The sequence below is a fragment of the Aethalodelphis obliquidens genome, unplaced genomic scaffold (assembly GCF_003676395.1).
Source record: "Aethalodelphis obliquidens isolate GAN/ISIS:26980383/991018 unplaced genomic scaffold, ASM367639v1 scaffold38, whole genome shotgun sequence".
NCBI classification, from domain to species: Eukaryota; Metazoa; Chordata; class Mammalia; order Artiodactyla; family Delphinidae; genus Aethalodelphis; species Aethalodelphis obliquidens.
The window spans coordinates 10687060-10819649 of NW_020837982.1; the positions used below are offsets into that span (position 1 = coordinate 10687060).

The following is a 132590-nucleotide window of genomic DNA, read 5'->3' on the forward strand; positions in this document are numbered from 1 at the left end:
GAGAAAGAGCATTTCTATCACCCAGGAAGTGCCCTTGTATTCCTTTTCTGTCAACTCCTCACCCTGAAACTGTCCTTTCCTGCTTTTAGTGTAGTCTCTTATTGTTTTTCACGTAGTCTTTTAAATATCTTAAATTCTCTCTTGGAATGAGAAAGGGGATGAATAATGAGGATATTCAAGTGGTGGAGAGGTCCTGGCCCTGGCTCATTCCCTTACAAAGCTTACCTCCCATCTGGGAAAACGACACCCACCGCCTGAGGCCTTCTGACCACGTGCCGGGTTCCTGACCAGGCCCTCCTTCCCTCTGCATAACTGGAAGCCCCCTCTGTATCTCACTACCCAGCCTGGGGGTGCTTCCCAGGACACTTCCTCATGAGTGACTCTTACCTCTGTTCATTGTCCCTTTCCATCTCTGATCATCATGGATCCTCCCCTTCCTTCAACCCAGCCCCAAACTTAGTCATCACAGTTTATCCTACAAACCATTTTTTTTTTCTACGTGCCCATCACTGCACCGGGTGAGGGGGACACAAAGACAGAGCCTAGATGGTTCTGGCCCTCTGGTAAGTAAGGGGCTTGCTACCCACATGTGGAAAAGTCACCTTACAATACAAGGCAGTATGTGACCTCAGAAAAGGAGAATCACGGTGAATTTACACGCATCAACCTCAGCGAGGCCCTCCACAGCAATCTAAGGTCCTCGAGTTTATTAAGCCATTCAAAAATATTTATTTTATGTTTGCTATGTGCCAGGCACAGTTCTAAACACTTGGGGCACATGAGTAATTAAAACTGTTGAGGCCCCCTGCCCTTGGGGAGCTTGCATTGCAATGGGAGAAAACACATAATAAATGTAAGAAATAAGTAAATCAAGTAGGAAGTGAGAAAGTAACCATTGCTATGGCAAAAAGGAAAAGAGCGGGCTTCCCTGGTGGTGCAGTGGTTGAGAGTCCGCCTGCCGATGCAGGGGATGCGGGTTCGTGCCCCGGTCCGGGAGGATCCCACATGCCGCAGAGCATCTGGGCCCGTGAGCCATGGCGGCTGAGCCTGCGCGTCTGGAGCCTGTGCTCCGCAACGGGAGAGGCCACAACAGTGAGAAGCCAGCGTACTGCAAAAAAAAAAAAAAAGAAAGAAAAGGGCAAGATGAGGGACCAGGAATTTGGGACCTGGGCCAGATGCAGGATTAAATGAGGTGGTCAGGGTGGGCCTCATTGAGCAGAAGAGATTTGAGCAAAGACATGAAAAGGGGAGGGAGGAGATCTAGTGGGTATCTAGGGAAACCTCTTCTAGGCCAGTGGTTCTCAGGCCAGTGATGTTTCCTCCCTCTTACCCAGGGGACTTTGCCAACATGTGGAGACATTTTTGTCGTCACAACTGTGTGTATGTGGAGGTGCTACTGGCATCTAGAAGGGAGAAGCTGTAAACATCGTACAATGCACAGGACAGCTCCCATGACAAAAACTTAGCCAGACAAAGAGTGAATAGTGCCAAGGCCAAGAAGCTGGTCCAGTAGTAGGAACAGCTGGTGCAAAGGACCTGTGACAGAAGCATGCCTGGTGCTCATGGAACTCTGGGAACTTGTGTAGCTGGAGGGAGGAGACAGGAGCCAAGGTCGGAGGGGGAAGGGCCAGCTGATGCAGGGCAGGGAGGCGAGTGATGATGATGTGAGCAGTCACTGCAGGGCTTGAAATGGAGGAGTGATGTCATCTCGCTGAACATCTTAGAGGCTCCGTCAGGCTGCTCTGCTGAGAACAGGCTGTGGGACCGAGAGCCAGAGACCAACGCAGTGACCCTGAGAGCCGAGTTGGACTTTCTCCTCTTTCCTCCCCGTCCCCCATCCCTCCCCCTATCACTCCCAGCTGAGGACCTCAGCCCTCAGAGAAAAAGCAGCAGCTGTGGCTGAGGCTCCCGCCCCTGCACCCACTGCTCACCCTCCTTTCCCGGCACAGGGTACAGGCCAAGCCCCAGGCATGGGCCCAGGATTCCCCTCTGGTCCATCCCTTCAATGCGCAGGCGCACTCTCTTATCTCCCATGTGACAAACCAACCAACCAGCCCCAGAGGCAGAACTGTCCTTCAAGGCAGGAGACTCTGGAAGGGGGTCACCATCGAGTGCCAGCCTTCTGAACCGTTGAGTCCCTTTGTTATGAAAGATCCTAGGGGTTCCCACCACCTCACAGTTTGAATTCTTCTTTCCATGAGCAGGCATTCCTTTTCCAGATAAAACAGAAGGGGAGAATTTAAAACAGTTAACAAAAATGATCAAATCTACTATAAACACCCCCTCCCACTGGCCCTGGAGCCCTCGTTCAGCTACCATCCCCCACCCCATCCCTCTGCGGCCAAACCACATCTTCACCCACTGCAGTCTGGTTTCCGCCTCCCCAGCTCCACCAAAACTGCTCTAACCTCCATGTTGTTAAATCAACACAGCCGACCCCTCCCTGCTCCCTGACACTCCATCCTCCCCTCCTGCCCCGTTGGGGCTCCTCTTGCAGTCTTCTGGAGTCCCTCAGGGTTCAGCCAGCCCCTACTTCTCCTCTCCCCCTCCCCTTTCTCCCTGGGTGATCTCCTCCCACAGATTTAAATAGCATTTATTTAAAATATCATTTATTCCCTCAGCCTGGCTCCAACCCGAAATACCCAAGCACTAGGCAGACTTCTCTGCTTGGACGTTTCATGGGTACTTCAAACCTAACATGATCAGAATGGAATTCTTTGTCTCAGACCCGTTCCTCTCTGGAGGTCCCCATCTTGATGTATGGTACCCACATGCAGCCAGGTGCCTGAGCCATCCGAGCTGCCCTGGATCCTCCTCTCCTTCGGGACCATTTCCAAGTCGCGTTGCTGTTCTGTTTTATGAATATGTCTCAAGGCCACGCACGTCTCTCCCTTTCCACGCCTCCTCCTCAGCGTTAACTGCCATTATCTTTCTCCTGGAGTCCCCAGCCAGCTCCCTGCCTCTTCCGTCCCTCCCTCCAAGCTTTTCCACGTGATCTTTCTAAAGCAAAATCTCCTCCCTCCATGGCCTGAACCCGGTATAATGGCTTCCCTCCGCCCTTCAGATCAACTCCCAAATGTCCAGCCTCCCAGCCGGCCGCTGCCCCTCCCACACCATGTTCCGCCAGGTCTTCCCCACCCCTGGGCCTTCTAGGGATGCTCTTCCCCTCCCAGGAAATATATTATTTATGCTAAAATATATTTTATAGGTTTAAAAAATTTTTTTAGGTGTTGTAAAATACACGTAACATATAATTCACTGTCTTGACCATTTTTAAGCGTGCAGTTCGGTAGTGTCAAGGACTCTCACATTGTTGCACAACCATCACTGCCATCCATCTCCAGAACTCTATCCATCTTGCAAAACTGAAATTCTGTACTCCATTCCCCCTTCCTCCCAGCCCTCGGCAACCACCATGCTACTTTCTGTCTCTATGATTTTCACCACGCTAGGTATCTCATATAAGTAGGATGATATAGTATTTGTCTTTTTGTGACTGGTTTATTTCATTTAGTGGAATGTCTTCAAGGTGCATCCGTGTTGTAGCATGTGTTAGAATGTCTTTCCTTTTAAAGGCCAAGTAATATTGTACGGATATACCACATTTTGTTTATATATTCTTCTATCCATGGACGTTTGGGTTGCTTCCACCTTCTGGCTATTATGATTAACGCTGCTATGAAGTGTCCAAATATCACTTCAAGATTCTGCTTTCAATTCTTTTGGGTATATACCCAGAAGTGGAATTGCTAGATCATATGATAATTTTATTTTTATTATTTGAGGAATGGCTATGCTATCTTTGATAGTGACTGTACCATTGTACATTCCCACCAACAGCAGCACACAAGAGTTCCAATTTCTCCACACCATTCCCAGCACCTGTTATTTTGTGGGCTTTTTAAATTTAATATTAGCCATCCTAACTGTTGTGGGGTGATATTTCATTGTGGTTTCGATTTGCATTTCCCTAATGACTAGAGGTGTTGAGCATCTTTTTATGTGCTTATTGGCCATTTTTAAAATCTTCTTTGGAGAAACGTCTATTCAAGTCCTTTGTCAAGTTTTTCTTTTGGGGGAGGTTGAAGGAGTTCTTTATAATGTATAACCCCTTATCAAATACTGATTTGCAAATATTTCCTTCCACTCTGTGGGGTTGCCTCTTCACTCTATTGATGTATCTTTTGATGCACAGAAGTTTGAATTTTTGCTATAGTCCAGTTTACTTATTTTTAGTCTTGTTGCCTGCGCGTTTGGTATCATATCCGAGAAATCATTGCCAAATCCAAAGTCATGAAGCTTCTCCCCTACGTTTTCTTCTAAGAGTTTTAGAGTTGTAGTTGGAAATACTCATAAACTTCTCTCTCCCTGGTTAACTCCAACTCAAATTTGCCTGCATAAATGACCCTTCCCCAGGGGGCCTTATCTAATCCCAGCTGCATTCATAATCCCAGTCACATCCTGTGACATCCTTTCATGGCCCACATAGTACAACTTCCCCTTCGTGGCCCTTTCCCCAGTGTAGCGAGATTTTTACTTGGTGGACATTTGTCATCTTGAAGGCAGGAGCCTCTTGTTCTCACTGCAGGACTAACACCCGCCACAGCACTTGGTACCTAGTGGGCCTCCGTACATTTTTGTTGAATGAATGAATGAATGGCCAAGTGTTAAGTGAATGGGACAGAGGGTGAGCGCGCAGGGAAGTTAAAGCTGGATGGCCAGAAAGAGGAGAGGTCTGATCCAGGAAGGCCAGGAAAAGATTGGAGAGGAGAGAAGTTCGGGAAGGCCTTCTAGCTGGAGAGAACAGCATATACTCAGAGGTGAGACTGAGCACGGCCGCCAGACATGAGCAGGTGGCCAGACTGCCTGGAGCAGGGCCGTGCAGGCAGCCGTGGCCAAGGGGGCTGGGTGGGCCCGGCCTACACCGGGTACATGAGTCTGACCAGGAGAATGAGGGGAACCAGTGAGGAGATGGAACCACCCTGTGACATAATAAAATACTGTCTCTAGAAGATCCTTTGGCAACAGGGTGCACGATGGGTGTGAGGGGAGGAGATGCTGGAGGTACCAAGGCCAGTAATGGAAACTTCTACTGGTTGAGAACCACACTGTCTGAGACCCAAGCTCACTGCTTAAGTGCTATGGCCTTTCCATCTTTTGCTAAACTCTTTGCTAAGAACATCCTGGGCAGAAATAACCAGCTGCTGCACAGCCTCCTGGTGTGGTCCTGTTTCCTGCACCAGTCATGCGCGTGAGTTTGGCCGTGTACACACCTCAGCTTTGTCCTTGTCATCTGCCATGCCTGCACTGCACAGCCGGACACACAGCAGCCCCTGAGCTGACAGGTCAGGCGAATGAATGCTTCAATCAGGCATTTTCTTTGCTCCCTGAAAAATGGGGCCTGCCCCTCCATTGCAGTTTAGGGGAGAAGACCAATATGTTTTCTCAAAATAATGCCTGGTCAGACAGACTACAGAGTGTGTTCCTTGTATCCAACTACAGTGTCCTCTTTGTAGAATGCAAATGGCTTTGCACTCCTTGCATACAGGTGAGGGCTCAATAACTATTTGTTAGCGGTGAACAGAGCACGGTACCTCAATAATTGTTAACTGATGAGCCCAAACATGACTTAAGTACATGCAAACAAACAAGCCTTAACCTCCACCAAAAGCCTAAGGACGAAGCTGCCACCAGCGTGGGCCTCTGGTGTCATTGGGTGGCCCGGGATCTGATCCTCCTGTCTGGGCAATTTCCTACCATATGCACATTGCTGGGAGGTGGAGCCATCCACCTTCGTTAGAGACCCTAAAGCCAGAGGTTCACTTTCCCAGCATCCCTTGCAGCTGATGGGGGTCACATGACCCAGGCTGAGCCAGGAGGACCACTGCCCCTTCACACTCTGGTTTGAGGGCTAGAGAAACAAAGCAACAAGAAGCACATCCATCCCAGGGCCAGCAGCGGCCTCCAGCGTCCAGGGCCAGTGGTGCTGGAGGTCCTGGCTGTGTGTGTGTCCTGCAGGGCCTGTGGCTGGCATACCCTCACCAGGCCAGATCTGCAGGGAGCTTTGGTCTGTGTCCATGCTGCGGCTCCCTTGACCTGGCTATCCAGGCTTCCTGGTGATTCTGGAAGCCTATGGCCTTCTGATAAACTGCTTTTCTGCTTATAAACACCAGGGATGGTTTTTGTTGCTGAAAACGCTAACGGCTCAGCCACAGACAAGAGCTTGGGGCAGAGGTGGAGGCCTTATGTCCTGCTCGTCTGAGGGCCACGCATCAGCTCCAGGCCCAGGCTCTGCCCCAGGGACCCCTCCAGCAGAGCCTGAGCAGGACTCTGAAGCAGTGGGGTCATAGGCTGTCCTAGCTCGAGGTGCCAGACCAGCAGCAGAAGCATAACCTTAAATGCAAATCCTCCTTCCCAGACCTACAGAATCAGAAATGCTGCTGGAGGATCTCCCTGGTGGTGCAGTGGTTAAGAATCCACCTGCCAGGGCTTCCCTGGTGGCGCAGTGGTTGAGAGTCCGCCTGCCGATGCAGGGGACAAGGGTTCGTGCCCCGGTCCGGGAAGATCCCACGTGCTGCGGAGGGGCTGGGCCCGTGAGCCATGGCCGCTGAGCCTGTGCATCCGGAGCCTGTGCTCCGCAACGGGAGAGGCCACAACAGTGAGAGGCCCGCGTACTGCAAAAAAAAAAAAAAAAAAAAAAAAAAAAAAAAAAAAGAATCCACCTGCCAATGCAGGGGACACGCGTTCGAGCCCTGGTCAGGGAAGATCGATCCCATATGCCGCAGAGCAACTAAGCCCGTGTGCCACAATTACTGAGCCTGTGCTCTAGAGCCCACGAGCCACAACTACTGAGCCCACGTGCTGCAACTATTGAAGCCCGTGCACCTAGAGCCCGTGCTCCGCAACAAGAGAAGCCACCGCAATGAGAAGCCCACGCACCGAAACGAAAAGTAGCCCCTGCTCACCGCAGCTAGAGAAAGCCCACGCGCAGCAACGAAGACCCAACGCAGCCAAAAATAAATAAATAAATTTTTAAAAAAAGAAATGCTGATGGAGGGGACCAGCAAACCCTCTAGGTGGAGACGCAGATGCACCCTAAAGTTTGCCGTAGAGGTTAAGGGAGGAGCCGTGTGCAGCAGAAAAAGCAACAGACAGGAAGCAGAGACCAGGTTCTAGTCCTTGACTCGTTGGCTTTGTACTCATTTGCCTTACCTTTCTGAGTCTAGTTTTCTTTCATCCATAAAGTGGGGATCATGATATCACCATAGAGATTTTTTGTGAGGATTAAATTAAGTAACACTGTACACATACAGTGCCAAGCATGGTGACGGTCCCACAGGAAGTGGCAGCCATCACTGTCCAGACTGGTTGCAATTAGTCCTCTTAGTGGACAGCTGTGCAAATTTGGGCTGGGCCCCTAGTGTCTCAGCCTCATTTTTTCCTCTGTAACATGCAGATAACAACCCTCACCTCCCAGGCTTGTCTGGAGAAACAAGGAAGATAAACTCTGAAAGCAATGTTTTGTCCAAACTAAAACATGAGACTATGAAAACACAAAGTGAAACACAAACGTTCAAAAATATTCCACCCAGATACCAACACAAGGTCAAGTAGGGCTCACTTGTAGGCTTCTCATCAGGCCTGGGCTCCGACTGTGGGCGGGGGCTGCATGAGGCAGAGGGGACCCAGCAGTGAGCTGGCAAATATGGTCTCTGCCCTCGAAACTGCTCATAATTGAACTTCACACTCCAGTGAGGGGATAGACGATAAATATAAATTGTGCTCATTGCAATGACGGCAACACACAGCGTTGTGATCGAGAATAACATTGGGGTTGGGGAGGGGATACAAATGTGGGAGGGAGGATGAGGAAGAAACTTGCGGTGTTGGACCACACTTAAAGGTGTCATATGAATTTACTATATAATATTTATATATCCTATCTGTGTCTGATAAAGGGTCTAGAAGCAGTGATACTTCTAGAAGTACTGAGTTTACCCTGTGTTTAGATCTTGGTTTCTAATAGACCTCTCTGTGACGGGTAACAGAATTCCTTGAAGAGCTCCCAGGGCTGGTACAGAGGAAGTACAAAGGGTGCCTGGAAGAGAGAGGTGGGGAGGAGAAGAAGAAAGAGAAAGAGGAGGAGAAGGGAAAGAGGAAGAGGAGGAGAAAAACAAGAACGAAGAGCTCAGAAACTGAAGAGGACACAGGAATCAAATGGAAAAATCTCCCACTGGATGAATCTGGAACAATATACATATTAAAATGGATAATGACTTAATAGATTATAATACATTAGATAATACATGATCAATGAACACATGGCTATCCTAAAAATAAAAACAAATAATAAGTGGAGAAGAAGGGAAATTACAGTAGACTATAATTAATAAATACAGAGGAAGAATTAGGAAATTCATGTCTTGAACCCAACATAGTAATAATTGATTCAGGCAAGAAACATTAAAGGATGTTAAAATCTTTAGGTAGACTTTTGTTGGAGAACAGGATATTTACAGGGTCTCAAACGTCTTTCCACAGACTCTTTTTTTTTCGGCCGTATGGCTTGCAGGATCTTAGTTCCCTGATCAGAGGTGAAACCTGTGGTCCCTGCAGTGTAAATGTGGAGTCCTAACCACTGGACTGCCAGGGAATTCCCTCCACAGACTATTTATTCATCACAAAGATGATAAAGGTAACTTTAGAGTGGAGAAGCCTAGCACAAGTGACCTTAACCAAGGGATCAAAGTTAACATCACCAGTAATGGGATGAATCATGTCCTGTGCCTCCTGACACGAGGCACCAAGAAGGACACACAGCATTTCTAGGCTTTCCTGCCAAAAATTTGCAACCTGATTTATTCCTAAAACAACAGCAACAACAAATAACCTAGGGGACATTATGTGATATTGTGATTTACAATAAGAAATATATATTTCATCTTTGTCCCCATTTCTGGCACAGAGCTCCTAAAACCCTTGGAATTTCCCAGTTGATAAGAGCAATGGGAGTATCTTTTCTTTTAGTATTTGGTCTTTTGTCCTTGGTTTCTGAAATAATGCCAGGGCCATACAAGTGAAAGGAATGTCTTGTGTCATAACAAGTGTCATAACACATCCCCTTCAATCACACTTGAGCTTATGTTAACGGGGTGACTTTTGGAAAGCCCCTAAGGGTGGGGGCTGGTTGCCAGGGGAGCCAACCATGTGATTAGAGGGTTGGAACTTTCAATCCCAAACTTCCAGGGAGGGGAGAAGGGCTAGAGATGGAGCTCAATCACCAATGGCCAATGATTTAATCAATCGTGTCTATGTAACAAAGTCTCCATAAAACCCCAAAAGGACCACATTTACAGAGTTTCCGGGTTGATGAACGTGTGGAGGTGCTGGGAGGGTGGCACGCCCCTTCCCACAAAGCTTGCCCTGTGCATCTCTTCCATCTGGCTGTTCCTGAGTTATATCCTTTTGTAATAAACTGGTAATCTAGCAAGTAAGCTGTCTTCTTTCTTTCTTTTATTTTTGGCTGCAGTGTGGCATGTGGGATCTTAGTTCCCTGACCATGGATCGAACCTGTGTCCCCTGCATTGGAAGCACAGAGTCTTAACCATTGGACCACCAGGGAAGTCCAGTAAACTGTTTTCTCGAGTTCTGTGAGCCTCTCTAGCAAATTAATCAAACCTAAGGAAGAAGTGGTGGGAACGACTGATTCATAGCTGGTTGGTTAGAAGCACAGTTATCAACCTGGACTTGCCCTTGGTGTCTTGTATGTGGGGAAGGGACAGTCTTATAGGACTGAGACCTTAACCTGCAGGATCTGACACTATTTCCAGGTAGATGGCCAGAATTGAGTTAAATTGTAGGACACTCAGCTGGTGTCACAGAAATGCTTGTGTGGAAAAACCACACATCTGGCATCAGAAGTGATATGGTGTTGTAGAAGTATTGAGAATAGAGGAGACACACAACAGGAAGTGAGTTTTTCCTTTATACCTTCTCTAAAACAACTGGTCCAGACACAAAAATATCAATGTCTTGAAAGACAAAGAAAGGCCGAGAAACTGTTCGCAATTACAGTAAGTCCCCTACATATGAACAAGTTCCATTCTGAGAGTGCGTTCGTAAGTCCAATTTGTTGGTAAGTCCAACAAAGTTAGCCTAGGTATATAACTAACACAATCGGCCATATAGTACTGTACTGTAATAGGTTTATAATACTTTTTTTTTTTTCGGTACGCGGGCCTCTCACTGCCGTGGCCTCTCCCGTTGAGGAGCACAGGCTCCGGACGCGCAGGCTCAGCGGCCATGGCTCACGGGCCCAGCTGCTCCGCGGCATGTGGGATCTTCCCGGACTGGGGCACGAACCCGCGTTCCCCGCATCGGCAGGCGGACTCTCAACCACTGCGCCACCAGGGAAGCCCAGGTTTATAATACTTTTCACACAAATAATACATAAAAAACGAACACAAAAAATAAAGAAAACATTTTTAATCTTACAGTGCAGTACCTTGAAAAGTACAGTAGTACAGTACAACAGCTAACATACAGGGGCTGGCATCGAGTGAACAGGCAAGAAGAGTTACTGACTGGAGGAGGGAGAGGAGGTGGGAGATGGTAGAGCTGAAGGATCGTCAGCAACAGGAGACGGAGGGCGAGCTGCAGTTTCACTCATGCCTGACGTTGAAGGCACAGGTTCTGGTTCCTTGCTGGAACCAGATGCATGTTCACACCTTTGAAAGTTCACAACTTGAAGGTTTGTATGTAAGGGACTAACTGTAAAGGAGCCTACAAAGGCATAAGAGTGTGACCTGTGATCCTGGATTGGAAGACACAATTGCTATAATGGACATTATTGAGATAATTGGGGAAATTTAAATATAGATTGTATACTAGATAATGATGTTGTATAGATATTAAGTATCCAGATTTGATATTTATATTATAGTTAGGTAAGAGAAAAATCCTTGTTCTTGGGAGATCCATGCTGAAGTATGTAGGGTTAAATGTCATGATGTCTGCCACCTACTCTCACATATTTCAACAGTAATAATAATAAGAAGAAGAAGGAGAAAGTATATTCGTGTATATATATATATATATATAATATATGTGAAAAGAAAGACAAAGCAAATGTGGAAAAAAGTTGACTATTGGTGAATACAGGGGGACGGTCTAAGGGTGTTCATTGTAGTATACTTCAACTTTTCTGTAGGTTTAAAATTGTTCAAAATAAAATTTAAAATAAAAAGCTAAAAACATTTCCAGTTGAAAATACTTTGGGACTTCCCCGGTGGTGCAGTGGTTAAGAATCAGTCTGCCAATGCAGGGGACATGGGTTTGATCCCAGGTCCGGGAAGATCCCATGTGCCTTGGAGCAACTAAGCCCATGCGCCACAACTACTGAGTCCATGTGCCACAACTACTGAAGCCCATGCACCTATAGCCCATGATCCTCAACAAGAGAAGCCACTGCAATGAGAAGCCTGTACACCACAACGAAGGGTAGCCCCCACTCACCACAACTAGAGAAAGCCTGCATGCAGCAGTGAAGACCTAACCCAGCCAAAAATAAATGAAGAATAAAGAAATTTAAAAAAATAATAAAGAATAAAAAGCTAAAAGCATTCCCAATTTAAAATACTTTGGACTGTATTCAGTGATCAAGTGTGAAATTTCTGTATCAACTCTTTGTGATACCAAGTTTGGTAAAATAATGAATGAACCAATTTAAGGATAGTGCATTTATCTTCCTTAAAATGACTAATGAAGGAAATGAGAAGCCAGAGGGGTAGAGGCCAGGGAAAAAGGGTTTCAAAATGAGAGTGAAAAACAATCAAAGATGTTGCAAAGAAGTAAGATGTGCGCTAAGGTGTATCTGCTGGGTTGAGTAAAGGGGACTTTGGTGGAGCATCTGGTCAGCCGGGGAGTGGGAGGGAGGGCCAGGGCGTCATCAGTGAAGGGATGGTTGTGAAAGCCTGGGGAAGGATGGGGATTTGGAATACGAGTAGAGGATTTCGGTTGTTTTATTAATCGATTGAGGGAATTCCCTGGCAGTCCAGTGGTTAGGACTCCACACTTCCACTGCAGGGGCCACAGGTTCAATCCTTGGACGGGGAACTAAGATCCCACAAGCCTCAAGGCGTTGACAAAAACAGACAAAAAAAAAGTTGATTGAAGTTTTGAGCTTCCGAATTTTGACAGAAAGTGTGTGTGGTGGTGACTTGGGAGGGTGGTGATAAACAGCTAGTCCTCTTCTAGGCTTGCTACCGACTCCAGTTGCCTGGGATTGTCCCGGGTTTAGCACTGAAAGTCCCTCATCCTGGGAACCTTCTCAGTCGGGACGGCCACTGTCCACTCCCAGGTTGCTCCCACCAATATTAACTGGTCACTGCCAGCCTGGGAGGTCACATTATATTTTTCGTTCAACAAGCTTTTGCTGGCAGTGGAAATATGATGGCCAGCAAAGCAGACACAGCCCCGACCCTTACAGACCGCGGGAAATTCCTTCTTTGCATTGAAGTGGTATTAATCAAACTGGGCCTCTTTTAAAAAAAATCTTATCTTCCCTCATTATAGTGGTAGAAAAATTGAGAAGAAAAGCGTACAAAGGCAGAGAAAAAAAAAAATCGCACTGGCAGATTTCCTTTCAGTATTTTTCCTACACATTTCCCCAGTTACTTCCTATCAGTGTCCAAAAAAATGCAAGTTAATTTTAATTTTGGCCGCAAACCAAGAACAAAAAGGTTAAGTGCATTGAATTAATTTTTCAAGCCAAAGTTAAAGGCTCTGAGGATGATCTGCTGTCTCCAAGGGTCCAATCCCTGTTTTTTTCCACTAGCAGGTGTGATCACAGGCCTGGCAGAGGCGCATAATGACTTTCCCTCCTCAGCAAGGCTTCCTGCTTTGCAATTTTTTTTTCCTTTTACAAATTGAAATGCTGCATTCATTTGATAACGAATCAAGTAGAACAGAGGAGATTATGGTGAAAAACAACAGTGCCTCACCCCTTCCCATCCTGTTCCGCCCAACACCCTCCTGTGACCTAGAGGCAACCCCATTTTTTTTTTTAATGGCATAAATGAAACAGCCAATTTTATTCAAATTCTCCAAAATTTATGCTCAATATGTTAATTGTTTCTAAAATGTTTCACCTTTGTATAATGGTTTTATTATTTCATCTTTCTTTTATAGTTTTTTCATTTTTTTCTGTACAGTTCTTCAGTAGAAGCCAGAGTCCTGAGTTGCCCAGTTAGGAGCCTCTGACCTACTATTCTGATTGAGTTTCTTCTCAATATTCATGGCCAACATCTGGCTTCTAAATGAGAGGCTTTTGGTCTTTTCAATCACTTGCTGATAGGGTGAGACTGCACTGTTACCCATAACCACATGACCTAATTTAGAATCAATCTTGGCATCCAGTCTTGAATTTCTAATCAAATTTACAATCCACCTTTCAGCTTCTTCTGGAGTCATGTTCAGTTTATCTGCCAACATGTTTATGCTGCTTCATTGATGGATGCGACAAAATGTCTCAAATACGAAGAGACAGGCATTTTCAATGAAATCCTCAAGCCACCAAGAAGAAATCATTCACTAGCACTGATTCACATTCCCTTAGCTTTTTCTGAGCCCCATCAAAGTCAGAGTTAACATATAAGCATTCAACAGACTCTGTAATTGGGTTTTTATATGTGTAAGACTCCTGTTGAATAACTTTGACCAGATCTTTTAGCACCTGCCGGCGTTTTCAGACATCTTTATTTGTTATGACTGCTGTGGTCAAATAGCGGAGAATATGTGGACACATTGTCTGAATTGTGTTAAGATACGGTGGCTGGTAAAGGAAGAGATCAATAATGTTATCACACCCTTTAGGGTGATTGAAGAAAACAGAGACCAATGAATGAGCCACATTCGCTGCTGAAGAGGCTGAAGTGGAGAACTCACAGAATTATTATCTGTCGTCTCTTTTAATGGTGTATGGTCTTCCATGGCTGCATCCCAATTCTGCATTAAGATTTCAGAAGCCAGTTTTCCCCAGAGTGAACTCAACGCATTTCTATCCATTGCTGGAACCAACGCTCTAAAGAAGTAAAGATATTCTGCTGCTCCAGAGTAATTTCCACATTCATATTGGAATTTTGCATATCTGTAGAGTGTATCTAAATATTCCTGCCTAAAACCATGCTTGTCTGCCAGGTAGTCAAACAGCATCTGACCATCCCTTGTTGACTGCATTTGAGGCAACCCCTTTTAATGGTTTCTGTTCTTATTTCTTTTGGAAGTTGTTTCCAAAATTCCTAGCTCAAATGCCCGTACTTTATTTCTTTATATATCAATTTTAGTGAATGTTGAGTTTCCAATATAAAACATGAGGCGTTTAACTCATTTACCCTCCCTCTCCCTCTCTTCTTCCCAATAATGACTATTTATATTATTATTTTTGTTTTTATATTAATTATTTTGGTTCCATCTACTTTCCTCAGCATCTCTAGCAAGAGAGGCCAGCTTGTAACTCCTCTTTCTCTCCTCACTTCCACATGCAAACTTTTCTCAGTTTCACATTTATTGTACAAAGTCAAGATTTTGGGTATTTACAATTGTTCCTGCAACCACAAACAAATCTTCTCGATTTTTCTATGTCGACTCCAAAGGTTAAGATCCAATGAACAGTATTGACATTATGAGGGCCTTGTGCATGCTGGTCACACTCAAACAACAGGCTGGAGCCCCGCACCCCCTGCAGTAGAAGTGCGGGGTCTTAACCATTGGACCGCCAGGGAAGTCCCAGGATTACACTTTCTCTTCAATGCACTCAATCCCACAACCCGGGAGAATGTTTCAAGCATTAAGGTCATTGATTAATACTATATCAATTAAATACCATCATGTCATATGAGAACTTGCCTATCATTTAAACTATTATTTATTTATTTATTTTGGCTGCGCCGGGTCTTAGTTGCAGCACGCGGGATCTTCCTTGCGGCATGTGGGATCTTTTATTTCACTTGTGCCATGCGGACTTATCAGTTGGCCCACAGACTTCTTAGCTGGGGCATACGGACTCTTCTTTGCAGTGTGCATGTGGGATCTAGTTCCCCAACCAGGAATCGAACCTGGGCCCCCTGCATTGGGAGTGTGAAGTCTTACCCACTGGACCACAAGGGAAATCCCTTGCCTATTATTTAAATCAAGAATTTCTTCTTCAGTTTTGGAATTTTCCTAGAGATTCTGATGGCTTTTCTTTCTTCTTGTACTCCTTACCTATAGCATGTCTTTTTTTCCCCCGAGTTATTGTTCATACCATTTATACAATTCAAGCCACATTTTTGCTTCCTCCTCCAGGTAGAACCCATTACTCCCTAAGTCATCGTCCTTCATTCCCTGTTCTTTGGGCTTAGATCCACTGTTTCCTGTATATTATTTTGTCTTCTTTCTGGTTTGCTACCACATTTTCTGGAATACATCCTCAATTTTCTAGAAAAGTGTGTGTGGAGGCCAACTTTGTGTGTCAGAACAAGTCTTTATCTGTTTGACCAGATATATATAGAATTCTAGGTAGAAATTCTTTTCTCTCAAAATTGTGCAGGCATGTCTCCATTCAGTCTTCTAGGATTCACTGGTATTGACACAAAGTCTGTAGCCATTTTGATTCTTGTTCCTTTGGAGAGGAATAGTTTTTCTCTTTAGAAACTTTTAACATCTTCCCTTTATTCCTGACGTTCTGAAATTTCATGAGGAAGTATCTAGATATGGATAATTTTTCATGCATCATCTTGAGCATACAGTAAACCCTTTCAGAATGAAGACATGACTTTTTCTGGAAATTATCTCTTATTTTTTTCTAAGATAATTTCCTTCCCTCCAATTCCTTCATTATTATTTTCTGGGGTTCCTAATAACTGTATGATCCTTCTGGATTGGTCCTCTGTGTTTGCTATCTTTTCTCCCTGATTTCCATTTTTCCTCTTTTCTTTTTTTTTTATAAATTTATTTATTTATATTTTTGGCTGCGTTGGGTCTTTGTTGCTGTGCGTGGGGTTTCTCTAGTTGCTGCGAGCAGGGGCTACTCTTCGTTGCGGTGCGTGGGCTTCTCATTGCAATGGCTTCTCTTCGTTGCAGAGCACGGGCTCTAGGTGCACAGGCTTCAGTAGTTGTGGCACACAGCATCAGTAGTTGTGGCTCACAGGCTCAGTAGTTGTGGTACACGGGCTTAGGTGCTCCAAGGCACGCGAGGTCTTCCCAGACCAGGGCTCGAACCCGTGTCTCCTGCATTGGCAGGTGGATTCTTAACCACTGTGCCACCAGGGAAGTCCCCCATTTTTCCTCTTTTTATTCTATATTTTTAGAGATTTTTTTTCTTAACTCTATGTTGTAATCCTTCTATTCAACATTTATTTTTGCAACCACATTTTTAGTCTCTGCAAAATAATTTTTGTTCTCTGATTGTTCCTCTCTCACACAACATCCTGTTCTTGCTTTATGGATATTTTGTGTTCTTGAATCTCCAAGTATATTAGATAGTCCTCTTTGTACTAGGAATTATCTGTTTTCTCCAGTGTCAGTTTTTTTTGTTTGCTTATTTTGATCTTTCTTTGCATGCTACTTGTTCTCCCATATGCATGTAGATCCTTGGTAATATTTAATAAAGAACTACCTAGGTATCCTGGATTCCCTCTGCTGGTATATAAATTATACTCTTTCTCCTCTAGGTTTTTCTCTGGTGGAAATTTGGCCTAGAAATTCTTTGTGCATCAAAATAGGACATATCAACTGAAAGGTTTCAATTGGAGTAGGGAAGGTTGATGGTCAACTGTCAGGCAGTGGGCCACCCCAAATGCTAGAATGAGAGACACTTATTCTGAACCTCCAACATTCATACCAGAAGCATTAACTTCCCTCAGACAATTGATTCCATTTCTTTGGAGACAAGATGTCTGACATTTTGTCTGAGGGAAAATGCCTTCTGGTGAGGAAGGGAAGTAGAGTCATAACTGATGCTGCTGGCCTGTCTTCCAGGCCTTCAATCAATTCCGGGTTTTCAGTCCCCCTTCTCCCACTTTCCTTTGCCTGTTGGCCAAGACCGTGGCCTCTCCTTGGCAGCCTAAGCAGCCAGGCTTGGCTGGACACCCCCTCCATCTTGGCTGTCTTTCCTTTTGATACTGTCTACTTTGGTTTCAGTGGGATCTGAGGGGAGATTGGTGATGAGGAGTATGCCTGACCTGGGATCAGAAATCCTGTTTTATTTCCTAATTGTTCCACACGTCCAATACCCAGACTGACAGAGGCCCATGGTAATGGCTCACTCGTCAAGCTCAGTGAAAATCAAAGAACTCTTGAATGAATATCAGGGTCATCTCTAAACACAAGGCTCGCACGTTCATCTCAGGGCTCTGGCCTCAGAGCTGAGGAGAGAGTGGGTAAACTGAGGAAGGAAACCGAATTGCTTCAAGAAAACACAAGCATTGCCTTTATGTGGGTCAGGCAAAATCCTCATTATTCTGTGTTCATTCTAAACTATTACGCCATGACCCTTCCCCAACCCTAATCAACCCCCGCTCCTACCCCATCATGGAAAGACTCTCCCCCTTTTTTTGTTTTTGTTTTTTTGCGGTACGCAGGCCTCTCACTGTTGTGGCCTCTCCCATTGCAGAGCGCAGGCTCAGCGGCCATGGCTCGTGGGCCCAGCAGCTCCGCGGCATGTGGGATCTTCCCAGACCGGGGCACGAACCCGCGTCCCCTGCATCGGCAGGTGGACTCCCAACCACTGCGCCACCAGGGAAGCCCAGACTCTCCCCCTTTAAATGAGATTTCAGAGTCTCAATAAATGTCATGGCCTTACTCATCTCCCTGTGAAGTGTTGTCAGACTGTCAAGGGGTAAGCAATAAACCTGGCTTTATCTTGTCAATAAAGAGATATCTTTATCTTGTCAAAAGGTATCACGAGGTTGCTCTCGTGATATCTGGGGAGCCAGCATTTGACAAAGTGCTGGGAGCACAGTAGTGACTGATGTCCTCATAGAGTTTACATTCTAGAGATAGACGATAAGCAGATAAACCAGGAAATATGTAATTTGTATTTTACAATGTAGTTGGGGAGATAGTAGCCAAACAGATCATTACAAATTACAAACAGGTCATTACAAAATAACTAAGAAGGAAATAAAGAATAGAGAACCGGGGAAGTTGGGAACCTAATTTTAAAAAATGATCTAGAAAACTCTCTTTGAAGTGACTTGAGCCGGGGGTGAGGGTGGTCTGAGTGTTCCAGGTAAGGGGAATAACTGGTGTTGACACCCTGAAGCAGGAAGGTGGTTCAGAAAGGTTCCATAACAGAAGAGAAACCAAGTCAGGAGGGCAGCGGGGGAGCGGGCAGGACTGAGCAGAGGGGGAAGGCGGAAGGGTCTCCACATCCTTACCTTGTTCAGAACCACTGCTTTACCTTGTTGTTTAACTATGACTTTTGCAACAGAGTTTTTTTCTAATCCAGTACTTCTCTTTGCAAATATGCAGAGGTGAACACTGCATAGTTTAAAGGAACTTCGGAGGGTCTTACTGTTTACAAAAGTGTTTTCATGGCAAAAAGGGTCCGGCTTTTACGAAATTCAACTGAGTAAATTTGAAGGTCTAATTGGCTTTATTCAACATTCATGAATCGGGCAGCATCCCATTTAACAAGCAGAAAGGCCTCTGAGGAGTTGAACCAAAGGGATCTTTTATAGGGACAAAGCATTTATTAGCAAAAGAAAAGAAAGGATTGTTTCAGGCAAGGTCCCCTTCCCTTAGGGGCCAGGAAGGGCAGGAGTCTTTTGGAAACTACCTCACTAGTGTGGATCAGGAAATTCCAGACTGATTGGTTGAAAACTCAACTCCTGGGAGAGGCTGTAACTGCAATTAGGTTAGGTATTACGTTTTGGTTTTGCTAACGTGGCTTTGCGCCACGTTAAATTTAAAGAGTTCTTGTAGCTCCACTTGAGCTCAGGTTAGCCCTATTATTTGTTTAAGTGGCTTCTGTGTTTCCAGAGAAGTGCATTCGGGGAACACACTTGGCGGGATTGGGGGGCGATGTTTCTGGCACACAGGTCTAGAAGCTTGCGCTCCCCAGCTGCATGACCCCGGGGTTTAAATCAACTACCAACTGATTTGCTAAAAGAAGTGAAAACCCAACCCGCGCTAATGGATACCCTCAGGCTCTTTCCGTCACTTACAGGAAAGAATCGTCTTTCGGTGCAGCTGCTAAAATCCAAATGCGCCTTGGCCTCTAACCGTGTTGACTGAGGGATTGCCTAGTTACCTTGGTCTGGAGGCCTAAATTAGCAATCTCGCTTGGGCAGGACTAGACCTGCAGGAGCTGCAGTGCTGTCGCCCCGGCCACCCGTACACAGCCCGAGTGGAGTTTCTGCTCCTTTCAGCCCTCGCTGCCTCTCTCCCGCCGGCCGGCCGCGTGGAGGGCGCTCAGCCGCACACCCCATCTCGCCCGCTGCGCACTCACACAAACACTGCCCCACTTTTCCACGCCCGGGCGGTGCGTGCCCCCGGCCGGGACTCGCTCTGTGGTCTGCACGCGGAGCGGCGCGCGTCCCGCTCCGTGCACTGCTCTCGGCCGGGCTCGGAGTTTAATCTCACACACAGTGTCCGGCTTCCTGTCCTCATCACACACACACCCCCTCCCGCCCCGTTTCCCTGGCCCCTCCCTCTCTCCAGCCCGATCCGCCCGCCGGCTCCCCCTCCCCCGATCCCTCGGGTCCCGGGATGGGGGGGCGGTGAGGCAGGCACAGCCCCCCGCCCCCATGGCCGCCCGTCGGAGCCAGAGGCGGAGGGGGCGCCGGGGGGAGCCGGGCACCGCCCTGCTGGCCCCGCTCGTGCTGGGCCTGGGCCTGGCGCTGGCCTGCCTTGGCCTCCTGCTGGCCGTGGTCAGCCTGGGGAGCCGGGCATCGCTGTCTGCCCAGGTGAGGCCCGCCTGCACACCCCTCCCTGGGCAGATCAGGAGCGGACTCTGCCGAGCAGCTGATGGGGCCGGGTGGGCCGAGGGCAGGGGGCCAGGAAGATGGGTGGAGGGTGAGATGTCAGGTGGAGAAGGACAGGGTGACGCTGCCTCCTTCCCAGCAGGAGCCTTCCCAGGGGGAGCTGGTGGCAGAGGAGGACCCCGACCCGCTGGTGAGTGGGGGTGGGTGCTGGCCTCGGGCTGCTGGGCATGGGAAGTGTGTGCCGGCTGAGGATGCAGGGTGTGCCCCGGTTGTGCCAGCCGTGTGCGGGGGTGTGCAGCAGCCGCGCCGTGGGGCATGGGTACGTGAGAGAGAGGGTGACAACTGTGTGTGAGGGGTTTGTGCCGCGCTGTGGCAGCCGAGTACGAAGCGTTTAGTGGCCGTGGTGGAAGTGGGAGTGTGTGGGAGTCTGCGTGGGAGAGGGATGCTGGCTGTGTGTGTGGTGCGTGTACCCACTGTGCATGCTGACTGGGTGTGGGCGTGTGTGCAATGTACCAATGGCTGGTTGGGCGGAGCAGAATAGGGGGATGTGGCTGGTTGTGGGAAGGGGGGCGAGGGCTGCGGCCTGACCCTGGAACTTGCCTCCTCGTGGCCCTGGCCACTCTTGGCTGGGAGGCGCGGTCCCTCCCTAAGACTTCTGTGCCTCTTGCTGGCTGGGGCCTCTCGTGACGGGCCCCCTGTTGGTCTCAGTTTATGTCTCTGGGAGTCCCTGGCAAGATCCGGGTTTAGCCCTGCCTTTAATGTCCCTAGGACCTGAATCCCCAGACAGAGGAGCGCCAGGATACCTTGCCTTTCCTGAAACTGGTTCGGCCTCGCAGGAGTGGTGAGCAGCCCTTTATCCCAACCTCAGGAATAATAATAGCGGCTGGTCTGTGGTGGCTTCTGGACTCATTATTGCTTTTGTTCATCATAACAGCCCTGTGAAGCAGGCAGAGCAAAACCCATTATCCTCATTTACGGATAGAGAAACTGAGGCACTGAGAGTAAAGGGGGGGGTTCAGAGTCATGGAAACTCGAACCTAGAATTCTGACCCTCCCTCTGAAGCTCCTTCCATGGCATAGACCTGCTTCTCGCTTCAGGCCCTACCCCAGATATGAAGGCGGGATGGCCAGGAATTAGGAGAACCCCTGGGGTCCTGATGAAGATGAGGTGGGGGAGTCAGGCCTGAAGCCCAAGAAGCAAAGAGACTTATGACTGGGGTGACCGTGTGACCACGGATCCAGGTTTGCAGGGGGCTGTCCTGGCTTACACCTGTTGGCTCAGAGCGATGATTAATAACACCCCTATTGCTCTCAGAAGCATCCCAGTTTGGATAATAAATTATCAGCGGCTCAACCTATGGAGGAAGATAAGGCCTGAGGTTCTGAGGCCAGGAGTCTGGATGAGAATGAGGATGCCAGGGTTTTGAGGGGGTGGGGCTGAGAGAGCAGCTCCTGGCCCCTCTAGACATGGGGACTGCTTTGCCCATCTGTCTTCCTTTGATTCTCAGCACCTAAAGGCCGGAAACCACGGGCGCGCAGAGTGATTGCAGCCCACTATGAAGGTGGGTGACCGTGAGCCATGCCCAGGGAGAAGGGGTGGCAGAGGGGCAGGGCAGGGCTCACCAACCCTTTCCTGTGTCTTACAGTTCACCCACAACCGGGACAGGACGGAGCGCAGGCGGGTGAGACCCCATCCCCACCTCTGAGCTCTTCCCTGACCTCCATAGCACTGGCCTTCTAGACAAGGGCCCCCCCAAAACCTTGACTTCCCACCCTCATCCCCACCTTCAGCCTCAGAACCCCAGAAGCCAGTTCAGGAAAGTGCTTAGGGCTCGCTTCTCTCAGCTCCCGAACCTGAACTTTCTCCGTGACTCAGACATAGGACCCTGGGGGAGGCCCCTTCCCCTCCCAGAGCACAGGCAGATTCCCCCCACCACACCACCAGCCCAGCTTCTCCTTTAGCCCTCGCTTGTCTCCAAGAAGCATCTTTGATTTTTTTTCCCTCTTCTTTCCCCTCCATATTCCAAGAGGCTTCTTGCTCTGATCATTTTTCTCCAAATGTTTCCAGTCTCTGCTCTTCTTTTCCATCCCTACCCCACTCCCCACCTCAGCGCCATGACCTCGGAACCTCAAACTCATTCTCCAGTCCCTTCCCCATTCTAGACTTTCCCCGCCCCTACTCTGTCCCACCTGTATTGCTAAGCTAAGCCCCCCTGAAGCCCGCCTTCCATTATTCTGTTGCTTTTCTGCTTGGATTGCAGCCTCTCCCTGGTCTGGTCTCAACCTATTTTCCTGGCACACCCTTATGCCTTCTCCACATTTGTTGGGCTGACACCCCCTCCCCATCAGCATGCCTCGTCTGGACTTTGCACATCCTGTTCTCTCACCTGGAATGCTCTTCCATGTGAGAGGTCAGGAGGCAAGACATGAGAGTGGCTTAGTCTAGGGGTCTGGCAGCAGAGATGGAGAGAAGTAGGTGGATTCAGCGTGTGGCTTGAAGATAGGGTTTGCTGTGGCGATGAGAAGGATAAGGGAGAGGGGGGGAATCAGAAATGACTTCTAGATTTTTAACTTGGGCATCTTTGAGAATAATGTTGCCATTTATTAAAATGGGGGTTAACCAGGGAGGAAATAGGTTGCGAGGTGTGTAAATTAATAATTGAATTTGAGATCTAATAATAAGTGGATACATAATAATAAACAAGTGAGTTTCACAAATAGGTCACTGCACACGGTAGAGTACACATCCTGGGCAGGACGTGTAGGGTCAGGAGTCCTCACCAGATGGGGGTATTTAAAGCTATAGGTCTGGATGAGACACCTAGGGGAAAGATGGGCTCCACAAGTGAAGCCCTGAGGCTCTTGGACCTTTACAAGTGGAGCAGAGGAGGAGAACCCAGCAGAGACTGAGAAGCAGCCAGAGAGAGGGGAAGAAACCCAGGGAGGGTGGTGTCCTGGAGTCTCGGGGGGGACACGGTTTTAAGAAGGAGGATGTGGCTCTCTGTGTTGAATGCAGATGACCAGTCACATGAGATGAGAACAGACAAATGACCGCTGGGTTTGGTAACATTAAAAGTCAACTGGTGACCTTGTCAAGGGCGGTGTCAGTGGTGTGGTTAGGATGGAAGCCAGCATGGATTAAGGTTAAGAGAAAATGGGAACTAGGAATCGGAGACAGTGACAACCCTTTCCAGAAGTTTCTCTGTGACAGGAGCAGAGAAATGGGCCAGGAGGTAGAGGAGGATGTGAATCAAGGAAAAGTTTGGTCTTTTTAGTGGTAAACAATACTGCGTGAGTCTTAGCTAATACTTATTCAGTGTTTAATCTCATCTAATCCTTGAAACAGTCCTGAAAGGAAGATAATCCAATCATCTCCATTTTACAGATAGAGGTGATGTAACTTGTCCGGGTCATGATGATACTAAGAGGTGGAGCCAGGATTTGAACCCAGCTAGTGTGTGCTTGTGTTCCAGACACTGTGTGAGAGGCAACTGCTGGTGCATGGGTGGGGGAACCTGCAGGGCAACATCAAGAATGTGGGAGGGGGTGGGTTCCAGAAGAAAGAGAGGGACACATCATCCCATCACCATAAGAGGCTCAATGGCAAACATGAGAACAGGTTGGTTTGTGGTGTCGGTGGCAGGACGTGGGGGAGCCCTTACCTGATGACTTCTAGGTCCTCTGGAGAACGAGGGAGACAGCGGCAAGAGAAATGATGCTCAAGCAGGCATAGTGGGGGAAAGAAGGACAACTGCCATGCAGTAAGGAATGAGTTGTGATTGTGAAACTGAGTGACACCACGGTCCCAGACACACCATGCCCTTAGCCACAACCAGCTCAAACTGGTTCCCTAGCCAGGAATGCCCTCTCTCCTCCTCTCGCCCTACTCTTCCTGCCCCAGGCCGACCTTCCTCCCTTCCGCATGGACCATTTATTTCAGCGGTTACCCAGACATTCATTCATTCGTTGACTCAACACACACGCCCTGAGATCCCACCGTTTGTAAGGACCCGGCTAGGTGCCCACAGTGAATAATACCCAGACCTCTTTACAAGGAATTGCTGTCCAGGAGAAGAGACAAGCATATAAATTTGTAAATTACAATGTGATACAACAACAACAATAAAGAAAGTAGCCAGAGGCGCGTGGCGGCACAGAGGAGACCACTTTGCAATGGGGTAAGGGACTCCTTCCCCAGGAAGGTGTGGGCCTTGAAGTGTGAGTGTGAGATGGACGGGGGAGGGGGGGGGGGGGGGGGGGGGGGGCGGCGTGGGCAAAAGCCCCGAGTCTGCCAAGAGTATGACGAGGCTGGGGGACCGGGGCAGCGCGATGCGGCTGACGAGACAGAACTAGAAGAGCAACATGGGGTGAGGCCAGAGAAGAATACGGAGCCAGGTCACAAATGGAATCTGGAAGTTATCCTGAGGTCAAAACAAGAGAGGCAGGCTCGCATCTGCATTTTAGAAACGTCACTCTGTGGCTCTGTGTCGCGTAGCCAGTAAACTGGACCAGGCAAGACTGGAAACAGGGAGTCCAAAGAGGAAGCAGGCTGGGAAGAGTCCCAGGGAGAAGTGGCAGGGGCCAGACCAGGGAGGGAGACAGAGCCGTTTAGGTGGCAGAATTGCTAGAAACTGGTGATCAGTGAATGAAACTGGTAAAGGAGAGAGTGGCTTGGGTGCCTGGTAAGAGGTAGAACCAGGAACCCAATGTGGGATGCAGACAGTCAAGCACATTTGGGACAGGGGAGGACCAGGCTCAGTTTTCGGGGTTTTTTTGTTTTGTTTTTTTGTTTTTCAGGCTCAGTTTTGATCTAGGTGAGTGTGAGGTGCCAGGGGCTATTCTGATGGCAGGCAGGTAGCAGTGTCAGGAGGGGCAGGAAGGGGCAGGGCTGGAGGCTCAGGTTGGTGTCTGCAAAATAAAGGCCAAGGGAACCCCTAGGTGGGGATGAAAATGCCCAGCGAGCATTATGTTCTCCTTGAGAAAGCAGCAAGGACAGCGCACCGGGGCAGGCAGAGGGTGGGGCTGCTGGGGAAGGAAGCCGGCCGGGCTACTGAGATGAAGCCAGTGAAGCCCTGGAGAGTGGCCCATGGACCCAAACAAGAGAGAGCTGTTGCCACGGCCGCCACCTTCCCTCTATCTTCTCACCAGTGTGTGTTTGGTGCCCACTCAGGGCAGGCCCAGCTCCAGGGGCTGGGGTGCAGTAACAAGACCAATACCTCTGTCCCCTGGGGGAGTCAGACCCCAAACTGTCACAGAAGGAAATAAAATGATTTCCCTCCTTGGTGACTGCTGTGAGAGAAACGGGGTGAGTGGAGGAGAGATTATCGGAGACGAGCTATTTCAGGCTGGGAGGACTGGGGAGGTCTCTCAGAGGGATCAGTCTGACAGAAGGGGCCAGGCAGGGGAGGAATCCTGTGGGGAGGGAAGAGCAGTAAAAGCCCTGTGGAAACAATGAGCTTGGTGCGCCGCAGGAACAGAAAGTGGGCCGGAGTGGCTAGAGTCTTGTGACTTGGAGGAATGTGTGAGATTAGATGCGAGAGGTAAACAGGGGCAGCCCGTAGAGGACCTGGGAAGCCACTCGAGACCCTGCTCTGTCATTTGATTATTTTCTTTACAATTTGCAATTACCCTCATTCTAGACTTTTTTTTTTTGGTAACAGCTTTATTGAGATATAATTCACATTCTATATAATTCCCCTGTTTAAAGTGTACAATTAAGCTTTTAGTATATTCACAGAGTTGTGAGATTGTCACTACGGTAATTTTAGAGAGTTTTCATTACCTCAAAAAGAAACCCTGTACCCTTTACCCGCCACCCCATATTTCCGTGATCCCCCGAGCCCTAAGCAACCACTAATCTACTTTCTGTCTCTATATATTTGCTTACTTGGACATTTCATAGAAATCATATAATACGTGATCCTTTGTGACTGGCTTCTTTCACTTAGCATAATGTTTTCAAGCTTCCTCCATATTGTAGTATGTATTAGTATTCCATTTCTTTTTTTTTTTTTTCCCCCTTGGCCCCAGCGCGTGGCTTGTGGGATCTTAGTTCCCCAGCCAAGGATCGAACCCGCAACCCCTGAAGTGGAAGTGCAGAGTCTTAACCACTGGACCGCCAGGGAAGTCCCATTATTGCATTTCATTTTATGGCTGAATCATATCTCATTGTATGGACTTAACACAATTTTCCTTATCCATTCATCAATGGATGGACATTTGGGTACCATTTTATTATTTTTAATTTTTTTTCTTTTTTCCCCTCTTTTTAGCTTTTTTTCCCATATTTTCCTTTTCTCTTATTTTTAATTTTAATAATCTAAGTAATGTATGATTCAAGTAATGCATCGATACATTCTCCAAGTAGAAGAGCAAACAATACAGACACAAACTATAAAAGCCCCCATGCTTCTTCAATCCTCCTCTTCTCCCCAGAAGTGGCTGGTGACAACTTGCCCTGTTTGGTTCTGGTCATATACGTTGGGTTTCTTCACCGAACTTCCCATTACACTCCCAGCTCCCTAGGCCCTGGCGCCTCCTTTGCCCTGGGCCCTCTAGATATCTTCTGGGTAAGGTAGGCCCAAATGTTTATAAACTCAGTGGCTGGGAAGTGTGAGAAAGTTCTATAAAGGGATTTCCCCCTGTCTCTGAACATCCACATTCAGGTGTGGACGGGACGGTGAGTGGCTGGGAAGAGGCCAAAATCAACAGCTCCAACCCACTGCGCTATGACCACCAGAGCGGGCAATTTATGGTCACCCGGGCTGGGCTGTACTACCTGTACTGTCAGGTAAGCCCCACCTGGCTCCACGGGTAGAGCAGGAACTGAGGGAGAAGGGCTGGGCTTAAGGGGTGGGGGCAAGTTAAAGGTGGGGGAGGAGGAGCTTGGGGTCTGGGCTGGACAGGAGCCCAGGGCAAGCAGAGGCCTGGACTCCGCCCCCCGCCCCCCCGCCCCCAGGTGCACTTTGATGAGGGGAAGGCTGTCTACCTGAAGCTGGACCTGCTGGTGGATGACACGCTGGCCCTGCGCTGCCTGGAGGAGTTCTCGGCCACAGCGGCCAGTTCCCTCGGGCCCCAGCTCCGTCTCTGCCAGGTGTCCGGGCTGTTGCCCCTGCGGCCAGGGTCCTCCCTGCGGATCCGCACCCTCCCCTGGGCCCATCTCAAGGCTGCCCCCTTCCTCACCTACTTTGGACTCTTCCAAGTTCACTGAGGGGGCCCTGGTCTCCCGATGGTTTGCCAAGGCCGCTGGCTCCCCACGGCAGCTCTCTGAGCACCCCAGTCCCCTCTGCCCACCCTGAGCGGCTCCTCCCCCAGAACTGCCTCTCCCTCTGTAGGCTGCCAGGGCACACTCAAGAGACGGCCATGCCACAGAAATAGTCCCCTCGTCTCTGACAGCTCCCCGCACCTCCAGCTCTCCACCTCACTAGCTCCCAAACCCCCATTTATCTCCTGACTCCCCACCCTGGCCGCAGCCCCCCAGGACACTGTGTTTACTGTACTCTGGGTGATGATGGGTCCTGAGTACCCCTCTTCAGGCACTAAGAGGGGCTGGATGCCAGAGAGACTGGGACTAGGCCAGGAGTTCCCGAATGTGAGGAGTAAGAGACCAAGACATAATTCCTCCCCTGATAATTCCCTGTGGATTTTAAAAACAGATATTATTTTTATTATTATTGTGACAAAATGTTGATAAGTGGATATTAAAGAGAATAAGTCATGGTCGCTCTCTTTATTGGGCCTTAGGGGACATCCTCGGGGTAGCTGAGGGCCATGCGAAGGGGGTCTGGGAATTGGGGAGTGGGGGGCAGGACGCCCGGAATTCCAGGGCAATGTCCAGGCTTGGGAGTGGGGACCTACATGCCTCTAACGCCGAAGCATGAGCAGAGAGTCGAAAGGCAAACTGCCAGGAAAAAAAATCAATCCTCTGCCCAAGGTCCAGCAGAAGCGGCCTCATTTACCTATAGGAGGCGGGCTTCCTCCTGCGGGGAATCCCTGGGCTGGGAGGAACAGCAGCCCTTCCTCCTGGCAGCTTCGGAGACTTCAGCAGGTGCTGGCACAGCCCTGGCTGGGACGCGGGGTGGGAGCAGGCCCAGCATGGGGGCTCAGGGGCAGGAAGCGGGACGCCAGGGCCCGGGAACACGGACACCTGCGTCCTCGGGGCCAGGGAGGAATCCTACAGTGGCAGGGGCTTGGGCTGTCTCTTTCTCTCTTTGTCCAGAGCCTTATGTAAGAGCTTTTCTTGGGAAACAGGAAGTCCTGCCTGCCAAGTTCAGCACACAGGGAGTAGTGCAGGCCTTATTCCAACACACCCGGCCTGGCCTTAACCCCAGAACTCAGCCAGTTTCTTGCTTCCGCGACCCTGGTTCTCCTCCCCACTGACGCCCTCCCCTTCTTTCCCACCTTTGGTCTCTCTCAGCAAACTGCCCCAGAGATCTCGCCTGTGCCCGGGCCAGAGGGTCTTCCACTCTCACCCCTCGACCCTCAATGCTGCCCAGCTCGTCCCTCCATCCCGGCTTCTGGCACCATGCCCCATAGCCAGCCAACCTTCCCTCCCCCACTTCTGGGGCCGCCCTGGGGTTCCTGTGCTCTGGCCGCTCCTCCTGGGTGTCACTGGCAGCCCTGTCCTTCTTAGAGAGACTGACAACAAATTCTCCTGAGGCTGGAGGAGGGTGAGGGGTCTCAGGACAACACTGGCCCCGCAGCGGGGTGCCAGGAGCACCAACAGTGCCCCGAGCTTGCTTTCTGCCTCCCTCCTTTTTATTCTCAAGTTCCTTTTTATTTCTCCCTTGCGTAACGCCCTTCTTCCCTTCTGCACCACTGCCTGCACGCCGACCCTCCCCGTCACCTCCTTGCTACCCCACTCCTGAGGCTACAGCTGTTGGCAGGGTCCCCAGCTCATGCCGACCTCATCTCCTTCTTTACTAGCCCCCAAAGGGCCCCCGGGAGACATGGGGGGCCCAGTCCGAGAGCCGGCACTCTCAGTTGCCCTCTGGTTGAGTTGGGGGGCGGCTCTGGGGGCTGTGGCTTGTGCCATGGTTCTGCTGACCCAACAAACAGAGCTGCAGACCTTAAGGAGAGAGGTGAGCCGGCTGCAGAGGACCGGAGGGCCCTCCGAGAAGGGGGAAGGGTATCTGTGGCTGAGCCCCCGGGAGCAGGTGAGTGAGGGGAGAAGGGTGTCTGGGGGAGAAGGGTGTCTGGGAGAGAAGGATGGGTGGCAGGGTGGTCTCCAGGCCTCTTGGTTCCAGCCGCCTGGTCTGCAAAGTTTTCAGTGGGTGCAAGAGAGGGTCCCAGGTTTGGAGGTCAAGGGAGCAACCATTTCAGGAAAGGAAATTGTTAAAGATTAATGCTTCTCGTACCTAACAGATCCTGGAGGACAGCCAGCACCAAGACTCAGGTTGCTGGGGAAAGGTGCAGGAGATGTGAGGCATTCCCGGGGCGGGGGAGGCCTGGGGGAAAGGCTTTCTGGGACCCTTGCATCTCAGCCTAACCCTGACCCTCTTTCCATGAGCAGAGCTCTGATGGCGTGGAAGCCCTGGAGAATGGGGAGAGATCCCGGAGAAGGAGAGCAGTAAAACAGAAGAGTGAGGCCCCCGGGGTGCAGCAGGGGTGGGAGGTGATCAAGCAGCACCGGGATTTGGAGACTGAGACCCTGAGCCAGGGGTGAGGGTGGAGGGCTGACAACAGGGCAACGGGGGTAGGCGGGCGCTGCTGAGATTTCCTCCTTCTCTCCCCAGAGAAGCGCTCAGTCCTTCATCTTGTTCCCGTTAACATCACCTCCAAGGGTGAGCACTATTTTCAATAATGGCTTTTGAGGAGAGGCGAAATCTAGGAACTGTGGGGCTGGCACCTGGGCCCAAGAGAAGCTTAGAGCAGAAAGTGTCTGAGTGCGCACAGAAACCCTGACTGCCACACTCCTTGCCTCCAGAGGACTCGGATGTGACAGAGGTGATGTGGCAACCGGCTCTCTGGCGTGGGAGAGGCCTGGAGGCCCAAGGATATGTCATTCGAGTCTGGGATGCTGGAATCTATCTGCTGTACAGCCAGGTAACCCCAAACACCCCCTGAGCCTCCCCTGAGGGCCTGGAGGCCTGTTCTCCCAAAGCCTTACGCCCCAGCACGGAGGGTTCCCAACCCCTATGGATACCCAACTTAGAGAGCACTTCTTCATTCCTCAGCTCCCTTGTCAGGGCTCCTGAGGCCGCCCAGACCTGAGCCACACTATCCCGTTTTCTTCATCTCCTCCCTTCCCTGCCAGGTCTTGTTTCATGATGTGACTTTCACCATGGGTCAGGTGGTATCCCGGGAGGGCCAGGGAAGGCAGGAGACTCTATTCCGATGTATACGAAGCATGCCCTCCAACCCCGACTGGGCCTACAATAGCTGTTACAGCGCAGGTGAGAGCCTGAGAGGTGGGTGAGCAGTTGAGGGTGGATGCGAGGAGAGCAGGGGATCTCTGACCTGGGGGCACTGGTGGTGGGGGCTACAGCAGGGGGTTGGAAGAAGCGTGGGTGTAGAGGCAGAGCTGAGGAGTGAAGGACAGAACACCTTGGTCCTTACAGGAGGCAGAAACAAGGTTGAGCTGGAGAAGGGAGGGTGAAACATCAGAGGATCTTTATGGCCGTGCTTCACTGAGCATCTCTTTTCTCCCTTTTCTCAGGTGTCTTCCATTTACACCAGGGGGATACCCTGAGTGTCATAATCCCCCGGGCAAGGGCGAAACTTAGCCTCTCTCCACATGGAACCTTCCTGGGGCTTGTGAAACTGTGATTGTGTTGTAAAAGGTGGTTCTGAGCTTGGAAGACCAGGGTGGGTTCATTTTGGAGACAGCCAAGAGCTGACTAGACAAAAGACAGGGAACAGTCAGGAACAGAGGCCTCTTCTGGGTTTGACTGGAATCCCAGGTTTGACAGCTCATGACTCTCCCTTTCTGCCTTCTCCCCCCCACCCCCACCCCCAGGACTTTGAATTCATGGATATTAAAGAGGTAGTAGAATATCCTGTTCTTAGTCTCCATCCAGCCCCAAATTCTTGAGGGAGTTGGGCGGGGGTGGGAAATGCCCGGCATTGTCTAGACTTGCTCTGGATCCCACTGGAATGCTTCCAGAACAGCACCACCATCTAGCGGTAATCTGAGACAATGATCCTGCCTGTTGGCAGATGGCCACGACTCCTTCCGCCACTCAGGAAAACTCCTGGTTCTTTACCCCACACCTCTCTCTAGGTATCCTCTGCCTCTCCACTCCACAAGAAGCCTCATCTTCACTCTCCTCTCTCCATCTATTGGGGCCCAGTTTCCATCACTGACTCCAGAGGTGTAATTATTATGCGCCCGTCTGCAGAAGGTGCCCAACGACGACGGTGCCCTTGCATCCACATCATTACTCTTCGGGTGCCAACTTTTGCCTTTCACGCTCTCCACTGCCCTGGCGCCGGCAGGCCACTCTAAGCCTCTCTGGACTGGGAGGGGAGCCGGGGAGCCTCGGATAAATCGTACGCCCTAGTCCTGATCCTGTATCACTCCTCTGATCTCTCCTTTCTGCGCAAGCCCTGCCTAAAGTTAAAAAATAAAAGAGAATAAATGGAACCTCGGATCCATTTCCCATGCTGCTGTGCCTCAGCTCCGTCCCCGTACCAGGATCTCCCGGCCCTCCCGGCCCTCCACCGAAGCGCCTCACTGGACCGAGACGTCTCACTGAACCGAGGCGTCAGGGTCCTCAGCTCAAGCCCGGCAGCGCGTGGAACGCAGGGCTACGCAGCGCGGGGGCGAAGGGCGGGAGAGCGGCACGGGACACGCAGGCGCAAAAGAGCGAGTGGAGGCACCTCCCCGCACGGCTCGGGTTAAGCGGGTGTGCGCAGGCGTGGGGGTCATGGGCGGGACGGTCCCGTGGCGTCTGCGCTCTCGCGCAGGCGGGACTAGGCGCGTGGTGGCCGCGGCGGCGCTGTTCGCCGGCTGTGACGTACTAATTGTGCGCCACCACCGCCGGTGGGCCTGGGGCTCGCGGGAGGGGAAGGAGGAGGAGGAGGAGGAGGGGGAGGTGGTGGAGGTGGAGGCTGAAGCAGAGCGAGAGGCGGCCGCGGCGGGGTGGCTCGGCGGGGCGGCGCGCGGCCCAGAAGCGTTGGAATCCTGAATTGAGACGGCTACGCCTGAAGACAGCAGGAGTGGCGGGGCAGCCGCCGTCGCCGGAGAGATGAGCCGGGAAGCCTGAGGCCGGAGACGCCCGCCCTCGGGCCTGTCCGCCCGGCTTCCCCGCTCCCGGTGAGGACGCCCCCTCCCCTCCCCCCAGCTCTGCCACGGCCTCTCCCATTCCTGGACCCCATTCCTACCTAACCGGGGCCCAGGAGGCCCTCGAAGGGGCTTTTTAAGGCCCTTGCGCGCCGAGCCGCCCGAGCCCGTAGGATCCTACCGGTGCTGGGACGCATTCTCGTCCCCGGGACGGAGCAGGAGAGGGGGCTGGGCCAACCTAGCTTGGCTCAGTTCAGTCCCAGCGCGCCTTGATTCGGCTGCCTAAGCGTCGCTTCGGTTCTGTTTCAGTTTCCTCTAAAATCATTCCCTTTCCATTAGATTTTACCACCTGAACCATAGCCCTGGTATGGTTCCTTCCTGAGACTACCTGAGCATGCCCACACACCCCACTCATTCCACGGTGATGGAGACCTCTCTTCCCACTCTAGATCACGGTTTTCCTGCGGAAATTGTGTTCTCCTCAGGTGTCTCTGTACCATGTCAGGATTCCCGTACTGAGCCTTCTCCGTTATTAGGCTCTCAACTAGGACATTCCTAGTGGTACTAAAATAGAGAAGTGGAACCTGAAAATACTAGGTTTGATCTGGGGATCTGAGAAATAAGAGCCTCGAGGCCTGCCGCTTAGCCATTCTTCCTTGCCTCTATCTGGGCAGGAGAGAGATGATGGCACAGACTCTGAAGGGCACCTTGTGGACCATATTAACTAGGAAGATATGAAGTTAGGAGTTTTGAAGTTTTTTTCTCTTTTCCTTAGTTTATTTGCATTTGATTGCAGAAGAGGTGTGCTGAGGAAGAGAGGCAGAATCCGGGGTGTAGGATGTTTGGATTCTGACGCTCTAACCTTTGTTTTACAGGTTACTGGAAGATGAAAGAGACTATACAAGGGACCGGGTCTTGGGGGCCTGAGCCTCCTGGACCCGGCATAGCCCCAGCTTATTCAAGTCCCAGGCGGGAGCGTCTTCGTTGGCCCCCACCCCCCAAACCCCGACTCAAATCAGGTGGAGGGTTTGGGCCAGATCCTGGGTCAGGGACCACAGTGCCAACCAGACGCCTTCCTGTCCCTCGGCCCTCTTTTGATGCCTCAGCTAGTGAAGAGGAGGAAGAAGAAGAGGACGACGAGGATGAAGATGAGGAAGAGGAAGTGGCAGCTTGGAGGCTGCCCCCCAGATGGGGTCAGCTGGGAGCCTCCCAGCGGCCTCGCCCTCCCCGCCCTGCTCATCGGAAAACGTGTTCACAGCGCCGTCGCAGAGCTATGAGAGCCTTCCGGATGCTGCTCTACTCAAAAAGCACCTCGCTGACATTCCACTGGAAGCTTTGGGGGCGCCACCGGGGCCGGCGGCGGAGCCTTGCACACCCCAAGAACCATCTTTCACCCCAGGAAGGGGGTGTGACACCACAGGTGCCATCCCCCTGCTGTCGTTTTGACTCCCCCCGGGGACCACCTCCCCCCCGGCTGGGTCTGCTAGGTGCTCTCATGGCTGAGGATGGGGTGAGAGGGTCTCCACCAGTGCCCTCTGGGCCCCCCATGGAGGAAGATGGATTAAGGTGGACTCCAAAGTCTCCTCTGGATCCTGACTCGGGTAAGGTGGGAATGGGGCAGAGGAGGGCATGGGGAGAGCTAAGATCCTGGGAGACCAGGAGCCTCTTGCTGTGGTGAGAACTGGGGTCTAAGGAAAGTAGGAGGGCAGAGAGAGGGAGGGTTCAGAACAGCAGTGAAATGTCTTCAGCCCCGTTTTGAGCAGGAACTAAGTCTGGGAAGAGAGTCAAGGCCGGGATACAGGATCCATAGTAGGTGTCCTGTGCATAGATGAGAAAGGGAGTCGTGGTTTAGTGAAGTCAGTCATGTCTGCTTGAAGTCCCACTTCATGTGGCCTCTCAGGATAAGTGCCCCTGCGTGTACATTTCTAGAGAGTGCCGTCCTTACAGTGGTGGGATGGGATCTCTCTGAGTAGTGGAGTACATCACCTGGACAGTTGTGTGTGACATTCTCACTCAGAGTATTTCTCTTTCGGAGAACCCCACTAAACAACTTCAGGCTTTCTTTTTATTTATTTATTTATCTATTTTTTTAAAATGTTTGTTTATTTATTTTGGTTGTGCCGGGTCTGAGTTGCGGCAGGCTTTCTATTTCTTTATTAATTATTTGAGTATTTATCGAGCCTTTGTTGTATGCCAGGTACTATGCTAGGTGCTAAGCATATAGTGGTGAGAAATATTTCTGAAATTTACATCTCTCTGAATTCCTAGTGTTTCTTGCTTTCCTCCTGTTTATGAGTACAGGCATACCTCATTTTATTGCGCTTCGCTTTATTGCAATGCAAAGACATTGCATTTTTACAAATTGAAGGTTTGCGGCAACATCGAATAGAGCAAGTTTGTCAGCGCCATTTTTCCAACAGTATTTGCTCAATTCATGCTTGTATCACGTTTTGATAATTCTCGCAATATTTCAAAGCCTCCACCCATGAAAAGATTACAACTCACTGAAGGCTCAGATGATAATTAGTATTTTTTAGCAGTGTTTTTTTTTAATATTTTTATTTTATTGGCATATAATTGATTTACAATGTTGTATTAGTTTCAGGGGTACAGCAAAGTGATTCAGTTATACATATACATATATTCATTCTTTTTTTAGATTCTTTTCTCATATAGGTTATCCCAGAATATTGAGTAGAGTTCCCTGTGCTGTATAGTATATCCATGTTGGTTATCTATATTATGTATAATAGTGTGTGTATGTTCATCCCAAGCTCCTGATTTATCCCTCCCCCCACACCGTTTCCCCTTTGGTAACCATAAAGTTTGTTTTTGATATCTGTAAGTCTGTTTCTGTTTTGTAAGTAAGTTCATTTTATCTTTTTTTTAAATTAGGTTCCACATATGAGTGATATAGATACTTGTCTTTCTCTGTCTGACCTACTTTACTTCGTATGATAATCTTTAGGTCCATCCATGTTGCTGCAAATGGCATTATTTCATTCTTTTTTAAGGCTGAGTAATATTCCATTGTGTATATATACCACATTTTCTTTACCCATTCCTCTGTTGATGGACGTTTAGGTCGCTTCCATGTCTTGGCTATTGTAAATAGTGCTGCTAGGAACATTGGGGTGCATGTATCTTTTTGGATTATGGTTTTCTCTGGTTATATGCCCAGGTGTGGGATTGCTGGGTCATATGGTAGTTCTGTTTTTAGTTAAGGAACCTCCATACTGTTCTTCATAGTGGTTGTACCAATTTACATTCCCACCAGCAGTGTAGGAGGGTTCCCTTTTCTCCATCTCCAGCATTTATTGTTTGTAGACTTTTTGATGGTGGACATTCTGACTGGTGTGAGGTGATACCTCATTGTCGTTTTGATTTTCATTTCTCTGATAGTGATGTTGAGCATCTTTTCATGTGTAACAAAGTATTTTTAAATTAAGGTACGTACTTTTTTTTTTTAGACATACTGCTGTTGCACACTTAATAGATTATAGTAAGCATAAGTTTTACATGCACCGGGAAACCAAAAAGCTTGTGTGACTCGCTTTATTACACTATTCGCTTTATTGTAGTGGTCTGGAAGTGAATCCGCAATATCTCTGAGCTATGCCTGTAGTAACTTTTCCTCTCTGTCTTTTATAACTTCTTGGACATAATTATCTCGTGCTTTAGGGTTTTCATCCTTTAGAGTTTCTATTGGTAGATTTTGTTCCAATTCATCCTTTTTGTGGTCTTATAATTTGTGTGCATCATTTAATCTTCCCATTGGCCTTTGATCTGAGCCAGTTTCTTGCCTCCATTCTGTTTCCCCTGCCCTGCAGGCCTCCTCTCTTGTACTCTGCCCAACGGCTTTGGGGGACCACCTGGGCCAGAAGGGGAGCGAAGTCTGGCACCCCCTGATGCCAGCATCCTCATCAGCAATGTATGCAGCATCGGGGACCATGTGGCCCAGGAGCTTTTTCAGGGCTCAGATTTGGGCACTGCAGAAGAGGCTGAGCGGCCTGGGGAGAAAGCTGGCCAGCACAGCCCCCTGCGGGAGGAGCATGTCACCTGTGTGCAGAGTAAGGAACCCTAGAGGATCTAGTCTCTTTCCCACAGCTGACTCCTAGATCAGAGTGTGGAGGCCTTACCTCACTCCTCTCTCCCTCCTCCACTCAGGCATCTTGGATGAATTCCTTCAAACTTACGGCAGCCTCATCCCCCTCAGCACTGATGAGGTAGTAGAGAAACTGGAGGACATTTTCCAGCAGGAGTTCTCTACACCTTCCAGGTGAGGCATGAAAGAGATGCTCTTTGGAAGAGGGCTGGGACCGGGGAGATGGGGTGAGAAAGCTGCTGCCTTTTCGGGGAGGAGGAGGGAGCTAGAACTGAGGGGAGGAATATGCAGGCAAGGTGCCAAGCCCCTGTGAGCCAACCGGGAGGGGCTTTACGGGGGACCCTGAAATACCACGTGTACCTAAGTATTCATGTGCCTCTTACTGGGGAGTAAGCCTTTAGCAAGTCCTCAAAAGGACCCATGACTGAAAAAAAGAAAAAAAAAAAAAAAAAAGGTTAGTTTTAGATTCTTATTCTAGGCAGTAGAAGGTACTTCTGTGTGCCCTAGCCCCCTCGTCTCTTGTGTGACTCCACCCTTGGCCTACCCAGGAAGGGCCTGGTGCTGCAGCTGATCCAGTCATACCAGCGGATGCCAGGCAATGCCATGGTGAGGGGCTTCCGAGTTGCCTATAAGCGGCATGTGCTGACCATGGACGACCTGGGGACCTTATATGGACAGAACTGGCTCAATGACCAGGTAATGAGGCGTGCAAAAACAGGCCCAAGAGGGGATTCAGGGAGCAGGGTGTCTGGGGCCCTCTGCATGGGGGAGCCCTGTACCCATGCCACACCCTCCATGGCAAGTGGCCTCCCATCTTCTCCCCAGGTGATGAACATGTATGGAGACCTCGTCATGGACACGGTCCCTGAAAAGGTAGGCCTAACCAGATATTTCAGTCCCTGGAAGAACTCCCGCAGTTTTAAGCAGCTTTTTCAGTCCCTTTCATCTCTTCCATTTTACATAAAGAGGGTCTTTCTCTCTGGGGAGAGGCAGTAGAAGGTAATTTGTTCAATTCAAATCTGTAATCTTGGTCCTGAACTTAACAATTTTAGTCCTTTCCTCCAGTCTGTAGTGTTTTTCCCCTATGGCTAACCCCACAGATTGGGGTGGGAAGCTATAAGATGAGGTTAAAAATAGTTTGTTTTTACCCTCGGTGAGTTGGACTAGAGTTTGTTGAAACCAGTCCTCAGAGCCATAATGAAATGGAGTGGGCTGGGGAGAGGACGCTTAGCAGGAGGGCCTGAGGTCTTTTAATTCCATCCAGTTCTTTTGTATCATTGGCACAGGTGCATTTCTTCAACAGTTTCTTCTATGATAAACTCCGTACCAAGGGTTATGATGGGGTGAAAAGGTGGACCAAAAACGTGAGTTATGAATTCACATCTACTTGTGTAACACCTTGCCTCTAAAGAAGAGTTCTGTTTCCTGTGAGCCCTTTCCTCAATCCTGTTCATTCAAACTTTCAAGTATTTATTAAATGTCTTCTGTGTGCCAGGTGCTGTTCTGGGCACTAAGGATACAGTATTAAATAAAGAAAACTTCTTGCCTTTATGGGGTGAGAGTAAATATGCAAGTTAAATTTCAGCTAGTGATAAGTGCTGTGAGCAAATTAAAACAGTAATGTGGTAACATGGGGGTGGGTGGTCTGGGAAGGCCTCTGTTAGCTGAGACTTGAATGACAAGGAGCTAACCCTGTGCAGATCTGGGGCAAGGGTGTTCTAAGCAAAGGGGACAGCAAGTACATGGGACACAAAGTGAGAAAACGTTTGAGGGTCAGAGGGCCTGTGTGGTTGGAGCAGAGTGAGCAAAGGGAAAACGATAGAAAATTTGGTCAGAGAGTAGATAACGTGAGGCATGGAGGGTAGATTTTTTTTTTTAAATAAATAAATTTATTTATTTTGGGCTGCGTTGGGTCTTTGTTGCTGTGCACGGGCTTTCTCTAGTTGTGGTGAGTGGGGGCTGCTCTTCATTGCACTGCGCGGGCTTCTCATTGCAGTGGCTTCTCTTGTTGCAGAGCACGGGCTCTAGGTGCGCGGGCTTCAGTAGTTGTGGCGCACAGGCTTAGTTGCTCCGCGGCATGTGGGATCTTCCTGGACCAGGGATCAAACCCGCGTTTCCTGCATTGGCAGGTGGATTCTTAACCACTGCGCCACCAGGGAAGTCCCGAAGTGAGGGTAGATCTTATTCTTTGTGTTCTGAGAAGCCATTGAAGAGTTTTAAGCAGGGTGGGAAGTGCCTCATGTTTTAAACTCCTGTTTCAATGATAGATTGAAAGAGGCAAGAGTGGAAGCAGGCAGGCTAAATGGAGTAGCTGAGAAGTCCAGATGAGAAACTTGGACCAGAGTGGTAAAGGTAGAAATAGAAGTAGTTTTATCTAGGATAAATTTTGCCAGTAGAACCAATAGGACTTTCTGATGGATTGGACATGAGAAATGAATAAAAGATAAGATTCAAGGGATGATGCTTAGGTTTTTGGCCTAAGTTCCTGGGTAAAATAATGAAGGGGAAGGGGAGCCAACTTGGCGGTGGGGGTGGAGTTCTTTTCCCCTGTCCAGTTAGTTTACCTGCCCTCTGATTCAAAGGCCAGGAAATATCTATAGTGAGTTAGGGCCGTTGACTCCAGCATTTCTTAATTCCTGTCTCCAGGTTCAAGAGCTTACACCCGCAGGGACCTGGCAGGCCTTCTTCTGGTAGAGGCAGGGTGACATGCAGTGGAAAGAACTTGGCTTTCTATATGCCGGTGTTTAAATCCCACCTCTGCCATTTCTTACTTCTGTGACCTTGAGCAAGTGACTTTACTTTTCCAAGCCACAGTTTCCTGATGCGATCTTTCTCAGAGGATTGTTGTGAGTGTTAACTGATTGAGCATCTATTAGGTGCCATGTGTTGTTCTTAGTGTATCATGGATATTAATTAATCTGTATAACAAACAGGTGAGGGTAGGTACTGTTATTTTCACCCTCTTACAGAAAAGGGAACTGAGGTACAGAGAGTTATTAAGTAGCTTGCCTGTGGTCATACGCTAGTAAATGGAAGAGCTGGGTTTGAACCCTGAGAGTCTGGCTCCAGGATCCTGAGCCTGGGTTCTTAGCTACTAAGCACTTGTGCCTTTAATGTGTGTGAAGTACCTGGCCCTGTCCTGGGCTCTGTTTGTTGTGCGCCACCTCCTCCGTCCTGCTTTCCTCCTTAAGCCCAAGAATCCAGACATCCAGATGCTGAGCCTTGCCTCGCAGTCTAGGGTCTGGGTATTGAGTTCTCCCACTTGGCTCCTTGCCTGCTTCTCCTTCAGAACCCTCCTGGCAATAGGCAGGATTCCTGTGCTGTCTTTCCTGACCTCCAGCACTGCTTCCTTAGGTGGACATCTTCAATAAAGAGCTACTGCTAATCCCCATCCACCTGGAGGTGCATTGGTCCCTCATCTCTGTTGACGTGAGGCGGCGCACCATCACCTATTTTGATTCGCAGCGCACCCTGAACCGCCGCTGCCCTAAGGTTTGAGAGGGAACGGGAAAGATGGGCAGAATGTGGGGAGGAGATCCAGTGGCAAGGCATTTCAGGCAGAAGGGTGGGTTTGGAGGCTCTGAGGAGCAACCTGGGCTTGCTGCCTGTGACCACCACAACTTGGGTTCAGTTGGGAAATGTAGGGGCATCACTTCCTCCTTTTCTCCATCTACATAGCATATTGCCAAGTATCTACAGGCAGAGGCAGTGAAGAAAGACCGGCTGGATTTCCACCAGGGCTGGAAAGGTTACTTCAAGATGGTCAGTTTCTAGAGGAGGGTTATGGGGGCGGTTTTGGGGGCATGGTAGGAGGCAGAAGTTGAAGCCATACGTGTAGGGTCTCCTCTGGAAGGGCTTACCTTCTTTTTATTCTCTAGAATGTGGCCAGGCAGAATAATGACAGTGACTGCGGTGCCTTTGTGTTGCAGGTAAGCAGATACCAGTTGGGTTAAAGAGTTGGGAGGGAGGCGGGAAGCTGTCTCTCATTTGGCTCACAGCCACTTAGGGAGCGGGAGTAAGCTTCTGTGTTAGAATGCAGAAACCCTGATTTCATTGTCCTCTCTTGGTTTCGCCATACCGCATTGGGACTGGGTGTGTGGTCCTTGGTCTCTGGGCCTCATATAGCTGCCTCCTGATCCCCTAACGCAAAGTATTTTCTCTGTTAACACTAGGTGTTTTATGTATCAAATAGGAACACTGGCTTTAGAGTCAGACTTCTTTTGAGCCCCAGTCTATGGGACCTTGGCTTCCTTTGTGAAATGGGAATGTTCTCGGAAAGATCCAGTGAGATGTGTATCATACAAAATATGTAGCACAGGTCCTGATTTGGGGGGGGATGCTCAGTAGATGGTTCTCATGGCCTGCTTTGTTAACACCCAGTATTGCAAGCACCTGGCCCTGTCTCAGCCATTCAGCTTCACTCAGCAGGACATGCCCAAACTTCGTCGGCAGATCTACAAGGAGCTGTGTCACTGCAAACTCACTGTGTGAGCCTCGTATTCCAGGCCTCAAGCCCATTCATTAATGGGCAGGGGGACATGGGAGACCCTTCCTTCCCAAGAAACTCCAGTTCCCTTTGTCTCTAGCCTCTTCCCACCCAATTCCCTTTGGATTTTCATATTTAAATGTTTTAATTGATTTCTGTATTTTTTTTTTCTTTGAGAGAATATTTGTTGATTTCTGATGTTCAGGGGTTGGCCATGGAAAATCCCCTTTTTCCTTCTGTCTACAGGGGAGTATGGCCTTGTGGCCTGGGTGGGGCAGTCATCTCCCTTCCATGTGCAGGGCTGGGGGGCAGCAAAATCTGTGCTGGGGTGGTGGGCGGGCAATGGGATTACTGCCTGCCAGATCTTCAAACTTTTTTTTATATATATATATATATAAATACCATGGTCCTTCTCTGGTCAATAAAGGATCCTTTGGAGATACATAGTGGTGGTCTTCCTTAAGGGGCCTCAAACTAGTGGATATGCTCTCCGGCTTTCCTCCAGTCAATGCTGTTAGCTACCCTTTCATGGGTCTTGAGACTTCCCCGGGGGGCCAGCTTTCCATCCCTGGCTCAGACAGTGCCAAGACCATGTCTTCAACCAAAAGAATCCCCCAGCAGGGGGAGCCAGGGCTGGAAGGAGGGAGAGTAGGTAAGCCTCAAAAATACGGGAGCTTGAGAGGTGCTGAAGTTGGGAAAACAGCATACTTAAGGGAGCCCACCAAGATTCATGACAGCAACCCCAAATGCTCTTAAGCCCGTTACGTCAGTTCCTTCATCCTTTCTCCCTCCAGCCCGGGGGTATGGTGGCCCTTGATTCCATTATCCCTGTACATTCGGAGTTGGTGTCCGATTTATCTTTGCTGCAGGAGAGAACAAAATTAAATGTGGGTCCAGTGGAGACCTGGAGCAGAGGTAGAAGGAAGTGCTGGTCCCGGGAGCCCGGAAGTCCCTGGAGGCTGAAACCTCGCCCCCCTTGCGTGATAGGGTCTGCTAGGCCACATGACCAGGGCACTCTCGCCTCCGCACGTGTAGGGGTGCAGGGCACCAAGATGGCTGCCAGGCCTCGAGGCCTGAGTCCTGTATGTCACTTCCGTACCGGCAAGAAAGGCGGGCCCTTTAGCCAATGAGGCCGCGGGGCGGGCCTTCACCTTGATAGGCACTCAAGCTATCCAATGGTGGCTGCGTGCCAGAGCGCCGACGAATGAACGTCACGCCGGGTTGCTGAGCGGCGGCAGGCGGAGCCGAGGAGACCAAGCCAATGCGATGGCTGGGGCGGGGTTGGGCTCCCTATAAGTTGTCGATAGGCGGGCACTCCGCCCTAGTTTCTAAGGATCATGTCTGCGAGTCAGGATTCCCGGTAAGAAAGACATTTGCAAGAGATTGTGGCTACTTACCCTGCTGTCCCTTCCGAGGACCCCACCGGGGGAAGCTGAGGTCCACCGCCCTAGGCCCCCCCAGGGTTGCGGGGCGAGCAAGTCGGGAGCACCCGTGGGAGGGGGCGGTGAGGGGCGGGTCCACGGCCGACGTTGCCGCCAGGGCCTAGGTAGAGGCCGAGGACGGCCCAGGTTTCGGGGCTCAGCGCGCGAGGTGAGCTACGAGGGCTCGACCGACGAGGTGCGCGAAGCCCCGGCGTTGAGTCGGGCGGCGAGGTGGCAACCTGGCGTGGAAAAGAGAGGTAGAGGCGACCGTGCGTGGCCCGGAGCCGCCGGCCCGGTTGCCTCACTGCCGGAGGGCTCGCGCGATCGGGATTCTGGAGGATTCTGATGGTACCACTCGCCGAAGGCGGGGGTGCCTGCGTCCTCAAATCCAGTCGCTGAGTCGCGTGGAGCTGTGGGTCGGGGGAGAAGAAGCCGGCCGTTCTGTGTGCTGGTTTTCTTGACGGCCAGGACCGACCCTAACCCCGAGGAGCGGCCGCGTGAGGCACCAGGAGCCCACCCGGCGCCGGGCGGGCGGGTCCATTTTGCCGCACAAGCCGGGCAATTGGCAAACTGCGGACGGTCAGGTCCATTTTCCTTCGGGGGTGAGCGGCCTGAGGTATGGGAGGGCGACGCCATTTCGCGACGGGGCGGGCGGGATGTGGTTTGTTCCGGGGTGGGGGGGGACGCCGCCGAGTGGTCGAGGGAGCAAGCACATGGCGTCCCGAGGTGTTCCCCTCCCCCAGTCCGTTTCGCTTCTAAGTGTTGTGCAATCTCCCCCTTTGCTAGCTCGGCTGGGGCTCATTGTGCGCGAGGCCGCCACCGCCCGCGGCCTCCCACATCCGGGCACTGCGAGGGGGGGAGATGGGCTCGAGCGAGTGGGGGAGGGCGCGAGCTGCATGACGTGGGGGGAAGGGGATGTCCTACCCTGGCATCTGGGGAGGAGAGGGCGGGACTTCCGGCGGGCAGGGGCCACGGTGGGAGGTGCACGCGTTTGGGCTTGGAGCGTCAGGCTCAGGACACGTGGGCGCGGAGGCAGGCACCACCTCCGCGCCCCTTAAGCGCAGATTGGTTCCTTCCAGCCTCTGGGTCTTCTAGGAAGGTTACTCTATCATGTCGGGGTCGGCTTGACTTGAGCCGCTCCCGAGATGGGGCCTGACTCAGTTGTAAAATAACTATTATGTTTTTTTGGGAACACGTGGGGCTTGGACTAGGGAGTGAAGGCTGATGGCATCATGCAAAGTTGGTTTGCTGCTAGGAAGAGGGTGGTTGTCAGGATTTCTACATACTGTATTTTTAAACCGACAGATCTAGAGACAATGGCCCCGATGGGATGGAACCCGAAGGCGTCATCGAGGTGAGGTTGGACCCCTCCCACCATTATCCTTTAACTCTGGCAAAAGCGGTGCCACTAGCATTGTTCTTTGGCTTTTGAAGTGGTGGTTTAGTGAATACCCCAGTGATTGAAACCCAGGATTCAGCTGTACTACGTAACATAAAACTCCCAGGTAGTTAGACACGACACCTTAACTCCCTTGCAGAAATTTGTTTAAAGTTTTTAAAGTGTGTTTAAAACAGGTCACTCAGATTCTGTTCTCCTTTCTACAACATCTAGGTTCACTGTTTACAAGTGGGCTGGCCCCTTAGGGGGGTTTCCCAGGTCATGTAGAACTATCAACCATCTGGCTTCCATGGGGAGAAGAGAGGTTGTGGGCTCTGAAGCTGGTGCAGGCACCAGGTCCTGTTTACTCCAGTGTAAGAGCACAGCCCTATTTCTTCTACTTGAATTTGTTTTCTACAGAGTAACTGGAATGAGATTGTTGACAGCTTTGATGACATGAACCTTTCGGAGTCACTCCTCCGTGGCATCTACGCCTATGGTTTTGAGAAGCCCTCTGCCATCCAGCAGCGAGCCATTCTTCCTTGTATCAAGGGTAAGACCCTTCTGCGCCAGAACAAGTTCTGGACTGTCCCTGGCCTGGGTAGAGTGGCGCCTGGTCGGTGGTGCCTGTCTTATATCAGCCAGGGACAAAGTAACTCCTTGTTTATCCCAGCTTGGCTTTTGGTTTGTGCCCATGTCTGGTTCATGCCCTGGAAACATGGATTGCTGGTTTAATTTCAACAAGGTAGTGTTTTAGCCAGATCATGCTGGCTTTTTACAGCTGTATTTCTAGCCCAATTTTGTGCAGTACTAAATGGCTGAAACCTGGCCTGATTGTCCAGATCTGTTCTTGTTTGGATACTGTGTTGTCATGTAGACTCTGAAGCACTTATTGCTGGGCACAAATCTCTATTGGTTGCTTACTGATTTCATTCAGCAGGGCTGTTGAATGTCTCACGAGTCTAAAGAATGCTTTTTACCATATAAAATTTCTCTCCTAATTTGTGTTTAGGTTATGATGTGATCGCTCAAGCCCAATCTGGGACTGGGAAAACGGCCACTTTTGCCATATCAATTTTGCAGCAGATTGAATTGGATCTAAAGGCCACCCAGGCCTTGGTCCTGGCACCCACTAGAGAGTTGGCTCAGCAGGTGAGTTTACCTTTCTTCCCCTGAAGGACTTATTTAGTAAGTGGTTAACATAAATCAGAAATCAGAAGTTGTGCTCCAACTCCTACCACTTTTGGAAGAACTGAAGTATGGGGAAAAGAGATGTTATAAAGTCAGTTGATGGCTTATGTTTCAAGACTTAGTAGGTTAGTTGTAAGCTTTTTCCTCACCAAACACTGTAAGCATCCCTTACTCCACCCATTTCCTGAGTCAGACAGGGAAGGCTGCTGGGTGGAGCCTGGCTGGCTGGGCAAGTTTGGCTGTTCTATGAAGAAAACCCCCTGGCAATGGGCAAAGAGACACCTGATTGGTGGTGGTGCTCTTGAATCAGTCAGGGGCAAAGCAGATGTCTAGTCCTTTCTTCATCGTAGCTTGATGCCTGGGTTGGTGGCCAGAGCTGTTTCATGGCTGGGGCACATAAAATGTTGGGCTATTTCCTGGGTCTTGGAGGGGAAAAAAATCAGAAACACTTGTCTCATAAGTTGATTACTGAGTTTAGGGGAATGTATTCTTACAGTGTCCTACGGAGGTATCATGGTCATTCTGTGCCTAACTTCTGAACAAAGGCAGTGTGAGCAAGAAGTTACAGTAGAGCTCCACTCGAGGGCCCTTAACGTTTAGAACATGCTTTAAGAGTGAACATGCCGGGCTTCCCTGGCGGCGCAGTGGTTGAGAGTCCGCCTGCCGATGCAGGGGACACGGGTTCATGCCCCGGTCTGGGAAGATCCCACATGCCGCGGAGTGGCTGGGCCCCGTGAACCATGGCCGCTGAGCCTGCGCGTCCGGAGCCTGTGCTCCACGGCAGGAGAGGCCGCAACAGTGAGAGGCCCGTGTACCGCAAAAAAAAAAAAGAAGTGAGCTTAATAGTGTTTGTCTCAGAGCTGGAAAGAATAAAATACGTAGCACTTAAAATGGTGCCTGGCAGTTGTAGCTAATATACAAGCACTTATGTTTTTCTGTTTCAGATACAGAAGGTAGTTATGGCCTTAGGAGATTACATGGGTGCCTCGTGCCATGCCTGCATTGGGGGTACCAATGTGCGTGCTGAGGTGCAGAAGCTGCAGATGGAAGCTCCCCATATCATCGTGGGTACCCCAGGTCGTGTGTTCGACATGCTTAACCGGAGATACTTGTGTGAGTGTACAATTTTCTAGCTCTCTGGGTCACTTCCTATCCATGCCTTTCCAGTTTCTTAACGTGGCCACAATTTGATTCCCAATGATATCCTCTGAGAGTTGCTCTGTGATGAACCCCATGCGTGTCATCTGAGCCTGGCTTCCCTGTCATCTCAGCCCATGTAGTGTTCTACTTCCCAGGGCTATTGTCTGGCCTGGCAAGGGGGTCCCAGGCAGAGGATCAGTCTTTGTCTTCTGAGAGCAGACCGCCTGTCCCTGTTTTTTTTATTGGGAAAGTTAGGGGTAGTTCACACTTCTCTAGTAACTACCTGTTGGTGTTTTTCTTTCTGCAGCTCCCAAATACATCAAGATGTTTGTACTGGATGAAGCTGATGAAATGTTAAGCCGTGGGTTCAAGGACCAGATCTATGACATATTCCAAAAGCTCAATAGCAACACCCAGGTGAGGAGGACATTGGAGTCTTGCTCGCATGGCTGACAGTTGCTTTGTGTAGGTTGTGGTGTGCTTGGGGTGATGATGGAGCATTATCAAGTGCCAAAGGAGGGACTTCCCTGGCAGTCCAGGGGTTAAGACCTGGCACTTCCCATGCAAGGGGTATGGATTCGATCCCTGCTCAGGGAACTAAGATCCTACATGCCACGTGTTGTGGCCAAAAAGTTAAAAAAAAAATTTGGATGATATCCAGACATGTAAAAAACCCAAAAGTGCCAGGGGAACCATGGAGTTCTGGAGTATCCCCTACCCTGAGACTGCTCTTTTTTTCCATTAGGTGGTTTTGCTGTCAGCTACAATGCCTTCCGATGTGCTTGAGGTGACCAAGAAGTTCATGAGGGACCCAATTAGGATTCTTGTCAAGAAAGAAGAGTTGACGCTGGAGGGTATCCGCCAATTCTACATCAATGTGGAACGAGAGGTGGGGCCCAGTGCAGGAGGCGGGCCTGGTGGTAAGTTGTTGGGTATAGCCCCTGACTGATCTCCTCCCCCCACCCCACCAGGAGTGGAAACTGGACACACTGTGTGACTTGTATGAAACCCTGACCATCACCCAGGCAGTCATCTTCATCAACACCCGAAGGAAGGTGGATTGGCTCACTGAGAAAATGCATGCCCGAGACTTCACGGTCTCTGCCATGGTGAGGTTTCTCCACCTTGTTTTACCAGCAGAGTCACATGTCAGGGTCCTACTCACAGGCAGTTCTCTCAGAACCAATGCACCTATTTGTAACACCGTTACACTGTTCTATTTCCTGTTCTAGCACGGAGATATGGACCAAAAAGAACGAGACGTTATCATGAGGGAGTTCCGCTCTGGCTCTAGCAGAGTATTGATTACCACTGACCTGCTGGTAAGTAGAAGGGCATTTGGACAAGAGGGGAGGGAAGATGGGAGAATCCAAGGTGATTCCCTCTTCCAAGGGGCCTGCTAGTGCCCCTCTTCAGGAAAGTAGCAACTTGGAATAAAATCTGGCACGCCTCTGGTTTCTGGGGAGAGGGGATGTTTGTTTCCTTGCCTTCCTTTGGCTGCCTACATGTATGCTTAAGTCTCTTTCTGGATAGACTTAGGGTGTCCTCTCATTCACACACTGAAGCTGCCTTTTTTCTGGACATAGGCCAGAGGCATCGATGTGCAGCAGGTTTCCTTAGTCATCAACTATGACCTCCCCACCAACAGGGAAAACTACATCCACAGGTAAATGCAGATCTGGACTGTTAACCAGCCCAGCCCCCTCCTGCCCAATCCTCCCTGCAGGGAAGCGTCTTATTTACTCTTTAATCCTCACTTATTCTAAGGTGTCCTTGTTTTCCAGAATCGGTCGAGGTGGCCGTTTTGGCCGTAAGGGTGTGGCTATTAACATGGTGACAGAAGAAGACAAGAGGACTCTTCGAGACATTGAGACCTTCTACAACACCTCCATTGAGGAGATGCCCCTCAATGTTGCTGACCTCATCTGAGATGGGCTGTTCTGCTACCTAGCCCCAGCCAGGGCTCAGTCCTTGGGGGGCACTGAGGAGCAGCAGGAGGGGGGAGGGAAGGGAGTCAAGGGATGGACATCTTGTCATTTTTTTTCTTTTTTTTTTTTCTTTGAATAAATGTCACTTTTTGAGGCAAAAGAAGGAACCGTGAACATTTTAGACACCCTTTTCTTTGGGGTAGGCGCCGTCTCTTCTCCCAAAAACACTAATCCAGTTCCCTAACCTAGTCAACCTCCAAACCCCAGAGGCTCTCCCCACCCCACCTGAATTCCTCTGAAAATGATTCAGTCCACCTCATTTGCTGGACCAAATCTGGAGGGAGAACCCCCGAGTTAGGTGGCCCAGGGGGTTGTCCCCAGGTGGGGGGAGTAGGGGAGAGAAAATGGTAGCCATTTTTACATTGTTTTGTATAGTATTTATTGATTCAGGAAACAAAGACAAAATTCTGAATAAAATGACTTGGAAACTGCCTGCCTTGGCTTGTCATTTCTTACCTCCCCTTCCCTCCCATCTGCTACTGGGTACAGCTCTACTGCCTTCTGTTGAGCTTTTTTTGTTGTTGACTGGAAAATGGTCGTGTTAACTGGATAATATGACCTTTCTGGAAGGGGCTGGGCAAAGACCATCGTAAGTACCTCATGTGTCTCAGCAAAGAGGAAGCAACAGGACTTCCCTGGTGGCGCAGTGGTAGAGAATCTGCCTGCCAATGCAGGGGATACGGGTTCGAGCCCTGGTCTGGGAAGATCCCACATGCCGCGGAGCAACTAGGCCTGTGAGCCACAATTACTGAGCGTGCGCATCTGGAGCCCATGCTCCACAATGAGAGGCCCATGCACCTCAATGAAGAGTGGCCCCCGCTTGCCACAACTAGAGAAAGCCCTCGCACAGCAAACAAAGACCCAACACAGCAAAAATAAATTTAAAAAAAAAAAAAAGGGGCTTCCCTGGTGGCGCAGTGGTTGCTGATGCAGGGGACGCGGGTTCGTGCCCCGGTCCAGGAGGATCCCACGTGCTGCGGAGCGGCTGGGCCTGTGAGCCATGGCCACTGAGCCTGCGCGTCTGGAGCCTGTGCTCCGCAACGGGAGAGGCCACGGCAGTGAGAGGCCCGCGTACCGCAAGAAAAAAAAGAGGAAGCAACAGACGGAGAGGAAAGGGAGTAGAAATAAATGTTCAAGTTTTACATCCTATTGAACTCTGACAGGGAGGGGCTGCTGGCTCCATAATCACTTGTCACAACCACTAGGCATGTTTTGCTGAGGCAGACAAATGAATCCCCAAGGATCCACTTACCCAAAACTCCATCCCACTATCCACATGACACATGTTGCTGACGGCCCCTACTTCGGTGACACCAGGGCCAATCATCTAACTCAATGACAAAATTTTAATGACTAAGAGATTGGTGGCTGGGGCTGAGGTGTCTGAGTCAGGCTGGGGGTTGGGTTACCTCAGTTACAGGAAGTCAAAGATTGATTTCCTCTTTTTCCAAAAGAACGAAGGCAGAGGGTATAGGGTTGATTGAGCAGGCAGGCAGCTGGTACCGACACAGAACCAAGCTGGACTCTGGGTGGAGGCTGTTCTGTCATGAGGTTGGCTGTGCTCTTCTCTGGGGCCTTGCTGGGTCTACTAGCAGGTAGGGAGAAAGGGGACGAAGGGGAGGGGGCCCCTGGGAAGGAGCCTGCCCCTGGGTTGCTAACCAGTGTTTCCTCTGAAAGCCCAGGGGACAGGGAATGACTGTCCTCATAAAAAATCGGCCACTCTGCTGCCATCCTTCACGGTGACACCTACAGCTACAGAAAGCACAACAAGCCCTGGAACAACCAGCCACAGAACGACCAAGAGCCACAGAACGACCACTTACACGGCTACCACCACTCATAAAACTACCACCACGGGCACCACCAGCCACGAGTCTTCAACAGCCACTCACCATCCTGCTACCACCACCAGTCACGGAAATGCCACAGTTCATCCAACAAGCAACAGCACTGCCACCAGCCCAGGACCCTCCACCAGATCCCCCCGCCCAGGACCACCTCCACCCTCTCCAAGTCCTAGCCCAGGCTCCAAGGAGGCGATAGGAGACTACATTTGGACTAACGGTTCCCAGCCCTGCGTCCGGCTCCAAGCCCAGATTCAGATTCGAGTTCTGTACCCAACCCAGGATGGAGGAGAGGTAAAGCTAAACAACAGTAGAGGACATAAGGGGAGGGGGATGAGGCCTTCTGCTACGGTTCAGAAGGGAAGGAGGAAGAGTAAAGAAGTAGACGAATACAGGGTGGAGACAAAGGGAACAGGGAACCTTGAACGGCACAGCTGTGTAGTCTCGTGACCCTCTCTCGTCTTTTAACTTCCGCAGGCCTGGGGAATCTCTGTTCTGAACCCCAACAAAACCAAGGCCCAAGGGGGCTGTGAGAGTAATCATCCCCACTTGCTCCTCTCATTCCCCTATGGACAGCTCAGCTTTGGATTCAAGCAGGTACTTAACCCTCATCCCTCACTCTCACCCTCCAAGTGCCCTACCCCTACCAACTTCTTGCCGCACTCCTTACTCTGTGTACCTGGATGCCACTCTCCCCTGCTGCCCTGAATCTTCCTGGTCACCTCCCCAGGAGCCACTGCAGAGCACCGTCTACCTGAACCATGTGACTGTGGAGTACAACGTGTCCTTCCCCCAGGCATCACGTGAGTAACCTTCCCTTTCTCATCACTTGCTCTAGATGTCTGGGCTCCTGAAGGGACCTAGGCTGGGGGTATGGTGGGGATGTGGCTATGGAGCTGACCCTTCCTCATTCTTTCAGAGTGGATATTCTCTGTTCAGAATTCATCCCTTCGAGATCTCCAAACCCCTCTGGGCCAGAGCTTCAGTTGCAGAAACGCAAGCGTCATTCTTTCACCAGCTTTCCACCTGGACCTGCTCTCCCTGAAGCTACAAGCTGCTCAGCTGCCCCCCACAGGGGCCTTTGGACCAAGTAAGACCTATTCCTTCCCTCCCAGAATTTTCCCACTGCACTGAAAGCCCTCCCCCCCCAGGCCTATAATCTCCCTTCCTGCACCCCCAAATTTCCTCCCCCTCTCAAGCTTGTCAGAGCTAGGGTAACTGTCCTCCCCTCCTCTATAAGACTCTACCCAGGCTCCCCTTTTCTTTTTTGCTCTGAGTCCTCTAGGTGAGCCAGCCCCTCACCAATCTCCTACTTCCCAACATCCCACATTCCCTCCTCCCTCCTTCCACCTTTATTCCAACCACCACCGTTGTGATGCCTACTTGCCCTATCTTTCCGCCAGGTTTCTCTTGCCCCAGTGACCGATCCATCTTGCTGCCTCTCATCATTGGCCTGATCTTACTTGGCCTCCTCACCCTGGTGCTTGTTACCTTCTGCATCGTCCGGAGACGCCCACCCACTTACCAGCCCCTCTGAGCATTTGTCCCAACAGCCAGGGCACCAGGAGGTGCCCTCATTTCTCACCACGCAACTGACTCAGAGACAAAGTTATCTTCCTTCCCTGTCTTGATGAACAAAAGTCGAGATAATGCAATCGGGAGGAATGAAGAGAGAGCTGTTTATTAACTATGACTGATTCCCCCTCCCCCATCTCCAGTGGGAGAATAATAAAACTTGATCAAGTCTTTACCCTTGGTTTTCCTTGTCCTTCCTGCCAGGATTAAAAGCCATGAGTTTCTTGTCACACACCTTTCTGTACCTTCCATGGTTGAGTCTTGGGGAGCCAGGAACAGCTGATGAGGAGGGATGAAAATGTCACTGTGTGGCCCAATGCCCTCACGGGTTCATCCTTCGAAGCCTGACACAGCTGGTGTCGAATCGGCTTCACCTCCCTTCCTCCTCTTCTTCTGGGGCCCCTGGCTGCTCCAGTTCCCTCTCTCCTCCAATCCAGTGGAGCCACCCATCCCAGCAGCCTTCTTCCCAACCTTCATATTACAGTTACAGGCAAAGTAGGCAGCAAGAGCAATGAGTGTGGGTGGGAAGGTCACAGCCCTGCCCTGCTCTGTTTCAAATGCCCTGCCCTACCCAGTGTGCCCAGGCCTAGCGAACAGCCTGGATTAAACTCTCCCCGCACCTGGGATGCTCCTATCTCACCTGCAAAGGGTTTTCATCAACCACAGGAGCAATGCGTACTGTGAACTCCACATACGATCACTCTCTATGCTCCTGGGAACAACATGCCTCCAGCCTGGGCGACCCGCGGAGCCAACCTGAAGTCCCTGGTGGTGGCGCACCTAGTGGTGGCACCCCCCAAGGCAGCCTGAATCCAGATTCTTCAAAGGACCTCCCCGACCAACAAGTGCCAGACCCTTTACAATCAGCTATGAGCATCCCCGGGTCCAGAATGGGACCCTTCCGGTTGTAGCAGCCGTGTACGGCTACAGAAAGCAGCCGCCAGGACCTGCAGGCCCAGCCCTCTGAGGGCAGCACGTGGCAGGGACCAAACAACCACACCACCGCCTCGCCGACACCCCGTTATGACCTTGCTGACTGTGGTGCGGGAGTCCCCAAAGGGTGTGGTAGTCCCCAAAGGGTGTGGTACTCCCAGCAGGCGCCCAGCCAACAGAGCTTGATGGCCAGGCCCATCTCCACCGAGATGGCCGAGAGCTGATGTCCCGGCACTGGGGGGCAGAGCGCATCGCTCCCGCCGCGTAATCCAAGATGCCCTTTCCCAAGGCTAGCTGCTAGGCCCCCTCCGCCTGGCCCAAGCCCTGGCTCAGCACGCGGTCACAAGAGGCCGAGGAGCGGGCCTTGGCCTAGAGGTGGCGCCCTCGGGCCAGTGGGGTGAGAGGGAACCCCAGAGCCCTCGTTTCACAGGGGCGGCCAGGGTTGGGCCCGCACGGGGGTTAAGGGCGCTGCAGTCCCCCGAAACTGGGCTCACCTTCCCCACCTCCCCCTCCTCTGCTTCACTGTCCCGGCCCAGCAGTTGCTGGCGCACCCATCTGCGAAGGCCTGGGCGAACCTGAGGAGGAAGAAGCATAGGCTCGGCGCCTAAGGAGGGATGCCTGGCTCAGACTGTGCCCCCCCCCCCCCGTCGGTGCCGTGTCCTCTGGAGACGCCGAGAGCCCAGGAGAGAGAACGCTACAGAACCCCCCGCCCAACGCCATTTTGGAGACTCACACTCCTTCTGTCTCAACCTCGTACAATGTAAAGTCAGCTGGAAGAAGACAAGATGGCGTCGAGCAGGAGGAGCGGAGAAAGGCTGGAGGATAAATCTTGTTGCCGAAGCGGAAGCGTAAACAAAGGCGCGAATGATGGAACTGCGCAGGCGTACAGATTTGGCACGCGTTAAAATTCGAGCAGCAGGGTGGGCGCGTCCAAAAACGTGCTCTCCGGGCGAGACCTATTTTACGCGAACGAAGGTGGGATGGAGTAAGGCAAGAGCAGCAGCCCTGTTTAATCGCGAGAAGACGGGAGGCGGAGTGCCCAGAGCGCGCATGCGCATCGTAAGTCAATGGCGGTTTGAGGGGTTGGCGGAAGCTAGCCTTTCAATATGGCGACCGAGGTAGACGGGCTGCTCAAACGGGTGCTGGTGCCGATTCTTTTACCTGAGAAATGCTACGACCAAATTTTCATCCAGTGGGACTTGCTTCACGGTGAGTTTTATTCGGCATCCGGTCAAAATTGTGCTTCAGAGCCCTCCGGCCGTAAATGGGGCGTGAGTGCGGACTAAGGGACAGCAGTGACAGCTGCCACGGCGCGCGGGGCGGAAGTCGCTTCTGAGAGGGGCGGATATGTCTCGGGCTCCGTAGAGGGAGGACTCCATATTTGAGCGAGAGAGGGGAGTCGCCGGGTGGGAGTAGTTCTTTGGTTTAGCGACGGTGAAAGACGAAAAGACTCAAATTTTACAAAACAAAGTTTAAAATCTGATTAGATCGTTCCAACCTGTAATAGATCTCTATACCTTCAGGAGTAAGGTTACACCTGATTCAAAGCCTCTGATGAATCCAGGCCTTCTGCGGCTCCCCCAAGAATCCTGCCATCCCAGTGGCTTTCCTTCCAGCTTCCACGTTTGCTCATGGTCGAATTTTGGAATTAACTTGTCTGCCTTCCTCCTTCTATCTACGAGGCGACGCCAGAGCAAAACCTGCTTCTGACGTCAGACCTTTAGGGAAGCCTTCGCGGTCTGCCCGCGTCAGTTCTTGGTACCCCAGCTGTGCTCCCGGGACAATGTTTTAGCCGCGTTCAGGACCCACGAGAATCTGACTACTACTGGGCCAGGCACCTTGGGGATAGGGCTTCAAGGCTAGAGAAGATGTCGGTGGCTAGAGCATAAAAGCAAGCCCTGGAAGGGTCAAGTCCCTGAGTAGGGGCCAGAGACAGTGTTCAGGAATGAGTGATACAGAGGAAACCTATCCTTGGAGAAAGAAGACATGTGAAGTGGATTGCCTAGTGGCTCAGAGGCGGGGAATAAAGGATCAGAGGACGCTTGGGCATTGCTCAGCTCTATACAGGGAAGCAAGGGAGAGGTCTGGAAGTCAGATCAAGGAGTTTAGATGTGATGGCAGGGAATGGAGGGTTGGGTCAGAAAAAAGGAATGGTAAAAGCCGTTTTGGAAAGTCACCTTGTCTGAACGTGATATGATTTGGAGTAGGAAGAACTAGGCCTTTTTCACCTGCCTCCAGACCACCCAAGGCTTCCTTTGTGTGGGTATGTCAAGGTCTTAAGGAGCACTTCAAGCCTTTAGGCCTGAGCTGCCTCCTGGAACCCCTGGTTTGGGTTCCGTAAGTGTCATCTCTGCTTACCTCTTTTTCTCTTCTTAGTTCCCTGCCTCAAGATTCTCCTCAGCAAAGGCCTGGGGCTGGGCATTGTGGCTGGCTCACTTCTGGGTATGTTTCTTATCATCTTCCCTTCCTGTTGTTGGGAGGTGGGTGGAGTGCTAAGATGCCATGAACTGGATGGGTCCCTTAACCAGAAGCGGGGCTAACATGCCTCCCAGTCTGCTCTGGAGCTGTCGTGCTGCGCTCCCAAGGGATGTCAGCCCCTCAGCCCTGCCCTTTTCATCCTCTTTCTCCAGTAAAACTACCCCAAGTTTTTAAAATCCTGGGAGCCAAGAGCGCGGAAGGGTTGAGTCTCCAATCGGTAATGCTAGAGCTGATGGCGTTGACTGGGACCATGGTCTACAGCATCACCAACAACTTCCCCTTCAGGTGAGGGGCCCCGCCCTTTATCTCCTAGGGTAAATGGTCACAACTCTAGTAAGGATTAGGGTGAGGGCGGTAAAAGGGCAGGAAAGCTTAAGCCTTTCTGGAACTCTAGCCATCATCTATGGTGATGAGAGGAGGTGAGAATCCCAAGAATGCCCAGTTTCCTATCCTGGGTCAAGCGGGTGGGGGCTGCCGGGAGGAACCAGCAGGGCTGTGGAGGACAGGGAATAATCAGAATTGGGTCCCCAAGATGGATGGGCTATGGAGGCTTTCCCTGCCTCTTTCCAGGCCCACGTTTCTTCCCCCCAACTCTTGACTCTGCAGCTCTTGGGGTGAAGCTCTGTTCCTGATGCTCCAGACGGTCACCATCGCCTTCCTGGTCCTGCACTACAGAGGACAGACTGTGAAAGGTGCTGAGGATTGAGCCAGGAGCTGGCTGCAGCTGTTGGGAGCCTTGCTGGGAACGCAGGCCTGGGAAAGCCGCAGAGGTTGCTGACTCCTTATCTCCTTGTCTCCCAGGTGTTGCCTTCCTAGCGTGCTCCGCCCTGGTCCTGCTGGTGCTGCTTTCACCACTGACGCCCCAGGCTGTAGTCACCCTGCTCCAGGCCTCCAACATGCCTGCTGTGGTGGTGGGAAGGGTGGGTGCTGGGAACAAGGGAGAGGATGTTGGGAAGGGGGACTGGGTGAGGAGCAGAGGGGAAACCCAAAGTTTGGGGGTGTTGGACTGAGGGGAATGCAGAAATGTCATGGGAACATTGGACAAATTCAGATGACAAAACGAAGGGTCTCAACTCCTCCCCAGCTGCTCCAGGCAGCCACCAACTACCGCAATGGGCACACGGGCCAGCTGTCAGCCATCACAGTCTTTCTGCTCTTTGGGGGCTCCCTGGCCCGAATCTTCACCTCCATTCAGGTGAGTGCACCTCCTCCCCTCTAGAGGGCACCATAACCTCACCTTACTTCTCTCTCTCCCCATGGACTTGAAGCTGCTCCCTCTCTGGAGCCCTTTTTGGCTATGCTGAAGAGTAACCCTAGCCATGTCTCTCACCCAGGAAACTGGAGACCCCCTCATGGCTGGAACCTTTGTAGTCTCTTCCCTCTGCAATGGCCTCATCGCTGCCCAGCTCCTCTTCTACTGGAATGCAAAGGCTCCCCACAAGAAGAAAAAGGAGCAGTAGTTGAGCTGGCTCCTGGAGCACATTCCATGTTTCTATTCATCCACCCAACCTTGGGATCCTTCCCATCTGAACCAGTCTGCTGGTGTGACTTTTAATCATTCCCTGTTCTTCTGCAATTGCAGCTTTAGTGGAAATGCTTGGTTGACCCAGATCCTTAGAAACGATAGGGGAAGAGATTTACGGGCTGACATTTAATCATTTAGCTGAGATTCTTTCTTTAGCAGAAGTTTCCAGCTACTTGCCTATTCTGGGCAAAACTCTTACCCTGTCCCCCCCATTTCCCCACTTCCCTTCTGACCCTAGAGGACAGAGGCTGGACAGTGGAAGGGAATAGGTGCTTGTGGATTCCTCCCTCCCGCACCCTGGCTCAACTGTCTCCTGGACCCCAGTGCTTGGTGGGGGAAGGGGGAAGGGGGACAGAAGAATGACTGACTCAGGCAGGGCCCCAGGGTGGGGTGTGGAGGTTCCTGCTCTGGCAGGTCCAGGCGGAAGGGAGTGGAGACTGCTGGTTCCTGCTGCAGTAAAGGTGAACAGAGATGGTACAATAAAGACTCAGAGACGTGGTGTAATCGTACAAAACTGTGTTCAGCCTACAAAAAAAAAACAAACTGTCTTTTGTTCCCACTGGCTTTCAGGGCTTTGGGGGGTACTGCCCACCTCCTCTGAACTGTGGTCCAACAGTTCTAGAACAGGGTTTGCAGCCTGGGAATGGTGGTGGTGGTGGTGGTGGTATTGGGGTGTTTCTGGGTAGAAAAGGAGGATGGAAACCTCTCTGGGAGGTCCATGTCCATGAGGGTTAGAGGTGGGTTAGGGGCATGGGGGCCCCTGGGAGGGGAGGGTTGTACAGAGTGGGAGAGCCTGGGGGTGGGTAGGGGCTGTAAGGGGGGAGCAGCTCCCCCTGGAACCTTGGGTTACTCTGAGGGAGAGAGCACGGCGAGGATGCTTCCGGTTTACAGTGGGAAGAGCTGCAAAGAGAAACACCGGGGTTAGAAGGCACTTGGTCCCCTGGGTTGGAGGTGCCGAGGAGGGTCCCCAGCTCGCATGTGGGGGTGGTTCTGAGCAGCTCTGCGCAGACAAGTATAACTTGTCACCCACCTACCCATCCCTGGCTCTCCGGGTCCCGCCGGTAGGGAACCGGACCCCAGGACGGCTTAGAGCAGCGCCGCCGCCGCCGTGTTGGGGCACGCTCAAGAGCGAGCTTGCGTGCTGCGCGCCTGTTTTCCTCTTTTGGGGCGGCAGGCCAGGAAGGGGTAGAGCTGGGCTTGGCCTGTCCTTGCCCCGGGGGCTGGGAGAGGAAGCTGGGTCACACGAGGGCCAGAATCGGGGGTGGGAAACGGGAAATTCTGGTAACTAGAACACGGTCACATCCAGGGCACTGTGGTCTGCTCCTGCGGTGCCGCCACCAACAGACTATGATGGAAACGTCCTCTAGAAAGACCCTGGCTCCCCGGAACTCTCCCACCCTTCACGGAGCGCCCCCCAAACTTCTCCGGGTGTGTCCCCTTCTTGGGTGGGGGGGCCCCTGCCAGCCAGGCCCTCTGGTATCCGCCCCCACCCAGGCTGCAGGCGGGGGGCACGTCCTCATTCCGCTCCCCGGGCACTCACCCGTAACCGCCAGGCAGGTAGGCTGTCGAGTAGTTGGGGGGCTGGTACCCAAAGCCTCTGCTCCCCTGGGTGGTCGTGTACCCGGGTCCCCAGACAGGCCCGCCGCCAGCCACGCCGCCGCTTCCCTGGCCGAAGTGGGGCGACCCGGGGCCCGCGCTCTTGGTCTTGCGCCGGGGCCGGTACTTGTAGTCGGGGTAGTCGCGCAGGTGCCGGGCCCGGAGCCGCTTAGCCTCTTCCACGAAGGGCCGCTTCTCGTCCTCGCCCAGCAGCTTCCACTGCGCGCCCAGGCGCTTGGAGATCTCCGAGTTGTGCATCTTTGGGTTCTGCTGCGCCATCTGGCGGCGCTGGGCGGAGCTCCACACCATGAACGCGTTCATGGGCCGTTTCACCTTCTCCAAGGGAAGCCCCCCGGAGACCACTGGGCTCCCGGCGCCCTCCCGCTCCTGGGAGCCCGAGGACGAGGAGTTAGGGGCTGTGGGAGTGGGAGGTTCCAGCCTCCAGGCCTGTGAGGAGCCGGGTAGCGCCATCGGGGGTGAAGGGAAGCCTTAAGAGGGCGTCTTACACGCCCTCCCCTCCAAAGTGAAACGTTGATCCCCAAACCCGGTATCCTTAAAATGGAAGTGCCTTCCTAGTCCGGAGTCGTTACAGAGAGACTCGTGTCCTTAAAAGGTATACATATCGTCCCCAAGTTCAGAGTCCTTATAATGGAGTCCCTGCCACCAATCAATCCGGCACGTTTGGGGAGTCAAGCGCAAAATCCGCTGTCCGGTACCCAGTCTTGGATAGGCTGTGCTCTTTCCTTGTGGCCGCGAGGTCCCCGACCCTGCCTCGCTCCCCCTATTAGCTGCCGGCCACCGGCCCGGGCTTCGGTGAAGGCGGTAAAACTTCGCGCTCTGGGGTCCCGCAGCTGCCAGGAGGCACAGCCCGAGTGCCACAGCCCTCTCACCTGGCCTCAGCGTCTGTGACTGCCGGGTGCGCCAGGCCCGGGAACTGCTTTTAACGACTGACTCCTCCCTACTCCCTCCCAGCCGACCGCGCCTCCTGAAGGGCGCCAACCTCCCCCTCCCTTAGGCCAACCAGGTGTCCTGTTCTTCCCAGCCCCCAACACTCCCCCCCCAGGGGACCACGCCTCCTCCCCACCCAAGACCCAAGTCAGGCCTTCCAGCCCCAGTGGCTCTGAACAGCTACCCCTCCCTTCTTAAGCACTGGCAATTTAAAGTCAATGCCTTTGCACAACGGATCAGGCATCTGGTGATCAAAAGCCCTCAGGCTCAGAGTTGTGCTGGGAGGGAGGTGAGGACACCCAACCCCCCAATCCAAACCAAACTCTTTTCTGGTGCCTCCTGCTCCTCAAACCCCTAACCTGGCCCGGGGCAAAAAAGTCTGGCAGTCAGGAGGTAGGCAGGCCATTTTTGCTTCCTGAGGTGCTTGGGTGGTGATTCAACCCCTTTCCAGGTGAGAAAATTTAAACCCTCCCCACTATAGCCCCCAAACCTAGGTTTCTCCACTGCATGTTTTATTTCTAATCCTCAGAGTTGGGAGGCAGGGAGCAAGGAAGCCCAGGATGACCCCTAAGGCTGCGAGGTCAGTGATGTGGATGCTGGAGAAAAAGCCTGGATCCAGGGCACAGAACCAGCAGGAATGAGGGCTGGACACCTAGGTCCCAGAGGCTGTCTTGAGGGAGCCCTGCTCCCCACTCTGCCCAAGGCCCAGCCCAAGCCCCAGGCCTCAGGTAATCGGATTAAGCAGCCTGCCTTGGCTCTCACCCCTTAGCAGGAACAGCTCCAGCTTTGAGCAGCCCTACCTAGCCCGCTGTGACTCAGGGTATAGGAGTGGCCCAGCTCCCTCTACCAGCAAACCTGGGGGAGGGGAGAGGCAGCAAGGCACAAGCCACTCTCCTCTGGACCAGGAGGGTACCTGGGCCTGGAGAATTTAGGAATGTCAGAAATTCCCAGAAGTAGACCAACTTTGGAATGCCAGAGAAGCTAGGTGTGGAGATACAGGAAACAAGGGTCAAGGCAGGTCAGTCCTACACAAACAGATGGACCAAACTGGGCATAAGGAAGGTGCAGGAACCAGAGGGCCATTTGGATTTTTTTATTCTCTTTTTAAATACTGTACAGTGAAAAATAAATACGCCTTCTCATCCACCAGACAAGGTTGGTCCCCCCTCCCCTGGGGGACCTTGTCACCCCACTTCATACACACCCCTGGTTCTACTCCAAAACCTTCCCCATGCCTCCCACCCACTTATACCCTTACTATCCCCGTCTTCCACAGTGATGAGGCCCCAGAAATGGGGGGTACAGGACGGGAGGAGGGATAGCAGGGGAGCCCCCCTGAACTGTCCAATCTGGGTGGGTCAAGGAGCACCCCGCACCAACAGGCGGAGAATGGGGGTGTTCAGAGAGAGATTGGGGCATTAGAGGATAAAGGCACATCCAGTCTGATGGGGAAGGAGAGAGGCTCCCCTCACCCTGGGGGTAGGGTGGACAAGAGGGAGGGGGGTATGACCCTGTTACACACCCCTCCACTAGCTCCTGGAGGCTGGGGGGGGACCCAAGCTGCTGTGCCACCCCCCGCCCCCCTAGATAAGAGCAGCTCCAGCGCAGGTCAGTTGGGCCTGTGAGGGCCATGGTGTTGGGCAGCAAGCGAGATGGAGAAGGGAGGGATGCGGGCTGGAGGGTTTATGAAACCCCATTCACCAAACTACCCAACTCCAGGGGGGCAGAGAGCTCCCCATTCTCTGAGGGGCCCTTAGGAAGCTTGCTGACAGAGTCACCCTGAGGGGGGAGTGGGAAAGAAAATGGAGAGGAAGCAAAGAAAAAGGTCAGTAGAAATTCAGGTAATGCCATTCCCTACCACCTAAATGCTCCAGGTACCTCCAGGCTGGTCCCCTGTAGTCACTTTTACTGGGGTCCAGAAAATATGAACCAAATTCTCTTCTATTCAAACTTTTTTCACTATTCTAAATGCAGTCTAAACTCCATCAGACATGCCTTCTCTGCAATTTAATGAGAGGTTTCTTTGGGAGTTTTCTTGTGCTCCCTACCCCAGAACAACAAAAAAGGAGGTGGGGTAAACTATATCTTGCTTGCCTACCTTCTGTCCTGAAAGAGAATCCTCTGAAGGTTTAGTGCGTTCCAGGGGTGGCCGCTGGCGGCTCTGAGACTTTGCTCGGGAGATATAGTCAGCCACAGTCACTGGGGAAGGCAGAGGACCAAAAGTTTCAGAAAGAACCCAGGTACCCAGCCCCTAGACACCCACTGAACCCCAACCCCTAGCTTTCACAGGATAGGAGGCATCCTGTTCTCTGAGGAAGTCTGCTGACATCCTGTGTGAGCTGACCTGGCTGACGGTCTCCACTGATCGAACCATCAGTCCGGTTACCACGGTTACGGCGGCGGCGGCTCCGATTACGACGCTGGGGTCTTGACTCATCTTCTGTGGGGCAGGGGAAAATGAGAGCTGTGCATCAATCTCCCATCCCTCAATTCTTGCCCAGTTCTGATTTTTCAGATCCAGGTACACCCCTTACCCAGGCCATTCTCTGTCATGCTGGGCCCGTCAGATTCCAGGCCTCCATCCATGACAGTCCTGTCTTCATCAGTGCGACGGCGGCGGGAGCGGCGGCGCCTGGCACTTGCTGGGGGGGGTTCCCCAGGCTCTGAATCAACTGGGGGCTCTGGTTCGGATGTGTCCAGTAGGCTGTAGGGATTACTGTCTGGGTCCTTCAGCACTGGTTAGAGGAAAAAGAGGAGTTGGGAGTGAGGTGTCCATCATCTTTCCTTTTGGCCCACATTCGTGAACCTAGCTGTCTGCTTCTGGTACCTGAGCTAATTGATGAAGAGTTGTATCTTGAGGTGGGCCGGGGGGCAGGTGGGGGTCCCCTACCCCGGCCCCCAATCGGCCGCCTCCGACTTTCTTCCCCCCGGGTCGGGGGATCCCGGTCACCAGGCCCAGCTCGGTTGGGCTCTTCCCTCTTCTCTGACTCAGTCTCAGAAGCTGTGGATAGGTCTGAGATGGGGCCTGAAGAACACAGTAGGGTTCAAACAGGGTCACTCACCCTACCCCAGGATCCATCCCAGTCCCCAGGCTGGAAGACTCTCGCTCTCACTCCTAAGTCCCCCAGCCAACCACTTCTTCATCTTCTCCATCACCCTTTCCTCAAACTTCCACCCAGACTTCTGCCTCCCACACACCCCACCACTGCTCGCCTCCCTCTCACCACAGGCAGGACCGCCTGGCCTCCGGCCCCGGCCCCGGCCCCCGTAGCTGCCCCCATAGGTTCGTGTGGTGTGGAGGGAGGAGGAGGAGCTCTCATCGGTGGTGTAGCCAGCCTTGTCGCTGCCACCGCTGCCCCGCCCACTCCCAGGAGGGCGAAAGCCCAGCCCAATCTGCCGAAGCTGTTCATCAATTTGCAACCTCTCCAAGCGAAGCTGCTCCACCTCCTGGTTGGGGAGAAGATGGAGAAAAACAAGGAAGGAGGAATAAGTATAAGATCAATGAACAGTCTCTTTTTCCTGCTTCTCTGCCCTGACTGTCCCTAATGGATCTGAACTCTCAGGAATGCAAGAAGGCTTAAAACAGGGAAAATTCTGGGTTCTAACTCCACAGCCCCAATTTTCCACCTAATGGTTTCTATTCTACTCAGAGACACAAACTGGGAACCACCACTTTTAACTTTATCCACCAGTATCCTTAGTCCCCTTGTACACATGGATCTCTCCTCTCCCAGGCTTCTGGCTTGGATACCTGCAGGTAGGAGAGGTGATACTCCAGCAGAGCCTGAGCATTGCTGATATTCTCTCGGGTGCCAACAAATATGAAGGGAACCATTCCCTGGAGGGCAGAGGAAAGGACAGATGGATTAGAAAGAGACTCAAACGAAGTTTTAAGTTCACGCTGTCTCCTACAGAAGCCCACCCAAATGGGATCTTTCTGGGCTGTACATCTACCAGGAAAAACCAAAGTTCCCAAGCCCCAACCCCTAGAAATCCCATCTCTCAAGGGAATGGCTTGGAGAATAATCCCATCTACTTCTGGCAACCAATCTCTAGGTGTTAGCTGCCCCATACCTCCTCCCTGGGGTTCTTCTTGTCATTATCACCTTCTACTCGAACCCTCACCACACCAGATTTATCCACAATCTCCTGGATCACTTTTCCGTTCTTTCCAATCACTTTGCCTGAATGGGTAAAGGAGGAATTAGGCCTTTTTTTTTTTCAAAGGAAAGGAAAAAAAAAAAAAAAAAAAAGGAAAGAAAGAAGAGTAAAAGCAGACAAGATAAACAGTTTTCCAGCTGCTATATAAAGATTCTGTTTAATGATTCTCTTGCTTCTAAGCTTCTGGTGTGTTTTCACAGGACAAAATATCACAATCCCTAGAAATCTGTTCTCCCATTTTTGTCACTCCTACTACAGACTGTTTGCTCTGTCCTTGTGAAACTGGAAGTCCACAGGGAGGTGCCAAGCCAGAATCACTTTAGAGCATCTCACATCTGGTCCCCAGCTGTATTCTCTTATACACATACTCATCCCCAACTCACCAACCAGGTTCCTGGGCACTTGCACGGAGTCCTCAGAAAACTCAAGGTAGCTCCGGGCCTGTCGGCACGCCTCGGGAGTCTAAGAGAAGAGGAGTGGGGAGTCATTAATAAAACAGAACATCTGGATCTCAAACAGTGACCTTCCTGCCACTCTCTGTCTTTGAGAAAATGTGGCGTCACCGACGTCAGGGAGGGAGGTCAACACGACAGGTTTCCTTTCTATTTCACACTCTCTTCACTCTATCCCCTAAGGGACCTAGACAACAGCTATCTTTTGCTGACCTCCCCATAGATGCGGAAAGTGCAGGTCTCTTCACCCAATTCGATGGCAGTCACCCCAGGTACTTTTCGGGCCTGCTGGATGTTGGCACCATGAGTCCCAATTGCTAGTCCCATCAGGTCCTCTCGCACTGTGAACTCCTCTTGGAAAGCTGCCGCCAGCTGCTTACTTGTCTGAAAAAAAAAAAAGGCACTGGACCACTGGACTACAGGAATCATGGAGAAATCTCAGAACACCTGTCCCAGATACCTGATGCTTTGCATAACTTAAATGAGAAAAGACTGTATGAAAGAAAGCCAGAACTACCTGGGAGTCCACTGACCACCAGGACCTGTGAAGTATTCAGGAACTTTTCATTCCACTCCTACCTTCCCAATACCAATGGCTTGGTGGGGAGGGGAGGTAATGATGGCCGAATCTGGGCTGAGATCCATCAAAGATCCGGATTTGGGTATAACACTATCTGGTTGTGTGATCCCAAACAAAACATACTCTCTGTGCCTCTGTTCTGTCATCTGCTAAATGACTACACCTGACCTACCCTATTCCCAGACTAACAAGAGGATTAAATAAAGTTGGTATGAAAGAAAGGACTTTTCACAAGGTAAATGCAAGTGTAAGGAACTATTTACCTTAACCAAACCAATATCAACTCCCCAAATAAAACCTGAAAAGTTGAACAGAAAGCAACAGGTTGAGAAAAGCATAAAAAGAGGTTATGGTACACCATGCTACCACTTCATTTCTCAACCAGTCCTTAGAGGGATACCTGAGTACAAGGGCAGGAAAAGGGAAAGGTTCTGGCAGTGCCCTGAGTAGCATCCCTGGAGAAGTAAAGATTACCATGGTCCAGAATTTTCAAAGGCTCCCGAAAAGATCAGTTCACTTGATAAAAAGGAAACAGATGTTCAAATACATACATACACGTGCGTGCAAGCACGTGTATATATACCATCCTCATTTAGGATGGTATAATTCCTAAGAGAATCTGACCATCATAAGATGTTATATGTCATAAGATGTCAGAACACAAAAACACTCACTTTCAACTACTGTAGAAACACTCACATTCAACTACCTCATTGTCACAGCTAAAGAAGAAAAAGCTCACTGAAATCAAATTATTTGACAAAGCAAGACATAGGATTGATTCCAAGTCCAGTGGTCTTTCCAGTGTACAAATGGTTCCCAAACATATCCCACAAAGCAGTCTGGTTCTCAGAGGTAATTTGGGGGCAGCCAGTGGAGGTAAGAGCCACACCCTCTTGCACTTTTAGACCCTGTTTTGATTGATATGTTTTATGCATTGTGCTTTCAAGTAAAATTTCACTTGATCAAAGGGTCCCTTTGAAAAAAAAAAGAAAAAAAGCTTGTACTAAAACATGATGGAGCTCTGCCATCTGGAGGAGTCTGAGATAAAATAGCAGACCCAGGTTTAATGGCCCAGAAAGACCTTAATGTCTATTCACAAGAGCATGGGTGGAGGATGGGGTGGGAGGGGAGAAGGACAATACCAATCAGCAGTAAAAACTGAAGCCAAAACTTACCTCGAGGTGCTTGGTAGCTTCTTCATTGCGGGACATGAGTAGCAGTTTGGTGCGCAGGCTTCGGAAATGCATATCACCCAGCAGGGATGCTCGCTTCACAGGGGCTTCTGTGGTTGACTGCAAAGAAACCAATGGAAAAGTCATTAAAACTGACTGACTACATTTTAGAGGAGATCCAGGAACTGGGAATCAGGATGCCTGAGTCACTGGAAAAGGGTGGGAGTTAAGAAACAAAGTTGAGGAACAGGAAAAATCACTGTCAGTCTCACAAGGGCCTACTAACTGGGTGCTTAAGGGAAGTGATTTTAAGTAGCAAGCGCAGGTGAGAATCATACTGTCTGTTTTTGAGAGTCCAAATATGCAAGGAAGGGTACCCAGCCCAAACTGCAATACGATGGTCAGGTTGAAAAAAAAATTAAGGTCATACATGAGAAAGACTAAGGAAAGGTAGGGCTAACCTGGGTCCACAGAGGTCAGGAGCAATAAAGTCCTCTCTGACAAATAAATATAAGCACATTTTAGCTCTTCTCTTCTTGCAAAGGAGTTAAAAGGGGAAAAGGGCTTAGGTGAAATTCAGGCAGAATAAACTCACCAGAATGAAGAGCTCACTATTTGTGATGTTGAGAAAGATGCAGTTTGCTCCCAATGCTTTCTTGAACTCTTTATGGACGTTTTCATTGGAGCAGCTGCAGAGAAAGAGAACAGTGCTCAGAGGGCAGAGTGTAGAGTACAGTTGAAGGGGAGAGAGAGAGGGACTGAGAAAAATAAGGACTGCAGTAAAAGAACAGGGATGAGGAAACAGAGGAACTGGGAGCAAAAGGGACTCTAGAGGGCCAGGGAACACAGAACACTGAAACTGGGAGTGGGGGCTGGGACAAACAAGGGCAGAGATGAGGACCATAAAGAGGGCCCCCCACTCCCGACATCCCAAACACTCACGCCTCTCTCAGATCCTCAGGCACAGCCATGGTAACCTTGAAGAAGCTGCCTTTGGTTGCAAGGGGATTGGGATTAACTGGCCGAAGCCGTTCCAGGGTGACAATCTCATTGTAAGTGGCATCACAGGCAGCATATTCAATGACATAGAACTGGCAGAAGGAAAGAAAGGAGAAGCTGTGGATGACCTGAGTTTCTGTCTCCCACCTTTCTCTGACTAAAATATGTGTTTCAGCAGTTCTCCAAAGGCCTTGACAATCACTCACATCTCCCTTCATCATCCGCACCCGGGCCAGCCACCAGCCACAAGGTTCTTGCTCATTGGCTCGAGAATAAACCTGAAGAGAAGTTGAAAATAAGAGATATTGAGGACCATCCAAAAACATCAAGAATGGAATGAGCATTAAGACACTTGGGAGGCATCCTAAACTAAGATAAAGGAATCTAGAGGAAGGAGCTGCTAATTAAAATCAGAGTACACTGGATTTTAGATGCTGTTATCATAAATGGAAGAAAAGTGAATCCCCTGAAAACAGGAAGCTCCCTGAGAGCTTGACTGATCACAGCAATGATGGACAGAAAACTGCTGCATTTCACTCTTCCACAGGCTGCCTAGCTGGATGGAGGTAGGAGCATGAACCAACCAGTGAGGAGCCTAGGGTACTGGTATCAGGGTAAGGGAGATGCAGAATCCTGGGAAAAGGGACATTTAGAAAAGGTGGACTCCAAGGCCCTTACCTCCACTTCATCCCCTTCTGTGATCTCCTTATTATAGTCAGCTGGAGGTGGTAGCCGGACATCCCCAAAAGGAATCTGCCTCTCACTCTGCCAGCTGCGAGGGAAAACAGTGATATGAAAGCATTCAGGCGAGTGTGGCTGCCCGTTTCTTCCTCCACTGGGCATTTTCCACCTTCCCTCGTGATTACAAGTTAAACTCCAGGCCCTGCTCCATAGTGGTGCTTTCCATCTCTTGCTAGAATCTAAATATGGAGTCAAATGACCCCCACTCTCACCATTTCCTCTCCTGGGATCCATGTAAGTTGCCCACCCAAACCCTTGGCTCTCCCCCACCTATTATACACGCCTCATGGGACTCAGCCGCCCCCTCTTCTCCACTCTCCTGCTAGGACCTAGTATGCTGGATTCTCTATTCCCAAGGTCTTACTTGTTTTCAAAGAAGATGGTGACAGAGTCTTCATGGACATCCTTCACAAAGCCCTAGAATGGATTTTAGAACAAAGTAAAAAAAAAAAAAAAAAAAAAAGCCAATCAACCACCACCTCAGCCATCAAGGGAACAGACAGTTTTAGAGGGCCTTAAACTAGTTTTTTTGTTTGCTTTTCTTTTCTTTTTTTTTTGCCCGCGCCTTGTGGCTTGCGGGATCTCAGTTCCCCAACCAGGGACTTGAACCCAGGGCCACAGCAGTGAAAACCAAGAGGGCCTAACCACTGGGCCACCAAGAAACTCCTTTTTTTTTCCTTTTTTTAAACTAGAGTTTTAGATGGGGACACAAGCAATCTAAAAACAGGGCCAGAAAAAGCTGTATTGGTGAAGGAATACGAATGTTGAGGTAGCAAGAAAGGAAACAATACTGGCAGGGAAAGAAATGTTGCAAAATCCAGAAATAAGATGAGATAGAAATTAAGTAGAAGGGAGAAACATCACCTGCATCAGAACAGCTGGGAAACTAGTGGTCTCCTACGGCTCCCACAGAGGCCTCCCTATCTGTCTGCCTCATGCAGTGCTGAGCAGCTTGCCAGAATTCAATTAAAATACCAACAACATTCAGCAAAGCTAAGAATATCCCATGAGACAGTGTGAGGTTGTCCTGGAACACCTAGAGGACATCAGGATCTGCCAAGAGAGAAAGGGTCTAGCTCCTAATACAGCAAGAGGCCTGAGCGAACTTGGTGCCTTGATGCCTGGGTCGTAAGAAAATAATCAGAACACTGGAGAAATTAGAAACAAACACAATTTACGGAAGGAAAAATTAGGATTTAAAAGATGTGAGGGGGCTTCCCTGGTGGCGCAGTGGTTGAGAGTCCGCCTGACGATGCATGCGACATGGGTTCGTGCCCTGGTCCGGGAAGATCCCACATGCCGCGGAGTGGCTGGGCCCGTGAGCCATGGCCGCTGACCCTGCGCGTCCAGAGCCTGTGCTCCGCAACGGGAGAGGCCACAACAGTGAGAGGACCGCGTACCACAAAAAATAAAAATAAAAATAAAATAAAATAAAATAAAAGATGTGAGGGAATTCCCTGATGGTCCAGTGGTTAGGACTTCCACTGCCGTGGGCCAGGGTTCAACCCCTGGTCAGGAACTACGATCCTACAATCCTGCAAGCTGAGCGGTGCGGCCCAATAAATAAATAAAAGATGTGAGATTTCTAAATGCTAGACTAGGACACTGCTAAGAATTTGAAAAGAGTAATAAAATTTGTAGAAGACCCCAAACTTGAGATGAAGACAAGGGAGAGGAACAGGGATGACTGAATAGCTGGAATCGCTGGTCTACCTCCTATTTTCTCTCTCTTTTTTTGGCCAAGGCAGTGAAAGCTCTGAGCCCTAACCACTGGACTGCCAGGGAATTCCCCACCTCCTATTTTCTATGTCTTCACTGAGGAAGCCAAAGCTATGCGTTCAATCCTGTGCTCCCAATTTTCCTACCTTCTCTCCTGTTTTTCACATACTCAAAATTAGGGATTGCTAATTTTGATAAAGTCCAATTTTTCAACTTGTTCTGTATCTGAGCTTTTGGTTTTATATCTAAGAAATCTTTACCTAATGTCCTTGTCTAGAGTTTTATAGTTTTTATTTTACATTTAGGTCAATGATCCATTTTGAGTTAAATTCTGTATATGGTGCCAGATACAATCAAACTTTTTTTTTTTTTTGCCGTACGCGGGCCTCTCACTGCTGTGGCCTCTCCCGCTGCGGAGCACAGGCTCCGGACGCGCAGGCCCAGCGGCCATGGCCCACGGGCCCAGCCTCTCCGCGGCAATGTGGGATCTTCCCGGACTGGGGCACGAACCCGTGTCCCCCTGCATCAGCAGGCGGACTCTCAACCACTGCGCCACCAGGGAAGCCCCAAACTTCATTTTTAACCTATGAATGTGCAGTTCTTTGAGCACAATGTGTTGAAAGACTATCCTTCCTCTACTGAATTGCCTTTTCGCTTCTGTCAAAAATCAGAAAATGCAAACTAATGCATAATGACAAAAGGCATTGGTGGTTGGTGGAAGACTTTTGGGATTGATAGAAATTGTGGCGATGGTTTGTTTTCTATATATGTCAAAACTTAACAAATTGTATGCTTTAAATAGGTGTACTTCATTGTATGTCAATTATGCCTCATTAGATTTTTTTAAAAAAAAATCAGGGGTTTCCAAAAGCTAATATACGAAGAACTATTCCTGAGCTTTGCAGGTAGGAACAAAATATGAGTTTGGGAGAGAAAACACCAAAAATGTACACTTGTGTCACTCCCACCTCAGAGAACTGATCAATCATAAACGCTTAATACACTGTTTTTTCCTTAAATCTAAACCTAAAATGTCACTCTTGTACCAGCCATCTTTCTCTTCTTTCGGGAAGGGATCTTGTTATGGAGTCTTACTACTTAGAACTTTACTTCTGCCCAAGGCATTAGTCCTCCTGGTACTGCCTAGCCTCTGACTTACCCATGCTTCAGCCTTCTCTGCCATTCCCTTCTTCAGTAATATTTTTTCCACTCTTCATTCAGCTCCATCAATACCCATTCCTACTCTTCTCCACTCACATCTTCTATTTGCCCAAATCCCTCTCTTCCCTTTTGGGTTCTTCCCTTAGCTCCTTTTTTTTTTTTCTTTTTCTTCTTTTTCCTTAGCTCCTTTTTAAGTGTCCTCCTCTTTTCTTCCTTTATAAGGATTTCTCTAAACATTTCATCTAGCCTCTTCAGCTGACTTTATCCAATTCTTTATCCAAAATGTCTATCTCTAAGCTTTAGAAACAGTTTATCAAGAGAGAGTTAGCTATTTTCAAAACATTTCAGGGATGAGCTAAAACATAGTGGAAGAGAATCACTTGCCTGCCTCTTTTGTGAAGAGATCCCCACTCCTAGATACACTCATTCACAAAGGATATGTCTAAAGCTCTAATCCAATTCTCCTCCAACATGTCAGGGTTGGCCCTCAGGCAGAGGTAGCAACATTACCCTGGTTTTTCCAGCTACCATGATCCCAAGGCAGAAATGCAAAGCTCAGAATGGAGTTTTCCCTCACATAACTCAGCAGTTCAACTAAACGTCACTCATTCTTATACTTCTAGGGTCCTTTTCCTTCAAAGATTCTCCAAAACAAGCTTTCTCCTCAACTTCATATTCCAAGTCAGTCTCTGCTCCTTAATTCCACCCACATTACCCCAGTTTTTTTCCTCCAAAAATACCAGTGGCATAAAGTGAGCTCCTAGTTCTGCTCAGTCCATGCTCATTGAGAAGATAAGCAGAGGAGGGCAAGAGCAGTTGAGTGCCTCTCTAGAAGGCTACCTACATCCAAAGGATAACTCAATTCAATTCAATGGCCAGGGCATATGGAGCTTTGGCTTATAGAGCCTAGGACTGGACAGAGGAAGTGAGAGCCCTAGGTTCCTGAGTACTTCACTTTCCTTAAATTATAAGATACAAAATTAGGTCCCACCTTCAACCTATCTTCTAGTCCTGGGTTCTCAAAATAAAGGAGGGAGTTCTAGAAGAAAATCAGGAAGGGTCTGGATAAAGATCACGTGTTGAAGGTGAGGATGCCATATTCCTTAAAAAGGAATTGGAATTGGGATATCCAGGTAAGGTCTGGAAAGTTGGATGACTGTGCCCTGGAAGGTGAACAGATATTTCATTTGTGAGAGCACCGCTTAAAGAACAAAACACATTAAGTTCTGACAGAAAAGGAAGAGCTGATGGGATAGCTAAAAGATAACTTAGATCCCAGATCTGACATTTGCAGTTCTATCCTGGAAGAAGATCAACAACACTAGGACCCAATTCTGAGAGGGATGAAAGGAACCTTCCCAAATTTATAGTTCTAGAAGCAATGTAAACACTCCTTGAACCACACTGAAGTTTGCTGAGTCATGAATATTAAATCAGCAGCAAGGACAGACTGGGTAAGTATCTACATGGCACTGAACGTTGAAGAAAGATTAGTCTGAATTTAAGGATTTACTGTTGTTTTCAACTGAGGCATGGGGCAGAAAACGCTAAAGTGCCCAGGACACAAAATCCACATTACCTGGCTTTCAGCTCAAGTCCAAACTCTATTCTCTGATTCAAAGCATCCTAGCCCCAATTCCCTCAATCAAGTCTATCACTGCCATAGCCCACAGGAGAAAAGAGAAAGATCCAGAGACACATTTTCTGTTGGACACTTATATGTGGAAAGGGAAACATGTCCCTTCCCAGCAGTCTCACACAGCTAATTTGAACTGGATACCAATCTTTCCCAGCTGTGTCTGACTCCCATGCTTCCTAGAACAAATGCAAACGTCGTATCTTGATCTCAGGCTCAGTTTAAGAATCACTTTTCTTAGGGATGGGAAGGACCCAGATGAAGGACAAGATACTGTGGGAAATGAGGCTAAAATCTTATGAGGAAAGGTATTTCAACAAAGGTATTGCAAGTTTGGGGGAAAAGGATATAAGAGACAAATGCACTCTATCAGAATCAGAAAGGAATTAAGAGACTTTGCCAAAGAAAACAGAAATGCTATGGAGGCAGGCTAGAAGAAAAAGTCCCATGAGTTAGGAAAGTATGCAGAAAAAAATGACAGAAGGGATCAGCTGGGAGCTTCCTTCTTCCATCTTAGCTGGGTAATGGAATAGGTAGTTTCTGGGGATTACACAGAAATATTAGGAAAAAAAGCTAAAGGCTTATATTGAGAGGTTAAGTTAAGATAGATGTGGGTACCCACAGGCACTGAAGAATATAAAGAAATCTGGTGAGGGAAGTAAGGCAGAAATGAATAGGCATTTAGAATGGGTCAAAAATGACTACACTGAACTTATCAATCGAAGTTGGGGCAGAAACCTACTCCAAGGGCAAATATGAGACCCTTTCCAGTTATAGCAAGATATGATTTCACAGGGAAGGAGTTCGAGAAAGTCATTTCCAAGGGCACGAAGGTGGAGAGGTCTATTATGGGAGGAAAGGCTTGAGGGGAAGTGAAGGAAAGGGGGTTCTTCTCCTCACAAGTAATGTTATGATAAGATAACTCTGCTCTTGCTCCTCAGGGTAAAATGAGAGAAGACAGGAATCGGGAAAGTCTCTGAGACAATTCCAGGCATAAAGTCCAAAGAGGTTCAAAATAACAACAGTCACATAAAGAAAAATTCCTGAGAGGCAAGAGGGGTCTCCCTCTGGCTTAATCTAAATGGGAAAAAAATGTCCTAAAAAATAAGATTCAGAACAGCTTTAAAAGGTGGTAATAAAAGGAGTTCTAAAAAACCCAATCCTGGGCAACGGGGGAGCTGAAGTAAACAAGGATCTTTTAAAGATAGTCTCCTTCTCCTTTAAAAAAAAGGCTAGTGGATTCCCAAACTGGGCGAGTTGGCCAAAAAGTCTTCTAGAAGTGGAAATCCTTAAGAAGGAGATAAACAGAGGGAATCCTTGTGAGATCCCCTTTTAGAGATCAGGGATATGAAGCTTACACTCCTCAAGATGAAGAAACTGTATGAATGATCTAAATGTATGAGGTCAAAGTGAGATGACAAATACAAAACCATCCCTGGGTAGAACAGTAAACCAGCTAGTCTTGGAATAAAGGGGTGGGGCGAGAGACTTGAGAAAAGATGCCACCTTATGGCTATGAGGCAACTAGACTGGTACAGCCCAGAGTTCCTGAGGTCAAAGATACTAAATGTCATAAACAGATTCTGACCGTTTCTCCTTGGGGTGGGAACAGAAATATAAGATGAAAGTGGGGTGAGTCTTCCAGAGCCAGTAAGCAGAGGCCTCTCCGAGGAAGATGAAAAGATCTAATATGGGACGGCCTTCCCAAGGGGGTAATAGGGAAGAATAAAGAGAATTCTCCATGTGCTTGGACTGTGGGGAAGACGTGATTCAGATCCAAGGTAGGTCTTCTACTAGAGACAAGAAAAGTCAACGAGACGCTGGGTAAATGGGGTCTCTTCTGGGGGGTTGGGGGGGGAGCTGAACCAAGTACAATAATGCCCTGATGCTCAATCCCGGAGATGCGGGTAAAAGCAGGTGTAATAGAGGGGCCAAAAATAAGAGGAAGGGGTTAACTTATAGAGGTCTCCCCCCAGGAGGGCCGCGGGTGGGAGCGTGGGTCTAAGGTTCTAAGGGTCAGGGCTTAGCTCCAGAATATCGATCCCGCCCCACTCTTCCCTGCTCTGGCTGGAGGGAGGGGGCTGAAGACCGCGTCCCCGGCCGGCGCGCCGCCTCACCTTGTAGAAGGCCCCGTTGGAGCCGCGCACCTCGACCGGCAGTCCCGGCTCCACATCCCCCCCAGAGGCCAGGCCGCCCATGGCGCCGCCACCGCCTCCGACTCCCCCGGCGGCGGCTGCAGCAGCGCTCTGAGTACGGGCCGGGCCAGGTCCCCGGCGTCTCCCCGGAGGAGGAGCCGGAGGGGGAGCCGCGGGGGGCGGGAGCCGGGCCGGCCCCACGGCGGCCCTGCCACAGCCAACGAGCAGGGGGCCGGGGCCGGGCCGCTCCCCGTCCGCCGCCGCCGCCTTGGTCTCCGCCACCGTGAGGGAAACGGCCGCCGCCGCCGCTGCCTTCGTCACCTCAGCTTCCGCCCGCCGCTGCCCCCGCTGCTGCCTCAGTCCCGGGACCCGCTGCTGCCGCTGCCGCTCCACGGCCTCCACCTCCCCCTGCCGCCGCCGCCTACTGCGCAGGCGCACCGGGCACCCGCCCGCCGCGCGCGGGCCCTGAGGCCCAAGGCGCAGGCGTCGAGGCTGGCGACCCAGCTCGCGCTGGCCAGCGCATCAGGGCTTGCACACTCCTCTTCACTCTCTCACGCCCCCTCCTGGTCGCTTACTTGCGCTTGCGCAGAACCAGACTGGTTCTTTTCCCTCGCCACCCCATCTCTCCACGGCCCCTGTCTCTTCCTTTTCCCACCCCACAACACTGAGAGCTAACCAATCATGGGAAGGGAGGGACGGAGCTCACTCAATCGGATTGGACTTCTGATGCTCCTGGTCAGACCACACCCACTTCACCATGGTGCGCTCCACCAGGCTTGTACAAGTTAGGGATGGGCATGCGCCTGAATGATTGCTTGGTCACTTTCCCCACCTTTGTCTTTCTTGGTGCGCACGCTCCGAAGGAAAAAAAAAAAAAAAGGAGTTGTCGAAAGGAAAAAAAAAAGGGCCTGGTGCGCATGCGCTGGGCTTTACAGTCCACAAGGCGGACTGGATTCTTTTGAGCCTCTGTATCTCTGCACGATGCGGTTTAAGAGTCACGTTCTTGCCTTGAGAAGATTCTGATCATGCATACAAAGAAAGGTAAAAGAAAGATTTCAAGGCAGTACCGAAAGACAAATGCAGCTTAGCACAAGATTGGATATCTAAATGCGGAGAAAATTCAAAAGAGGAAAAATTGTTACGGAGAAAGGATAGTAGAGGGGAAACTTAGGATTCGTAAACTAAGATAAGTGAGAAATTTCGGTGGAAGTGAATAAAATAGCCAAGAAATTAGGATCATGTGTTGTGCAGTAATCATTTAGCAAATATTTATTTAGCCCTCACTGTGTTCTATCCACTGTGGTAGGTCGTAAGGGTACAAAGACAAGATGTGGTCCCCCAAACAAGGATTTTATAATATATTGGGGAAGGAGCAGACAAACACATTTAAGCAAGTAAGTGCATGGAGTTCATTTGAACATGGGATAAAGATAAGGACTAAGTTTTGGGGGAATCCCAAGGAGACAAACAATGGTCAGTTGTTCTTCAGAGTGATAGGGAAAGACTACTGCAGGGGAGGTGATGCAAATTGAGATTTGAGGGATAAATAGGCATTTGCTAGAGGAAAAGTGCAGTAAGAGTATTCTTGAGAGAACAAGGACTACAATGGTGCAGAGGAGCAGAAAGAACATGTCCTTTGGGGAACCACAACTAGTTCAAATAGCGTTTGGCTTGAGGTAGGGAAGCTAGACTGCAAAGGACTTGTAAATCAGGTTAAGGAATATGGTCTTCACTTTATCAATACTGGAGAGCCACTGAAAGATTTAAAGCAGTAGTATAATGTAATAATATTTATGTTTTACAACTGTGGGGAATAGATTAAAGAGAAAGGGCATTCCAGAAGGCAGTGAGAGCTGTGAGGAGCTGTTGCAGGTGAGAAAGATGCTGAGGAATGCCTTGGATTAGGGCTGTGGGCAACAGAGGTACAAGTTGATTTGAGCCTGTTAAATTTGCAATAGAATCAACAAGAATTGGTGATAAGGATGCGGTGGAGTCAGTGAAGAAGTGGGAGGAACACAGATTTCTACCTTGGATTGCTGAGTGCATGATGATGCCAGTCATGGAAGAGAGAACATACGAGAAAAAGTTTTGGAGGAGAAGTTGATGAGTTCAATGAGTTTGATTTTGCTCTTTGAGTTTGAGGGTCTACCATCCAGGTGGTCATGTTCCTTTGTCTTCAACAAACTTCTCTTTCAGATCCCAATTTAAATATAATTTCATTAGCCTTCCATTATGCCCACACTGGTTTAGGTCCACTGCCTCACACTGCCAAAGCATCCTATACTCCTTTGTGGCACACATCATGGTTGTAATTTTAATCATTTATCCAGCATCTGTCTTCTGCCATCACACTATAAGTAAGCCCTATGAGATCAGAGACTGGGTTCCAGGTCTGTTTGTCCCCAGCATTGTATACCCAGTACTTAGCACAGTTCCTGGCACGGCAAATATTAACTGAAGGAACCAATGTCCTGTAGGTCAATGGACACACAAGTGTGTAGCCCAGGAGACATCTGGGCTAGAGAGGTGAATGTGAGAATTATCAGCATATTAGACATAGTTAAAGCTATAAGAGAAAATTAGATGTCTAAAGAAAAGTGACTTAGAAATGGATTGGGTCCATGATAAAACTCTCAACTACAACAGTATTTAAAGGGCTGGTAGGGAATTCCCTGGTGATCCAGTGGTTAGAACTCCATGCTTCCACTGCAGGGTACCGGTTGGATGCCTGGTTGGGGAACTAAGATCCCACATGCCGTGCAGCATGTCCAAAAATTAAACAAAGATACAAATAAATAAATAAAGGGCTGGCAGAAGAAGAGGTGTCTTCAAGCGTGCCTGAGAAGGAACATCAGTAAGGAGGGTAGCAGAAATAATAAAAGGGACTAGACTATCAGCAGTGATTCTGATAAGGAGTAGGGAGGGAGAATTAGAGAAATTAAGTGGGACAGATTATCAGGAGTGCTGGCTGTCAGACTAAAAAGTTTGGGTTTGGACCCTTAAGCAACAGGAGTGGCTGAATTTTGTCTTGGAAATGGCACCATCATCAATTTCCAAGCCTCTGGCAGCAACAGTCCTCTCAGATTTGACTTTTGCACTTTTTCATCTGCTCTAGTCATTGTTCATTCAGGCCAAGGATGAGAGTGGGAAAAGGGGGAAAAGCATTTCAGATGGGGAAATGGCATGTACAGAAGGCCCAGAGGGGAGACTACACTGCATTTGAGGTACTGGAAAGAGTCTAACATGGTCAGAACTGACTTGCTGGGGAAAAAAGGCTGGAATAATGTTTCAGATAATGGAGGTTTGGGCCAGAGCCTGGAGGGATTAGCCAGAAGTTTGGACTTTGTGCTGACAGCAGTGGGAGCTGTGACTGAATTTTCAGCCAACTTGCCTTTAGGTGAAATTGCCTGTAGGTGAAATTACTCTAGCTGGACTATACAGAATGTGTCAACAGAATGCCCCAGCTTGCCTTAGGACTTCTTTTTTTTTTTTTTTTGGCAGCACCGCATGGCATGTGGGATCTTAGTTCCTGGACCAGGGATCGAACCCATGCACCGTGCTGTGGAAGCACGGAGTCTTAACCACTGGACCGCCAGGATAGTCCTGCCTTAGGACTTCTAAATACACAGAGAGATTGAGAGAGGAAGTTAGAAAGATGGATAGGTTGATAGATGGATGGCTAGATAGATACTGAAAATGGGGATCAAATGAAAGTTTACAGATTGAATGTTGAGACTTGCCCCAGACTCCCTCTTCACCCAGCTCTGAGATTACCTACAACCAGGCTTACACCCTCCAGGCAGGAGTTTGGAAGCATCTTCTCTGGGAAATCTAACCAGACAAGGAAAAAGACCTAATGGTACTGACATCAGGGGTTCCTCAAGGAAATGGCCTCATGGCTCACCCTATAGTAAAGTTCACGGTCCACATGCCTCCCTACATCCCATACAGACACACTCACAGTTTCCAATCAGTGCCTTGGTGTCCTGATCTTAAATATGAGCAGACAACTGAGGATTACCAGACATTTGAGGAAAGACTTTAAAATGAAAGACAGAGGCCAAAACAAAGAAAGAAGGAAAAGTTTAGAAGAAATACAGACTACACAAGGAGAAAAACATTTTTAAAAAAACCTGTGGTGGATATTCTCAGATAAGAAAAGAACATATATCCATGAAACAAAAACAATGTTTTTAAAATGCAGAGAATAAAAGAGAGTTCTTAGAAATTAAAAACATGAGAGCAAAAATAAAAATTCAGTAGAAGGAGGTATGAAATGTGCAACATGATAAAAATAATTAACATCGCTGTACGTTATATATGAAAGTTGTTAAGTTCTCATCACAAAAAATTTTTTATTTCTTTAATTTTGTAACTGTATGAGATGATAGATGTTCACTAAACTTATTGTGATAATCACTTCATGATGTAAGTAAATCAAATCATTATGCGGCACACCTTAAACTTATACAGTGCTGTTATGTCGATTATATCTCATTAAAACTGGAAGAAAAATAAATAAATAAAATCAATTAGGGGAATTAAAAAATTTCAGTAGAAGGGTTGGAAAATAGAAATTAAAGAAATCTCCCAGAAAGTAGAGCCAGAAAATGAAGGAGATGGGGAAAAAGGAAAGAAAAAAAAATTTGTTTTTAATTATAGGATTAGTCCATGGGATTCAACATCTGAATAACAACAAAAGTTCCAGAAAGAGATCACAGAGATAATGGAGGGAGAAAATCATCCAAAAAATAATAATAAAAATTTTAAATGTTTCCATAACTGAAGAACATGAGTTTCCAGATTGCAAAGACCCACTGAGAAAACACTAAGACATTTCCATGGAAGATTTCAGAATGCTAGGATAAAGAGATGATCCTAAAAGCTGTGGTTGGGGAAAGAGGGAAGGAAAATAAAAATAAGCTTCATACATAGGATTCAGAATAAGAAATTTCAGGTTTCTGAACAGCAATACAGCAAACTTTCAGTTTCTGAAGCTCGAAGACAATGGAGAAATGCCTTCAAAATTCTTAGGGTAAATTATTTCTAATCTAATATTTGATACCCATCCACACTGTCAATTAAGTACAAGAGTAGAACAGACATTTTCAGACGTGTAAGGTTCCAACAAATTTACCTCCCAGGCATCCTTTCTCAAGAAACTCCATCAAAGTAAACCGAGAAAGGTGAGTACATAGGTTCTGGGAAACAGGCTGTCAAGAGCGGGGCAAAGGTCCCTAAGATGGATGTGAAAGGAGACTCCAACAGTGCAGCCTAAAGATCAGACTGTGTGCTGGAGCAGGTCTAAGGGCTCCGTGAGAAAGTTCTTCAAAATGAAATAGATCAAATTCCTTACGTGTTTGTATATTCTTAAGAAGAGATTAACATAACTAAGGGAGAACTGGGGGATAAATTAGAGTACGCAGAAAACTAAGCAAATGAATATAGGAGACAAGGCAAGTATTAATTTCAGGGAAAACAAAAATGATGCAAGAAAGAAGGGCTTCCCTGGCGGCGCAGTGGTTGAGAATCTGCCTGCTAATTCAGGGGACACGGGTTCGAGCCCTGGTCTGGGAAGATCCCACATGCCACGGAGCAACTAGGCCCGTGAGCCACAATTACTGAGCCTGCGCGTCTGGAGCCTGTGCTCCGCAACAAGAGAGGCCGCGATAGTGAGAGGCCCGCGCATCGCGATGAAGAGTGGCCCCCGCTTGCCGCAACTAGAGAAAGCCCTCACACAGAAACGAAGACCCAACGCAGCCAAAAATAAATAAATAAATAAATAAATAAATTAAAAAAGAAAGAAAAACACCTATAACAATCCTCATGGCTCAACTGTGAAGAGCATTTGCATAATCATAACATGTAAATACGAAACACAGATCCATCCAGAGTTATGATATAATATTGGAAGGATGGAAGGATGGGAAGTAGGGATGGGGTGAAAGAGGGGTTGGAAAAGAGGGTTAGCAATGGGAGGTCAATACTAGTGCTCGAAACAGAAACATCAAGAAGTAGCAATATCTGGACTTCCCTGGTGGTGTAGTGGTTAAGAATCCGCCTGCCAATGCTAGGGGACACGGGTTCGAACCCTGGTCCGGGAAGATCCCACATCTTCAGAGCAACTAAGCCCGTGTGCCACAACTACTGAAGCCCACGTGCCTAGAGCCCGTGCTCCGCAACAAGAGAAGCCACTGCGATGAGAAGCCTGCGCGCCGCAACGAAGAGTAGCTTCCATTCGCCGCAACTAGAGAAAGCCCGTGCGCAGCAACGAAGACCCAATGCGGCCAAAAAAAAAAAAAAAAGAAAAAAGTAGCAATATCTGTATGCCATTTTGAATTTGAAATATGAAGGTGAATACAAACCCCCCCCATAACAATACAATTTAAAAACTCAATTGAACATGATTGACTCTGAAGAGTTAGGGGAATTGGGAGACTACTGTTTTCTTATATAGGTCTTGTAGAGATATTTGACACTTTAAATAGTGTACTGTATATCTATGATTAAAAAAAAAATAACCCCATGGAAGGGGGTAGTTACAGAAGGAGGCTGGAAGATCAGTTAGGAGGTTATAGCAATTTTCAAAGAGAGGAGATAGTGGGAGTGGGGTTAGGGATGTGGACAGATTTGAGAGATATTTTTCTCTATTCTTTCTTTAAAAATCCTTCCCCCTAAATGCCCTCCCCTCTGTTCTCCCTGGAATGGCCAGAACCCAGGTGATTTTCACTCTATACTAGTCAGCCCCAGCACTTAATAGAATCACCCTACAGGAGGTTAATGAAGTGATGAGTGGGTGGGAGACCATGGGGTGGCTGCAGAATGGATTGATGCTGGGGTGCAAAGACACCCTATGAAAACTGGTAAGATCTGGGTCAGGATGAGCGAATAACAAAAAACAAGTGTAAACTCCGAAAAGCAAAGACAAAACAGGACGGGGGCAAGATACATTTTGGAAATATTAAGTTTCCTAGTTCATACTCTTATTTATTTATTTTTGGCTGTGTTGGGTCTTCGTTTCTGTGCGAGGGCTTTCTCTAGTTGCGGTGAGACGCGCATAGTCGCTCTGCGGTATGTGGGATCTTCCCAGACCGCGCCACCAGGGAAGCCCTCCTAGTTCATACTCTTTTCTTCTGCATTAGCATTTAAAGTTTTATTTATTCATTTTTCTGAAGTACTACATGGGCGAGGCACAAAATTCAGAAGATCCAAAGTGGTATGGGGAAGAGTCCCCTTCCTTCCGTTACCTGGACACCCAGTTCCTCTCCCTGGAAGCGACCACTCTCTGCTTGTTTGTGTGTCCTTCCAGAAATAACTCATTCTGAGTTCAGTTTTAAAAGTGCCGTCAAAAGATAACTTGTTCATGTTAAAAAGATATTCATCCCTGCAGATTAGATGAGCCAAGGGCATGAAACTGGATTCTTCTGGCTCCCATCTGTGGAAGGGGCTGACAAGCTTCATTATTTCTCAATCAAGTTTGTCCTAAAGGCCCATCTGTTGTAAACTCGTTTTAAGGGCCCCAAATTGGCACCCCTCTGGAAGAATTTGGGCATTTGAAGTGTTGTTTGGCTGAATTGTATTTTTTTTAAATTTCGAATTTTGAGATGGATCTTCAACTCTCTAGACTCCATGGATCCTGTTTTTTACAATTGACACATGTATGTTACCTTCTTGTCCACTTTCAGTGTCTAAATTATGACCATTTAACCAATGGTTCCTCCACAAGAGGAATAATATGTCACCACTGAAAGTGATGATGTGTTTAATAACTTAGGCAGATGTTTCTGATTTATTGTTAAATGAAAAAACAGGTTGCAAAAGAGTTGATCCCATAAATCCCCCCGCACTTAACTAATTGTATGTATATATGTACATTGAAAAAATCTAAAGAATCAATACCAAAGGGTTAAGAGTAGAGATGTAAGTAAGGCTATGGATTTTATTTTTATATGTCCCTTCAAACTTCTCTACAACAAACCTGCATTACGAAATATGATGAAAGTAGGAAATGAACCTGTTTCCCTTCTTGTCTCCATGCGTCCTAAAGGTTTGTTTTGGTTCTGCTGAACTGAAAATAAAGGCTTTGTGACTTTTGAAAAAGAAAAAGCACTCGCTAGGTGAGTGGATTTTTTGAAAAGTTGGGGCCAGTGGTCCTTCCCAGTGTCCCTAAAATGCCACCACCAGGTGGCAGCCTGCTCCATCTGTTGAGTCGGTGGGCCTGCCTCAGTCTCGGATTCTACACAGCCCAGTCCAGACACTGGAGACCTTTGTCTGGGTCCCAAGCCCGAGCAACAAGCCTGATATGTGTGCTAGAGGCCAGAGTCAATACTCTGGTCCATTGTGGGTGAAAGTCATCTTAGGCCCACTTTTATCCCCAGGAGCAACATCCACTGACCAGAAGACACTGAGGAAGGGTCGTAATAGCTGAAGCTTGTCACATCCTCAATTCCTCCACCCAACACCACATCAACACATGGGAATTCTCATTTATTTTTCACCCTTAACAAGGAGGTGGGAAGCCTTGCCTCTTCCTCACCTCTGTTCTTTCCGTCTGGGAGTATTCACTTCCAACCCTCCTTCCCTTCCTTCAGGGAGGCCTTGGTCAGTGGAGGCAGTCTCTGAGGACTGCTTGAGCTGGTGGGGATGAAGAAGCTGAAATAGAGATCCGCAAGGGATGGCGTCACTTTCCTGCCAACTCCCTCATCGCCTCTCCTTCAAAGCGAAAGCAGTGCCAACCTTCAGCTTCCGTCAGATCTTGGGCTCCTAGGGCCTTATACAAGTCCATAGCCCCCTTGTTCCAGTCTAGGACTGCCAGGCGGAGCTGGGAGCAGCCCTTATCCAGGGCCACCTGTGGGAGAAGACACCACTCACTTTCCTGGGTCAAAAAGGAAAAGACTTGCTCGCCCTCCATTCAACCCAGGTGCCTCCCATACAGCTTTGCTTTGCCAGGGCCCAGCCTGTAGCCCCATCCCTCTCCTCACCTCAGCCACTTTTTTGATTATTTTGGAGCCAATCCCCTGACCTGATGTGGGGAGAAAAAGGCAAAAAGAGGGATCGTCTGAGTTGAAGGGGACCAGAAAAGACCATAGGCTAGGATTAAGAGGCAAGGGATGGTGGTCCAGTCTATAGGTTGCTTTTCTCCCATCCCGGCCTCTGCCCAGTACCCCGATACTCTGGCTTCACGTAGATGTCTTCCAGATAAATGTTTCGTCCCTTCCATGTGCTGTAGATGAAGTAGTATAGCCCATAGCCCACCACACAGGGCCCTGAGAGAGAAAAAAAGAAGGGTCAGGCCGCTGGGCACCTGGGGGAGAGACCTTTGAGGCTGACTGGAGAAGGCACCTCTGAGGTCAGGGTGCTCTTACCCTGTGGCTCCCCGGGCGCAGGAAGAATCTCTGCTACCAAACAGTGATAGAAAGGATTCTCTCCAAAGCCATCTGCTCTCAGGGCTGCAGAGATCGGAGTTGTGACAAAGAGATAGAGAAAGAAGGCCTGGGTGTGTGCCCAGTCTGGAGTTACTGCCTGGGGAACCCATCCGTCACTTCCACCCCAGCCTCCGTCAGGACTCAGGTGTTGGGCCCGTACCTTCTTCACTGATCTTCACCTGGTCTGAGAGTTTCTCGTACTCAGCGAGTTCCTACAGCGTGCGGACAGAGGCTAGATTAAGGCAGGAGGGCCTCACTGCTCCCTAAGCAGGAGCCCTGGGCGCGCTCCTCCCTCTGCTCCCACCTCCTCCTTCCCGTCCCCACTCCAGCAGCGCCGCTCTGACCCCCTCTGGGACCCCGGTTTCCGGCCCGCAGCCCTCACCCGAATCAGCCTCAGGATATTTCCACAGTCTCCCTCCTTGGCTTCTCGGATCAGCACGGAAGCCATCCCGATCTCCACCGTCTGGAACCGAAGTCCAGGATCCCCACTTCCGTTCTGCAGGACCGGACGAAGAGCAACGGGGACCCTTTAAGGGGCCTCCAAATTCGGATCCCGGAAAGCCGGGGGAGTGGTGGGGAGCGAGGTGGTGGGGGAGCCGCGGGCTGGGAAGCAGAAGCCCGATTCCGGCTGCCGCGGGGCGGAGAGAGTGGTGGGACTAGCGGTCCGCACAGCCTGGTAGCCCCTAATTTCGGGCCCCTACAGCCCGCACCTGCCAGCCAATCAGCTTGCAGAGCAGGCATGTCCCCGCCCCCCGCGCACCCGCCGCCCCCCAGCTCTACCCCTATGGCCGGGTCTCTTGACCGCACACCCCGCAGGGGTCAAGGCTGGACTGCCGAGGCTTCCTCGTTGTTGTTATCTGGGTGTTCCAGCCTCCGTTGGAGAAACTCCACGGCTCAAAAGATACCTCCTTCTTTAACTGAAGTGTGCAGTGATACCTCCTCTACCCTTCACCCCAACTCACCCATTCCAGCCCATCCAGACTCGGGGTGAGCCCCAAGACCTCCAGCTCTTGCCTACTGGCTCAAAGTGTTACTCCTCTTGGGGGCATTTGTATTTTAAGATGGGTCAGGGAGAGGGTGATGAATTTCTACTGGTAAATGGTTAGGCCTTGTAGTCGACGGCTAAGAGAAGATAATGGTGGGGGGGGACCAGGACTCTTAGTATCCACTGAATCACACTCAGAGACAATACCTCCCTATGCAGCAAGCCTCAGAGGCCTGGGAAAATACTAAGGGAAGAGCTCAGAGCAGATACCAGGCACTGTGCCTGTATCATCTCGATTCATCCTCATTCACAGTAACTCTGGAAAGTAAGTATTTTTCACATTTTGCAGACAAGGACACTAAAGCACACAGGTGGGGTGACTTACCCACAGTCACCCAGCTAGTATTTGGGATTCTATGTCTCACAGCTCTAGGCCTTATGGAGGATGCTACTTGGGGATCTGGGCATGTCTGTTTCTAGATCTCATGTTTGTCCTCAAGGCAGCCTCCGCAGGTGGGCAGAAGGCTTGGAGGACCCAGGTCAGGCTCTAGAAGGAGAGGGGAAGTGAGGTGTCCTCTCCCAGCTCAGAAACCTTCTCAGCAGTGGGGGAGGGTAGTGGAGGAACTCTGTTCCTCACTCCATTTGTCCTCAGAGGGGCCGTAGGGTCAGTGGCCCTGTCTCCTGCCCCCCTTCTTCCCCCGGGGCAACATTTAACCCTCCACCAACCATGTGTGACGCTGCCTGCCCCCACGCATTCTCCTCAGAGTTGTCTGAGGCACAGAGAGGACCGCGGCTGATTATGGAGAGCGGAGGTCCACCGGCCACATGGCATGGGCTGCCGCTGCTGCTGCTACTGCTGCCTCCCAGCCATGAAGGATGAGCCGTGAGACATACTCTCCCCAGACAGGTACAGGAGCAGGACAGGGCGCTAAGCCCTGTGTGTGTTTAAGTGAGCTACACTTTAGCTCTGCTCTCTTCCTTTCTTTCCTCCTCTGGACTTGTAGCAGTGCTTCTCCCTCCTGTCTGTCTCTGGCACATCTTATTTCAGCTTGTTTATTTTTTCTCTCTGGCAGAGGACTCAGGACCGGCCTGCTCTGCACCTCAGCAATGGCCCTGGACAAGAACTTGTAACCATCATGACTTTTAACCTCACCAAGATCATAAAGTATGGGGTTGACCTAATTCTTTGACCTAGTCCCCTGACCTTACCCTCTCTCCAACAGCTCCTCTCTCTCTTTTTTTTTTGCTTTATTTAATTGAAGTATAGTTGATTTACAATGTTGCGTTAGTTTCTGGGGTACAGCAAAGTGATTGAGTTTTATATATACATGTATTTATGATACATGTTATATATATATTCTTTTTCAGGTTCTTTTGCATTATGGTTTATTACAAGATATTGAATATAGTTTCCTGTGCTATACAGTAGGACGTTGTTGCTTATTTTTATTTTCCAAAAATATTCTTTATTGAGATCATTGCTCCTAAAACAGAAGCAAAAAGCAGAGACCAAACATGGTAGTAAGATGTGATTAAAAAAAAAAAAAGATGATAAAATATAAGCTGGCACATTTCAAGGAATAAGCAACAGAAGTTGCTTATCTATTTTATATATAGTAGTTTGTATCTGTTAATCCAAACTCCCAATGTATCCCTCCCCACCTTCCCCTTTGGTAGCCATGAGTTTGTTTTTTATGTCTGTGAGTCTTTCTGTTTTGCAAATAAGTTCATTTGTATCAGTTTTTAAATTCCACTTGTAAGTGATAGCATATGGTATTTTGTCTTTGTCTGATTTACTTCGCTTAGTATGATCATCTCTAGGTCCATCCATGTTGCTGCAAATGGCATTGTTTCATTCAAATTCAATATTCATTCAAATATTTATTTATTTATTTGGCTGTGCTGGGTCTTATTTGCAGCATGTGGGATCTTCGTTGCGGCATTCAGGATCTTTAGTTGCCGCATGTGGGATCTAGTTCCCTGACCAGGGATGGAACCCAGGCCCCCTGCACTGGGAGCTTGGAGTCTTAACCACTGGACCACCAAGGAAGTCCTTGTTTCATTCTTTTTCATGGCAGAGTAATATCCCATTGCATACATGTACTACATCTTCTTTATCTATTCATCTATCGATGGACATTTAGGTTGCTTCCATGTCTTTGCTATTATAAACAGTGCACCAGCCCCGCTCTTTTCCCTGTCTCCCTGTCCTTCTCTCTCCCTGTACTCCAATTCCCTCAACCTCACATCTATGCTCAAAGAGCACACCCCATACCCAGTCTTTCCTTCTGTGTCCTTCCAGAACCTCCTCCTCCTTTGAGTTTCGGACCTGGGATCCAGAGGGAGTGATTTTTTATGGTGATACCAATCCAGAGGATGACTGGTTTGTGCTGGGACTTCGGGATGGGAGGCCTGAGATCCAGCTTCATAATCACTGGGCCCAACTTACAGTGCGTGCTGGACCCCGGCTGGACGATGAGAGGTGGCACCAGGTAAGCCAGATCTGGTCCTGAGGGAGGGGTGTCTTGAGCTGGTGTGAGGAAGGGAATGGAACCAAGTTATTGGGCATCTCTTTACCATTGTCTTCTCATTGAATCCACACAAAAGCCCCATGAAATTGCTTTTTTTTTTTTTTTTTTGGCCACACCTCTTGACATGCGGGATCTTAGTTCCCTGACCAGGGATTAAACCCGTGCCCCCCACAGTGGAAGCACAGAGTCTTTTTTGTTTTTTAATATAATTTTATTTATTTTTTTGGCTGCATTGGGTCTTTGTTGCGGTGCGCAGGCTTCTCATTGTGGTGGCTTCTCTTGTTGCGGAGCACGGGCTCTAGGCGTGCGGGCTTCAGTAGTTGTAGCACGCAGGCTCAGTAGTTGTGGCTCACGGGCTCTAGAGCGCAGGCTCAGTAGTTGTGGCACACAAGCTTAGTTTCTCCAAGACATGTGGGATCTTCCCGGACCAGGGATCAAACCCGTGTCCTCTGCATTGGCAGGCGGATTCTGAACCACTGCACCACCAGGGAAGTCCCGGAATTGCAGAGTCTTAACCACTAGACCGCCAGGGAAGTCCCAGAAGTTGCTATTCTTGTCCCCATTTTTTCAGAAGGGAGTTCTGAGGCTTTGTTAGTATGTAAGGGATGCCAGCTGACTCTTCAAGTACATGTTCTTTCTGCCATACCAGACTGCCTCTGGTAGGTTCAAGTCTTTTTTCGTAGATGGTTGCTCAGCAGTTAGTTGTGGTTTTGGTGTCTTCATGAGAGGAGGTGAGCTCAAGTCCTTCTACTCTGCCATCTTCAGTATGGCATTTTCTAGACTGCCTCTGAAGAAAGTGGTGGAGGCAGGCCCCAGGAACCTCTGATTCTTCTTCTCTTTTTCTTCTTGCAGATGGAAGTGAAGATCCATGCGGATTCTGTGATGCTAGGGCTGGATGGGGAGGAGGTGCTGCATCTGAGACAGGTCTCTGGGCCACTGGCGCACAAACCCCAGCCCATCGTGAAGATTGTTCTGGGGGTGCTGCTCTTCCCTGCCTCCAAACTCTGGTTGCGGGTAGCTGCGTCACAGGGGCAGGAACCATGACCAAAGCTCGTAAAGCATTGCTGGCTGGGTGGCCCTGGGGGTCTAAGTCCACACTTCAAGGAGGGGGTATGGGGTGAGAGCTGCATGGGGGAGGCCAAATGCTTGCATCTTGGAGGGGAATAAACAGGGTGGGAGTCTGGGACTGGCGCTCAGATATCCTGATTCCAGCATCCCCCGCATCTTCCCTTCCCCACACGGGCTCCAGCTGGTCCCTGCCCTGGATGGCTGCCTGCGCCGGGAAGACTGGCTGGACCAGCAGGCCCAGACCTCAGCATCTGTCCCCACTAGTCTCAGAAGCTGTGCTGTAGAGTCTCAACCTGGGATATTCTTCCCGCCAGGGACTGGTGCAGAATTCAGTCTCGAAGGTAAAGGGTATTTTCCCCTCCATGGCCAGCTCTGTGTCCATTTCCCTCCAGCACTAGCCCCTTCTCTCCATGAATCCCCAGCCTTCAGACCTCAGGAGGGTCATTTCTCCCCCCAGACATTCCCTGGCCTCATGTAGAGCCCTGGGCCTTCTCCTTGGACCTGGGACTCCAGCTAGCAGCAGGCTCAGGCCACCTCCTTGCCCTTGGGACCCCAGAAAACCCTTTCTGGCTCAGCCTCCACCTCCAAGATCAAGTAAGAGGGAGATGCTGGCTGCATTCAGTGGAGCCTGGGAGCGGTGGGAGAAAAGGGGACTCTAAAATGTCAATATTACGAAAAAATAAAGAAATAAAAATAAAATAAAATGTCAATATTACAATGGTTTAAGGGTTGGGGTGGGCGGGCAGAGACACATATTAAAGCTGCCCACAGCAAACAGTGACTTGTAGTTAGATTATATATTTACCTGGGGAGGGTACGGTTTTATAGAAGGCCAAGCCAGGAGAATTAAGGCAGGATGGAGGTGGTGGGAATGGCCAGTAGATAGACTGCATGGCTAAGAGACAGAATTAAGGCAGCCAGGGGTGGGGCCACATGGAGCAGATGCAGTTCATTCTTTCCTCCCCCACTTATGTCCCTTCCCACACACTCTGCAGAAAGTGGTGCTGTCTTCTGTGTCAGGGCCAGGGCTGGATCTGCCCCTCATCTTGGGGATCACTCTTCAGCTGAAGCTGACTGTGTCCAAGGTGGTTTTGAGCCAGGGGACAAAGAAGGAGATCCTTGCTCTGCCTCCCATGGGCCCTGCCCCCCTCCTCAACCTCTGGGCCCAAACACAGGGGCGTCTCTTCCTGGAGGCTTTGCCAGGTAAGAAAGTGATGTTGAAGTTTCTTAGCACACCATGGGAAACAGCTAAGGGGAGGGGAAGAGGTGGGAAGGGATGCATTTTTAGGGGAAGGAAATCTCTGCGAGGGAAGAGGAGAAGGCCATAAGAAGAGAGAGGATAAGGGGACAGTGGGAGGAAGTGCTTTAAAAACTTTAGGTTAGAGGACTGGAAAAGTGGGGAGGAGCTTCTGGACCACGGCCACCCTAATGCCTCCTCCATACTACCTCGCTGTAGGAGAGGCCTCTTCTGCATCCTTTTGCTTGGATGGCCTTCGGGCACAAGGCCAGAGGCTGGACATGGACCGGGCCCTGAGCAGAAGCCAGGACATCTGGACTCACAGCTGCCCCCAGAGCCCAGGCAATGGCACCGACACTACCATTACATCCCCACCTAAGAACCTCCTTTGAATGTCACTCATTCATTTATTTAACAAATATTTACTGTGCATCTGCAATGTACCAGGCACTGTGCTGAGCATCGGGTTGCACTGATGAGCAAAACTTACCCTGCTTCGGGACTTCCCTAGTGCAGGTGGTTAAGACTCCGAGCTCCCAACGCAGGGGGCCTGGATTTGATCCTGGTCGGGGAACTGAGATCCTGCATGCCACACATGGCGGCCCAAACAAAGCAAAACAAAAAACTAACCCTGCTTCCTGCCCTCTCTGTGCTTGTGGTCCCCTGGGGGAGGCAGGCATCCATCAAAGACTAACAAGTGAGTGGATAATTGGAAACTCTGATATACGCCATAAAGGAGCAGTCAGGGAACTGAGAAAGCTCGAAGTCCAGTGGCCTTGACCTAGGCTGGGGATCGAGGAGGGATTCCTGAGGAAGTGGTGACTTCTTAGGCTGAGATCCCAGCAACAGCACCCACAGACCCACAGACACACACACCCCAGTTGCGAGTCACTCCCTGGGAGCCAGCAGCCCACCTCCTTCCCCAGCAGCTGCAGCCCCGGGGCTTTAGCTTTGTCCCTCTGGGGCTGGTCCCCAGAAATCGGGAGGGAAGGGAAGAGATGGGATTTTGTTGTCCTTTAGACAGGCCACTGCTATCCAAGAAAGGAGCAGCAGGGGGCGTGAGTGGGTCATAGAGAGATGGAGGCCTTTGGGAAAAGGGGTGGAGGCAGCAGGGAGAAAGAAAAGGGGGGGAGAGCAGAGGGAGAAGGCTGCCTCTATCTCTCCTCATCTCGGCCCACTAACTGCGCTCCCAGATGAATTTGTCTTTACTCCATTAAACAGGAACTGGTTTGTGCTGGTCCCAGCTGGAAAGAACAGACAGAGTCGGGAATATCTCTGCCCTCAAAGAACATACGGTGACTCAGCCTCCAGACCTCTGGAGAATCCTGGCGCCCCATCTCCTTCCTGGGGTACCCTCCTGCCTCAGCCCCCAGCTCCCTGGGAAACTTCATGCCCATCCCCCATCTCCAGACCCCATGGGGATCCCAGTGTCCCAGCTTCCTAGGTTACGAGGATCTTCCTACCAGTAACCCAGGCAACAGGGTGAGTCACTCATTGGACCTGCTGTCCCCCTTCTACAAGGATTAGCCAGGACCTAAGTGACCCCAGAGAGTCTCTGGGTTGGAAGACACATCCTAGGCCCCTCCTTGGACCCTCACAATCTCAAGTTTGCAAGTCTTTGGCTGCCTCCTTCCAGTCAGAGTGTTTTTCAGGAGAGTCCTCAGCATGTCCAGAGAGCCCAAATTCAACTCTGGTCCCTGGGCAATGTTCAGGGTTAGCCTGGGCCACTTGACTAAGTTCATTCAACTGGTATTTACTGAGCACCTACTGTGTACCAGGCACTGTTCTAGACACTGAGAATGCATTGATGAAAAGGATAGACACAATCCCTGCGCTTATGAAGTCCACAGTGTAAGAGAGGAGACAGCCAGATGGTCCATAAACAAAAATAAATAAGCAAGGTCATTTCAGATAGTGGTTGTCTCTATAAAGGGAATAAAATCCTGTAGTAGAATCAAGGGTGGTAGGGGAGAGGCAGCATTAGCCAGGTGGTCAGGCAAGGCCTCTCTGAGGCAGTGTCACTTGAGCAGAGACCTGAATAGAAACCTGAAAAGAAACCAGTCCTATGGGGGTCTCGGGTACGAGCAAGCCAGTGGGGAGAGAGGCTCAAGGGCTTGAACACACCTGGTCCCCAACAAGGGGGTTGTTCTGAGTGGCAACTTCCTGGCCTTGTGTCCCTGAGGAATCTCCCAAGGGCTAGCTTTTCTCTCCTCCCTCTACCCCATCCTGTCCAGGACACTGTGCTCCCAACCTCTCTTTCTCCAGCCTGCCCTAGATTCCAAGATTCCTGATTACCATCCAGAGCTGTCTACACTCTTTCATTAAGACTGACTCTGTTTTTACACAGACTCTGCCAGGCTCCCACCAAGGGCACCTACAATGCCAGCCCAGTGTCCCCTGCCTCTCCCACACCCCTAAAAACCATTCTGGGGCTTGAGAGCATATGCTGTAGGCTCCAAGCCTGGTCTACCCACTCACTCCACCCTGTGTGTTACCTCTCTCTTCCCTTCTTCCCTTCCCTCCTTCCTTCTCTCTCTCTCTCTCTCTCTCTCTCTCTCTCTCTCTCTCTCTCTCCCTCTTTCTCTCTTTCAACTAACATTTATTGGACCCTGACAGTATGCCAAGCACTGTGTTAGGTACTCCATAGGGACTCCAGACATGAATAAGACTTGGTCCTGGCCCTGGAGAACAGGGGTCTGGGGAGAGAGACAGATATGTAAAATGATTTAATAGGGATCTCTTAGGAAGTGCCAGGAACTTGAACAAATGACTAAACCTCTTTATCTTTCAGTTTCCCCATCTACAAAATGGGCAAGTCACCCTACTCAGGGTTGCCAGGAGCGTTTGGTGGAATCATGTAAGTCAGATGTGCAGCACAGTGCTTGGCATATAGAAAATGCTCCCTGTATGAGAAATGTTGCTCTTGTTTATATCATTAGCCTCCTGTATAGTTCTTGAAATATGAGTCTGAGCCTGCCGGGTATGGAAGATAAGGAAGGGTGTGTGATGTGGCTGAACTGGGGGCAGGCTGAGATGGAATGAGGGCAGACTGGGAAGGCTCCTTGGGCCACGGGGTGAGAGGCCTTGTATGTCCTGCTGAGGAGTTGGGGCTTGATCTAGTCAGTGCAGGACCATGTGTTTCTTTCCTTTTTTTTAAATTGTGGTAAAATACACATAACATAAAATTTACCATCTTAACCAATTTTTTGAGGAATTTAATCAAGATATATTGAATACATGGATGAAATGAAAAGCCAACAGATAAAAAACATTTATATATTAGTTCCAGGTGGCATGTTTTAAAGTCAGGCTAAGTCTTTAACAGTTACAGAATACAAATATATACCTTCATAATATCACACATACCTTCATCACATAAAACAAAGACACTCTAGGCCATTACACAGACCATGATAAATTGCAAGAAAGAAGAGGCGTTATAATAGTAAATTCAAGGGCTTCCCTGGTGGCGCAGTGGTTGAGAGTCTGCCTGCTGATGCAGAGCACACGGGTTCCTGCCACGGTCTGGGAAGATCCCACATGCCGTGGAGCGGCTAGGCCCGTGAGCCATGGCCGCTGAGCCTGCGCGTCTGGAGCCTGTGCTCCGCAACGGGAGAGGCCACAACAGTGAGAGGCCCACGTACCGCAAAAAAAAAAAAGAAAAAAGAAATAGTAAATTCAAGCCAGTCAGTTTTCCTCAGTCTTTTACCATCTTAACCATTTTCAAGTGTCCAGTTCAGTGGCATTAAGCTTCACAATGTTGTGCAACTATCACCACTGTCCATCTCGAGAACTCTTCATCTTGTAACACTGAAAGTCTGTACCCATTAAATAATAACCCGCTACTTTTCCTCCCCCACCCCCACCCCCTCAGCCATATCTGTGTTTTGGAGCTCTCTTCTTTCCTTGTTCTTGTCTCTACAAAGACCCATCTTGCTGGGAACCCAGACAGCTGAGTCCCTGGGATTTGGTTGGTGGGGGAAGGGAATCATTCGGCACAGACCTAAGACAGGCTCTGGGTATGGGAGAGGGGGTGTGGGAGCTCTCATTCCCTTCCTCCTTTCTGGAGATGCTGGAGGGAGGGCTGGATTCCGGAAAGAGGTTGGAGATTTGTAATGGCTCTTTGCCCCCTCACTCCTTCCTCAGCCTGTTTCCCTGTGAACACCAATGCTGCATGGAGTAGAGTGTCCTTCCCTTCCTACGCCCAGCCCTCCTCATGCTGACCCTCAGCTTTAGGAGAAGGCATGGAAGGGAGCAACGCAGTCTCAGCCTTACCCCAGAACTGCCCTAAGTGTACAGAAGACATTCATTCTTTCTTTTCCAAGTGAGCCTGGGGTACAGGGCAGAGACTGAACCAACAGTCTGGAGGCCATCTGCAGGCCTGTGTTTGCCAGGCTGTGTGTGTTGAGGGTAAGATCCAGGCCTCATCTCTCCAGATCGAGACTGGCCCATTTCCGTGCTCCTTAACTGATGAAGGAAAAGGCAAGTTGCTTCCCTGAGGTTTCTCGTAGAAGGAGCCATTCCATGTTTAAGCCCAATTCAGCAACCAGGCATTATCTTCGGTAGCTCTGTGGGTTGCTTGGGTATGGAGGATATATAGAAAGCCTTGCTCTGAAAGAGCTTACAGTCTAGCTGAAAAGATAAAATACAAGAGTTTTCAGCCCAGTTGCTCAAGACAAAAACCTAGGCACTAGCCATGGTCATCATTCTACTGCCTAAATAGATTCTGAACCCATCCTTTTGTCTCCATCTGCAAAGCTGCTGCCCTGGTCCAGGCCATCCATATCTCCCACCCAGACTGCTGCAAAGCCCTGCTACCTGGCCTCCTCGCTTCCCATGGTCCACTCTCACACGGCAGCCATGGTGATTTTCATTAAATTTAATCATGTCGATCCATTGCCTAAAACCGTAGAATTAAGACTTCCCTGGCGGTCCAGTGGTTAAGACTCGGTGGTTCTACTGCAGGGGGCATGGGTTCAATGCCTGGTCGGGAAACTAAAATCTCATGTGCTGCACAGTGCGGCCAAACAAACAAACAACAAAAAAAAACCCGCAGAAAAATCCTGGAATTGTTTCTGTGATGGTTGGATTAAAATCCAAACTACTCCCTTTGGCATACAAGGACCTGCATGACTTGGCCTCTGCCTACCTCTCAGATCTCTTGCTGTACCAATCTTGCTGTCCCTCGTTCAAGCCCAGCCTTTGCACTGACCCTTCCCTCCACCTGGAAAGCTCTTCCCCTACATGTCCCTATGGCTCCTTTGGGTTACTTGGGGCAATTAAAAGTTATCTCCTCAGCAAGGCCATCCATGCCCATGCAGGCACTCTGGCACATCACCCTGTTTTATTTTTTTCTGCATAATATTAACATTATTTAATTTGTTTGTTTTTACGGTTTATTGGAATGGGAGTCCCAGGAGCACAGGGACCAGAATAGTGCCTGGCTCTAAGCAAATGCTCATTAGGTACACATTGAATGAATGAATGGGAGTCGGGGCTGGACTCTGAGGGGTGGGCAGTCTTCCAGGATGTGGAGATGAAATGGACAAAGGTGTAAAGTCAGGAGTAAGCACAGCCTGTCCCAGGAGTGGCGGGCTCAGCTCCAGCAGAGGACTAGTTGGGGCCTAGTGGCAAAGGAGGTTGGGGATACAGACTGGATCTAGATATGGAGTACCCTGAGGGTGAGACTGAAGAATCAGGATTGCATCCTGCAGGGTCACAGGAAACCACCGAAGACCTTTGAGCTGAGGGGTGCCCTAATTAAAACTGTATTTTGAGAAAATTAATCCAGAGTCTGCTGCAGAAGGGACTGAAGTAAGACCAGCTGCATAATTTGTGGGACCCAGTGCAATATGAAAATGTGGAATCCCTTGTTCAAAAAGCAGGAAAAAAGTGCCGTTCGCGTACTAAAATATAAAATATTTTCCTTTCTTCCATGGTTCTTCTCTTGACTTTTCATGGTATTTTAAATTTATTTAATGTTATTCTAGATAAAGAAAATAACATTTTGGGGACTTCCCTGGTAGTCCAGTGGTTAAGAATCCACCTTCCAATGCAGGGGACTCGGGTTCGATCCCTGGTCGGGGAACTAAGATCCCACATGCCGCAGGGCAACTAAGCCCACGCGCCGCAACTACTGAGCCTGCGTGTTCTGGAGCCTGCGCGCCACAACCAGAGAGCCTGTGTGCCACAACTAAGAGTTGACGCAGCCGAAATAAATAAATATTTTTTTAAAAGAAAATAACATTAAAAAAAATAAATTTATTTATTTATTTTTGGCTACGTTGGGTCTTCATTGCTGCACGCGGGCTTTCTCTAGTTGCGGCGAGCAGGGGCTACTCTTCATTGCGGTGCATGGGCTTCTTATTGCGGTGGTTTCTCTTGTTGCGGAGCACGGGCTCTAGGCAGGTGGGCTTCAGTAGTTGTGGCACACGGGCCGTAGAACGCAGGCTCAGTAGTTGTGAGCACGGGCTTAGTTGCTCCGAGACATGTGGGATCTTCCCGGACCAGGGCTCAAACCTGTGTCCCGTGCATTGGCAGGCAGATTCTTAACCACTGCGCTACTAAGGAAGTCCCAGATAATGATTCTTAACAGGAGGTCTTTGGAGGCCCATGTACCTCCCTACTAGACTGTGGGTCTCTGGAGCCCTGTGAGAACCATGACTTTACCTCCCCAGCGCTGGGTTGCACAAGGTCTCTAGTAGGTGCTCAATAAATGTTTGTTGACCCAAATGGGCAAATGAGAAGGGGAGTTCAGACATGGGGGTGGGAGGAGGCAGAACACCTAAGCAGATGGGGCTCCAGGGCTGGGGTCTCAGGGCAGTATTGGGGGCTGGGAATGTGGTGTTGGAAGGGCTTTTTTGTCCCCCTAATATTTACTTGGTCGCGTCAGGTCTTAGTTGTAGCAGGCGGGCTCCTTAGTTGCGGCATGCACGTGGGATCTAGTTCCCTGACCAGGGATGGAACCAGGGCCCCCTGCATTGGGAGCGCAGAGTCTTAATCACTGCGCCACCAGCGAAGTCCCTGGAAAGGTTTCATGAGGGATGTGGTGGGAAGGCAGAGAAGCCCCCAGGCTTGGGGAGAACCAGGTGGTGGGAGAAGCGGCAGTGGGACTGGAGAAGGAGGTGTCGGGGGGATTGGTAGCAGCTCCCATGAGGGGAATTTCCCTCCTGTGGTGGCCTCTATTGATCTCTTTGAGGACTGTTCTAGCTTCCAGCCCGGCTGGTGTAGTACCTCAGCTGGTCTCTTCGATCTGTTTTTCTTGATCTCTGACTCCTTCTCTATTCGTCTCACATTCTGCCCCGTCTCCTGGATCTTAGTCTCTTTCTAACTCCCTGCCTGAGATGGGGCCCCCATCTCAGCATATATCTGTTTTCCTCTCTGTCTTCTGTGTCTCTCGGGGGTTATCTTTCCCTCTACTCCTCCCGGACACGCCCTCTATCCTCTCCACTCACACAGATCTAGTCCAGTACCTGGAGTGGGGGTAAGGGAGAGACCTCTAGGTCCTGAAGAGGCGTCAGGGGGGCGGGCCCAATCCCTTTCTCCAAATTTGCATATGCATGAAGTCGCCCAGGCCAGCAGCGAGGAGGCGGGGCCTCTTGGGGGGGGGGTGGAAAGGGGGCGGGCACCCCCGGAGCCGCGGAGTATATAGACTGAACGCCGCGGCTGCCGGCCCCGCACTGCTGAAGAGCGGAGCCTCCGCCCGGGGGACCCCTATCCCTGCCTGTCTCCCACAACTGCGCGTCCCCACCCCACCCCACCCCCGCGGCCGAGCCACCGCAGGTGTGGCGGTCTCCGCTCGGCAGAAGAGCCTTGAACGGTCACCCGACCCTCCTCCACAGCCTCTTTGCATCTCGGATTTCGGGGCGGTCCCCTCCCCCACCTCTCCCTGCCCCTTTGCACCCCGATTTTTTATGCGCTTCTCTCGGGTTTTGCAGCCGTCTATTTTTGCATCCCTTTTCGTTTTGCTTCTGGGAGGTTTGGGGAGTGAAGCTGCGTTCGCACCCCTTCCCCTTTTTATCCTCCCCTGCTCGGACAACCCCCCTTTTCATTGCAGTGGGGGGGGCCTAGGTTCTGTGCATCCTACGCCGCGCCGCCAGCACCCCGCAACGTGTGGCCCTGCGCCCCGGAATTTGCAGCAGCTGCATATCTGAGGGAGGGGTCTCCCTCGCCCCCGCTGCCTTTGCTTCCCGCGCGTTCTGGTGCGTGAGTGTGCTTCACGCGCCGCACCCCGGCTTCTCCGTAGCCCCCGCCCCGCGCGGGACTCGCCCCCCGCCGTCAAGATGGTCATTCAGAAAGAGAAGAAGAGCTGCGGGCAGGTGGTTGAGGAGTGGAAGGAGTTCGTGTGGAACCCGAGGACGCACCAGTTCATGGGCCGCACCGGAACCAGCTGGGGTATGCGGGGCCGGCCGCGCGAGGGGTTGGGGGTCCACCGGGCGACGCCCCGAGCACACGAGGTCCCGCCGGCGCAGCCCCAGCTCCCTTCCCGGGTCCCCGGCGTCCGGCCCCCCTGCCGGGCTCTGGGCTGGGAGAGCGCCGAATCGCCGGTCTAATCTCCCTGGCTGGCCGCTGCGGAGGCGGAGAAAGTAGGTCACTGCCGCCTTCCCGTCCCCCGCGGAGCCCCCTCGCTCGGGGGGTCGCGGGCTCTGAGCGCGTGTCCGCGCCGCGGCGCTCGCGCTCGCTGTCGGAGTCCGGTCAGCTCCGCACAGTCGCCCCCCCTTCCCCAGAAGAGAGACCCTTCCCTCCCTCTGACTCTCACTAGCTAGCCAGCCCGTCTATTTTTAGCTCGAGCCCACCCCTTGGACCCTGGGAACGTTCATGAGCGGGCGGGCCTTGGAGAGGTGGGGAGTGTGTTGGAGGGGGTTCTTCACAGCGGAAGTTGTCTGTGTCCTACTACCGGGTGTTTTGGAGCCTTCTGTGACTGCTTGGCGGGTGGGGGGCTGTTGCGCCGGGGTGACACTGGGAGGTTTTCGGGGCTGGGTGTTCGGCTCAGATGTCGCAGGCGGAGGGAGTGGTCACTAGTGGTGAGACATGTACATCATCCGGCCCAGTGTGTCTGTGGGCTTGCGTGGCTTGGCTCCTTACCCACCCATACCTTGGCGCCACTGGGGAGGCGTGGAGGGAGTTGCATCTGGTTGAGGGTCCCGTGCTGGGCATAGGTGCCAGTGAGGGGTGGAATTCTTCCGAAAGGGATTTTCAAGCTGGGAAGTCGAAGCACAGGAGACATTGTGTGACACAGCTTACAGTTCATCCACACTAATTGAACGCGGACCCCATTAGCCCAGCCACTTGGGGCACTTGAGGTGGGTCCGATGCAGTCCTTGCCGCAGGAAACTTGAAGTCCACTCCCTGGGACTGGAGGCATCCACGAGTGCTTGGGAGAATCTGAGAAGGCTTCTTGAGTGAAGTGTCTTCTGAGATGGAAGGACTGGGGGTCTGGGGTGGTGGAAACAGCAGGTACTCACACCAGGCTGAGGAGTGACGGAGTGACGTGTCACATCCACCAAGGACCAGCTCTATGTCTGAAAGGCTATTGGAGGTCTACGTTTACTCCTGCCTCTGCCCTGGGTGCTGTGTGTGAATTGGGGGGTAGGTGACTGTTGAAGGTTCTGGACAGCTGAGACTTTGTAGCTTGGCAGGAGCCTCATTCAAGGTTTGGCTTTTGTGGGGCTCTGAGAGAGAGATTTTGCTATTTGAGTGTGGACGTCCACGCCCTGAGGGATGGGATAAGAGTTTGGCTGTGAATTGGGGCCAATGCCGGCTTGAAAGTCATCGTGCTAGACAGCTTCAAGCATGAGTACCGATACAGTGGTATCAGATATTGTGCCTTTTCAGGGCCACGAAGGTTGAGGAGTTGAGAACGTAATTTGTGGCAAAATGACTGCGGCCTATACTATGAGTTGTACCAGCAACAAGAGTTTAGCCCTCTTGTGGCCTCCACAAGGTCGGGCTTCACTGTGCTGTGGGATCAGGAAGGGCTGGGAGTCATGGCTGGAAGCCAGACACAACTGCCGCTTTTCAGCTTGTCTCCTTTTGCTTCCAGGGGAAGGCTTCCCAAGGCTCTGCGATCCATTCCTGTGCAGAACCTCTGAGTGGGAGAGGGGTGTGTGGGGCTAGGTCAGGTCATCGAGGGAGACCTGGAACCTGCTGACCCTGTTTCCTCCTCCTTAGCCTTTATCCTCCTCTTCTACCTCGTCTTCTATGGCTTCCTCACCGCCATGTTCACCCTCACCATGTGGGTGATGCTGCAGACGGTCTCTGATCATACTCCCAAGTACCAGGACCGACTGGCCACACCGGGTGAGTGACGAGGCTCCCCCACCAGCCACTGTAACTGCTCTTGTGCCCCCAGGTATCCAAAAGGAACTCACAGGCTGAGAACTGTCAGCTCTTCTCAGAGGTTCGGTTCTGATGATCCCGTCACCATGTGCTGGGGAGTTCTTTTTTTTTTTAATATTTATTTTATTTTTGGCTGTGTTGAGTCTTCATTGCCCACGCAGGCTTTCTCTAGTTGAGGCGAGCAGGGGCTACTCTTCATTGTGGTGTGCGGGCTTCTCACTGCGGTGGCTTCTCTTGTTGCGGAGCACGGGCTCTAGGCTTGTGGGCTTCAGTAGTTGTGGCACACGGGCCCAGTAGTTGTGGCTCGCAGGCTCTAGAGCACAGGCTCGGTAGTTGTGGCGCACGGGCTTAGTTGCTCTGCGACACGTGGGATCTTCCCGGACCAGTGCTCAAACCCATGTCCCCTGCACTGGCAGGCGGATTCTTAACCACTGCGCCACCAGGGAAGCCCTGGGGAATTCTTGAAGTCTGCCTTCCCATTTCCCACAGCTGAGAGCTCTGTGATCTGGGGAGGTGGCAGATGTTCACAGGAGATCTCCCTCCCGGGAAGACGATCTCGGATCTTCACCTGTCCCTCACCCTGGTGTTCCCTATGTCCATCTTTTTCCCTCTGTGTGTGGTCCCTCATCTTATATATACCCCTCACTCTCGCCTTTGTTGACTAGGCTTGATGATTCGCCCTAAGACTGAGAACCTAGATGTCATTGTCAATGTCAGTGACACTGAAAGCTGGAACCAGCATGTTCAGAAGCTCAACAAATTCCTGGAGCGTGAGTATGGGGCTGGTGATGTGGCTGTGCAGGACCTCGGGGCAGGGGACTGGAGACCCTGGGAGCAGAACATGAGGCCTGTGACTCTCCCCCCCCCCCCCCCCCCCCGTAGCTTACAATGACTCCATCCAAGCCCAAAAGAATGATGTCTGCCTCCCTGGGCGCTATTACGAACAACCAGATAACGGAGTTCTCAACTACCCGAAACGTGCCTGCCAGTTCAACCGGACCCAGCTGGGCGACTGCTCTGGCATTGGGGACCCCACCCACTATGGTTACAGCACAGGACAGCCCTGTGTCTTCATCAAGATGAACCGGGTACTCACGACCTTAGTTCCCAGGGGGAACGGAGGAGGGAGCTGGGGCCACCATCTGCTGGCAGCTGCTTTATTTTGCTGGGGCTCTTGCGCTTCGGGAGATTTTTAGATATTTGAATGGCTGAGAGAACAAGAGAGATGGGGCCATTGGAGGCTGAGATGGTGGTTGGAAGGCTGGATACTTGTGTCTTTGACAACTTCTTTCTTTAACCCTCACGACTCTCTCTCCTCACTCCAGGTCATCAACTTCTATGCAGGAGCAAACCAGAGCATGAATGTTACCTGTGTGGGGAAGGTGAGTTTGTTGGGCCTTTGCGCACCTGTTTGTCCTTCATGGTTTCCATGTCATTCACTCATCTCTCCCTATCGTCTTTGCTCCCAGAAGCTCCATCACTCTAGGGACAAGGGGGTAAGAGTGGGCTCCGGTATGGCTCAAACTCCAAGGGGCTGCCACCTCTCTTGCTTCTCTCTAGGATGCAGAAGTCTGCTCTTTTGTGTGGATAGACACCCCCTTCCTGACTCCGCCCAAAGCCCTGCTTCTGGCTTCTCTCCCTAATCCTTCCATGTTCTCCTCTATTCCCTGACTATGTCTTCCGCTCTCCATCCCATGTCTCTCCTATCCCTCAATTCTTTTTAGGTATCTGGTAGCTGCTGATCTGTAAGCACCACCTGCCACCACTAAGTTGTCCTTGGAACCCTGCTCCCCCCACCTCTGTCCTCTCTAGGAACTTCCTGCCCCTCTTCGTTCATCCCCCTCCTTGTTTCCTACTGAGCCCTTACTCATTTATCTGTTCTCTCTTGGCTCCGCTCCAGAAACCGATTTCTGAGGATGGGGTAAGAATTTGGGGTGGGAGGGCAGTAGGAGGCTTCAGGTTCATTAGCGCCCTGGAGGCCTTCCCAGTTTGATGGAAGAGATGGGACACCCGCTCCTGCGCACGCGCAAACACACCAGCCTCCGCGCTCAAGGGATACGGATATGAGACAATAATTTGGGGGTCAAGGAGGAACAAAGGGAAGTCTGGAGAGCGTCTGGGTTCCCTCACATGCTCTCCCCCACCCTCCTGCGTCTCCCACAGCGAGATGAAGATGCTGAGAATCTCGGCAACTTCGTCATGTTCCCTGCTAACGGCAGCATCGACCTCATGTACTTCCCCTACTACGGCAAGAAGTTCCACGTAAGTCCCGTGGGAGGCTGGGTGCTGGTTCCTGCAGGGGAGCGGGGCCCTGGGGAGGAGGCCGAGTTGCTGCGGGCCTGGAGCCTCGCTCTCCTCCTCTGGCCCAGGTGAACTACACGCAGCCCCTGGTGGCCGTGAAGTTCCTGAATGTGACCCCCAACGTGGAGGTGAACGTGGAGTGCCGCATCAACGCCGCCAACATCGCCACTGACGACGAGCGCGACAAGTTTGCTGGGCGCGTGGCCTTCAAACTCCGCATCAACAAAACCTGAGGCCCCTTCCTCCCGCCCCCACCTCTTTCCTACGGATGCTTCTGGAATATCCCTGACCCTGCCTGATCCCTCCCTCACCCACCCCAAAGGTATTTTTTATAACAGAGCTCTGGCTTGTCTGAGTCCCTTTTCCTTTACTTCTGAACCCGGCCTGATGTCTGTCATGATTCCCTGGCTACCCACATTTTCCACCATCTTCTTCCCACCCTAGCTCAGTCAGAGACAGGGAGATGGGACCCCAAGACGGTCACAGAGGAGTTGGGAGCCTTTCTAGGCCTGGAGTAGCTTTGAGTGGGGTGTCCTCACAGCTACCCACCTGTCCCGCCCTCTTATCCCCTGAGAGCTATAGAAAATGCCCACCCACCCACCTACGCACATATCTCATTTCACCCCTTACTTCCACACACTGAGGTGGCGCTCAATTCTGTTTTTTAAATTGAAGGAGAATTGACTTACAACACTACGTTAGTTCCAGGTGCACAGCATAGGGATTTAATATTTCTGTACGTTAGAGTGGTCACCAGTGTGGCCCTCTATCCCTCATTCCAGCTCAGCTGCTGTCACCTTCCTCTGTCTCCCTCACCTTCTGCCTATCTACAACAGTCGCTGTCTCAGTGGCTTTTGACTTGTCTGCCTCCTCTGGCCGGTCTTCTCCATCCCCATTCCCTCCACTGAAAGGGGGACCGTTTGTAATTGAGGACAAGGTGGCTCTGTGGCCTTTTCCCTCTTTCCTGGCACATCTGGCTTCTCACCCCACGTTGACTACGTGAGCTGGGAATGAGGGTCTGAAGGAGAAGTCCATGTTGGTTCTTGAAAATTCTCTTCTGGTCCCTCCTGTCACCCAACTAGGCACTCAGAGGGGCGGGGTTGACCTAGGCTGAATGTCCACTTTGTTTTTGCCGATGGCTCCCTTCCCCCTGTTCGCGTTCCCAGAATATCCTGCAAGTTCCACTTCCCAGGCGCCCTGGGGGAGGGGCAGCCATTTTGGCTAGGTCCCCAGTGGCCACCTTGGAAACGTCAGCTGGCTATGGGACTATTCCACCTCCTTCCCCTGGGCCCAGATATGCCCCCACCATTCTCTCTCTGGCTTCTCTTAGCAAGTTATCAACTAATCACTAACTCCTTCCTTTTTCTCTGCATGCCAGCCTGAAAATTGCAAATACCTCCTCCATCTAAGGCTCTGAATTTCTTGTTTCCGTCTCCTTCAGACCCCTTTGCCTTCTTAAACAACCCCATAGTGCCCATAGAATGTTAAATGAGGGACTGCCTGTGATCTTGAGTTATAGAGGCATTTTAACTCTTTCTTTTCCCACGTCCTTCACTTCCTCCCCTCTGACTTCCTTTTTTTTTGATGCTGCAGCTTCCACATCCCACCCACAGATGGACTCTCCCCTGTTTTTCTCTCGCTGGATCTGAGTCTCTTCCCTTTGGGTCCCCATGTCTTCCTGCACTCCCCTCACCCCACTGGTCTCTCTCTGCAGTTATTTAATGCCTGTGTCAGATCTACTGTAAAAAGAGGATAAAGTACAATAAAATGAGAGCAATTATATATATAAATATATATCATACAGGGAGCCCTGTGTGCAGGTTGTTCCTTTCTGAGCATTTGGAAGAGCCCTGGGAAGGGGGTGGGGGGTGGATTTGGGTGACCTGGGAGTTACCCAGCCCTTGGGGGCCCACTCCCCAGCTTTGATCTCTTCCATCCAGTGTCCAAGCATCTACCTCCTAGATTGCTCCATCACGTATACTATCTTGAGATCACTCAATACAAGACAGGCAAGAAGCCTACGTCCTTTCCTACAGCAATACTTATAAAGTGCCTACTCTGTGCATTCTAGGCACCAGGAAGACACACTTATGAAAGAGGCAGAGTGCCTGCCCCCAAGGAGCTCCCCAGTTTAACAGGAGAGGGGAGGAGCACACGAGAAACTCTCAAACCAGGTAGACCTAAATGTATTTCCAGGAAGGGGAGAAAGCTGGTGAGGACAAACTTCAGAGTGGTCACCCACTCCCTGTGGGGGCTTCGAAGGGCTTAAAGGATGTGGTGGTTTTAGGGGGAGAGACTAGCATCAGCAAATGCCCAGAGACAGGTGAGGAAAATTGATCAGAAGAAACAGATCTCAAAACAATATGAACCGTAGGAGCCCAGTTTTGTGCGTAAAAAACGTACACACACAAGCGTAGAAAAAAAGGATGGATGAGTCTATACCACAGTGTTGATTGTGGTATTTGTGGATGGCTTTATAGCTAATTTTTATTTTCTTGGGGCTTATTTGTTTTTGTTTGCAATGAGTTCCTCAATATTTGCCTTGAAAAATAACTTTATTATGCATACACATATATCCACAGTTTTATCATGAATGCATAGTACACACACACACACACACACACACACACACACACACACACACAGAGGGATTGCTGGGTTTTTTGGTCATTGTTACACCAAAATTAGATCATATTATACACAATTTTGTGCATCTCACTGTGTTCACTCAATTTCACCTGGCCTGGTAGAGCTCTAATTCTTTTTTTTAAATGGCTGCATAATATTTTTTTCTATTGGGTCGTTCTTCCCTTGTTAATTTGTTAGAGCTCCTTGACAGTTGTAGATATAAACTGTTTTATGCATTGTAGAGTTTGCCCCAATCGATTTTTTCCTTCTTGAGTTTGTGGTTTCTTTTACTGTTAAAAGTGGTTTCTGGGCTTCCCTGGTGGCGCAGTGGTTGAGAGTCCGCCTGCCGATGCAGGGGACATGGGTTCGTGCCCCGGTCCGGGAAGATTCCACATGCCATGGAGCGGCTGGGCCCGTGAGCCATGGCCGCTGAGCCTGCGCGTCCAGAGCCTGTGCCCCACAACGGGAGAGGCCACAACAGTGAGAGGCCCGTGTACCGCAAAAAAAAGTGGTTTCTTTTCCTTTTTTTTTTTTTTTTTTGGCCACACCTCCTGGCATGTGGGATCTTAGTTCTCCTGAGCAGGGATTGAACTCAGGCCCTCGGCAGTGTAAGCGCAAAGTCCTAACCACTGGACCGCCAGGGAATTCCTGGTTAGTTTTTCATATAGTCAAATATGCTTTAGTTGTTCTTTTGCAGTTTCTGGGTTTCCAGTCAGTAGCGTATACTCGTTTTGCAAATTTTTTTGACAGAATTTTATTTCAATTTTTACATTCACCTTAATTCATTTGGTCTATTTTTTAAAAAATTAAACTGACTTTATTTATTTTTGGCCGTGCCTCTCGGCTTGCGGGATCTTCCCTGACCAGGGACCAAACCCGGGCCGCCTGCGGTGGAAGCACGGAGTCCTAACCACTGGACCACAAGGAATTCCCATATTTGGTTTATTTTTGTTTCTTTTTGTGTGTGGTGTGAATGAGGAGTCTGGTTTACTTTATTTTTTAGTTATGTCAGCTTCATTTAAAAAATATCCTTAATTTACCCCCATTGAATTGAAATGCCAACTTCGGTTGTATAATACATTTTGCTGTATGCTGAGATCTACTTCTGGATTCATTACTGGCTTGTCTACCACCCCATACACCAAGCCATACTGATCTGATTCCAGTAGTTTTATAGTATGTTTCCTGATATCTAGCAATGCAAGTAAGCCTCCTTTTTAAAAACAACTATTGGCTATTTTGGGGCACTTATTCTTCTCTATAATTTTTTATAAAAATAAATAAATTTATTTATTTATTTTTAGTTGGGCTGGGTCTTTGTTGCTGTGCGCGGGCTTTCTTTAGTTGCATCAAGTGGGTCTACTCTTCTTTGTGGTGCGCAGGCTTCTCATTGCAGTGGCTTCTTTTGTTGTGGAGCATGGGCTCCAGGTGCACGGGCTTCAGTAGGTATGGCACATGGGCTCAGTAGTTGTGGCTCGCAGGCTCTAGAGCGCAGGCTCAATAGTTGTGGCACATGGGCTTAGTTGCTCTGCGGCATGTGGGATCTTCCTGGGCCAGGGCTCGAACCTGTGTCCCCTGCGTTGGCAGGCGGATTCTTAACCACTGCGCCACCAGGGAAGCCTGCTCCATTACTATTTTAATTGTTTTTTTTTTAAGGAGTGGCTGCTGAAATTTAATCAAATTCCTTTCAGCATCTGTTGATATGATCATATTTTTCTTCCTTAATTTGTTTTTATTTATTTATTTTTGGCTGCACTGGGTCTTCATTGCTGCGCGTGGGCTTTTCTCTAGTTGCAGTGAGCAGGGGCTACTCTTTGTTGCGGTACACGGGCTTCTCATTGCGGTGGCTTCTCTTGCTGCAGAGCATGGGCTCTAGGCGCACGGGCTTCAGTAGTTGTGGCACGTGGGCTCAGTAGTTGTGGCTCGCGGGCTCTAGAGCACAGGCTCAGTAGTTGTGGCACACGGGCTTAGTTGCTCCGCAGATGTGGGATCTTCCTGGACCAGGGCTCAAACCCATGTCCCCTGCATTGGCAGGCGGATTCTCAACCACTGAGCCACCAGGGAAGCCCGCTCCATTACTATTTTAATTAAGGTTTTTTTTTTTTTAAAGGAGTGGCTGCTGTAATTTAATCAAATTCCTTTCAGCATCTGTTGATATGATCATATTTTTCTCCCTTAATTTGTTAATGTAATGAATAATGTTGATAGATTCTCTATTAAACCAACTTTATGCTCCTGGAATAAGCCCTACTTGGTTATAGTGTTAATACTCTTTTGATTCATCAATGTATTCTGATACTATTTAGAGATTTTGTATCTCTATAAATTAATTTGGCTTCTAGTTTTTTAGTATCTTGATCAGGTTTTAATATTAACAAAACCACAATAATTTTACATGAATTGGAGATTCCACTCTTCCTATGGTCTGGAATAGTTTAAATAATATTGGATCAATTGGCCCTCGCTTTTTTTTTTCCTCAGTCAAGCGCTTGAGTTTTTCTTTTCTTTTAAAGTGTTTGTTTTTTTTTAAAGCCCTACTTTTGAATCTATCCTTTCAACCAAGATTGCTTTCTCTTTCAATATCTTTAATTTTTAGGATGCATGCTAGGTTGCTTTCTTTTCCTTTTCTTTTTTTAAATAGTGAAAGCATTTATGGCTTGACATTTTCCTCATTATACAACTTCTGCTGGGTGTTATAGATTTGGGGACCCCTGTGTTCCTGAAGTCAAGGAGGTACGTTTTTATAATTATTCCAAACCTTAGTGGGACAGGACTTGGGCTCTCTGAGCCTGAGGGCAGGGGCCATGTCTGCCACAGGCCCCCACAGCCTAGAACAGTCCTGGGCACAGAGTAAGGCAACAATCAATGAATATCTGCTGGCTAGATTGTCAGAGGAATGAACACAACCAGAGGGGAGGAAGTGAGCAAGTGGGACCAGAGAGGTCAGGAACTCATTGGAGGTCACACAGCTTAGTAGAGTTGGCCTGAAAACCCAGGACTAATAATTCTCAGACCAGTCATCTATCAGCTCACAAAGGGACTGGCAGAGCCAGAATGGATCTGCTTTCTGAAGCAGTACAGCAGAAATAAAAACAGAGCTAAGGGCACACTCGAGAGAAATGCTGAGTATACGGGGGTGCCGGACACTGGTCAGAAAGAGAGCTTCAAGGTGACCTGTCTACAGGGGTGAGACGATGGAATGAGTTTCAAGTGCTCTGGTTTGCCAAGGGCCCGGCTGGTAGGGAGAGATGGCAAAGTTAAAGGTCTCTAAAAGAGGTGGTTCTGGGTCTCCTGGGGAGTGTTTGGCATTCCCCAGCAGGGAAGAAAAAAGGTGGTTTTGAGGCCAGGGAGGGCGAGTGGCTTCACAGCTGTCTGGGATCCTCGGGGTAAGCCAAGGGACTCCCACAGGCACTTTAAGCCAGGTTGAGAGGACAGTGGCCCCAGAAGCCCCTTTGGATCTTACTCCCCTCTCTGCCCCCAGGGTGGCAGGATGAGCCACGTCCCCACTGTCTGGCCATCCCTCCGAGCACTGGCTCAGGCTGCAGCGGGTGATGGGGAGAGCTCGCCCCCAGCCCTCCTCCTTGGGAGCTGGCAGCACTAAGGGACAGAATGGTTGGGGAGAGTGCTGGGTTCCCCAGGCTCGACTCTCCTCCCTACCCCAAGAAGCCCTTTGAAAGGTTTTCCTGGCAGAGTTTAAAGCTTCAATTCATTCAGCTGGCTGGCATGAGGCCCAGATGAGGGGATGCTGGGAAGGCCCCAGTCCCACATCCCAGCCCTCACCTTAGTCGCCCCCACTTCCTGGGGACCCCGGCTGGCAGGCCTCCCCCTGCTCTCCTCATCCATTAGCACCCGCCCTCCTTCCCCTTGGGCACCCAGGTATCCTGCCCCTTTCCTGTGGAGCAGATGGCCACCCCAGAGGCTCAGGCTTGCTAAATCAGACATTTAAATCCCATAATCCTTGGTGAGAGGCTGAGAGGGGGCAGAAGCCCAATCCTAGAAGCAGGAGCAGAAGACCTTGTGCCAGCCTTGGCAGGAGAGGAGAGGGGGACAGTTGGTTCCCGAGTTATGAATGGAGTCACCCCTTCCCTTATTGTCATGCAGCCTGCGGACTGACCCAGTCACCAGGCTTTGTTCTCCTCCCGGAACCCGGGCGCTGGGCCCCCCAAACATGCTCCCTGAAGACTCAGGTGGCTGCCTCCCAAATGCACCCCCTTCTTCACCCCTGCACTGTGGGCCCCAGGCACCCTGCACTGGCACCGATCTCTCAGACACACAGGTGGTAGCAAAGTTTTATTGTAAAATAAGAAATCAATATAAAAATGGGATATAAAAAGGGAAGAGGAGGGGTGCGGGTGACAAATGCAGATGTGCCCTGCAGAGTACAAAAGAAATCTGCCTGAGCATTTGAGGGAAATAAAACAGATCTCGGTAGATACACCAGGGATGGAATCCTCCAGGACGTGGGACAGGGTGAGATTTCCCCTTGGGTGCTGAGGTTCACCAAGAGGTTAGATAGGATTTGGCGGGGCCAGGAGCGAAGGGACTTGGAAATTCCTTCCCCTTGCCCAGCCGTCCAGTCATAGCAACTATCAAATCATCCACCAAGGGGGACACAGAACCAGCACCCACAAAGGCACTAAGTCCCAGACATCATGTAATAAAAAGATGGTTTGGGGGTCAGACATACGTTATTTCATTAACCCTCACAACAAACTCCGTGAGGTAGGTATGATTATCGGCATTTCGTAAATGTGGACAATCAAGTTCGGAGAAACTCAACAACTTAAGATAGCTTCCATGGCTAGTATGGTAGAGAACCGGACTTCCAACCCAGTGTATGGCTGGTTATAAAATGTTCCTCACATGCAGGAACGTTTTCCTACCTCTCTCAAATGCTCCCCACAGTGAAAACCTTAAAAGCTAAGCTGGAAGGCCCCAGCTACCTCCCCCAAAAACCATGAGTGCAGGCCAACCTCTTTAGCAGAGCCCCAGGCCAAGCAAACGGAAGAATTCCAGGGTGTTTCCGAGGCACACCTGCACCAAGCAGAGGTTTAAGCCCCTGAGACCCAAAAAATGGCAGGGAAGGGGGGAACGAGGGTAGGGGTGTCAATAGAGGACAGGAAGCAGAAGATGTCAGTCTGAGTCAGGCCCTTCTCTCTTGAACATCAGTTTTTTATGGCGGGAGGGAGACTGCCCCTTCTTAGACTTCAGGTGGCTGTGAGGAGAGAGGGGGAGGGGAGATGACATCATCTGACTGAGAAGCTCTGGGCCCCTCTTCCTGGACCTGGGCTTTGAAGGGCCTGAGGTGGGAGCAAGGAGAACTTAAGTTAAAATGGTCACCACCAATGGCAGACATGCTGACTGAGCACCTTGGGGTACTTGTGGGTATTAACCTCTCAGTCTTCCCTTATCCCATTTGACAAATGAGGAAACTGAGCCTGGGAAGGGAAGTAACAAGGCCACAAAGGACTCCTCAGTACTTTGCAGGGCGGAGGATCTGACCCCAAACTCTGACACTGTGTCCTATACTCCCACAGTTATCAGTCCCCTATTTGAGACCCTAGCTCTGAGGGTCTAGGGGTTGTTAGAAATGGCAAAGAAATATCCATGCCCCTGGACCCCCAGAGGCAGGAAAGTAGAGGAAGACTAAAGAATGTTTGGGCAGGGCTGGGACCCAATGGCAGGGTTCCAGCCTTTTACCTTGAAGGCAGGATTAGAATGGAATCCCATGGTTTTCCAACACAGGAAGGCAGGGGAGGGGACCCGGGTCACTCACCTAGAGTGAGCCCTGCTTTCCCCTGGCTCCTTTCCAGCCTGAGCATCCTTCAGCTCCAAGGCCTCATTCAGCTCTCGGAACATCTCAAAGCGTTCACGCCCACGGATCTGTGGCAGGGAAGGAAGGGGATAAAGAAGTATTAGGCAAAATCATAGAAACCGTTTTTATGCTTTCTTTAACAATTTTCTTTTTGGAAGAGGCTTCTTTAAAACGTGTGTTAAGGTACAAGCTGGCGTTTGAAGTCAGGCACAACCAGGAGCCATTGTCTCAAGGCACCACTGCCCCCTGATGGCAAATGTCCTAAATACAGGCAAAGCAGTCAAGAAGAAAATAGCATTTGGAGTGCTAGACTTGAAACTTAAATCTGTCAACCCAATAATATTAACTACAAGAGTCAATGCCATGGACGGGGAAAGGATGTCTAGAGAAACTGGGCTTAACCTCACATCTGCTACATTTATATTTTTTCTTCCCTTATCCAACCTCCACTGAGTGGTGGCAAGAGCCTGCATCTCTCTCTCCCAGACTTGGTACCTGAAGAGTGAAATATTCTCCATCCAGTGGTTTCTTCTTTTGTGGTGGAGAGGAGCTGGTGCTGGTAGGCAGTACTGGAATACAGGCAAGGAAAGGCGAGAAAAGAGTGAATCTTGGGCAGCACTGCACCCTCTCTGCCTCCTCTTGTCCTGCCTGCTTACCTCGCTTAGCGCTCCCAGTGGGCAGCTCAGGGCAAGACTGCCCCTTCTTGCGGAAATTTTCTTCCTCTGTGCGGCGGTCTCTCCCAGGACAGGCACAAACACGCACCTCAAAGCTGTTCCGTCCCAGCAGATTACCACTACCCAGGTAAGAAGAGGGAAGCAAAAGGCAGTAAGGAGGGTGGGCCCCGCCTCCCTGTTCTCCTGTATACCAGGCCCCACCTACTCCCAACCACCCCCATCCTACATGGATCCTAAGGTCCAGCTCCAGGAAGATTGAGAAGCCACAGGCTAGAGAGATCCCAAAGCCGGAGAAAAGAGAACTGGGAGGGAGCAGCAGAGGAAGTCTACCAAGGGGATGCAGTGAGGGAAAGATGGCTGGTAGCACGGAAGAAAGTGGTGAAGGGCAGAGCCCAGGGGACAGAGAGAGGCAGAGCTTAGGGAGGAGCATGCCAGCGTGGAGGGCGGCGTGTTGTCCCTACTTCGAGTCTTCCAGTGTGATGATGGTGAGGATGGGCCGCCGGTTCATGCCTCCCATGCAGGAGCTGTTACACATGAAGTTGTAGTGGATGGTGGTACAGTCAGAGCCAACCTGGGAGAGAGCACAGGCCCCAGGTGAGGCTATGCAGCCCCGGGGAAGCTGTTAGCCTTTGTGAGCCTCTGTTTCCTCAGCTGTGGAATGGGGATAACCCATCTGCTCTGCACACCTCACCGGGTTGTGGGAGATCAAGGAAGGAGAAAGCCCTCCATCTCCCACCTGGATGGTCACTGACAAACCCCTCTGACCCCCTTCCCCCAGAGACCCCAGTGGCCAAACCAGACCTCGGGCGGCTCGTAGGGCACCACCACGCTGTGTCGAAAAGTGTGTCTGTCGTCCAAATACTCAGCACGTAAATTCCCTTCCACCCGGATGAGATGCTGAGGAGGGGCCAGACCTGAGAGCAATCATGGAGGAATTAGGGGTTTGGGGGCTCCGGGCACCAGCCTTGCCCATCCACAGCCCCCTGCTGCTCACCGTCGCTATAGTCAGAGCAGCGCTCATGGTGGGGACAGCGCCTCACAACCTCCGTCATGTACTCTGACTTCTTATAGATGGCCATGGCGCGGACCCGGGTGCCGGGCGGGGGTGGTGAGCTGACCAACAGCTGCACCGGGCAGGTCTTGGCCAGCTGGCAAAACAGCTTGTTGAGGGGAGGGGAATACTGGAGGAGAAGGAAGAATGAATGGAAGGTCAGGACACAAGTACCTAGGGGTCAAATGAACAAACACTGCATAAGTACCGACTAGAAGCCATGTCCTGTGGGGGGAGGGTAGCTAGAGATGGCACGGTCGGGCTCCTACATCCCAGAAGCTTACTTACAAAAGCCAAAGAATGAATGAGAGTGAAGAAAAAAGAAAAAAAGAATGGCCTCACGACAGATGCTGAGAATGTGATGGGAAGGATGAAAATCCAAGGTCAAGGGGGGAAATGCAACTTTGGGACTGGGGTCAAAGGTCATAGACTAACTAGGTAAAATGTAAAAAGACTGACAAAAAGCCAAAGGCTGAAGTGGAACCCTAGAGTTCCGTACAGAGAAACCCCGGGGCACAGGGGCCACACATCGAATTGTACAGGGAAGCCAGCCCCTCAGGGCCACTTACCGTGCAGGTTACAGACTTGGCTGTTCCGGAATGCAGGAAACCTAGACGGAACCCGTAGCTGCCAGGGTAGGTCTTCTGGGAAGGGACAAAGGACGACAGGGGCCAGGAGGTGGCTGGTGCTGGGGCGGCTGGGGTGGGGGCAGCTGGCGCAGGGGGCTCCGGCATTTGGGGGGCTTCATCTGGACGTTCATCCAGCCAGTTTGCAACGTCTTCTGGGGACAGCAGCAGGTCATCCACGGCTGGGGAGAGCTCAGAGGACTGTGGACGGGAGAGACAAGAGTCAGAAGGCCAGGTTCTCAGCCCCCAGCTCTGCAGCCCCTGGGCCCTTCTCGCAGCCCAGCCCTTACCAGAAGGTTGTTTTCAGGAAGCCTGTAAGACAAGAGCAGAAAGTCAGTACTGGTTTTTGCTTCTCACAGGTCTCTACTTAGGGGACTGGGGACTCGGGTGGGGCAGGGTTATTAGAGGCTCAGCAGTGAACCTGCCCCTCCCTCCAGACCTCCACTTACAGTTTCCACAAGTCTGAAAACGTCTCCTGACTCAGAGGGGGCTCCACGCCGAGTTCTGCCTGCAACTCCTCCATTACAGCTCCCTGGGAGGCAGTGTGGCCACTGGGGGGAGAAAGGCGAGGATCCAGTGTGAGACATACCCAGCCCAGGGTCACCTCGCCCTGTGCGCAGACCACGCCAGGGTGTTGAGGATCTGCTACGGGGGCAGGACCCCCCCCCCCCACCGACTCCTCACTACGCAGAGAGGGACTTCCAACCCTCCCACCACTGAATCCAGAAGCCTTCCTCAGTGTCTACCTGTTTCTGCTCTCCTTTGTGGTAATAAGGTTGAAACAACTCTCAGCCAACTCCCTCCATCTGGGGGAAGATACCTCCCTTGACCCGCCCATTCCCCACCTGCTCCCTTGGGACGGCTCCTCACCCCCGGCTTACAAATCCCTCAGGACCCAGGACCTGCCCACCTCTTTGACCTCATCTCCTAGTACCCTCTCCTTTCTCTGGTGCTTGAGCTCCACTGGCTGCCCTGGTGCCAGAAAGGCTGAGGACCGCTGCTCTACTGGAATATAAACTTCGGCAGGGCAGGGAAGTTGTCTTGTTCACCAGTTATCAGCATAATGCCTTGAACCTGGTTGGGCTCAATAACTGGGGTGAATAAGTGAATCGACGTACCCGGGCCATGAGCGGTTTACGAGCGGTCGAGGGAACAAAGGGGACAGAGCGGTGGCTGCGGTCCGGGCCACGGCCCTGCCGCCATCGTCTCGTCTCTCAGGCCAGCTTTCAAATGGTTTCATCATGCCCTCTTTCTTTCCTTTTTGTTCCCAGTTCATTTCCCCATATATTTATTCTCGGATTAGTGATTTTGGAACAGGTGTTCCTCTCTTTAGAAATACCTGTGCCATGACCGCAGAGTACTCAGATTTCTTTTTGGCATTTGGTGGTATATGATGGGGAAAGTGACGAGTTGTATGACAGGAGAGGTACAAGGTGAACCTTAGAGTAAGTAAGACTTTATGCATAGTTCTTTTTTTTCTCATGTGTGAATTCTTTTTTTTTTCCACACACACACACTGTATTTTATTTTTACAAGAGATAAACAGACTGACACCAAGCATTCTAAATGCATCACCATAACGAAAGCAACAATGATTGCAATTACCAAACACGAAACACACTCACACTATGTCATGATATTGACATTCAGTCCAGGAATCCTCCACTGTAACAGCTCCTTTACTTTGCAGTGAAAATTGATTTGTATATTTTTTGCCTCTGAGTCCTTGTGGGATTTTTTTTTTTATTCAAACAGAAAGTCACAAAAATTATAATCATCCTCACCAGTTCACTCAGTCCCATGTAATTAATTTTTTTTATCTTGATCTTTTGTTAGCACCATGCCCTCTTTCTTGATGCCAAATTTGTCATCAGCTTTGCTCAGAAACATGCCACTGAAAAAGTCCCTGTTCAGTACATTTTTCCTGCTGTCTCAATGGCACTGACAAACACCTCCCGCACCACGCCCAAGCAAGCGGCTCTTTTCTAATCTCCCTTAAGGTTCACCTGCACCTTTATGTTGATACAGAACCTGCTTTCCTGTGTATTTAGAGTGTGAAAAAATCCTTTCACGTGGGTTACCTTATCTGTCCCGATAACCACACTTGCCTCTTGACAGGTGAGAAAGTCTCACAGAGGTTAAGTGACCAGCCGACAACACACACAGGTGAGTGAATGAGCTTTTATGAAAAATGACTGTTCGAAGGTCTAGAATTAAGAGGCTTACTTCATTACAGACTAACCTGCAGAGCTCTCATTTGTAATCAGTTAAGTCTGAGGTGCAGATTTTAGCGATGAAAGTCCGCCAACTGAGAGGTTGGCAAAAGGGCCTCTTATCATAGCTCCCAAAGCTGATGGGGGATGGACCATGAACGTACATGGAGGAAGGCAAGAGGGGACAGCAGCGGGACCCCAAACATCTGCCTTGGGGAGAAGGACTAGGGTTCCCCCTAGATCGATGATCAAAATAACTTTGAGACTTTTATGGAAGGGAGGCTCGTGTCAACAGAGATGGGGCTCAGAAGCCCTTGGTTTGATGTTGTATTGTCACTTAAATTTGCTGCATGACCTCACTTATCTTAAAGCTCCCATGGCAAACGTGGCAGAGCCTGGGCTCCGGAGGCAGACAGGCTGGGCCTGCACCCCAAGCTCACCATCTAATAGCTGTGTAACTTTGGGAGGCTGCTTAACCTCTCTGTGCCTAGCATCCTTTGCTCTAAAATAGGGCCCCACTTGTTATAGGAAATATAAAGAGTTGAGAAAAGCACCTAGCACTTAGTCAGAGCTCAATAGATGCTTCTCTTTACATGATTATCCCAATTTTATTTGTTCTCTATTATTGTTGGAAAGTGAGAGCTTTGTGATTGCGAGGGGGTGGGGCTTTTGTGGTCCTGCCTGCATTCATGCTAGTTCCCCTCCTTCAGACAACTCTGTTTAGTAAACATGCCAGGAGGGGCTGTCCTGGGATGGTGGGCCAAGGTCTCAGTCCCACTGCGGGGAGACAGCCCCATGGACATAGGAGGTCTCCCTCTCTCAGACCTCGGCAACAACTGAATTCTCAATGTTTCTTTCTGTAGGAAACCTCTTCAGAGTAGGTACTTCCCATGGGTATGAGCATCAGGGTGTCATGATGGTTGTGCGGAGGCAGAACATTTACACTGGCAGCCCTGGTGGGAAGGCAATAAACTCAGCTGGGACCCAAAGGAGGGGCAGGCCTGATCGCCATCATAACAACGGCCTATCATAACAATGGTGGCTGTTTATATAGACCTTATCTGGATCCACTGCTTTCAGGGGCTAATCTCATTAATCCTCTCAAAAAGCCAGTAAGGTAGGTGCTATCATCAGAAGAGAGGAACTGAGGTTAAAGGAATTACCCAGGCTCAGAAAGCTCCCAGGCGGCAGGGCCAGGGATTTGAACCTGGGCTGTCTGAAGCCACACCCAAGCTCTAAATAATTATGCTCCTCTGGCTCCACCCAGAGTCTGATGTAAAAAAAATTTTTGGCTGAAAGCTATGTGATTGGGAAAATAAAAAAAAAAAAATTTGATTCTGGGAAGAAATAAGGCAGCATCTGGTAAAACTGAAAACACATACATTTTACTACTCCACAAAACCACTTCTAGGTGGACGTCCTAGAAAAGTGGTTGCAGGGGGCGACAGAAGGAGTCTTGCACAAAAATATTCATGTCGTTGTTCCTAATGGCAGGTGACAAGAAACAACCTTACTGTCCATCAATAGGAAATAGGTAAATGAAACGTGGTGTATTCATTACAGTGGTTTAGGGAAATGAATTATCTGTATATGTAATCCAATACAGCTCACAAACATGCTGGGTGAAAATACAATTTGCAAGAAAAAAGCAAAACACAGTAATTTGGTTCATGGAATTTAAAAATATAAGATGAGGGACTTCCCTGGTGGTCCAGCGGTTAGGATTCCGGGCTTCCACTAGAGGGGGCACAGGTTTGATCCCTGGTCGGGGAACTAAGATCCAGCATGCTGCGTGGCAGCACAGGGGGAACAAAACAAAACAACATATATATACATATATATAGAAATATGAATACATATAATGACTATCGCTTATAAACATGTGTATGTAAAAGTATGAAACACAGGCAAGAAGAATAAAAATTCACAAAATCTATGATAGTGATGGTCTCAGGGAGAGGGGGATGTATGCTTAGGGTACTGAGGGTAGAGTCAAAGGAGGTTTTAGCTTCATTAACAAAGAAAAATTTAAAAAGATGGTATCCATACATTACTTGTGTAATTAAAATATGGACAAAAATAAGACAGAATGTTAAGTGTTAAAATTATTTGGTGGGGATATGTGTTATGTTACTTTTGTACCTGTATTTTTCCAAAATAAAAAATATCTAAAAAAGAAAAATAAATAGAAATCATGGAAAATTTTAACCATATAAAAAGGTAAACAGAAAAATGTCCCAAGTACCCATCACACAGCTTCAAGAATAATCAACATTCTGCCTTTTTTGTCTCATCTATACCTCTAGCCACTCCCCACAACCCCACAAATGTTTTTGAGGTAAAACGTACAAAGGTTGAAATGGCATCATACTATTTTGATCACAAAACTTGACAAATTTTGATACAGCTCTGTAACCCACCCCTACCAAGACAAAGATGTTGTGAAAGTTTTATGTTCAGGGCTATTAACCATGTCAAATTAACTGTTGTGTATGGTGTGAGGTAGAGGGCAAAATCCATTTTTCTGCTTCAGTTGTTTCAGCACTGTTTGTTGAAAGACTTTCCTTTCCCAACTGATTCACTTTGGTGCCTTTGTAGAAAATCATTTACCATATTTATGTCTTTTCCCATACTCTATTCATTGGTTGTTGTCCTACTGTAGCTTTACAGTAATCTTGATATCGGGTATCTTAAGACCTCCAACTTTGTACCACTGTTTCATTTCGGAATCAGCTTGTCAATTTCTACAAACAATGTTTTAAGTCATTGAGTTAAATCATTCTGAAGAGTACAGACACCTTAACACCAATAAGTGTTCTAATCCATGAATACGGTATCTCTCCGTTATTTAAATCTTCCTAAATTCTCTCAGCAGTATTTTGCAGTTTTCAATATGGAGCTCTTGTCCATCTTTTGTTAAATCTATCCCTGAGTATGCCATGTTTTTGACTTTGGATTCAAGGTTGCTATTATATAAAAATACAATGTATGTATATTGCCTTTGAAACTTGTACCTTTGCTACAATCACTTATTAGTCCTCATAGTGTGAAAATGAATTTTCTATTAGGACTTCTTGTGTACACAATCATACCATCTGTGAATAAAGCAATTTAATTTCTTCTTTTCCAATTGTTACGTTTCTTTCTCTTGCCTGGTTAAGACCTCTAATTTACAATGCTGAAGAGGCCAGAGTCAAATCCTTATCTTAGAGGAAAAGCATTCACTCTGGTCTGTCACTATTAGGTATGTTGTTAATGGTAACTTGATTGGGGGTGCACTGTATCACACTGAGGAAGTTTCCTCTGCTAGTTTGCTGGGAGGTTGGTTTTTCTTTTAAAATCACAAACAGGTGTTGCATACTGTCAACAGCTTTTTATGCATCTATTGAAGTTGATCATAGGATTTTTACCCTTTAATCTGTTAATGTGGCAAATTACACTGATTGATTTTTTGAATGTTAAATCAACGTTGCAGTCCAGGGATGAACTCTACTTGGGGACGATATATTTATCATTTTTATATATTACTAGGCGTGATTTGCTAAAGTTTGTCAGGTTTTTGCATATATATGCTGACAGCATTACGCTGGCCTCATAAAATGAGTTGGGCAATGTTACTTCCTCTATATTCTGAAAGAGTTTATGTGAGATTGGTTTTGTTTCTTCCTCAAGTATTTGAAGTGAAGAACAAAGGATAGGAAATACCACTGAGACAGCAGATTTAAACCCAAATGTAACAATAATTGCATTACATGTAAATGGACCAAGCACTCCAATTAAAGCAATTCAGTGGGGAAAGGAAGGCTATTTCAACAAGTGGAGCTAGAACAACTGGATATCCATAAGAAAAAATAAAACAGAACCTTGACCTCACATCGTGAAAAAATTCTTAATTATCAGTTAATTAATTATGGCTCACAGACCTAAATGTAAAACCTAAAGTTAGAAGGTTCTAGAAGAAAATATATGAGAAACTATAAGAGAATATCTTCATGACCTTGGGCTAAGATTTCCTAAACAGGTCACAGCAACCACTTAAGAGAAAAAAGAATCTTCTGGTCCTCTTAAGAGCTGTTAAACAAAGAAGCAAGCAACAGGTCAGGAGAAAATACACGTATCTGACAAAAGATACACTCTTCCTATCCAGAATGTACAAATAACTTCAACACCTCAACAACACAAAAAGCAAATACACCAATTTTAAAAATGGGGAAAAGACTCATCGTTTAATGCTCAGATGTACCCATTCTCTCTTCACATGTAACACAGAAATGGCCAATAAGCACATGCAAACTGTTGAACATAGTTAACAGAGAACTGCAAAATGAAACCGCAATGATGGCCACATTAGAGAGACTGACAAACCAAATCCCAAAACAGGATATATCCTGCTGGTGGGAGTGTAAAATGGTACAACCACTTTGAATAATTAAAACTTTTTAATAGAATTAAAAAAATATATAGATCTACTCCTCACTCTATGACCCAACAATTCCACTCCTAAGGATTTATCCAAGAAACATAAAAACATGACTACAGAAGTAATTGTACAAGAATGCTGATAGCAGCTTTATTCAAAATAATCTCAAATGGGAAACAACTCAAAGGCCATCAAAAGAATGCATAAACAATCGATGGTTTATTCATTCAGAGGAATATATTAAAATAAAAAGGAGCAAAGTACGGATACACTGATACATGCAATAAAATGGGTGAATTTCACAGATATAAGAAGTTCTCCAACAGGCAAAAATAATCCACGGTGACACAAATCAAAATAAAGGTAGGGGGTCAAAGATAGGGAAGAAGCAAAAGAAACTTGTATTTTGATAGGCGGCGGGTGTAAATGCTACCCCCAATTTAGAAAAAAGCACGCAAGTACAGCGCACTGTGTCTGGTTCGTAGCAGGTGCGTGGTAGGCGACCGCGCCCTAAACGATGAAAATGCGGGAAAAATGGTTACGGGTCGGACTTCGCGCGGGGTTCGCCGCCTCCCGCAGGCCAGAACTAGCCGGGACTGGAGAGCTGCACAGAAGACCTCGGGCCCCGCCCCTCTCCAAGCCCCGCCCCTTCCGCTTCAAGACGTTCACTCTGCGTCCGAAATAGGAATGTCTCAGCCCAAAGCCGAATACAGAAGAAATTGTTTCTCCGCCACAAACAAACGACCCATCGTTACACTCTTTTATCGTTTAATGCTCAGATGTACCCATTCTCGAAAATACCCAGGGTCTGCCCTCAGACACTTAAAGCAAAAAAACAAACCATCCCACGCAATGGTAGCGTCCGCCTGGTTAGCAGTCGACCGGGGTGGAGCACACCATTCAAAGAGGGGGGAGGGATTGAGGTTTGCATGAAAACGAATACCTCTTCCTTTCCAAAAGCCGTAGCTAAGTAGTCCAGGAGGGGGGGGAAAATAAAAAGTAAAGGGGGTTATCAGCCTCCCTCTGCAAGCAATAGGAACTAGTCTAAAAGACCTTTTCTCTTTCTACTTCCCTCACATAGGGTGAATAGTGGTCTGTTCCGAAAAAAGAAACCGGAAATGCTCCTGCAAGTGGCAGAAATGTAAATGTAGAGTCAAACAATAACAGGACTCCCGGGCCTCTCAGGCTGGGTTAGGTCTGCCGGGCTTCGGGGGCAAATCTCTCATTTAGCACGTCCCACTTCCACGACTGACAGTCTTTAACCGGATTTTCTCCTTCTAGCGGAGCCACGGGCCATTTGGAAAGAGCACTCCAGGAAGGACAAAGATCCGGAAGTTATGGGACCTTAGCAGCTTGGCCTTCCCGGATCACCCCGAATAACCACTTCGGAATGGAGCCCGAGGTTCCACTGGGATGCCATACGCTCTAAAATCCCGAGCCACGAATCCCCAAAGTTCCGAGATCCGAAATTCTCAGACCTTGATGCTTTGTGCGTCTTATTTCGGAATCCCCCACACCCTGGGATGGGGTGGTAATGGTTGGAAGAACGCCTTAGGCCGGCTCAAGTTTCCCCAAAGCCCCACTCCCCCGCCCAAGTGTTCAGCTTGGAGTTCGGTTGGTCCTAACATCCCCATCATCTACACTCGGGCCTCCCAACATTGCATTCCTCTGTTGGTGCCGCTAGCCAAGCTTGCATTCCCCCCCAAAATCGCTAAATCCCCAGTGCCCCGCCCCCAGCCCCCTCTATTCCCACGAGCTGAAAATACACGGAGCCGAGAGCCCGTGACTCACAGAGGACACATGAGGCTCAGTCAAGAGCTTACCCGAAGCTCAGGGGAGCGTGTCACCGTCCTGGGATGCACGCTCCGAGGCTGGACGCCAGGTGACCCCGGACCCCAGCTACTACCTGCGGCCAGGATGGTAGCTCTGGACTTTTGAAGAGCTCAAAACTTTTAGCGCCAGTCCGGAGCACGTGGGAGGGGAAAATCCCAATCCCAGCAACCCTCGCGAGGCTCCTGGCACAAAGCTGGACAGTCGCCATGACAAGTAAGGGCAAGCAATTCCCCTGCGGGCGGAGGCGATGGGAACTGAGATTAGGAGAGGAGGTTGCGGGGAGAGTCAGGATTCTAGCAGTATTGGTACTGTAGCTACTGAGAATTTGGGGTGGGGAAGTTCGACGAGCCAGAGCCGTGAGGGCACAATTGGTGGAAACCATTTTGGTAGAATTCTGCCACTGTGTCAAATATGAAGGTGAAAGGAAGAAAGCCTTTGCACTTGTCATTCCCTCTGCCTGGAAAACTCCTCTTCCTAAATAGCTGGATAGTTTGTACTCAACAGCTAAAATGTCACAGCCCCTATCACTTTCTGAAATGATTTGTTCCTTGCCTTGAATACACAGCAACCTAAGCCTTAGGAGGGCAGAGACCTTGTCTACTATCTTATTCATTGTTGTATTTCCCAGTGCCTAGTACAGTACTGGGTAGCAAGTAATAGTTCAGTAATAAATATTTATTGAATGAATGAAAAGAGACGGAGGTCTGAAGAATTTAGCGAATGAGATGCAAAAGAGGCTTAAAACCTGTAAAATCAAACATAGCGCTATCGCCCTCTGCAGGTGGGGGAGAGGAGTAGGTGCTTTAAGAATGATCGCGGAAGACCGCAGGGGGAGCTCAGGCACTTCTCGCCGAGGCAGAAGCCTTTGGACTACAACTCCCAGCAGCCACTAGGAGCCCCAGGGCTTGATGGGAACATAACCCGTGACCTGTTACGTCCCTGCCCTGTCCCTCCGTGGGTCGCCCGCGAAGTCTGATCCGGGATGTGGAGGTCCAATGGAAAGGTGTGCCCAAATCCCGCGAGAAGAGGTGGCTCGTAGCGACCGAGCAGGCTGAAGAGCGCCGTGCTTTCTAACGTTGCTGTTCCGCGGTTCTCCTGGCCTTCTGCCCCCTCCCGGGGGAAGAAGGAAGGCACTGGTGGGTTTCTCCAGTTCTGCATCCCGATCCGTGCGAACTTTGAAGCGGTCTTGGCCGTTCCGCGGGCCCGGCAGCTGGTAGCCGGCGGGAAGAGAACTGCTTGGCCGCGGCCAATGTCTGCCGCGCTTCCTCTGCAGTATGAAGACACCGGAGGCGCCACTGTTAGCTCCGGACTGCTTTCCTTCAGACCGGGCCCCAGCTCCAGCCCCTCTCTCTCCTCAGGCTTCCCCGATGGATAAAAATACGGACCCTGAACTGATGCCACTGACACCCGATGGCGATGATCCGCCCCGGGTGTCCCCAGATCCCATGGCTGTCTCAGCTGTGTCCCAGGAGCTGGAGGAGGGGGACCCAGCTTCTCTCTCCATTCCCCTGGAAACAGGGTTTGGTATTCCTAGTGAGTTGAGCCCTCGAGTCGAAGAGCAAGAACTTTCTGAAAATGTGAGCCTTCCTGCAGAAAAAACGAACAGGCCAGAGTTGGGGCCCGGAGAAGACGTGGAAGGTGTGTCTGAGGAACCCACTCCAGAGGATGAGGGATACACGTAAGTGGTGATAGCAGGTGGCTCAGGAATCTGTGGAGATTGGAAGTGTGAGATATATCTTATCCGCCAGTCCTCAGCCCCACTTCTCCAGGCCCATTTCCACTTTGCTTTGGTGAACCCAGGTTTGTTGTTCCCCCATCTTCCTTCCAGCGTCTGGAGCTACAGCTTCTCCCAGGTACCTCGGTTTCTCAGCGGTTCCTGGTCAGAGTTCAGCACCCAACCTGAGAACTTCTTGAAAGGCTGTAAGTGGTAAGTAAGCATAATGGGGCAGGGAGATAATCACGCTCAGGATTTCCACCTTAAAATACCCCAGTTATCTGGGAGAAGGATCCACCATGGTGGGAGAAGGAATAAGAATTCCTCTGGATTGAGTTTGAATTTCATTTGTGGGCTTCCCTGGTGGCGCAGTGGTTGAGAGTCCGCCTGCCGATGCAGGGGACACGGGTTCGTGCCCTGGTCCGGGAAGATCGCACATGCCGCGGAGCGGCTGGACCCGTGAGCCATGGCCGCTGAGCCTGCACGTCCGGAGCCTGTGCTCTGCAACGGGAGAGGCCACAACAGTGAGAGGCCCCCGTACCACAAAAAAAAAAAAAAAAATTTCATTTGTGATTGTGTGTCTTCTACTTCCTCAAGGTCTTGGGGGTGCTTACCTATATCAGAGGTCAGCTCAGCCCTAGTCCTACATGTGGAAAATACAGGTCCCTTGTATAGAAATCCAGCTTTCTAACTCTTTCCTACTCCTAGGGCCCCTGATGGTTCCTGCATCTTGACCAATAGTGCTGATAACATCCTGCGGATTTACAACCTGCCCCCAGAGCTGTACAATGAGGGGGAGCAGCTGGAATATGCAGAAATGGTAAGGGTAGGAGCTAACTCTGCCCCTTCATCAGACACTGCGCATTTAATTCCTTCCTGTAGATGGAGAAAGTACAGTCCACATGTTTCCTGTTCACAGGCAGGACATCTCACCATGAGGTTCCACAGGTAGCATTTTCTACCCTGAATTCTGAAGTCATTTAAAGAGGTGTTTGTCCTTCTTTAGTTAAGAATATGTGTTTTCCATAAAAGACTAGTGGATTTCTCACGGTGGTTTTTTTTTTTTTTTTTTTCTCACAGTGGTTTTTAATTGACTTATAGGTATTTATTGAATGACTACCAGTGTGTCACTTACTGTGTTTGGTGTTGGGATAAAGTAATGAATGTGACAGATGAAGAGCTGCTTTGCTTTCTTGTATGGGACATAGACAACAAACGTAGTCCAATAAATAATCAAGTTCATTACAGATCATAATAAATGCTACGAAGGAAATCAACAGAATGAGGAGAGACTAACTAGAGGATGCCGCTTTAGATAAAACGGTCGGTCAGGGAGGGGCTCTCTGAAAAAGAGACATTTGAGCTGAGACCTGAAGGATGATGAGATCAGTCATGTGAAGAGCTGTAGAAAGAGCGTTCTAGGAAGAGGCAAAGATGCTACAAAGACCCAGAGCTGGGGAAGAGCTTTGTGTATTCAAGGAACAGAAAGAAAGCCAGTGTGCCTGGACCAAGGCCAGTGAGGGGGAAAGCCTGGTGAGGGTGGAGAGGTGGCTAGCAGCCACATCTTGTCAGATCTTGTGGGTAGGGCATTTGGAGTGTTTTTGGGGAAGCCGTGGGAGAGATTTTAAAAGAGAAGAACAAAATGACGGCTAGAGAATAGATTGTGAGTGGGCAAGAGTGGAGACTCATTAGGAGGCATTTATCAGGGTCCAGGCGAGAAATGATGTTGGCTTGTGCTAGGGTGATACCAGGTGAGATAGATGTGGGTGGATTTGAAGTACATTTCACAGGACTTGGAAGTCAATTGGGTGGATGGGGGTACAGTTTACTCAGAGGATATGAAGAGGTATTGGGACAGAAGTCAAGGGTTTTTAGGTACTTTATTTTTTTTATTTTTAAAAAATAACTTTATTATAAATAAATAAATAAATTTATTTATTTATTTATTTTTGGCTGTGTTGGGTCTTCGTTGCTGTGCACGGGCTTTTCTCTAGTTGTGGTGAGCGAGGGCTACTCTTCATTGTGGTGGCTTCTCTTGTTGTGGAGCACAGGCTCTAGGCACACAGGCTTCAGTAGTTGTGGCAAGTGGGCTCAGTAGTTGTGGCTCGCGGGCTCTAGAGCGCAGGCTCAGTAGTTTTGGCTCATGGGCTTAGTTGCTCCGCGGCATGTGCAATCTTCCCAGACCAGGGCTCAAACCCGTGTCTCCTGCACTGGCAGGCGGATTCTTAACCACTGCGCCACCAGGGAAATCTGGGCTTTTAGATACTTTAAATGTGAAATGTAAAGCTAAGGAGAGACTTTGCGAAGGGCGCTAGGGATATACTTTGGAAGCGGGAGAGCATGTCGATGGTATCTTGTGTCTTGAGAACGGAGTCAATCTCAAGAGAGAGTGTAGATGAAGAAGAAGGCTCAAGCAGAGCCTGGAACACTCCAGCACATGGAGGTGGGTGCAGGAGAAATTATAAAAGTGGAGGCAAAGAGTCATGTCTCATGCTGTTAAGAGTGAGGGCAAATTTAGAGAATGACCCAAGAAGACATAGTGACCTTGACGAGAGCACTTTCAGAGAAGTGCTGGAGGTAGAAGGTAATTAGGGTAGGAGGAAGAGAGAATTCTTTGGAAGTGTTTTCCTGTGAAAGGGAGCTGAGAAATGGAATGGTGACCGGAGGGAATGTGGGGCTAAAGAAAGGTGAACAAGATGCTTCTGTGAGGTCAGAATTACCCTGCAAGAGAGGGAGGAATTGCTGCTGTTGTCGGGGATGGTGACGAAGTCCCTGCGTGGCTGGGTGAAGACAGGATCCAGAGCACATTGAAGGACTAGACTGACAGGCGCAGAACCCTTCCTTGCCATGGGAAGAAAGGCAGAGGATGCGTTCAGAGGCAGCTGTTTGGTCGTGGGAAGATTTGGGTGTCTCTGTCTCTTGGCTTCTCAGTGAAGCATAAAGGGGATGTTATCAGCTGAAAGCAGAGTGTTGTGGGGAGAGAGCAGAAGGTGTGAGATGATCGGTCCTGGGGAGAAGAAAATCAAAACCACCAAGGAATGCTTGGTGTAGAGTAGCATTGCTATTCTTTGCTCAGTGCCCACTAGAAATTTGTTGTCAACCATGTAAAGTGAGACCAGTTAGCATGGTTGTGCATCTTTCCCCAGTAAGTTGACTGTAGTTTCTTTGTTTGTAAAATGAGGATGATAATAATAGCACCCACCTCATAGAGTTGTGGCGAGGATTAAAAGAATTAGGGTAGGACTTCCCTGGCGGTCCAGTGTTTCAGATTCCATGCTTCCACTGCATGAGGCACGGGTTGGGTCCCTGGTGGGGGAACTAATATCCTGCACGCTGTGTGGCACAGCCAAAAAAAAAAAAAAAGAATTAGGGTAAAGTGCTTAAAGTATTGCCTGGCATGTAGTCAGTGTTCAGTACATGCTAGTAGTCCTTGGTGTTAGTTGGATGCAAGCATGGACTAGAAGGAATAGGAGGTCTGGCTGGGGTTTGCCAGGAGAGAAAGACAAGGGGTGTTTCGAGAGTGTCTGCAGGGATACTTCGAGAGTGTCTGCAGGGGTACACCTGTTGTGCTTGACCAGAGTGTAAAGTGGGTAAGAAAATGGATTGTGAATGGGTTTCTGATGAAGCTGAACAATTGTGGTGGAAATGGCAGAGCAAGGGAGCTGGGTGGGTTGGAGATGGTGGTCAGAGATTGTAGTGATGACTCGACTGGGAGTGGGCCCCTGGTGTAGAGTGAGGGCCACGGCCGTGGGTGCTAAGGAAGTCAAGGAATGGCAGAGGCCAGGGTGTTGGGTGTTTTTATTCATTCTTTCATTGATTCATTCATTCAACAAGTTTTCATTGAGCGCATTCTATGTGCCAGGCTTGTTTTTAGCTGCTAGGGGTCAGTCAGGAACAAAACAGACAAAAGTCTGTGTCTTTGTGAAGCTTCTATTCTAGTGTGAGAAACAGGCAATAAAGAAATAACACAGTGAAATATATATCTGACAATTACCACGGAGAACGATAAAGCAGAGAGGAGGACTGGGGGAATTCATTGCAATTTTAAAAAGGGAGGTTGGGGGCATTCCCTGGCAGTCCAGTGGTTAGGATTTGGTGCTTTCACTGCCATGGCCCCGGGTTCAATCCCTGGTCTGGGAACTAAGATCCTGCAAACCGTGCGGTGCAGCCAAAAATAAAAATAAAAAGGGCGGTCGGAGAAGCCTTCACTATTCAGGTGCCATTTGAGCAGAGATCTGAGGGAGTCAGGGAGTGAACCAACGTGATATTTTGGGGAAGAATATGCTGGGCAGAGAGAACTGCAAGCTCAAAGTCCTGGTGGAAGTGCACGTCACCGAGAGTAACAGTATTTGTGGGGAGCGAGAGACTGAACCAGGAGATGAAAGTCTCAGTGAATGAGGGAGGGAAACAAAAACAGGGAGCTAATGTGATGGCAGGAACTGCAGAGGAGGTGGAGTTTGGAGGGGTGAAAAGATTTGGAAATGACCTTGATGTTTGTACTGAGGAGGAGGGTGAGAATGAAAGACATTTCAGCCTGAGAAAGCCACAGCATCGGGCAGGTCCAGGTGGGTGGACAGGGCATTCCGAGAAGATGCAAGATAAGGGAGTTTGAAGATTCTAGAGTGGGAATTTCAGAGGCCAAGGGGTAAGGATTTGGGGGGCAGGGAGGAGTGTGGGATTGGGGCCGATCAGGGAATGTGTTGAGCAGCGAGCAGGTGGTGGTGAGACCAGATGGCCCGGAAGCCTGGGACTTCTTTGGGGCCTGAGGTTCGTGGGAGTGCCGGGCCTTGATGGTGAAAGAAGGGTGCGTTCCGGGGACGGTCCTGAACGCCTGCCTAACCTGCATCTCTGTGAGATCGGAGGCTGCAGACATGTGAATTCTGTGTGCAAGCTGTAAGGCACGCCTAGCCCTGGTTCCTGGAACAGAAACCAGTGGTGTCCAGAAACCAGGGCTGGGTGGGCGTGGCACAGCCAGCCTGAAAGAGTTCTGGAGTAGGGGTAGTTAGAGGAGACTGGAAATGTGAGAGGTCAAATATTTATTGTACACATTCACTTGAGAAAAATGAGAATGTTAAAAAGGGAAAAAGGTGGGAATTCCCTGGCGGTCCAGTGGTTACGGTTCGGTGCTCTCATTGCCAAGGGCCCAGGTTCAGTCCCTGGTGAGGGAGCTAAGATCCCACAGGCTGCGTGGTGTGGCTGAAAAAAAAAGGGAAAAAAGGCATTGTTACCTACCACTCTACAAGATTCAGCCCTTTAAGTTTTTCTACATTCTTTCCAAGCTCTGTCCAGGCACTGGAGCTCTCTCTGTGGTTGTAACTCTTTGGTAGATGGTTTTGTACACTGTTTTTTCTTTTAACAATCATATCGTAAATGTTTTTCACGGTGTTCCAGTGTTCATAGTTATGCTTAATGGTGTATGGTATTTCACTGACTGCCTATGATAGTTTTCTTACCTGTTCACCTGTTTTGGACTTTTGGGTTGTTTCCAGGATTTTTATATCATAAATTATTTTTCAGTGAACATCTCCATGTGTTTTGATGGAGATTCTTCAGAGAATCAGAGAAATTTTACAAGTAAGAAACACCCCAGGTCAGAGAGAATCAATATCTCTTTTTTAAGTCTTGTGATACAGATAGTCAATTTGTTTTCGAAAGCTTTTTGTGCTGCTTATTCTTTTTATTATTATTATTATTGCTGTTGGCAATATGAGTGTACCAATTCTATCATAGCCTAAATACCTAAATACTCATTAGGCATTTTCATTTTTAATGTCTGCAAGTTTAGTATGGAAATGGACAACATTTGTATAGGTGGGGAAATTGGGGTAGGATATTTTGGGGTATTTTCGTACATCTGTGTACTGCTTCTTCCCACCATAGTTTCCCAATTCCTCCCCTCCCTTCTCCACCTTTTCACAGAGCTTTCTGGAACTCCTGTTTCTAACTCTCCACTTCTTCGCTGAGTACTCTCTGTACCCCGTGGCTCTTGCCTGAGGCTTTCGCTTTCCTGTACCCTCTCTGGGAGGGACTGTGCATCCTCTGTGCCCCACATATCTCAGGTTGGAGAGGGAGTGTCCTCATTCCTAAATGCTATATCCAGACAATTGCTCTTTCACTTTGTAAAAACTTTTCTTTGACGCTTATGCTGTCTGATTCTCCCCAACTCACCGAGGACATTGGCATCTCATAGCCTTCCTGTGCACCCCAAGTCCTTCCACCATCTTGGTGACCTCAGGTATCCAAACCAGAAGCCAGGGTCTCCTCCTTTAATCTTCCTTTTCCCTAACCCCCATGTCCAGTTAATTACCAAATCCCATCAAGTTCTTGTGATCTTCCTAATCTATCCACTTCACTTGACTGCCTCTGTTTTAATTCAAGTTGCTATTATTTTGGGCCTTATGTTATTGGAACGGTCTTCTGTTTCCTTTTCCCATTAAAACATTTGACTGCTGATTGTACACTAGGTGTTGGGGAAACAGTGGTGAGCAAGACAGACGTGATTCCTGCCTTCTCAGATGGGTACACTGTAGCGTGGAGGGCACAGAGGGCTCTTGGAACGTGGAGCGGGGCACCTGGCTCAGCTCGAGGGGTTGGGGAGGCTTCCCAGTGGAGGAAGTGTCTAAGAGACCCAAAGGATGATTAGGATTCAACCAGGAAGAGTCGCTGGGGGAAGTGAAGGAAGACTATTCCAGACTTGGAGACTAGTGTGTGTGAAAGCGTGCAGTTCAGGAGTGTAGGGAGTTGGCACCTTCTAGGAACTGAGAGTCAGGATGATGGGACGTGGAGCTATTACAAGAGTGAATACAGGGATGAGGGATGAGCCTGGAAAGGTGGGTATGGCGTAGACGCCTGGTAAGGGAAGGCTTCATAGGAGATTGGGTTTTATACCGAGGGTTTTGGGGAGGCATTGCAATGTTTTAAGCAGGAGAGTGATGCTGTACAGGATTCCAGGGGCCTCAGTGTGGCTGCAGGGTGGAGAATGGAGGGGCAGATTGGAGTGTGGGGTGCAGGGAGGCTGGGGGAACGTGTAGAAATGCTAGCAAGAAGGCAGTGGCTTCACGTGGGATTGAAGGCAAGGGGACAGGTTCAGGCGAACCTAGGAGGTGCAGTTGGCAAGCTCTGGCCTTGGGTTGGACCAGGAGAGGAAAGGGAGTGAAGGGTAGTAGTAGTCAAGGTGCTCACATTTCAGGCTTGAGAACTGGGTGGGGAGCCCAGGAGGAGCAGCAGGTTCACAGGCTGCAGAGGCTGGGTCTGTTCCAGAGAAACTGAGTTTGAGGACCCCGTGGGATGCCCCAGTGGAGCTTTCCACCAGGCAGTCGGATGCAAGGGTTCAGGGTGGAGAAGTGGACCCTGCATTCACGGCTGGGTGACATCACCCAGGGGCCAAAGGGGTGACGTCACCCCGCCAAAGGACTGGTATCCAACTGATGTAAAGATTTCCTTCAAGTCAGTAAGAAGAAAGCAACAACCTAGGAGAAAACTGAGCAAAAACTAGGAAAAGGTGCCCTTAAACACAAAAATGTCTAACTTCACTGGTTAGATATTGAGAAACGCCAGTTTATATCGTAATGAAATACCATTTCACAGCCTTCAAATTGAGAAAAATTTGAAAGTCTGACAACACCAAGGGGATGCAGAGCAACAGGCGCTCGTACACGCTGCTGGGGGGAGAGTAAATTTGGATGAGCACTTTGGGAAAAACGTGACATGATCTAGTAGAGCTGGCAGAGCGCAGACTGTAGAACCCCAGTGATTCCCTCTTTAGCAGAAACTGCAGAGAAGCCCTCCCACACGGGTACCAGAATGTTACAGCACACTAGCCAGAAATTGGGAAAACACCAGTGACTGTCAGTGGAGAGGGATGGGTGAGTGGAGCACTGTACAGCAGGGAAGATGCATGAATTTGAGCCCAGTGTGTCACCGTAATCTCACAATTGCGGTGGGATGCATACAGCTCGCTACCTTTCATATTAAGTTTAACAGCACACAAGACCATGGTATATATTGTTTTTTTCTCTGTCTGAATGTATTCCTAAAGAAATACACGAGAGTGATAAATTCAGGATGGTGTTTACCTCTGAGGGAGGGTTTCACTGGGAAGAGGTTTTAACCGTTTGGTAAAATATTTTGCTTCTTAAGCTACGTGGAGAACTCACAGGGTTTGTTTGGCTTTGTTTTAATACTTCTTTGCTTGTTTGAACTGTTCAGTAATTTTTTTTAGAGGATCAAATGGCGCCTGGTAGGCACTCGGTAGATATTTGTATCATTGGTTGGTTCTTTGTTTCTGGGTTGGGATATTACTTGTTTCTTCCTCTCTAAGTGTTGAAAAAGCAAAAGGGTAAATCTGCATGGCTTTTGGTGGCCCAAGTCTGATGTTAAAGTCTGAGCTAAACCTTGAACTTTGAGATCAAGATCCTGTTCTTCAGGATCTGCCTTCTGCCTTCTCCTACCTGGTTAAGTGCCCACAGAGCATCTCCCTCTGCCATAAAACTGCTAGATTTCCGAGTGGGCCTCCTTTTCCCGCCAGTGACCCAGGCATCCCCGCATCTCTGTCCAGGCTCCCGTCCTTCGAATGGTGGAAGGCGACACCATCTATGATTACTGCTGGTATTCTCTGATGTCTTCAGCCCAACCAGACACCTCCTAGTAAGTGATGTCTTTCGCCTCCCCTCCCCGCCGCCCCCATTTCAAGGGGACCCTCCACTGAGAGAGTCAGGGGTCTCAGGAGGAGGAAAGCTTGCTGTGCCCTTCAGATGTGAGCTGAGAGGGCCGGTCAGTTGGCTTCCTCCCCTTCCTTTGACAGCACTGGGGCCTCAGTGTCCGTGTCTCTCTCAGCGTGGCCAGCAGCAGCCGGGAGAACCCGATTCACATCTGGGATGCCTTCACTGGAGAGCTCCGGGCTTCCTTTCGCTCCTACAACCACCTGGTAGGGACCTCCCCGCCCAGTCCCAGGGCTCGTCCTGGCCCAGCTCTCCTTCCTTGAGAATGGCTGAGGCTCTTTGCTAGGCCTATTTCCAGCCCTTTCCCACCCCCAGGACGAGCTGACGGCAGCCCACTCACTCTGCTTCTCCCCGGATGGCTCCCAGCTCTTCTGTGGCTTCAACCGGACCGTGCGTATCTTCTCCACGTCCCGGCCCGGCCGCGACTGTGAGGTCCGAGCCACGTTTGGTAAGCAGTCCACGCCTCTGAGGGAGGAGGAGAGAAAAGGGCCCAGCCACGTGCAGAGGGGCCTTGTGTGAGCCAGGGGGTCACGTGCAGGGTTGAGGCGGGGGTCACATCATCCTCAGTACAGACCTGTGGGGCAGGTTGGGCCCAGTGCGCAGGGAAGAAAACAGACTCAGGGAGGCGACGAAACTTTACCTCTGGGTAAAGAGCTGGTTCGCTTTTGAGCCCCGTGCCCTGTACCTTTTGATCTCCAAAATCTTGGTATCTCCAGGAAACTGGAGGTAAAGCTGATTCCCTTTTCCTATAAGCCTTCTGCTTTCCAGCCCTTCAAGGAAAAACAGGTTTGAGAGGGAAGAAGTGGGGCTTTGCAGGGGATAGAAGGATCTAGGGAGCATCAGAGGTCTTCATCCTGCTTAAAACGAACGGGGTGGGGGAGGCACTGAGTCCAGCACATGGGCTCTGGGACGGGAGACAGAGGTGCACCTCTGATTAGCGTGGTTAATGCCAGGTGCTCTTGCCCTCTCCCCGACTTTGTTCCTTCCCTTTCTAGCAAAAAAGCAGGGCCAGAGCGGCATCATCTCCTGCATAGCCTTCAGTCCAACCCAGCCCCTCTATGCCTGTGGCTCCTACGGGCGCTCCCTGGGTCTGTACACCTGGGACGATGGCTCCCCTCTTGCCTTGCTGGGAGGGCACCAAGGGGGCATCACCCACCTCTGTTTCCACCCCGATGGGAATCGCTTCTTTTCAGGAGCCCGTAAGGTAGGGATCATGTTCTGAGATCCCAAAGCAGGGGGGTAAAAGGCAGGAGTGGGGATGTAGTCTGTGCTGTGTTGGGAGATGGGCATGGGAAAAAAAAAATCAACCCAGCTAAAGGAGTGCTTATAAAACTGGAGGGAAGCAGGCATGTGTTGGGAGTGGGGGAGTGGAGGGTGGAAACGATTCTAGGCTCCTGTTCTTTGTCCTTAGGATGCTGAGCTTCTGTGCTGGGATCTCCGGCAGCCTGGGCGTCCAC

General features: G+C 49.8%; 13 protein-coding genes, 4 non-coding genes and 1 pseudogene across 32 annotated transcripts in view; 13 read left to right on the forward strand and 5 right to left on the reverse strand.

The window, feature by feature from the left end:
• Positions 1-13074: 13074 nt before the first annotated feature.
• LOC113633008 (eukaryotic translation initiation factor 3 subunit E pseudogene) lies at positions 13075-14324 on the reverse strand (annotated as a pseudogene).
• Positions 14325-19693: 5369 nt separating this feature from the next.
• Positions 19694-27682, forward strand: TNFSF12 (TNF superfamily member 12). Of its 2 annotated transcripts, none has more exons than XM_027130910.1 (7): positions 19694-19946; positions 20104-20154; positions 20733-20805; positions 21473-21526; positions 21611-21646; positions 26630-26754; positions 26923-27682. In XM_027130910.1, exons 1-7 carry the CDS (start codon positions 19788-19790, stop codon positions 27172-27174), a joined length of 750 nt encoding a protein of 249 aa, XP_026986711.1. In that variant the 5' UTR covers positions 19694-19787; the 3' UTR covers positions 27175-27682. The 2 variants fall into 2 exon arrangements, with proteins under 2 accessions (XP_026986711.1, XP_026986712.1); XM_027130911.1 differs by having other exon boundaries at positions 19695-19946; positions 20107-20154.
• A 126-nt stretch (positions 27683-27808) lies between these two features.
• Positions 27809-31553, forward strand: TNFSF13 (TNF superfamily member 13). 8 transcript variants are annotated; one of them, XR_003438024.1, is made up of 8 exons: positions 27809-29119; positions 29328-29372; positions 29476-29545; positions 29699-29746; positions 29890-30008; positions 30220-30358; positions 30622-30865; positions 31186-31303. XR_003438024.1 is itself a non-coding variant. In XM_027130902.1 (7 exons), exons 1-7 carry the CDS (start codon positions 28862-28864, stop codon positions 30729-30731), a joined length of 789 nt encoding a protein of 262 aa, XP_026986703.1. In that variant the 5' UTR covers positions 27809-28861; the 3' UTR covers positions 30732-30964. The 8 variants fall into 8 exon arrangements, 7 of the variants coding, with proteins under 7 accessions (XP_026986703.1, XP_026986708.1, XP_026986705.1 ...); XM_027130902.1 differs by lacking the exon at positions 31186-31303 and having other exon boundaries at positions 30622-30964; XM_027130907.1 differs by lacking the exon at positions 31186-31303 and having other exon boundaries at positions 27809-29044; positions 30622-30964.
• Positions 31554-31980: 427 nt separating this feature from the next.
• Positions 31981-41220, forward strand: SENP3 (SUMO specific peptidase 3). Its single transcript, XM_027130899.1, has 11 exons — positions 31981-32220; positions 33063-33788; positions 36018-36257; positions 36355-36466; positions 36841-36988; positions 37118-37165; positions 37579-37656; positions 39647-39784; positions 39971-40054; positions 40171-40221; positions 40673-41220. Exons 2-11 carry the CDS (start codon positions 33074-33076, stop codon positions 40781-40783), a joined length of 1725 nt encoding a protein of 574 aa, XP_026986700.1. The 5' UTR covers positions 31981-32220; positions 33063-33073; the 3' UTR covers positions 40784-41220.
• Positions 41221-41985: 765 nt separating this feature from the next.
• EIF4A1 (eukaryotic translation initiation factor 4A1) lies at positions 41986-48329 on the forward strand. Of its 2 annotated transcripts, none has more exons than XM_027130900.1 (11): positions 41986-42138; positions 43505-43553; positions 43998-44130; positions 44590-44729; positions 45713-45881; positions 46216-46325; positions 46654-46797; positions 46880-47017; positions 47141-47230; positions 47495-47574; positions 47693-48329. In XM_027130900.1, the coding sequence occupies exons 1-11, from the start codon at positions 42116-42118 to the stop codon at positions 47835-47837; spliced, it is 1221 nt and encodes a 406-aa protein (XP_026986701.1). In that variant the 5' UTR covers positions 41986-42115; the 3' UTR covers positions 47838-48329. The 2 variants fall into 2 exon arrangements, with proteins under 2 accessions (XP_026986701.1, XP_026986702.1); XM_027130901.1 differs by lacking the exon at positions 41986-42138 and adding an exon at positions 42260-42815.
• On the forward strand, positions 44165-44299 carry LOC113633199 (small nucleolar RNA SNORA48). Its single transcript, XR_003438113.1, has one exon. It is a non-coding gene; the product is annotated as a small nucleolar RNA SNORA48 (small nucleolar RNA).
• Positions 45024-45168, forward strand: LOC113633200 (small nucleolar RNA SNORA48). Its single transcript, XR_003438114.1, has one exon. It is a non-coding gene; the product is annotated as a small nucleolar RNA SNORA48 (small nucleolar RNA).
• LOC113633209 (small nucleolar RNA SNORD10) lies at positions 45985-46125 on the forward strand. Its single transcript, XR_003438121.1, has one exon. It is a non-coding gene; the product is annotated as a small nucleolar RNA SNORD10 (small nucleolar RNA).
• LOC113633193 (small nucleolar RNA SNORA67) lies at positions 47276-47417 on the forward strand. The gene has a single exon (XR_003438106.1). It is a non-coding gene; the product is annotated as a small nucleolar RNA SNORA67 (small nucleolar RNA).
• A 1012-nt stretch (positions 48330-49341) lies between the features above and the next one.
• On the forward strand, positions 49342-51490 carry CD68 (CD68 molecule). The gene is made up of 6 exons (XM_027130915.1): positions 49342-49491; positions 49574-50034; positions 50218-50337; positions 50471-50543; positions 50660-50830; positions 51144-51490. The coding sequence occupies exons 1-6, from the start codon at positions 49443-49445 to the stop codon at positions 51275-51277; spliced, it is 1008 nt and encodes a 335-aa protein (XP_026986716.1). The 5' UTR covers positions 49342-49442; the 3' UTR covers positions 51278-51490.
• On the reverse strand, positions 51404-58790 carry SOX15 (SRY-box transcription factor 15). Of its 2 annotated transcripts, none has more exons than XM_027130918.1 (2): positions 57792-58790; positions 51404-51594 (listed from the first exon to the last, which is right to left on the reverse strand). In XM_027130918.1, exons 1-2 carry the CDS (start codon positions 58316-58318, stop codon positions 51543-51545), a joined length of 579 nt encoding a protein of 192 aa, XP_026986719.1. In that variant the 5' UTR covers positions 58319-58790; the 3' UTR covers positions 51404-51542. The 2 variants fall into 2 exon arrangements, with proteins under 2 accessions (XP_026986719.1, XP_026986718.1); XM_027130917.1 differs by lacking the exon at positions 51404-51594 and adding an exon at positions 56751-57151 and having other exon boundaries at positions 57792-58788.
• Positions 53317-56750, forward strand: MPDU1 (mannose-P-dolichol utilization defect 1). Its single transcript, XM_027130916.1, has 7 exons — positions 53317-53457; positions 54625-54690; positions 54879-55011; positions 55333-55418; positions 55528-55646; positions 55811-55921; positions 56061-56750. Exons 1-7 carry the CDS (start codon positions 53355-53357, stop codon positions 56184-56186), a joined length of 744 nt encoding a protein of 247 aa, XP_026986717.1. The 5' UTR covers positions 53317-53354; the 3' UTR covers positions 56187-56750.
• Positions 58791-59873: 1083 nt separating the features above from the next.
• On the reverse strand, positions 59874-74073 carry FXR2 (FMR1 autosomal homolog 2). Of its 2 annotated transcripts, XM_027130912.1 has the most exons (17): positions 73537-74071; positions 67268-67320; positions 66841-66934; positions 66369-66440; positions 66106-66254; positions 65759-65852; positions 65167-65283; positions 63622-63792; positions 63340-63418; positions 62870-62979; positions 62547-62633; positions 62020-62242; positions 61623-61820; positions 61330-61530; positions 61140-61235; positions 60894-60994; positions 59874-60574 (listed from the first exon to the last, which is right to left on the reverse strand). In XM_027130912.1, the coding sequence occupies exons 1-17, from the start codon at positions 73615-73617 to the stop codon at positions 60479-60481; spliced, it is 2022 nt and encodes a 673-aa protein (XP_026986713.1). In that variant the 5' UTR covers positions 73618-74071; the 3' UTR covers positions 59874-60478. The 2 variants fall into 2 exon arrangements, with proteins under 2 accessions (XP_026986713.1, XP_026986715.1); XM_027130914.1 differs by lacking the exon at positions 61623-61820 and having other exon boundaries at positions 73537-74073.
• Positions 74074-80664: 6591 nt separating this feature from the next.
• On the reverse strand, positions 80665-84280 carry SAT2 (spermidine/spermine N1-acetyltransferase family member 2). Of its 3 annotated transcripts, XM_027130920.1 has the most exons (7): positions 83362-83790; positions 83140-83191; positions 82920-83003; positions 82719-82820; positions 82536-82576; positions 82291-82402; positions 80665-82206 (listed from the first exon to the last, which is right to left on the reverse strand). In XM_027130920.1, exons 1-7 carry the CDS (start codon positions 83425-83427, stop codon positions 82157-82159), a joined length of 507 nt encoding a protein of 168 aa, XP_026986721.1. In that variant the 5' UTR covers positions 83428-83790; the 3' UTR covers positions 80665-82156. The 3 variants fall into 3 exon arrangements, with proteins under 3 accessions (XP_026986721.1, XP_026986722.1, XP_026986720.1); XM_027130919.1 differs by having other exon boundaries at positions 82025-82402; positions 83362-83773; XM_027130921.1 differs by lacking the exon at positions 82920-83003 and having other exon boundaries at positions 80665-82402; positions 83362-84280.
• A 298-nt stretch (positions 84281-84578) lies between these two features.
• Positions 84579-89275, forward strand: SHBG (sex hormone binding globulin). Its single transcript, XM_027130923.1, is given in 8 exon segments — positions 84579-84871; positions 85038-85129; positions 86267-86456; positions 87348-87509; positions 87745-87904; positions 88021-88157; positions 88559-88766; positions 89020-89275. Coding segments are annotated over 8 exon segments (1302 nt in total). The 5' UTR covers positions 84579-84691; the 3' UTR covers positions 89193-89275.
• Positions 89276-96518: 7243 nt separating this feature from the next.
• ATP1B2 (ATPase Na+/K+ transporting subunit beta 2) lies at positions 96519-102505 on the forward strand. Of its 2 annotated transcripts, XM_027130924.1 has the most exons (7): positions 96519-97194; positions 98971-99099; positions 99804-99908; positions 100021-100226; positions 100464-100520; positions 101302-101400; positions 101508-102505. In XM_027130924.1, exons 1-7 carry the CDS (start codon positions 97083-97085, stop codon positions 101670-101672), a joined length of 873 nt encoding a protein of 290 aa, XP_026986725.1. In that variant the 5' UTR covers positions 96519-97082; the 3' UTR covers positions 101673-102505. The 2 variants fall into 2 exon arrangements, with proteins under 2 accessions (XP_026986725.1, XP_026986726.1); XM_027130925.1 differs by lacking the exon at positions 98971-99099.
• A 5837-nt stretch (positions 102506-108342) lies between these two features.
• TP53 (tumor protein p53) lies at positions 108343-120822 on the reverse strand. Of its 2 annotated transcripts, none has more exons than XM_027130928.1 (11): positions 120690-120822; positions 112683-112784; positions 112524-112545; positions 112177-112434; positions 111551-111737; positions 111358-111470; positions 111018-111127; positions 110539-110675; positions 110378-110451; positions 109844-109950; positions 108343-109282 (listed from the first exon to the last, which is right to left on the reverse strand). In XM_027130928.1, exons 2-11 carry the CDS (start codon positions 112754-112756, stop codon positions 109201-109203), a joined length of 1164 nt encoding a protein of 387 aa, XP_026986729.1. In that variant the 5' UTR covers positions 112757-112784; positions 120690-120822; the 3' UTR covers positions 108343-109200. The 2 variants fall into 2 exon arrangements, with proteins under 2 accessions (XP_026986729.1, XP_026986728.1); XM_027130927.1 differs by having other exon boundaries at positions 120658-120807.
• Positions 120823-121770: 948 nt separating this feature from the next.
• The window catches only part of WRAP53 (WD repeat containing antisense to TP53), an 11538-nt gene continuing 718 nt past the window's right edge, over positions 121771-132590 (forward strand). The window contains exons 1-8 of the mRNA XM_027130926.1: positions 121771-122377; positions 122528-122626; positions 123122-123233; positions 130971-131059; positions 131249-131339; positions 131449-131581; positions 132129-132337; positions 132545-132590. The exon at positions 132545-132590 is cut by the window's right edge and continues 58 nt beyond it. Coding sequence (XP_026986727.1) covers positions 121974-122377; positions 122528-122626; positions 123122-123233; positions 130971-131059; positions 131249-131339; positions 131449-131581; positions 132129-132337; positions 132545-132590 — 1183 coding nt within the window. The 5' untranslated portion in view covers positions 121771-121973. The remainder of the gene's footprint in view (positions 122378-122527; positions 122627-123121; positions 123234-130970; positions 131060-131248; positions 131340-131448; positions 131582-132128; positions 132338-132544) is intronic.

Coding starts and splice junctions, on each gene's coding strand:
- TNFSF12 (XM_027130910.1), top strand. CDS start 19,788: ATGGCCGCCCGTCGGAGCCAGAGGCGGAGGGGGCGCCGGGGGGAGCCG. Junction 20,155..20,732: donor AGGAGGACCCCGACCCGCTG/GTGAGTGGGGGT, acceptor TAATGTCCCTAG/GACCTGAATCCCCAGACAGA. Junction 26,755..26,922: donor TGTACTACCTGTACTGTCAG/GTAAGCCCCACC, acceptor CCCCGCCCCCAG/GTGCACTTTGATGAGGGGAA.
- TNFSF13 (XM_027130902.1), top strand. CDS start 28,862: ATGCCGACCTCATCTCCTTCTTTACTAGCCCCCAAAGGGCCCCCGGGA. Junction 30,009..30,219: donor TCTATCTGCTGTACAGCCAG/GTAACCCCAAAC, acceptor CTTCCCTGCCAG/GTCTTGTTTCATGATGTGAC. Junction 30,359..30,621: donor CAATAGCTGTTACAGCGCAG/GTGAGAGCCTGA, acceptor CCCTTTTCTCAG/GTGTCTTCCATTTACACCAG.
- SENP3 (XM_027130899.1), top strand. CDS start 33,074: ATGAAAGAGACTATACAAGGGACCGGGTCTTGGGGGCCTGAGCCTCCT. Junction 37,657..39,646: donor TGAAAAGGTGGACCAAAAAC/GTGAGTTATGAA, acceptor CTGCTTCCTTAG/GTGGACATCTTCAATAAAGA. Junction 39,785..39,970: donor TGAACCGCCGCTGCCCTAAG/GTTTGAGAGGGA, acceptor CCATCTACATAG/CATATTGCCAAGTATCTACA.
- EIF4A1 (XM_027130900.1), top strand. CDS start 42,116: ATGTCTGCGAGTCAGGATTCCCG. Junction 46,798..46,879: donor ACATCAATGTGGAACGAGAG/GTGGGGCCCAGT, acceptor CCACCCCACCAG/GAGTGGAAACTGGACACACT. Junction 47,018..47,140: donor ACTTCACGGTCTCTGCCATG/GTGAGGTTTCTC, acceptor TTCCTGTTCTAG/CACGGAGATATGGACCAAAA.
- CD68 (XM_027130915.1), top strand. CDS start 49,443: ATGAGGTTGGCTGTGCTCTTCTCTGGGGCCTTGCTGGGTCTACTAGCA. Junction 49,492..49,573: donor CTTGCTGGGTCTACTAGCAG/GTAGGGAGAAAG, acceptor TTCCTCTGAAAG/CCCAGGGGACAGGGAATGAC. Junction 50,544..50,659: donor GTCCTTCCCCCAGGCATCAC/GTGAGTAACCTT, acceptor TCATTCTTTCAG/AGTGGATATTCTCTGTTCAG.
- MPDU1 (XM_027130916.1), top strand. CDS start 53,355: ATGGCGACCGAGGTAGACGGGCTGCTCAAACGGGTGCTGGTGCCGATT. Junction 53,458..54,624: donor CCAGTGGGACTTGCTTCACG/GTGAGTTTTATT, acceptor TTCTCTTCTTAG/TTCCCTGCCTCAAGATTCTC. Junction 54,691..54,878: donor TGTGGCTGGCTCACTTCTGG/GTATGTTTCTTA, acceptor CTCTTTCTCCAG/TAAAACTACCCCAAGTTTTT.
- SOX15 (XM_027130917.1), bottom strand. CDS start 58,318: ATGGCGCTACCCGGCTCCTCACAGGCCTGGAGGCTGGAACCTCCCACT. Junction 57,152..57,791: donor TACCTGCCTGGCGGTTACGG/GTGAGTGCCCGG, acceptor TTCTCTTTGCAG/CTCTTCCCACTGTAAACCGG.
- FXR2 (XM_027130912.1), bottom strand. CDS start 73,617: ATGGGCGGCCTGGCCTCTGGGGGGGATGTGGAGCCGGGACTGCCGGTC. Junction 63,793..65,166: donor AAGCTACCAAGCACCTCGAG/GTAAGTTTTGGC, acceptor TTTTTTTTTCAG/ACAAGTAAGCAGCTGGCGGC. Junction 63,419..63,621: donor CTTTCCGCATCTATGGGGAG/GTCAGCAAAAGA, acceptor CTCTTCTCTTAG/ACTCCCGAGGCGTGCCGACA.
- SAT2 (XM_027130919.1), bottom strand. CDS start 83,427: ATGGCTTCCGTGCTGATCCGAGAAGCCAAGGAGGGAGACTGTGGAAAT. Junction 82,821..82,919: donor TGCGCCCGGGGAGCCACAGG/GTAAGAGCACCC, acceptor TTTCTCTCTCAG/GGCCCTGTGTGGTGGGCTAT. Junction 82,577..82,718: donor CGTGAAGCCAGAGTATCGGG/GTACTGGGCAGA, acceptor TCCCCACATCAG/GTCAGGGGATTGGCTCCAAA.
- ATP1B2 (XM_027130924.1), top strand. CDS start 97,083: ATGGTCATTCAGAAAGAGAAGAAGAGCTGCGGGCAGGTGGTTGAGGAG. Junction 97,195..98,970: donor CCGCACCGGAACCAGCTGGG/GTATGCGGGGCC, acceptor CCTCCTCCTTAG/CCTTTATCCTCCTCTTCTAC. Junction 100,227..100,463: donor TCTTCATCAAGATGAACCGG/GTACTCACGACC, acceptor TCCTCACTCCAG/GTCATCAACTTCTATGCAGG.
- TP53 (XM_027130927.1), bottom strand. Junction 111,471..111,550: donor CTGCTCTGACTATAGCGACG/GTGAGCAGCAGG, acceptor GATTGCTCTCAG/GTCTGGCCCCTCCTCAGCAT. Junction 109,283..109,843: donor GAAAGCAGGGCTCACTCTAG/GTGAGTGACCCG, acceptor CTCTCCTCACAG/CCACCTGAAGTCTAAGAAGG.